The 144179-nt window shown below is 45.6% G+C and overlaps 1 long non-coding RNA gene across 2 annotated transcripts; it reads right to left on the bottom strand.

The window, feature by feature from the left end:
- Nucleotides 1–11412: 11412 nt before the first annotated feature.
- Nucleotides 11413–75412, bottom strand: LOC129381875 (uncharacterized). 2 transcript variants are annotated; one of them, XR_011890561.1, is made up of 7 exons: nt 75358–75412; nt 69039–69116; nt 54697–54748; nt 34203–34235; nt 34030–34124; nt 17979–18068; nt 11413–11469 (listed from the first exon to the last, which is right to left on the bottom strand). It is a non-coding gene; the product is annotated as an uncharacterized lncRNA (long non-coding RNA). The 2 variants fall into 2 exon arrangements; XR_011890560.1 differs by having other exon boundaries at nt 34030–34235.
- Between the last annotated feature and the right edge of the window lie 68767 nt (nt 75413–144179).

The raw sequence follows: 144179 nt of genomic DNA on the forward strand, positions 1-144179 counted from the left end.
TTCTCTGCGCCTCACAACCTGTCAAAGCTCTGTAGGCCAACCTAGCCGGCGGCAACGCCGCCGCGCCACTGCGGCACAATGCACAGGCCGCCTTTTGTTTATTGTGCAGAAGGTGCAGTCTATGAAATTCCTTTAAAGTGCAGAAGAGTGTACGTTGGGCCAAACTGGGAGATGTGTTAAAGATACGTTAAGGGAGCACGCAGACAACGTAAAAAATTCGCCTAAAGCGACGTATTTTGATGGGGCACAGACAGATCATTGTCTGACTTGCAAGGACTGTTCACCCTACATCGAAAACATTTCAGTTGTAACAATCGAACTAGTTTGGGTCCCGGCCAGCTCCTCAGTTGAGGGCAACAAATGTGCTCATCAACAGGCCCGAGCACTCAACTCCCGGGCCACCGAAGGGCAAGGGAATGGCAACCCATCACTAGTTACATAGATATTGTCACGTGGTAGTGACGGTGAAGAAGGCAGCAAAGCTGTGATTAACGAAACTGGCGTTTTATTGGGCGAACTTGTGCCCTCCAATGCAGGCTACATTCAAAGAACGATAGCGGCAAATACACTCGGCGATCGTCGAAACTCTGATCAGCGGGTCAATCGCGTCGGCTTTTACACAGCAGTTGTCGAATATTCCAGACTAATCGCTGGCACCCGCGTGTTTTCGATAAAGTTCTACACCATTCGCACCAAGCGAAGAAATCAGATAACACAAGGTTCGGCGACAACAGACAGCGGATAGAAGCATCGATAACATTCCAGAAACTTCTGATACATGCAGGCGCGTCCCGCGCTGTGCGATAACATTTGTTAGGTGGTGAGACGTGTCGCCCGATAAAAACAAACAATTCCAGGGGTCAGTACTCCCTTCATAAAAAGTATCGACCCGATGCTGCAAACGAAAGTAATAAAGAAAAACACCTGTAGCAAAGGGAACAACAAAATAAGAAAGTTCGCCAGCGTCCGTAAAATGGTTTAAGACGCACCACGTGGACCACATGAGATCGTGCGCAGCGCCGCTGTGAATGCGAAGTGCCGTCTGGCACGACCTCATAGTCCAGTGCGCCAATACATCGAACGACCTTGTAGGGTCCGAAATATCGTCGCAGTAGTTTTTCACTCAGTCCTCGTCAGCGTATAGGGGTCTAAATTCAAACACGGTTGCCGGGTTGGTACTCAACGAAGCGTCGTCGGAGGTTGTATTGTTGGCTGTCGGTACGCCGCTGGTTCTTGATCCGTAGGAATGCGCGCTGTCGGGCTTCTTGGGCGCGCTGGAGATAGGTGGCGACGTCAAGATTCTCTTCGTTGGTGACGTCAGCATGGTGTCGAGCGTTGTTGTCGGGTTCCTGCCTTAAACCAGTTTAAACGGTGTGATCTGTGTCGTTTCTTGCACCGCCGTGTTGAAAGCGAATGTTACGTACGGAAGGACGCATCCCACGTCTTGTGTTCGAGTTCGACGTACATTGCTAGCATGTCGGCGAGGGTCTTATTCAGGCTAATAATACCTTTCCTGTATCATCGATAGTGTCCGCGAGAATTCGAGGTGTCGAGTGGTCGGATTCTCATGTAGGGCGTGCAATAATTCTGCACGCAGCCCTGAGGGAACAAGAAGGTAGTTGGCACGTACTGTTGAGAAGTTCTTTACGAGTAGGTTGTTTTGAAGTGATAACGAAGACAATCCTCGCCTGAATGCCCTAGGGACAAAGTCGGTGTGCCCTTCCAAATACTCGACGAGGTTTTTCAGCTCCGGGTCTGCTCATTGCTGTTCAGCGAAGTCTTCCGCGCTTAATATGCCAAGGTAGGCGTCGTCATCCTCGTCATCTTGCTGCGGCGAGTCAATGGGGGCGCGTGATAGCAATCTGCATCAGAGTGTTTTCGCCCGGACTTGTAGGTGACAGTGATATCATATTCTTGCAGCCTTAGGCTCCGCCGCGCCAGCTGTCATGAAGGGTCCTTTAAATTCGCTAGCCCGCGTGATGGTCGCTAACGACTTTGAATGGCCTGCCATATAGGTAAGGGCGAAAGTTCGCTGTAGCCCAAGCGATGGCGAGGCTACAGCGAATTATTCTACTGATTGTAGAATAATTGCCTTCCGCTTTTGACAACGACCGGCTAGCGTAAGCTATCACGCGTTCAAGTCCATCTTTTCTCTGTACTGGGACGGCACCGAGGCCTAGGCTACTGGCATCAGTGTGGATATCGGTATCGGCGTCCACGTCCAAGTGCGCAAGTACCGGCGGCGACTGCACGTGTCGTTTGAATTCTTCAAATGCGTCCGCCTGCACTTGAACTCGACGTCACATTTTGTTAGATGTGTCAGTGGCTCAGCAATGCATGAAAAGTGCTTGAAAAAGTGCCTGTAGTAGGCACACATGCCAAGGAATCGACGCACGGCCTTCTTGTCGATGGGCTATGGGAACTTTGCCATGGCAGCACTCTTCTGCGGGTGGGGACGGTGTCCAGACTTGCTGATGACGAGGGCTAGGAACAGAAGCTCATCGTAAGTGAAGCGGAAATTCTCTTGCTTCAGAGTGAGCCCTGATGACATGATGGCCTCCAGCACTGTCTTAAGCCGCCGAAGGTGATCGTCGAAATTTCCGGCGAAGACGACGCCGTCATCCTAGTGAACAAGAGAGCTCTGCCACTTCAATCCTGATAACACCGTGTCCATTACGCACTGGAACGTTGAAGGTGCCGAGTATAGTCCAAATGGCACGATCTTAACTCGTAGAGGCCCTCTGGCGTGATGGAGGCGGCCTTTTCGCGATCTCTCTCGTCGACTTCTATTCACCAGTATCCAGACTTGAGATCCACCGACGAGAAGTATTTTGCGTTGCAGAGCCGATCTAATGCGTCGTCTATCCGTGGAAGGGGGTATACGTCCTTCTTCGTGATCTTAAGTCTACGATAATCGACGCAGAAACGTAGGGTTCCGTCCTTTTTCTTTACCAAGACTACAGGAGATGCCCACGGGCTTTTCGACGGCTGGATGATGTCGTCGCGCAGCATTTCGTCGACTTTTTCTCTTATAGCTTCACCTTCTCGCGCCGAAACTCGGTAAGGGCTCTGGCGGAGTGGTCGAGCGCACTCTTCAGTGATTAGGCGATGCTTTGCGACTGGTTTTTGTCAAATCCTCGATGACGTCGAAAAGCAGCGTTTGTATCGTCGGAGCAGACTTCTGAGCTGTTGCTGCTTAAACATGGGGAGACTTGGATTTATGCCGAAGTCTGGTTCGGGAACTATGGTCGTCGGGGTAGATGGGGCAGAATCCGAGAGCGCAAGCGCATTACGGATTTCCAGAATTTTCTCTATGTACGCGATCGTAGTGCCCTTGTTTATGTGTTTGAACTCCTGGCTGAAGTTCGTCAGCAACACTTTAGTTTTTATTCCCTGCAGTCGAGCCATCCCTCTTGCGACGCAAATGGCATGGTCTAGCAGTAGACGTTGGTCACCCTCGATGACATCTACGTCGGCAGGTGTTTTGGGGCCGAGGGAAATGACAATGCTGGAGCGGGGCAGGATGCTGACTCGACTTTTAAGCACGCTTAAGGCGTGATGACTACTAGAGCTCTCCGGCGGTATCGCTAGATCTTCCGACGGCGTTATCAACTTCGACTTGAGGTCGATGATTGCGCCGTGTCGGTTCAGGAAGTCCATGCCGAGAATGACGTCTCGTGAACACTGTTGGAGGATTACGAAAGTGGCAGGGTGTGTCCGGTCATGAACAGTAATTCGTGCCATGCATATTCCATTCGGCGTAATGAGGTGTCCTCTAGCGGTCCGAATTTGAGGACCTTCTCAAGCAGTCTGAACTTTCTTCAACTGGGTAGCGACGGGTCCACTCATGACGGAGTAATACTAAGGCGGTGACTGCATTGGCGTCGAGAAGCACGTCAAGGTCGTTGGTTTTTTGTCTTGCGTTACAACTAGGTCTTGGCGTCGCATCACGGCTTCGTCGCGTTGGCTTGTGGCTGGTACGTGGCTTCGTCAGGTCATCTTTCGTCGGCGTATTCTTTGCTTCCAGTCTTCGTCGGGACGGTGGCGTGTCTTTATGTCGTCGAGATAGTTTCTTCGGTGTCTTCCTCTTAGACGGAGGATATCCGTCAGTTTGACTAACAGCAAGCGCACCTCCATCGGCTGCTCCTTTTAGTTTTCCGGATATGGGCTCACTGACCGGCCCCGGACTGGGCCAGTGTATGGTCGGCGCTGCGGCGACAAGTAGTGGCCTGGTGATGGCGAACGGGACGGTCATTGAGAGCTGCACTGAGTAGCGGTGCGGCAGTCGGCGATATCGCAAGGGCGTCCACCTTGCTGCGGGCGCGGAGCGTTGACGGCGAACCCTCGCAGTCCGATCTCCTGGTATGGGCATCGTCGGTAGGATGACCCGCTTCTCCGCAGTGGTAGCAGAGCGGGCGGCGGTCAGGAGGGCGCGAAACGTCTGTCTTCCTTGGGTAGCTGCGCTGGGCGACGGTGGGCGTGCTGGCGGCTGCGGCGGTAGTCGACGGAATTGCGGCGTGACAGAGCCCTGGCGCGGTCGTGGAGGAAGACCTTGACGTCGGGTGACGACGCCGTAGGTCATGGCTTCTGGTTGGGGCTGCTATGATTGTGGTTGGACATCGGGAACTGCAAGCGATCGCTGGACTTCTTCTTTGACAATTTCGGCGATTGAGGCCACTTGAGGTCGCGATGAAGGGAAGATCTTCTGAAGCTCCTCTCATACGACTGCCCTGATAGTCTCGCGCAGGTCGTCGGTGGCTAGTGATTTAACTCCGGCGTAGTTTGCTGACTTGGTGCGGCGGTCGAATTGCCGGTTCCGCATTTCCAGTGTCTTTTCCATGCTCGTCGCCTCACGAAGAAACTCATCGACAGCCTTCGGTGGGCTTCTCACCATTCCGACGAAAAGTTCCTCCTTTACTCCATGCATCGTAGAACTTTCTTCTCCTCGGACATTTCCGGGTTGGCGTGGCGGAACAGACCACTCATTACCTCCATGAAGATCGCGATCGTCTTATTTGGCAGCTGCGCTCTGGTCTGCAATAGAGCTTGGGCTCGCTCGTTTCGCACGACACTTGTAAATGTTTGCAGGAAGCCGCTTCGGAACAGGTCCCACGTCATCAAGGTCGTTTGTCGATTCTCGAACCACGTTCTGGCAGCGTCCTCCAATGCGAGATATACATGTCGCTGCTTGTAGTCGCTGTCCCAGCTGTTAAACGTAGCGACCCTCTTATACACCTCCAGCCAGCTCTCCGGGTCCTCAAATGTGGAACCGTGGAACATCGGTGGTTCCCTTGGCTGCTGCAGAATTATTGTTGCCGCTGCGGCTGCCATTGAGGATGTCTTCTTTGTCGTCTCTGGACGACCTTCTTGGACTGTCTTCTTGGTCGTATCTGGTAGAACACCGTGTTCCGGGAGCAGCTGCTGTAGCCGGCGGCTTGCTCGATGTTCCGAGACGACGTTGGTGTTGTCTTTAAGGTCCGTGCTTGGATTACGGCCTGTCGGGGGCGTCCGGTACGTGAACGTAAAGCACCTCCACCATATGTCACGTGGTAGTGACGGTGAAGGCAGCAAAACTGTGATTAACAAAAGTATTGGGCGAACTTGTGCCCACAAAAGCAGGCTACACTCAAAGAACGATAGCGGCGAATACACTCGTCGATCGTCTAAAATCTCGTAAGCGGGTCAAGTGTGTCGGCTTTTATACAGCAGTCGACGAGTGCTCCAAACTAATCGCTGGGACCCGCGTGTCTTCCACAAAGTTCTAGCAGATAACACATGGTTCGGCGTCAACAGACAGCGGATAGAAGCATCGATAACATTCCAGAAACTTCTGATACATACAGGCGCGTCTGCGCTGTGCGATAACATTTGTTAGGCGGTGAGACGTGTCGCCCGATAAAGGCAAACAAGTACACGTGTCAATATAGTCAAGTGTTACAAGTACAGTATTAAGTCATTCCCCCCCCCCTCCTTGTGCAGAGCCGAACAAACAAAATACAGGCAAATCCAGGCAGATGCTTCCCCACCCTTGCCTCCAGAACAAAATATACGGTAATTAGTCGTTTCGCGAAGCACCTTTACACGTTTCAAATTGAATGCATTGCGTCTGACGACAGTTGGAAGATTTCTTTTTCTTGATCTCTTTTATAAGCAGTTCAGCAGCAGAAGTTATCGTTCGGGCTATTTGAAAAGCGTTAAGCGCCTTTCAGTGTTTCGGCGTTACGCAGTTTACGTGTTGTTAATCACTAGGCAGCAACTGGCGCAGATTGGCATTGTGCCAGTCCTGTTTGGTCGAAGCCTCTGTCGTGCCTAATAAGTGTTCCGGTTTTCGTTACTGTTGCATATGGTGCCGTCGTCTTGGACAGACTGTATACTAAATGGGCTGTACAAATGAAAGAAAGAGCCAGATTATCAACTTGGTGGTCTTTTCGTAGTAGATAACGCACAGTTTATTCAAATAATTTAGTGGACATTGCACTTGTTCCACCCTTATCAACACACCTAAGAGATCGTAACGTGTGTTAGCTGATAAGTAACCTTATCAATACGCCCCCATTTATGTGCATTCTACTGAAAGTGTGGCAATTGTATTTATCTCGAAGAATAAGAAAAGACCCATAACAGACTGTTACAAGCGGAAATAAATTGCGATTCTTAACGCGATTGTTTAAACCTGCAGTCACAATGCTGACCATGTTCGTTCGGCACGGGCATATTGCATTACTACCCGAAAAATGTGCACAGTCTAGCCGGGTATATTTGTTCTACAATCATTATTATAGGAATCGTTTGTGACCCGCCGTGGTTGCTCAGTTAGGCTGCTGAGCAAGAGGTCGCGGGATCGAATCCCGGCGATGGCGGCTCATTTCGATGGGGACGAAATGCAAATACACCGTTGTACATAGATTTAGGTGCACGCTAAAGAACCACACGTGGTCAAAATCTCCGCAGTCCTCCACTACGGCGTGTCTCATAATCAGAAAGTGGTTTTGGCAAGCAAAATCCCATAGTTTTTTTTAGGAATCGTTTGTGATTCTCGCATTTTTTAATATTTATAAATACACTCTGTTTCACATGACCCTGTCTTGAAACGAAACGTACTGTTGCTGGCACCAGCGACCATTACGGTTGTCTAACTGCTCATCATACTGTAACACAACGAAACATCATAATGGTACTGATCCATATTGCCATGTAGTCTTCAGTCAGAGGTAAACCAAGTTAATAGAGACATAAGTCATGAGAGCAAATTAGGTATAAAATACTATTGAACCGTAAAAATAATTCATTGAATACTTTTCCCTCATATTGTTGCATTTGTTTTACGTGTGTGTCTCTGTATCCGTGTCTGCCGTCTTATGTTCTAGTGGCCATCAATTACGAACTTGCCCAAGCCTTTGTCAGCCTTATTAAACAAGAGATTCAATTCAGTTGAATCTAATACTGCATGTCAAGTGGCTGATGCATTATTCGTTTTATCTAAATATTCTGAATTGACAGCAGTTGGCAAGCATTAAACCACAATATTTTTGTTATGGCGCTTAAGCTGCGGTTGTCATATTTTGCCAGGGAATTTTCATGAAAAAAGCCAGGGAAGGCTTGGAAAAAGATCGGGGGATTTTATGATGACAACATAGATATGCTGTCTTGTTACATACCATACAAAGTTTCCAGAGAATCTCTGTGTTAAATATATTTTTAAAACGTTTCACTTCACAAAAAATTGAGGCAAATTGGTCCCATTTATTGAAAAAAGAAATTAAAATCAAGCACACTGACATGGCATTTCGTATTCAATTAGTTTCTTTTTGCGTTACCTTAAATTCCTGAACCTCTAAACCGTAGAAAAAATATTTCAACTTTGAGAGCACCCTAAATTATTTACGGTGATAGCATGCATTCGAAGTATAGTTTTTGTTTCCTGGGAGCTGCATATCTGTCGTGCCATGACATGAGTGCTCGCCTGATATGTCAGGTGTTCATGTGGTATACTTGACTAAGTGAAAATATCAGTAGAATCAGTTCATCTGCCTTGTGTCGAAGTTATGGCCAATGACCCATTTGGGAGTGTGAGAAAGACATTAAAATGTGTAATAATGAAAATAAATTAACATCTTTGGCATGATACTGTGAATGCTCCGGCCACTCTTCTGAGCATATCCCTCTTATTTACAAGCCAAAAAATGCACAGACAGTCCAACTCGCTAACCTTGTTTCAGCAATTGATATAGAGATCACTTCGGATACTTATGAAACTTGTCTTGAAAGCAGCATACTGTTGCTGTAGTACCAGCAGCAGTTGGGATTCTGTAATTGTTCATCATACCATAAAATGAAACATTGCATGATAGTACTGATTTGTATTCACAAGAAGCCATTACTCGTACTTAAACGGCCTTGAATATTGACTTAAATGGCTTGAGTAAATATATGAAGCTGCTTAATGAACATACAACGAATACGCAATCGTTTTTTTTGTCTCACATTGTTGCATCTACTTATTTGCAGCATACACTTGCAACAACCTTGGAACATATGACGCGTAGATCGAGGCCGGCCTGGCGGCCTTGCTTGCCAAGGGGAAGTAGTCTGTAAATCTGAAGATAGTCTCGATCATAGCGTAAGACCTGCATTTTAATAAAATTATTATATCGCGCAATTAAAGGACTTAGTTCAATGCTGGTGCAGTTGGTTTCTTTTTTGCATTGCATGATTCAGCACTTCAATTTTTTTCTGTTTATGCCACATATAACAGTGCAGCTGGTTCAGGAGCATTATTAAGCTATTGACATTAACGTATAGGAGAAGATGAGAAGCAACACGGGAACGTACATACTCTAAATTCAAAAGTTTTTTGTTGCCATGTGTAAACAGAAATATAAACTAAGTTGTAGATAGCAGATAGCTAGCAGATTTCGTTCAACCAGATGTATTGCATGCAACTGAAATATTTCTTAAATGTGCTCGTGCACGAATACTCATGCCGTCTTGCATAAAGATTCACGGCTACATGCATTTGAGATTTTTCGACTGCTTCCATCCGCACGGCTGGTTTTCTATGTACTGTTCCCTCGGTATGTTGCCATATGCATGCTGGATGCAGTACATAAATAGAGACATTTGCAATAGACTGCTGCTCATTAACAAGCGAAGCAGCGAGTGCTTATATATAATTGAAACGTATTTGGTAAAATCTGTGGTTTATATAGCTAGTATATAGGGTGTCGATCACGGCTATGTTAGCCCAAGATTTAAAAAGAATACGGTCCAAGATATAGTATTATAAGTAGACCTATAGGCAAGATCTCTGACGGCTGAACACCATGAGCCTTAAATTCGGATCTTACTGCACCGTCTTTCTTTTTACATTATTCCTCGTTGAACAGCTTCAATGAATTTATGTTATCTCGGACACCCTGTATTGACAATAATCAGTAAATAGTATAAGGCTAAAGTCTATGGATTAGCTGTAGACTGATCTGCAGGTATTGTACACAGATATTCTATGGACTTATGACCTCACACTTTTTGTAGACTAGTCTAAAAATGTGTGCGTCTTTCGACACTCTATAAACTGCCTATAGAATTATAAAAATCCATGTTTGTAGACAAATGTCTTCAGAATGTCTATAGAGAAAAGTGTGTAGGAATATGCAGATGTACCTTTGTAGACTGAAGTCTGTAGAATGTCTATAGACAAATGTCTATAGATGATCTATAGACATTTGCTCAAGGACATTTTGTAGACTTCAGTCTGCAAAAGTAAAACTTTATACAGCTCTCTTTTTGTAGACTAAATCTATTGGATGCCTATAGACAAATGTCTATAGATAGTCTATGGACACCTGCTTATAGACATTCTATAGATTTCAGTCTACAATATTGCAACTACTGTATACAGTTCTATTTTTGAAAAATGAAGTCTATGGAATGTCTATAGATAGTTTATAGACATTTGCTTATAGACATTCTATAGATTTCAATCTACAAAAGTAGAACTGTATAACCCTATACACTTTTGTCTATAGACATTCTGCGGACATTTGTCTACAAACATGAAATTCCATTAGTCTATAAACAGGCTATAGAGTGTCTGTAGACTTAAGGCCATACACTTTTTATAGAATAGTCTATAATAAGTCCGAGTCTATAGACTAGTCTAAAATGTCTATAGACAGTCTATCGACTTCTTAGACAAATATCTATAGACTGTCTATAGACGATCTATGAAATTTTTTGTAAGTGATGTGTTTGAATGCGCGACATTTGTTTTCTCAGAATGTTTGCGTGAGAACTCCTCTGGGATTACGCAGTGAGCTTTTTCTTTGTAAGAAATTCCTATAATAACGTTCGTATGTCGAGCGAAAATATCGCGCAAGACATCAGTCATATTATATTTGCTAGTTGCGACCGCTACGCAAGAATCCCACAGACATTAGTGCTCATGAGGGTAGCCTGCTGGACGGGTTGTCATGTGTATTTCAGCGCATGGGCGTGTCAGTGAACAGATAGAAAAAAAAAAGAGAGAATGCTCAGTGCAAGGCAAAGGCTAAGTTGAAGAGAGGGCGTTGAACCTACAAGTGTCTTTATTGCAGACAAACTTTTTCCCCGACAGACCCAATGAAGCATCTGTACCAGCAGTGAGACATACACTTCTACATTATAATCACATGTGGCCATGTACTGCGTAAGTTGAGCAGTGTTTGTAATCGAGTGCCGATGTAGAGGGGCCCAAGAATGACATCTCAAAAGGCACATGTTAAAAAGTATACGAAATGTGCCCGGTGCGTTATATATAATATATCATTATTCTATAGAAAACTGAACATTGGACAGACGGGAGGTTGTGTCAGTGATAGGATGCGGGAGCTTAGAAAACCAGTTCTGAGGCGGCAATTTGTCGTTGCAATATCGGCAGTGTGGCTTAGGGCCTGTGCTAAGAAGTGCTATAAAAATTGGTGAAGGGAAAAATAAAGAAATGCTGCTTCTGGATGATCTGCATGAAAAAGCTGGGCGAGTACGCCGTTCCGGTTCCTGACTAGTAATCAGCTTTAATTTTGTAGATAGGCATTGGCATGTGTTATTACCATGTAGAAATGTGTAGCTGTAGTTGTGCATGCACAGTTCGGTTTGGGAGAGAACAAGAGTTTACTCAAATAAAATGAAATGTAAGTCGAGCAGCCTACCATACATGCAGCGTTTGCCTTTTTTTTGGTATCGTTTCTTGTTTTTCCATTATGTTCGCCGGCGTACCTATGCTCAAAGCGAGTGCCTAGTACCGCTTTGAGAAGCACCGACATCAACTGACCCGTGAATTTTTTATGCTCTTAACACCTAATAACCACCCTACAAAGGGCGCAGTGACCATGCTTACCTAAGTATCGTGCACTTACCAAGAACAAACTCGCTTACCTCAGTTAACTTAGCCATGCCTATTCCAAACGGGTCATCGAGATCTAGTGTTGATAGCTGAAACGAGAGAAATGTCATTAAACATGCTGAGATATTATTTCGCTCGCGTTTCCGACACTCATGGAGGCCACACTTAGAAAAGGTGCCAAAAAATTGTGAAGAAGGTTGTTTCAGAATAGATGCCTAGTAAATTTCGAGCCTTGGAAGGGCACTTCGACTACGGCGAGGTGCTTTGGAAATGTGCTAAATGTAACTTCTTGCTTCTTATCAACTCTTTAGTACCCTCTGTGCACGGCAGAAGTTCGCCGGAAGATGGAGGCTTTGAATGTGGAACACTGTTGTATTCATTATTTCAAGACAATTTTTCCGACACTAATAACAATAAAAGAAAGTCCCGAGAAGCATTTAAGGTTGTCAGATTATAGCTGACCTTCATTTATTTCAAAGCATCATTGCGTTATGAGGCGGTTTCTATGTTTGTTATTTACTTTGTGAAGGCATGCTCTTCTATGCCCGCATTGCTTTCCTTGTTATTCATTCTCTATGTCGTTATGTATGTTTGCCTTCTATAATAATGCATTCACAGTGCCGCAAATTGCTAAATAATTAAAGTGTAGTAAAAGGAAAGCTGCTTCGGCCGAGGGTGTGGGGGTTATGTTTCTAGCGATATAACGTAGCTCATATAGTGTCCAGCATAATAGGTGACCGTAGGTGTGATGTACAAGACAGGAAAGCGGACGAGCGTGGTGGTAGTTTTCCCCATCATGCGGGCAGGAATTAATTAAGAGCCGGGCGCTGAGCCTCTCAAGCAGCGCGACCGGAAGGTGGCCGTTTTCAATTCAGTGTAGGACACCCTAGCAGGAGTCGCGCAGGTACCGTTGACATGTGTCGCCTTGATGCAGAACTACGTGAACTTGAACGGCTTTGCGCCAGGTGAGGTTAGGGATGGTGCCCTCCATCCAGACTTCTATAGTACGGACCGGTGCCGTTAAATGTGCAACCACTGTACGTGCACGTATCATGTGAAAGGTTGAGGCATGATTCTTCAAAGACGGCAACGTGGCACTCATGCGGGCCAATTTCGTCCAGCATGAGGTGTTGGCGGGGTCGCAGTACGACAGGAGGCTGCTCTCGGTCAAAACGGCATTCGGACAAAATTTCGACCTGCTCGGTGCTGTGCCGTCCCATCCGTCTGCTTCCGGCTCGCAGTTTCGTACAATTTCGTTCGTTGTTTGGGCCCTATTGGCCGTTGTCCAGACAGAGTGCCAGTTAAAGTTTACGAGTATCATTGGAACCTAATCAAATTCGACCTTTAGGTGCACGGGCGCGTTAGACTACTGAGTCCAATAAAAAAATTGTTATGATAACATTGATGTCTACGTTTACCAGTCCAGATCAATGTCATTGGAAGACTTGCCTTATTGCTAGCCTGTCCATTTTCATTACCCGTATATTTGGCAGGCCATTCACCCTTTTCACCACAGTCTCTTGGTTTCACTATTTTAGTGTTGACAAGTTAGTGCTCTATAGGGCAGCTTCTCAGACCCAGGGGTGGGCTATGCTATTAGTAACTATAGCTAGGTCTTCAAATACCGATAAGTGCAATGCGAAATACAGTCTAACCTATTCAGCGGTACACCCTTGTAGCGACAACCGACGCCGCTACGCACGGACGCTACTTGTGGGCTCCCACGGTCGGCATGGAAAAAGATGACCGAAACCAAGTTGGGCTGCGCGTTCTCGCGGCGCAAACATGGCATGCGCTAGTCCGTTCTAAGAGCCTGTTATGCTGGTCCCTTAGTCCTGCCACTCTTCGGCAACCTCTCGGTTTGCGACGTTGGTGACTCCGGAATACGAGATGACCGATCCTAGCAGCCTACCGCCCACAGGCAATCTTCAGCCTCACGCTACGTCGCGCCCAAAGGACGTAGCAGCTCTACAGCTTCACCTGCCCATGTTCTCGTGCGAGAACACACAGGTTTGTTTTGCCCAGATCGAAGCCTCATTTGATCTACACCACGTCACCTCAGAGATTCCTCTGTATGTGTATTTATTGCCAACCTGTCTCCTAAGGTTGCTCACGAGGTGGTGGATGTCATCGCTGTCCCTTTGGGCATGCCGCGCCCCATCACACGAAGTAAAATATTTTGGACCTCACCATGGCGTCTCATAGCGGGAGCCTCGAGCACCTACACACCTCCGATGAGCTGAAAGATCGCCACCCTTCCCAGATGCTCTACAGCATGCGACGGCTCCTGGGCGTGAGCAATGTGGACATGAACGCCGCGCTGTTGAAGGAGGTCTTTCTGCTGCGCTTTCCGCAGTCTACCCTCCTGGTCTTGGCACCTGCCGGTGACTAGAACCTGGACCGCCTCACCCAGCTCGCTGATCGAGTCCGTGACTCGACTTTACCTGTCGCCGCTCCCTCTTCAACACCAGAGCCGTCTATGATGGCCGGCCTAGAGTCCCGGTTTGACCCGCTCGCCACCTCCATTGACGCCCTTCGGACGCCGTCTCATGGCCAGCGCGACTGCTCCTCACACCCCAGCCACCATCCTTCTTCACCGAGCAGTCCCCTCGCGCCGTCGTCAAAGCTCGCCTATTCGCCTACTTCTGAGCACCGCGCCCATCAGTGGAAATCCCGATTCCAGTGGTCGGGAAATGCACCGCGAGATCCCTGAAGATGGTATGTGACCTCGCCTTACAACCCGGCTACATTTTGATCATCACGGATCGCATTTCCGGCCTGCGCTTCCTTGTAGAGACGGTAGCCGAGGTCAGCGTACTGCCATCCTCCAAGCGTGACCACACTTCCAGGTGACCTTGCCCTACGATCCACACAGGAAACTCTACCTTCATCGCCACGTGTGGCCTACGGTGCCTCACCCGTGACCTTCGCCTGCGGCGCATGTACCGGTAGGTCTTCATGGTAGCGAACGTCGATCATTCTGTCCTCGGCTCTGACTTCCTGACCCATTTCAACCTCGACTTCAGCATGCGCCGCCATCACCGGATAGACAGCAAGACGCGAGTCTCCATTCCCGGAGTTCTGGCTTCCACTGGCATCCGCACACTGATTTCACGATGCCCGTACGCTTACATCCTCGAAGACTTTCCTGAAGTTACGCGGCACTTCAGTTTAAATAAGCCACCCAAGCACAGCGTAACCAACCAGACTCTTATGCGTAGTGCTCCCGTCGCAGCTCATCCACGCCGCCTCTTCCACGGGCGCCTCGCCATTGCTAAACGGGAATTCGAACACGATCTCTAGCTGATAGTATTAGCCCTTCGTCCAGCAGTTTGTCCTCCCCACTCCATTTGGTGCCCAAGAAAGAACCAAGTGACAGGCGTCCGTGTGGCGACTACAGGGCGCTTAACGCTCACACGGTTGACGATAGCTGTCCCCTTCCACGCTTTCAAGATGTCACCGGCCACCAGAAAGGCTGCAAAATCTTCAGTAAAGTGGACTTTGCCAAGGCCTATCACCAAATCCCTGATGAGCCTGCCGACGTATCGTAGACGGCTATAAATACATTCTTCGGCCCGTTTGAGCATGTGCGCGTGCCATTTCGGCTAGACAACGCAGTTCAAACTTTCCGAAGATTCATTGTCGGGGTAACACGTGGACTCCAGGCTGTATTTGTCTACGTCGACAACATCCTCGTTGCCGGCACCAATCCACAAGATCATGAGCGTCACCTCCGGGAACTCTTTTCAGCAGATCCAACAATTTGGCCTGGTGGTGAAGCCCCAAAAATGCGTATTTGGGTCATCCTAGCTCGAGTTCTTGGGTCACTACATCTCGGTGCTGGGAATTTGTCGATTGCCCTCCTACGTCCAGGCTGTGCAAGACTTCCAAGCACCCACCACCCTACGTAAGCTGCGTGAGTTCCTGGGCCTAATGAATTTTTCCCGATGCGTATTCCGCACTGCGCTAAGCTTCTGCACCCATTAACTGACCTTCTCCGCACGACCAGTGGCTCCTCATCCGTGATTTCCTGGTCTCCCGGACGTCAGGCTCCACGCCAAGCGCACTTTCGGTATACACACGCTTGAGAGCAGCAAGATACCACTGCGAAAGTGCTCCGTCATGTTTCTTTTTTCATAATTAGCGGGCTTTCTTTGCAAACCAGAAAAAGGGACTATGTGAGACGTATCACACAGGAAGCAGCTCGATCGATCGTTTCTGATGGCGCACTACAAATCCGCATATATACTTGGGGTCGTGAGGCAATCATCGGAAAGTTGGGAAATAAACTAAACAATTACTGAGTTACGGGGATACAACCAACAAAGACTACCTGAGTTACTATATGCCAGTGCGAACAGTATCCGTTTGTTTCATTTTGCTTCCGACGCTCCTTTCATTTTTTAATATCTTGGCTCAAGTTACGTGAAACAACCAGTATATGGAAGGCTACAGCAAGTTCACGAGCCCTTCTGTCTTTGTGCTTGATGATGATGTCACTTCATGGCTGCTTGTCTTCTATTGTTTTGGCGTTAATGAATAATTATGCTACACGCTTCTTTTTCTCTAGTCCGTACAGCGCTGGAGACTGAGTGACTGCCTGACTGGAGTCTGGTGTAATGGTAGTCGGGGACGCACATGTACCCATGGATAGACGAATTACGTTTGCATCTATCAATCTCGAAGCTCGCCTACCAGCGAGATTTTCAACTTTCTTTAAATGTTATAGGGCTCCATACATGTTATAGGTCACTGAACACAAATTGTACCTCGAGCTTTGTGGTTGCCTTGGGATGTCCCTATATGTCGGAAGCAGTTCTGGGCCCTCCCTTTTGTGTATACTTTTGAAAGTCCGGAATCAAGTTACGTATGATAAGAGGAACTACGCCAATCTCTGGAATGGCCGAGTCAGACAACTGGACCAAGCTACATATCAGATGAAATTAGCGGATTAGCTAAGTGCAGATCCACATGTGTAATTGATTGAGACAGGTGCGCCACAATTTAAGACATTGCTCGCACCAACATGGTTGAAAAATATTTCCTTGCGCTGTGTCAGCTTGGTCGCGAGGTTGGACATATAGTCACCACTTTTGCTTGCCTTTTTGTTACTAGAAATGTCACACGATAGTCGTTTTTGTGGTCAGCGTGCTAGTAGTTATCAAGGCACGCATATTTTATTGCAATGATAGGATTCAGAATGCTCTATCAGATACGTCTTGCTTCTCTTGTTCAATCGTCGGATGGCTTGACCCCTCTTGGGTCATATTAACAAACCAAGGGAATACAAATTTTCTAGCCTATTCTGTTCCGTTCCTTCTGCATCTAAAAAAAAACTTAGTTGGCAGATGGACACCACTATCTGGCGAAGCACCGTTAGCAGACTGAGGGCAGCTTCCAACTAGGAACAAAACGAAATTCTCATAAATTTGCAGCTTGATATTTGGCTTTACCGTTCCTTTCGCAATTCCCGTCGAAGTGTGCTTCATCCTAGTAGGTGTAGATGAAACAAAGGTGTTGGTGCTCATTGCTTCCAGAATATGTTGTTCAGCTTCATCTTAAGGCGTTGCAATCAAGATACGCGCGGCAAGGCGCTGGTTACGTTTGATTACGAAGTCCACCGTATAACAAAAAAAAAATAAACATTTGGCGATGCCAATTGGTAACGCACACTACGGCTTGAGTAGGCAACAGGGCCAGCCAGCTTGTCTTTATCCTGCCGATCCTCTGCCCACTTCGTCTCCTTATGTCTTCATCTAATATTTCCGGAACGACCACGTTCCATTATGATGGAGCTAGGCAACGCGGGTATTTCGTAAGGAACTGCGTGAAGAGTTAGTTTTTTGCATGGCATTCGCTGACCTCGTCTACGTCTTCTGCTAGTAGCACGACGCACGGTTGCCCCTAAACCTGCCACTTTGCTGGCACCACCGTCTCCCCTTATGGGGCTAGTGCACTTGCTTAGCATGAAAGTGACGTGGACCATGACGCACCTTGGTAGAAATACTGCGCTCTTCATTAGAACATTCCCCGTTCGGAGCTACGAGGGCAGAATGCTTAATGTTTCCAGAAGAGGTCTTCCTGGTTGCAGTATTTGAGAAATGTTATACAATGCATGTTGATATTAACAAAGGGAAATTCCCTTCCTCTAAGCCAAATAGTGCTACATTCATCAGTTTTCACAGGACCTGCATGCTTATTTCTAACGAGCATCACATCGGCGTGTATTTTGCTGGCCTAATAACATTCATTATACATTATAAAAAGTCGACAAGAACTTTCTTATCTTGAACGAGTGACGAACGCGACGTCACACATGCATATGCGGAAGTCTGCCAAAATGAAAGCCTTGTGGTATTACACACGTGGCGCCATATTGTTGGCGTGCACAACAATACTTCCACGTGCAAATGAAAGTCGCATCATCTGCTAATAAGTCAGTTTTCTAGGGAAATATTTACTTCCAAAATGTCTTGGAGGCAATTATATGAACGTATTTAACACAGAACCACTGCGGATAAAAGTTTTAGGCAGAATATCTAAATTTTTCAAATGTCTTTGTTATGTCTTCTACCGTTTCGCAGGAAAGATTACTCACAACGTAAATTCTAAACGCCGCGAAAACGATCAAAACGACGAGTCGTATTTTGGTCCCAAGCACAACTTTTTTTAGGAGGCCACGGTTTAACTGCAATAAAAAGAGAAAAGCATCGGCGTTAATCAAGGTCGTGGGCGCAATGTTCTAGAATAGCCAGGGCCCGTAGACCCAAGCTGAAGTGTTATTTTCAGTTCGAGAATTTTTTTATCGCTGATAGCCAGTAGTCAACGTACACAGGCTTCCGATAAACACACACACACACACACACACACACACACACACACACACACACACACACACACACACACACACACACACAAATATATATATATATATATATATATATATATATATATATATATATATATATATATATATGCGTTAAGAAGTACCAAGCTTTATATTTTGTACAGGTAGCTGCGATAAGTTGCCAAACGGGAAACAAGTGCGCTAGCGCTATAAATTGTGAGACACAGGAGTGTGAAACGCGTACCTGTAACAAAATTAAGACAATAAGTTCATGTTTTTCACATGACTTCTTTATGCTCAACCCGAAGCATTAAAGAGAGGAGTGGGGAAACAAAATTACAGAAATGCAGGAAACAACAATGCTTTCATAATCAAGAGACTAACAAAATACACAATATATGCAACATGAAATCGAAAACATATTGGCATCGGGTATAGACGTGACGGAGTGCTGATTGCGGTTCTTGCTCGCTTTGAGGCGAAAGAATGAAAGTTCATTTGGTGCATCAGGCAGACTTCTTGTGACAAACGAAAAGCAATACGTACGCTGGTGGAAAAAACTATTAATGTGACCTTGCCCTAAAGTGATCAAATTATTGAAAAAGATGCAGACATAAGTTTTTTGTGGATCAGTCAATGGCTCGGCAGGTTAGATATTTCAGTTCCATCGTAGGAATGACAGCAGTGTAAAAACTAGTAAGGAAAGTCAAGCATGGCGAGTTTGAATGATAATGAGGTTAGGCATGTGGGTGTTAGTATATCGGTCCCAGATTGATGCTGCATATCCTAGTAGGTTCGATTTTCTTGTCATGCCTGAAGTACGTTTCGTGTGGCCAGTAGAAGATTGCAACCAACTCCCACCTAGTTACTGTGAACGACTGCCCAAGTACGACGGTTTGCTAATCTGTAGAAGGACAGCGCTACCCCGCCTTTGTCTTCCTCCAGACATTTCGAGCCTGGGTAATTACGTTTACGTAACGCACATTTCTTACTACGACAGCAGTGACATCTGTGTTTGACACCGGTGACATTTTTGGCTGCAGTGACACCGGTGTGCCCACGTGTCTTGCTAGCGTCCACTACATTCTTCAGAACTTCTGGGAGCCACCTTGGGCTATCAAGTCCGGCTGAAAATCACCTAGCACCTGCACATACACTGACCTTGACAAGATTCATAAGCGGTATACGAAAGTGAATGGTGGGGCAGCGAGGAATACGAACACGTACCGCGCACACAGTTTGCAACAGCAATTATTAGAGGGGAATGAATGAATGAATGTGTGTTCTTTAGTGGCGCAAGGGCCAGGTATGGCCAAAGAGCGCCAAGACCTATGTTGGGTTAAGCGCTTATTTGTGAGTTGCGATGGTTGGATGTAACATGGCTGTAAAGTGGCCTAAAATCAATCCGTATCATAGAAGCGTAAAATGATATATAGAATAAAATTATGATAGTTATACATGTAGTTGTCTATGGATATAGTACGCATGATAAATGAACATGCAGCTAAAAAGCAAGAACATGGAAATAGCACCTATGCCTCCGGGAGGCCTTTGAGCCCAAAGGCTGGGAGGCAGGTGCTTTCTCTTAATGCAATTACCGCAGCAGAGACCTCAGTTAAGAGGCCGTGCTACGGACTTCCTGGTGATATAACATGAAAATTGTGTACATCTTTTAAAAATTCGAACAAGGATTGATATTTAAAGAGCGGTTCTATACCTATGATCATAAGAGGATGAAGTGGAATTTGTTGCCGGTGTGGTAATGGAAAATGCTTTTTCCTATTTGCGTCTAATTCAGTGCATTGCAGCAGGATGTGAAGCACGGTACGTGGCTCACCGCATTTATCACACATGGGTGGATCGCCACCGGATAAGAGGTATGTGTGTGTGCTGTATGTGTGTCCTATCCTGAGTCTGCAAAGTGTCACTTCTGTATGGCGATTCTTTGATACCGGCGGCCAGTCACCAAGATACGGCTTGATAACATGTAGTTTATTTTCTGTTTGTCCCACAAGCGCTGCCAGAAAGCCCTTAGCTTTTTTCTTATTGAGGGCTTGGTCTATTACAGGGACAGTTGTGGAATTCTTGGAAGCGTTCGCGTGGTCGGATGTGGCTAGCTGGTCAGCCAACACGTTTCCCTTTATCTCTCGGTGCCCCGGCACCCAGCATACCACGATATGCTGCTTGGACGCAGAGGTGGTTAGTAATTCTGAGTGAAGAGACACAATGATAGGGTTTTTATATTTTTTGACAATTTTCAAAGCGTTTACGACGCTCAAAGAATCTGTGTATATAACTGCCTTTGGGATATTATTTTCTTTAATGTGTTGAACGGCGGCCAATATCGCGTAGGCCTCTGCAGTGAAAATACTTGTGCTAGGATGCATAACACCGGAATCCGAAAAGGATGGGCCGACCGCTGCGTGAGACACGCCAGAATGACACTTCGATGCGTCTGTAAAAAATTCAGGAGAGGAGTATTTGTGCTGTGATTCGAGGAAGTGCATTCGGATATGCGCGACAGGCGCGCGCTTTGTAACAGCTACGAAAGATGTATCACAGTGTATACGTTGCCACAGCCAGGGCGGGGGCCGTATAACAGGGGGCATAAGGTGGTATTCAAGCAGTGGAACCCTTGTTTCTTCAGCTATGTCTCTAACACGCAGTGAGAAAGGCCTTGCCACTGTGGGCCGGTTGCGGAAAAGTTGAGAACTGAACAAATCATTTATAGTGGAATACGCGGGGTGCTCACTGTTTGCGTTCACTCTCAGAAAATACATGAACGACGAATATGTTCTCTGCAGATGAAGTGACCACTCATCCGATTCAACGTAAAGGCTTTCCACTGGGCTTGTTCTAAAGGCCCCTGTTGATAGGCGAATTCCTAAGTTGTGGACAGGGTCTCACATCTTCAGAGCAGTTGGAGTAGCCGACTGGTAAACTATGGCTCCATAGTCTAGTCGTGTGCGTATGAGGCTTTTATATAAGTTCATGAGACATTTTCTATCACTGCCCCAGGTTGTGCGTGACAGCACCTTTAAGATATTCATTGTTTTCATACATTTGTTTTTAAGATACTTTATGTGCTGTAGAAAGGTTAATTTCGCGTCTAAGATTATGCCTAAAAATTTATGTTCCCTATTTACAGGCAGATGCTCATAATGCAACACAATTTCAGGATCACGGTGCAGGCCTCTTTTTCTAGAGAAAATGACACATGTGCTTTTTTGTGGGTTCAGTCTGAAACCGTTCTCATCCGCCCATTTGGAAACATTATTAAGAGCAAGCTAGACCTGTCCCTCACAGATTGCGAGAGAACTTGATTGAAATCCTATCTGCACATCGTCAACATATGTTGAATAGAAGATGTTATGTGGTATGTGTAGACGAAGAGAATTCATTTTTACTCTAAAGAGCGTGCCGCTGAGCACCCCGCCCTGCGGCACTCCAGTTTCCTGTACAAATTTTCGTGACAGAACGTTGCCCACTCGAACACGGAATGTGCGATTTGACAGATAACTTTCGATAACATTGAACATATTACCTTGTATACCTAACTGCGAGAGGTCTCTCAATATCCCAAACCGCCACGTAGTATCATATGCATTCTCCATATCTAGAAATATTGATACGAAAAACTGCTTATGAACAAAAGCTTCACGGATACGTGCCTCGATACGTATGAGATGGTCATTGGTGGATCGACCCTCCCGAAACCCGCACTGGTATGGGTCGAGCAATTTGTTTGATTCGAGGAAGTGTAGTAGGCGACAGTTAATCATTTTTTCGAAAACTTTGCAGAGGCAACTTGTTAATTCTATCGGTCTGTAACTTGATACAGAGGAAGGATCCTTTCCGTGCTTTAGAATTGGAATTATAATAGCCTCCTTCCAAACAGAGGGTATCTCGCCGGAAAATCATATAACGTTGTAGAGGTAAAGGAGGGTTTTTTTGTGTTTCGGAGGGTAGTTGTTTCAACATCTCGTATATTACGCGGTCTGAACCTGGGCAGATGTATTAGAACAGTTCAGTGCTGCCTGCAGTTCTGCTATACAAAATGGTTCGTTGTACGCCACTATTTTAGCACCTTTTCTTTGTAACTTTTGCTGTTCTATTCGCGTTTTGTACATTAGGAAGGTTTCGGAGTAGTGCGAGGAGCTCGATATGTATTCAAAATGTGCATTAAGAAAAATGGCTTGATCTTCCAGGCTTTCTCCGTTGCTGTTTACTAAAGGTAAGGAATACGTTTGTTGCCCGTTAACTTTCTTAACTCTATTCCAGACTTTTCTATCATCTGTGTAAGAGTTAATGCTTGATATAAACTGTGCCCAACTCTCCCGTCTAGCTTGTCGGCACGTTCTCCTCGCCTGTGATTTCACAAGCTTAAAGTTTTCCAGGTTTTCTGCTGTTGGCGAATCACGAAGCAGCGTCCACGCTTTGTTCTGGTTCCTCCGCGCTTGCCTACATGCATCGTTCCACCAGGGAACACGCCGCTTAGAACCAGTGCCGGCTCGCTTGAGTAATACACTTAGAGGCGGCATCAAGTATAAAAGCTGTAAAATATCTGGCAGCATCATCTATGCTTATACCGGACATCTCAGTCCACATCATGTTAGTAAGAGCTCGGTACCGTTCCCAATCTGCTGAGTCAACCTTCCACTGGGGGACCTGCGGGAGAAGTTGATCTTGTTCTGTCGTACTTAAGATTATTGGGAAGTGGTCACTGCCATACGGGTTATTAAGCACACTCCATTTAAAATAAGGTAAAAGTGTCGGCGATAAAATGCTAAGATCTATGGCAAAATATGACTTGTTCGCTAGGTTAAAATATGTGGGCTCCTTCGTATTCAAGAGACATGTTCCGGAGGACAAAAGCACCTGTTCAATGACGCGACCTCGCGCATCACAGCATGAATCGCCCCACAAACCAATGTGTGCATTAAAATCACCGAGAATCATATAGGGCTCCGGGAGCTCATCTATTAATGATTCTAAGTCGCGTCTGTGAAGCTGATAACGTGGGGATATGTACTAATGAGTTTATTTAAAAGTACGGCTCGAATGGCCACTGCCTCAAGGGCCGTTTGGAGCTTGAAATGCTGACATGCTATACTTGTATCAGCAATGATAGCTACACCGCCGGTTGATGCGACAGCATCCTCGCGGTCTTTCCGGAAAGTCATGTACTGTCGGAGGAAGTTAGTGTGCTTGGAAGTTAGGTGGGTTTCTTGTACACACAGCACTTTAGGATTAAACTTATTGAGAATTTCTTGGACATCATCGAGGTTTGTTAATAGTCCTCTAACATTCCACTGTATGATGTTATGCATGTTGAAAAAAAAATTGTGCTGCGTGTCTCGAGAGAGAGGAGAATGACGTTACTTTACAGAGCCTTTGTTAGGCCCTGTAATTGGTGTTTTGTCTTTTCTGGAGCGGTCGAGAGGACCGCGCCGCTCCTTCGACGCTACCTGCGCCGTTTGGCTTGGACTGGTGTCCATAGCCTCTTGCGAGGCACGGGACACCCGCTCCAGAGAGCGATGTGTGCGTCGCGTAGACTTCGTCTCAAGTGACGGAGTCTTCGTCCCCACGGGGCCGGAGGTCGACAGGACCCCTGTGGCCTCTGCGGTGCCCTGGCTGCTGCCGGAGCTTGAAGAGGCCACTGGTGTGGACACTTCGAGAGAGGGCAGGGCAGCGTTCGCTGCTCCCACCGTAGGGGCGGGTGGCGTTAGTCTCGGCACGCTAGGCGTGGTCCGGGCTGCCGCCAGAGGCCGTTGTGGTGCCGCCCCCGTTGCACCACTTCAGCGAAAGATGTTTTCAGTGAAAATAAGGAAGAGACCCTTTGTCGTGCTTCACGGAATGTTATGTTCTCCTTAAATTTTACTGTGATCCTTTCTTTTTCTCTATTCCAGGCTGGACAACCTCTGGAATACGCAGGGTGACTGCAGTCGCAGTTCGCGCAGTGTACCTCATCATTATTGCAGTCGTCAGCAGAGTGACCGGTTGCACCACACTTTGCGCGCATAAGCTGTCCTCGGCAGCTCTGGGATGCGTGACCAAATCTCTGACATTTGAAGCAACGTCGCGGGTTAGGAATGTAGGGTCGAACATGTAGTTTGACATAGCCGGTTTCAAGAGTCTCGGGTAAAGTAGTTGAGCTGAAAGTGAATATTAAGTGCTTTGTTGGGATTTCATTGTCATTCCGTCTGATTTTGATGCGCTGCACATAGATAACACCTTGGTCCTTCCATCCATCCAGGAGTTCTTCATTCGATGCCATTAAGTCTTCACCTGATACTACGCCTTTGACTGTGTTCATAGTTCGATGTGCGCTGACAGAAACAGGGATGTTACCAAAAGCTACGAGATGTGCGAGTCTGTTGTACTGTTCTTTGTCTTTTAGTTCGAGGAGCAAATCCCCACTTGCCATCTTTGTTACTTTATAACCAGCTCCAATGGTCTCTTTTAGGCACTTGGCCACAAGGAATGGGGAAATTGCTCTAGCCTTTGTGGATGTTTGTTCACAGTGAAGGACGTGGAACTTCGGAAATGTTTCTTTGTTTCTGGGTAAGAACGGCGAGGTTGCGTCGGGGTGCGTATCCTTTTCGGGGCACGATCGATTAAAAACGGGTTGGAGGATCCCATGGAAAAAAGTGAGTTGTTCGGCAACGGCGTCTGCCACCCACCACGGAGCCCAACAAGGGGACGTGGCAGAATATGTAAACAAGTCTGCATAGCGCCAGCAGTATGCCGTTACTATAAAACCAATATGGTTAACACCAGCCACACCAGGTTAACCCTTGCCGCCAGGAAAAGTCGAAGTGAATGGAAAAGATGAGAAGACAGGAAAGATCAGAAGTTGAAGAGAAAGACGAAGATGAGAGTAGAGAGAGAAATGAAAAGGCGACTGCCGGTTTCCTCCAGGTGGGTCAGTCTGGAGGTGCCGTCTATGTGAAGTAGAGGCCAAAGGGGTGTGTTGCCTCCGCTGGGGGGCCTTAAAGGTCCAAACACCCAGCATCAGCTCAACCCCCAGGATCCCCCTTTCCCCAGACACGGCTAAGCCACGCACGGCTACACGCGGGAGGGTCCAACCCCCATGTGCTCGGGTACGTGGTGTCGCAACACAGCAAACGCCTGCTGACGCAGACGCCCCTGCGGGGAATTATTAGAGGGCGTTCTGGCACTAATATCGTTGAGCCACCATGGAACGATGCTTATTAATACGTTGGTCATTCTTATATTCGTGCTTCTGGTTAGAAGCTCTTTGATGACTTCGTTTATTAAGCTTTATCTTCATGCACTCGCCAGAGTTTCAAAAACCTTGATTTTTTTTTTGCTGCAGAAGGCAATAGGCCACTGCGAACACGCATAATAGCTTCTATTGGCAGCTCTTCCGCTTGTTCTATGCGTCCACCGCGTAAAGGCTGCAACATGGGGCTTCGCTGCTAGAGGTCGTGTGTTCGAATCTCCCCCGGGCAATTTTATTATTTTTTCTTTAGGTACATAAAACGCGGGAAATATTCGTACTTAATGAATTAGCAAATCCGCGTGGCAACGCAAAGCCAAAAGGACGAAGCTTACGCAAATTCATTGACCAACTGCCGGCTCCATCGTGTCCGAACCGGCCTGGTGCTAGCTCGCTTACACATTAGCGCCGCAGTTCGCTTAAGCAACTGCGTGAAATTACATGCTACAAGCAACGCTTCGCGGCCACGGATACAGCAATAATAATATCACTGCCTGATGCTTTGTTGACACTCCTTGAAGTGTGGCAGTGGCAGATCATCAGCTATCCCTGCATGAGTTACTCAAGTAGCATATACATATTTTGCATTGGAGTATTTTGCACACATCCCGACCCGGAAATGGAAGAGACAACTGGCGCACAAAACTTCGAAAGTCGGCGACCGCTATCTCTTACAAAGCCTGCATCACCAAACGAACCAGCATTTTGACAGATTTCATAGCAACCTACGGACGTTTCTTACATTTTAATCCTTATTTTTTGTATTTCCGGGAGTCACTTATAAAGACTTGAGGAAAATCGCCTAGTGACTGCGCATACCGCGGCCTTGCCAGGATGTAGTTGAGGGACACTAACGTTAAGCCTTTGGCTCTGAGTCATATCAAGACCTTTTGAAGATAGCTGAGCGGCTCCTGATACCGCAGTAATACCACCGCCCGTAAGGAGAACTGAATTGGCATCTCGCGGACAACGTTGTGAATGTCTACAACATCTGTTTCTTACAAAGGCAGCACCGGACTCATGAATCAGTGCTTTGGTAGCGGTGACAGCGTTGTGCGTCCGTTTCTTATAAACAAAATTCACTGCCTCTAAGGAATTTCCGGGAGCTATCTCTGGCTATCACGTCCTCCCTAGAATCGACCAACCGCTCTGCATACGGTCTCCTGACAGGATTCGAAACGCAATACAAAAATGAAGACTAGCACAGTCGTTGGCACTATTTTTTTTATTTTTACAGGGTCCTTGTATATATCGCACACGGCCATGCTCACAGTAGAGCACTTTAAACACTGCCAGCAACATGTCTTTCTTTACCATAAATCTGTAAACTAAATCGCTAAATATTGTAGACCGATCGTTAAGTGGTTGTGTGACTGCACCCTACCACGTTGTACAAAGGACCACAGCAGGCACCGCGGCGAAACGCAGCAGTGACGCATTGTAAAGCTGCACAATATGAAATCCTTATATCCGGTTCCCTGTTTCCAAAACTTTTGGCACGTTTTCAGCCTTTTCAGAATTCTTCTTGTCGCTTATATTCGCGTCTTTTCCGCTGTAGATAGGTTTGAAGGCATGAACAGTGGCTAGTTATAACTAGATGATATTGTCAATATATTTGATTGTCCTTTTGGGGGGACCATTTAGCAACTGGTAACAATTGTTAATGTAATAGCTCCGGACCTTTATGTATAGGAGCATTCTTGAATGTTCTTGGCGATCCTGTTCTGTCGATCGTGTTCCCGAAAATTGCGCATTCGGATCACTTGCACAACGCCAATAATGCTGTAAATTCTGAAAAGCACAGGAACATCACTAGATACCCTGGAGCTTTCGATGAGCCATATGAGGCGATCGCTGACTCTACTCGCCGAAATTGTTGTGCTTTAAGTGTCACTTGCTTTCTTTTTTTCTTTGCATAGATTCACCCTCTCAAGGGGTTGGATCGCGGCTCACAGCTTTGTTCTGAAAGCATTATATGTCCTCGCGACGCAGAAAATCCGGTGTTGTCCACAAGGAGTGGTATAACTAATCAATGTGATGTCATTAGCGTTTTGTATGACGACTGCAGTAATAAATAACGTAGCAAAAGCCATAACAACTTGAAAGTGCAGTAATTGTGGGGAAAATATAATGTCGCCTAATGTGAAATAATGCAAAATAAAGTTATTAAAAGTTAGACTAATGTGTATTAAGGTTGACTAGACTGAAATGATTTGAAAGTGAAATGAAGGCCAATATTTATTGCGTGTGCATTGTTAGGCCACTCACGCTGGAAATCTGTCCCTCGGTTTGTCGATCCCTCCATTACGCACCACATCGATGTGCTCTATGAAGAAAAAAAATAGAATAAATTCTCAAGGAAGAAAATTGAATAAAAAACGACCTTGCCTCGGACCCTACGCTCAGAGGCCCAGCGCCTTGCCAGTTGGGTAAACAGCTACGCTTACAGTAGGCGAATACATACGAAAGGTATAGATGGGCTGCGCTTACTTGTCTTTGTTGTCGCGCAATGCAGACAGATACGCAATGTGTTGATAAGGAAAGTGAGGAGTGATGAGGGGTTTTAGGGGTGTTATAACGGTATAGCGGTATAGATCGATAAGGGCTGATAATTGCTGGAGGAGTACAGAGCTGAGAGTTCAAGACCAAGTCAGCAGTCACGATGATAGCTCTAGCGCCATCGAGGATTGTGCTTCCGTAACCTGGCATTGACGTACTTTCCTTCGACCTTCATCGGAAAATTTGGAGACCTGACTCGACACGTTTGAGAAAACGTCATTACAAGTGGAGCCCAGAAGACAAGCTGTGTGACGTGTGTTTTATTTGGAGGACGCTGTCAGGACCAGGTCAAAAACGAGAGCCCTCGGTGGCGCTCTGGCAGCTGTTTTAGAATGATTTCCTAAAGGCCTTGACAAGCGTCCTAGAAAGAGAAAGGGACAAACGCGTGTAGTTGTGGCAGGGAAGGCGCGTGGATCAACGTCAGATGCGCAAATGCCTGCTTCCTGTTGTTGACAACAAGGCGCCTAGGGCCTTGTATTAAGTTAAGACGACAAAGGGACGAACCCAAAGATACACATGCCAAAGCTCGCAGGCCAAAACACACACTCAGGCTTCTCGTTCGCCTGCATAGTATTTCCGTTCTTGCGGGCTCAAAGTGTGGGACGCAAGGGTAACCGTCGTTAGGGATAAGTCATTTTATTGCACTATCACATATAGGGAACTTCAGGCGCATATTTTACTTTTAGCGTCGGCGTCGGCGTGATGTTCCGTATAAAGTTCAAGGGCGATAACACAGTCTCTCGCGCGGAAGGGAGGCAAGCGAGGACTGGCGGGGGCGGCTGCTACTCCGCAAGCAACTGCGTATTTTGCGCAGCTGCGCCGTGACTTGAAAGCAAGCCCCAGACCGCTCATATGTACTTTCTTCTTGCCCCTCAGTTTGCGCTGAAACGATAGAAAGCACGAAGATCGCTTCGACCGCTGCTGCTACCGGGCTTGCTCCCTCCAGTGTTTTGAGAGCGAGTGTGCGCGTTCGCCAATGTGCGCCGATACCAATTGAAGCTTGTTATTTCAGTCAGTAAGCGAATCCTTACAAAGTGATACGGCCGATAATATTACCATCCTTTCTCTGTATAGTTGTCTATCACATGATACCGCAATCCATGCTTGGCATTTCGGGCGAAACAGCGACGTTTCTTGCTGCAGTACAGAGCCAAATGTAAAACAGAGGCATCAGTCCTCACAATCACAGTGAGGTTCGGGTCAACGAAATTGAACGCGTTGCATGTTACCAGTGGTGATTTTGGAGGGGAGAAGCACTCTTCAGCAGCTAATCTCCAAGCAAATGACTGAAATACCGATGCGCTTAAAGGCTCCAAAAGATCCGAACACTGGGGAGCGTACTTGGAATAAAATGCAGAAAGCACAAGCAGAGAGGGGACTTCATTAATGTTCGAAGACGCAGGAGCTTGCTTTATCGCTTCGACAGATGAAGCTAGTGGAAAGAGGTCTTTGGCGTAGACAATATGTCTAAGAAACGTCACTTTTGCCATGTGGAAGACACACTTCTGTCTGAGTTTCAGTCTCGCCTTCTAAAGGCGTAGCAAAATGGCGCTGAGGTTCGGGAGGTGATCTCCGCTGGAACGACCATAGACAATATAGTTATCCTTGTATCCTTTGACTATCAGGCGCATCATCTTCTCAACTGCTAATGGAGATGAAGCCAAGCCGAAACAAAGGCTTTTTTACTGAGATAGTCCTTCCTGCGTAAAGAAAGTAGCCAAATCATGACTCTGTCTCTCTCCCCTGTCTGCGCAAGCGGAAAGGGGAGAGAGACAGAAATATAGCGTTGTTGGGTTCTCTCAGGTCGGCGTAGATTCATACTAACCCATCGTTCTTCTGAACAAGTAAAAATTGAACAAGATTATTCGGAGGCGTCAGCACGCTCAATAATATATTCTGCTTCAAATTTGTGCAATTCAGCTGCCACTAGCTCGCGAATAGTAAACGTCACATGTTGCACAGTCCTAGAAACGGGCTGAAGAGACTTAGGAACTTTCACTTTATGTGTGAATCCCATGGTGAGCCTTAAGTTTAATGGCGAACAGATTTTCTTAGTCTGAACGTAGATCAGGTGGTACTTGGGGCGCGTTAGATGTCAGTACCACCACGCTGCAGCGATGTACCTTCGATATTCATCTGCAAAGCCGCCCAGGCACATAGGACCAGCACAGCGGTGCCTTCATACACACTGTAAACACGGATCGAATAACTTCGGTCTTGGAAAGCAGGTGGTGCAGAAAAGCATGCTTGGACTCTCTTTATTTACAATAGTCGAAGAGTGGCACGGAGCTGGAATTCAGAAGGCAAGTGCTCGCGAAGAAATGTGTGTACAGTTTTTCGGCCAGGATAGCAGGATATGACAGGTATCAACAAGAAAACAAAATTTTCCGACCTTCCACGACGACGGATGCGTGAATACTGTTTTTACGTCCCTTGACTAGATAAATTGTCTTTCCGCTGCTCTGTGAACTACCGCCGTCGTCATTGTCAAAAAGTATAACCTCGTCGCTAATTTTAGACCACTTGCACATAAAATCCAAGCGCCCAATCTCACCATAGCGCCGATATTTGCGGTTACGTGCCTTCCACGCAGGGTTGTTCAAAAGCTGATCCATCGTCCCGTGACGGTACTATGCTGGCATTTTCATGACGCCTAGTATTTGACGCTCGCATCATTAGTACATGTCACCACGTACATGCTCGTGATCAGGTTGCGACGATCGGGCGAATCTTTGCTTCTCATTTAACCCTGCTGAACTGCTGCATACTCTTACATTTCTTGACTCAATGCTTGACTCAAACCAGGGCGAGTCAATTCTTGACTCGCCCTGGTTTGTGATTGCGAGAGCTTCTGACAGAGCTAATTAAATTTCTACAAAAAGTAATCGCTCACGCAACTGATGATTTGTGGTTTTTGAGACCAGCTGGCCACTTACCAGTGCATCACTGAGACTTCTAAAACAGCGATCACCAATCAGGCTTCGTAATGTAGCAGCGTGCTTGCCCAAAGTCTCCCCTGCGTGTTGAGCACGGCGACTGAACCGCTGACGTGACACGATGACATTTACTGAACGCTCGCAATGATCACACAGCATGTAAATTGCACGATCATACCTGGTGCTCGCTGAAGCGATGTCAGCCACGGAAGAGGTACAAATGCTTCCTCCTAATTATCCTCGCTCATTTCCTTCCTTATTACCCTGTCCCAGTGCAAAGTAGCAGGTCAAAGTTAGCTTTAGCCCAGACTAACTTTTCTGCATTTCTACATATAAATTTGTCTGTTTATAACTGTTCACGACCCCTGTCATTCTTCCAGAAATAACTTGCTTTGTTCAGCTCTATCGGTGACGCTAACAATCGCAAACTAACCCCCTTTTTGTGGGCATATCATCAAGAGAAGCTGTGGTGCAGGCACAAAAAAAAAAAAAAATATCCGGAAGAGAGGGGTGCGGCTCGGCCACCGAATGGCTCTGCAACATAATGACGCTCGCTGACGAGCCCGGACTCTCACTATACCTCTGCACAAGCTCCACTACGCACATCATGTATCGGCGGCTCAGGATGAGTTATTTTTGGTACCTCTATAGGTATACACGACCGTGTAAAACCTCCGTACAAGCTTGGTCACAGAAGCTAGACTATGTCGAGCGTAGAGGACGACGCTCGCGCCGCCACAATGGAGGTAAGTGAATTTATAATGTATTTACTCTCAATAAGAACAAATATGCAGAACTGTTAGGGCATTTGACAATTAGTTTCACTAGAAAAAAAATATAATCACCCTTTGTTTTTCATTAAAAAAAGCGAACGATCCATAGTTTTTGTTTCTTTTCACCATAACCCAACAGTCCCAACAGTTGCTGCATTTACTTTGAAATAAGCACCAAGCCTGTTTTCATGTAACACAATCATTTTAAGACACGCATCACAATATAGCTCTACGGGACGAAGGTATGCCAATAATAACCTGTTAAATGATTGCACGTTAGTGCCATAGCCCTCTAGAAGAATTCCTTATGTGAACCATAGCAGCATGGTTGTATACAAGCAATGAAACGCGGGAGTTACTGTTACTGATGCAAACTCAATAGCAGATCGCAATTCTATATGTAATATATTTTCTAAAAGCCCTTACAACAATTTATAGTGCTTGTATCAACGCTGCGAAATTCGTTGCTATGAAATATTACAGCACCTAGTGCCACAACTATGCCCTAAATTGCATCATGCAGGAAACACTATAGGCCTTTTTAACTACCAACATATATTAACATACTCTACATACGCTCCGATGTAATTATCCCACTGTTTTGTATTTTTCATGCGAACCTTTCTTGGCGTCTTCCTACGACTTTCCTACTGCTGTCGCTGCTGTCTGGTACACCGCGTCGGGGGGGGGGGGGGGGGGTTTCAACGCGTGTGCAGAGATGACAGGAGTGCGGCGGAGAAGAAAGGAGACGCGAGAAACTAGTTTTCACCTTTGGACCGCGTCGAACGTGCACAATATCCTCTGCTGCTCCATGGGCGTAGCCACATTAGCCTTCTCTAGTCGTAATTAACCGTGACCGCCTGCAAATGCATTGCAGAAATTGCAATGCTTACCTTTCGACTAACGCGCAGGTCCAGAGGGAAGCTAGATAGAATGGTAGAGAGGAGGGAGGAGAGGAGACAGGAAATGGATAGATCCGACGCACTTGCCAAAGACGTGAACAACAGCCTCGCCAATCTTCGGTCGCAGTTCCCATAAAAAAGGAAGGGGAGGCGAGGTTAAGAAAAAGGTGACGTGAGAAGGCAAGCAAATGCTTCTACTTTAGACGGTTGCTGGCTAACGGGATAAACTTAAGTTCGAAGTACGTATGGTACGTTTCTGCTGTTTCTTGAAAATAAACACAACCCAAATTTCTCAAGTGGACAGCTTTCGCTGTGCGTGCAGTAGCAGAGGAGCATTAAAGCCCACCCTAGAGACTAGGTGACAGTACGGAAGCGGTCACACCTGAAATCAACTCTGTGCCCACCGCGATAGCTTTGCGGCAATGTCATTGCTCAAGAAAGCGGGCTTGTCCCCCAACGCGGCAGCCGCATTCGGATGACGGCGAAATAGAAAAAAACTTTCGTTAACTTCGATTCAGGGACACGTTAAAGAACACCACACCGTCAAAATTAATCCGGAGTTCACCTATACGGTGTGCATCATAATCCGGTTGTGGTTGCAGTACGTAGCTCCATAATTCAATAAAAGTGTAATGCTTCTGTCACGATATGATAAGCCATATGAGGCAGTAAATATGCTCAACCTTCTCAGAGGTTCCGAAGTATGGCGCAAAACAAAGCATCAAGTAAAAGCTGGCCCTGCACGTTCTATGTACTACGAAGACAAATAGCAGTGGTGCCCGCATGGTAACGTTTACCCTCAAGTCACCGCTCTTAAACATTCCTGGTGAACATAAGCACCAGTTATCTTCCATGAAAGGGAACGACAAAGAAAGCTTCACTTACATCGATTCCGGCGCTGCGTGGGACCCACATATTTTTTTACATACAACACTGAAATAACCTAATTGAAAAATCTCTTATGCCAAATATGTCCGGCATCCATATTGTTATACGATTCTATCGGATCTCCTATGAAAGTTTTGTGGTTCTCATTTAAATCCGCACGATCATATACGATTTTGGTAAATAGCATATGTGTCTTTTGTAATAGTAAAGGTCGGAATTAACACATATCTTGCACAAATTCTGTACTTATACATCACACGGAACTCACAGGACTAGAATGGTCTTTCCAGATAAATCGCCGCCCCACTGTATATTGTTTGTTCTCGTTCAGTATTAGCTGACATCGTATAGACAGAAATTGTATCCTTGTACTACACTTCCGAATTACATTACTCCCTTCTTTATTGCTTTAGTCCTTCAGGGTGGTAACAAACGAAGTCAAATAAAATCCACTCGAATCGTTCACACCACATTTGTTTTAATTAAGAAGTCAGTACTTACAGAATTAGCTCCCGATATCAGGCCAATCGAAAGAAGACCACTTCCTACATAGTATGAAATAAAAGCTAACGTGTAGGCCCAGTCAAGTGCGCTTGCTGCGGACAAAAAAAAAGAACAGAAAAGATATCCTGATTAGAAATACGCTCGTTTAACAGATAGTGGGCTTGACAGACCTTCTCTGGTAGCGAGTTGTGGATATACGGCCTCTGCGGACAAAAGAGACACAAAGCATTTTCCTATATACAATACGTTCGTTTCTCAAAAAAGGTGCATGACACGCCGACACTGTTAGCGTGAGATAACTGGGCTTTACGTTAGAAGAGCTAAATCTTCAACAATCTCCAACCCATTAAATTACTGGAAGCACGTTCGTGAAGGCTTTATATACTTGGCAGATGACTTTTGCTTTGTTCTACTTAAGCTAGCATTCACTATAATAAAAAATGTGACATTTACGTAATCACCATCTTTCACGTTTGCAAGAACTTGGTACCTTTTGGTTCTGTTTCTATTCATGAATACGTATATATACGTAGCCACTGTATCGCTTTTCTCCGTGTAACAACTAGCATCACAAACGAGTGCGGACCCAGGGTGTATATCGTCACTTTGTAGAGAATGTGAAGAACAATACACTAACGAAACGTTTGCACAAGCAATGCTAACTGCTTATTACGTGAACATGTGCCCATAAGAAGAACAATATGGTTGCTCTCTGTTTGATAGGAATAGCTTGAGCATGAAAGTGATACGTGTCCTAAGACTAGCTGTTGCATGCTTGCTGCGTGAACTCACAGCGCGCTGCAGCGAAAGGCGCGCGATTTACGTGTAGGCGACTGTGTTGCAGGTTTGCTTGGCGCACGGCACCCTGTTGGCGAGCGGCTTCCTGCTGCCGAGTGATTTCGGATAAGGTACGGGCATTTTTGTCCGGCTACGCAGTGTCTTGGGCAGCCAGTTGAATTTAGACACACTGAGTTACAGTATTGCGAGTGGCAGAGGTCGTAGCGTGCACCGCGAGCGCCCGAAGGCGTTCTGCTTCGCGTTGGCTTGTCTCTCGCCAGACCAAAGCGAGATTCGCCCGCCGACGTCTTTTCCGTGCCACTTAGCGTATCATTTTACTTATTTATTTCCGTCGCAATGAAACAGTAGGTGGTGTGTAAGCACTGCTGATACATGTTATAGCTGCACTTCATAGGCGACGAGCCGTCACAGCCTAATCGGACGCGAAAGAAAAAATCGTGTGCGGAAACTGCGTCGTCAACTCAGCAGAAGGCCTGCACCACCTGCTCTATAGGTTACATCGCGTTTGAGGCTCTGCTGTTGAGAACACCCAAGCGCTCGCTGTCGGCGCTCTTCCTTCTCACGATTCAATAATTAGCCGCTCATGGCTGGCACCACCATCCGTTCTAAGATAGGGCATATTGTCTCGGTACACAGGCCAATACCGGCTACAATATTTTACGCTTTCGCGCTGACGTCACACCCGTTACAGTAATATCATTGTGGACGCCGGCATAAAAGACATTGCTGGTGCCTTCCACGAACTGCTACATAGTCCGTATCGCGCATATAAACGATTTCAAAGGGTTCGGTGAGAACATACAAAACAGATAGAATCAGCGATAACTTTCGAGTAACCGCGAAACAAAGAGGGTGCGTCTTGCGCTGAGCAATAACTTTGATTGTGGGTGAGTTGCAGTCGTGGAGGAAAGGATAAATAAGTACGCGTGTTACTGCCCCCTTCCAAAAGAAGGAAGGACAAAAGGAAGGGGGGATGAGGTTAGGAAAAAAAGTGACATGAGGAGGCAAGCCAATGCTTCTACTATAGACGATTGCTGGTAAACGGGATAAGTTTAAGTTCAAAGTACGTATGGGCCGTTTCCGCTGTTTCTTCAAAATAAACGCAACGCAAATTGGTCAAGCTGGCAACTTTCGTTGGACGTGCAGGAGTAGAGGAGCAATAAAGCATACCCTAGGGTAAAGGTGACGCTACGGAAGCGGAGTAACATCAAATCAACTCTTTGCCCAGCGTGGTACCTTGGTGGCCATGTGATTGCTCGAGGAAGTAGGTTTGGTCCCCAACGCGGAAGCCGCATTGCGATGACGTTGAAATAAAAAAACATGCTCGTTAACGTAGATTTAGGGGCACGTTAAAAAATACCACACCATCAAAATTAATCCGGAGTCCACCACTACGGCGCGCATTATAATACGATTGTCGTTGCAGTACGCAGCTCCATAATTCAATTAGAGTTTAATACTTCTGCCACGATACGATATGGAAGTGAGGAGGAAGTGAATAGGCTCAACCTTCTCAGATGTTATGGAGTATGGAGCACAACAACGCATCAAGCTAAAGCTTGCCCTGTGCGTTCTGTGTACTTCGACGACAAATAGCAGTGGTGCACGCAAGGTAACGTTTACCGTCAAGTCACCGGTCTTGTGATGGACTAAACGTTAAACAAATTAAACATTCGTCGTCACCATCAGCGCTAATTATCGTCCATCAAAGGAAACGACAAAGAAAACTTCACATACATCGATTACGACGCTGCGTGGGACCCGCATATTTTTTTACATGCAACACTGAAATAAGCTTATTGAAAAATCAGTTATTGAAAAATCTCTTATTAAAGAAATCCTATTGAAAAACGAAGGAAGAATTGTCCCAATGCTGCAAACACAAGAGCCAAAAACTAACGCACCCCTAGTGAATAAGAAACAACGAAATCACAAGGTAGCAATCTTCCGAAGTTTCTTAACTGGCGTAGAAAGGCTTAAGCCGCACAACATGAAATACTTGCAGGTCGGGAGCAGCGCCGCTGTGATTGCGTAATGCTGTCTCGTAGGACCTTACTGTCTTGCAATGCTGTCTCGTAGTGCACTGCGCCAGTGCGTGGGGCGATATTTTAAGCTTCTAAATAGCGTCGCAAAAGTTTTTCACTAAGTCCTCGACGGTGAATCAGGGTGAAAACCAAGATTCGGTCACCAGGCTGGTATTCCCAGTACTATCATCGGAGATTGTAGTGTCGGCTGTACGTATTTTATTAGCTCCTGATGCGCAGGCAGGCCAGGTGTCGTGCTTCTTCGGCCTACTGCCAACAGGCGGCGGTATCGAGATTCTCTTCGTGGGTAACGTGTGGCAGCATTGCATCGACATTCGTCGTGTGCCTCCTGCCGTAAACCAGCTTGAACGGCGTGATCTGTGTGAACAGCTTGACATGGACTGCCATGCTGAATGCAAAAATTAAGTAGAGAAGGACGGCATCCAACGTCTTGAGCTCGACGCCGACGTATATAGCTGGCATGTCAGCGAGGGTATCCGTAACGCCATTCGTCCGAGGTTGGTAGGCCGTTGTCCTCCTGTGGCTTGGCTGGCTGCATTGCTGAATCGATTGGGTAAGCTTCGCTGCAAAGCCGTTCCTCGGTCGGTGATGAGCGCTTTCGCGGCACCATGTCCTAGCAGGATATTTTCGACGAAAAATTCAGCAACTTCGGCCGCACTACCTTTAGGCAGAGCTTTCGTTTACGCGTAATGGGCAAAGTAGTCGGTAGCCAGGACGATCCACTTATTCCCAATCTTGATGCAGGAAATCACCCCAATAGGTCAAACGCCATTGGTCAGAACGGAAGGTAAGGAGACTCGATCGGTTGTAGCTTTTCCGCTAGCCTTATTACAGGTGTCTTGAGTTAGAACCAATCCTGGCATGTCTTCACGTAACGGGCGACAGCTGAGGCCAGGCGCTGCCAAAATACTTCATTCATATTCTTGCGAGCGTACAGGAAATGTGAGGCGCCTGGTTGTCTAGCTGATCATCACCTGACCGGAGTGCGAGAAGGTAGTTCTCGCGGGGTGGGAAAAAGCGGTTCTTTGCGAGGACATGGTTCAGTAGCGAAAATGAAGGCAGTCTACGTCTAAACGCACTTGGGAAAAGAATTGGTCCTCCCTTGCCGGTGCGCGTATTTAGAATTGCTCGTAGGTACAACGGGGCGTGCCACTTTTGACGGAGCTCGACGTTTCTGCGCAGGCGCGAGTAAGAGCGGGCGCGAGAGAGAAGATCTGGGGGCTTTTGCTCCTTGAATATATGACAGCCTAGGCACTACGGAGGAGGTTTCTTAGAGCGCGTTGTGTTCGTTTGTCCCCTAGACATGCCGGCATTGCGGAGTTCGGTCGAGTTGGTTTATACGCTCCGCCGCTGGCTGCCCGCGCGGTGAGGCAGTGGGCGCGGACGCCGCTTGGTGATCGCTGTGTCTGAAGGGACAATGTTCTGACTGGTGTTTTATAAGTCGCGGGTCGCTTTTTTCGTCGTGACGATAGATCGGATTCTTTACAAGCACTGCTCCAGGAGGGCACATGTAACCGGCAAACGGAGGCCTCAGGAGAGCACCTGAGGTTATATTAAAGCAGGCGGCGCAGGATCTCCGGGGCACCCAAGCGGTAGCGGGGGGATCAAAGCTGGAAGCTGGGCGGCCCGTGGGTTGGGGCCGCAGAGGCCGAAGCGTGCTTGGGGGTGCTCGCATAAAACATTGGCTGTCCGCGATAGCGGACAGCCGATCTTATACTCCCCTGGCATGCGCAGGCCTCTGCGAGCCCCAACCCACGGACCAGTCCGGCTTCTAGCTTTGATATCCCCGTGGCCGCTTTGGTGTCCTGGAGGCGCCGCCAATAATGCGAAATAATGACACGTTGTTTTCATTAGTAAAAACATGATCGATTAAATATGATTGCGTCGAGCGCCAACTTGCGATGCTATGTTCAGCACAACCGCGCCCCGCGACTTCTGCCGGCACGCCTAGGGACAAGCGCATACACCACGCGCCAAGAAACTCCTCCGTGGTACCTAGGCAGAGTCGTATTTTCAAGGAGCAAAACTCCCCACATTTCCTCTCTCGCACCCGCTCTCATTCGCGCATGCGCGCAAACGTCCGTCGTCTCCGCAAGTTCCACGCCCCGTTGTACCTACGAGCAGTTGGAAATACGCTGCCGGTACATAAGAAGACTTTTTAGCTCCGAGCCTGTTCGCTGCTGTTAAGCAAAGTCGTCGGCACATATTGCCCCCAGGAAGAGGTCCTCATATTGGTCGTCTTACGGTGGCGGCTTGGTGGGACGCGAGACAGGCATTCGGTATCATAGTGTTTTCGTTCGGTCTTGTAGGCCAAGCTGACATCAAAGTCCTGCAATCTAAGGCTTGAGCGTGCTCAAATGATAGAAAAGTATTCTTTTTCTGTCGTAGAATAATTGGCTTCCACTTTCGATAGTGAGCCGCTAGTGTAATCTATGACCCTTTGTCTCATCTTTGGAATAGCCAGGTGCGGTAGCGTACACTTCTTGCATCGGTATGCATTTCCGTATCGGCGTTTAATCTAGAGGAATTCGATATCCCAGAAGTAACGCCGGAAGAAGTAAAGAAAGCCTTGGGAGCTATGCAAAGGGGGAAGGCAGCTGGGGAGGATCAGGTAACAGCAGATTTGCTGAAGGATGGTGGGCAGATTGTTCTAGAAAAACTGGCCAGCCTCTATACGCAATGCCTCAAGACCTCGAGCGTACCGGAATCTTGGAAGAACGCTAACATAATCCTAATCCATAAGAAAGGCGACGCCAAAGACTTGAAAAATTATAGACCGATCAGCTTACTGTCCGTTGCCTACAAAGTATTTACTAAGGTAATTGCAAATAGAATCCGGAACACCTTAGACTTCCGTCAACCAAAGGACCAGGCAGGATTCCGTAAAGGCTACTCAACAATAGATCATATTCACACTATCAATCAGGTGATAGAGAAATGTGCGGAATATAACCAACCATTATATATAGCTTTCATTGATTACGAGAAAGCGTTTGATTCAGTCGAAACCTCAGCAGTCATGGAGGCATTGCGGAATCAGGGTGTAGACGAGCCGTATGTAAAAATACTGAAAGATATCTATAGCGGCTCCACAGCCACTGTACTCCTCCATAAAGAAAGCAACAAAATCCCAATAAAGAAAGGCGTCAGGCAGGGAGATACGATCTCTCCAATGCTATTCACAGCGTGTTTACAGGAGGTATTCAGAGACCTGGATTGGGAAGAATTGGGGATAATTGTAAATGGAGAATACCTTAGTAACTTGCGCTTCGCTGACGATATTGCCTTGCTTAGTAACTCAGGGGACCAACTGCAATGCATGCTCACTGATCTGGAGAGGCAGAGCAGAAGGGTGGGACTAAAAATGAATCTGCAGAAAACTAAAGTAATGTTTAACAGTCTCGGAAGGGAACAGCAGTTTACGATAGGTAGCGAGGCACTGGAAGTGGTAAGAGAATACATCTACTTAGGACAGGTAGTGACTGCTGATCCAGATCATGAGAGTGAAATAATCAGAAGAATAAGAATGGGCTGGGGTGCGTTTGGCAGGCATTCGCAGATCATGAACAGCAGGTTGCCATTATCCCTCAAGAGAAAAGTGTATAACAGCTGTGTCTTACCAGTACTCACGTACGGGGCAGAAACCTGGAGGCTTACGAAAAGGGTTCTACTTAAATTGAGGACGACGCAACGAGCTATGGAAAGAAAAATGATAGGTGTAACGTTAAGGGATAAGAAAAGAGCAGATTGGGTGAGGGAACAAACGCGCGTTAATGACATCTTAGTTGAAATCAAGAAAAAGAAATGGGCATGGGCAGGACATGTAATGAGGAGGGAAGATAACCGATGGTCATTAAGGGTTACGGACTGGATTCCGAGGGAAGGGAAGCGTAGCAGGGGGCGACAGAAAGTTAGGTGGGCAGATGAGATTAGGAAGTTTGGAGGGTCAACATGGCCACAATTAGTACATGACCGGGGTAGTTGGAGAAGTATGGGAGAGGCCTTTGCCCTGCAGTGGGCGTAATCAGGCTGATGATGATGATGATGATGATGATGATGTTTAAGCTGAAGTGGGCGAGTACTGATGCTGACTGCAGGCGCGGTTACACCCTCGGAACTCTTGCTATTGTGGCGCTTGCCACTTAACCTCGACCTTTGATTTCGTGATATGGGTCAGTTACTCGATAATGCGAGAGAATAACCTACAAGACGCCTAAACCCTAATATACCCTAAATACCCTAAAAACACTTAAGTGCCCGAGACACGTCTGCCACTTTATGCCTGCCAGGACCATGTCGATCACGCGCTAAAATGTTGTGGGTGCCTGACGAAAGGCCAAACGGCATGACCTTGAATTCGAAGAGGTTGTCCGGCGTAATGAGGGCGATTGTTTATATGTCACTCTAGCCTATTTCGGTTGGCGAGTAGCCACCCTTAAGATCCATCGACGGAAAATATTTTGTGTCGCAGAGTCGCTCTAGTGTGGTCTATTCGGGGAAGGCCGTATATGTCGTTCTTAGCGATCCTGCTCAGGCGATGGTAACTGACGCCAAAGTAAGGACAGCAATCCTTCTTCCTCACCAAGACAGAAGTGGGCACCCACGTGCTTTTTTACTGCTGTATAATTTCATGCCGCAGCATTTTATCAACTTCGTGTTTTATGGTGTCAAGTTTCCATGTTCAAACTCGGTACGAGCTCTAACCCAATGGCCGAGAGCAATCTTCAGAGATTATACTTGCTTAGGAACTGGTGCCCGTCGAATCTTTGATGACGCTGCAAAGCAGTCTTTGTACTGGAGTAGACGACTTCGAAGCTTATCTTATACTTACCTTGGAAGCCTTCAATTTATTTCGAAAGCTGGTTCCTCAAATAAGCAAGTCGAAGTAGATGGGGCAAAGTCCGAGAGGACCAAAAATAATGGTGGGTTTCGAAACTTCCATGATTTCTGAAATAATCGGGCCCTTATTGACGTGTTCGAACTCCTAGTTGTAGTTTGTTAGCCTCACTTTCGCTTTTGCTTCGTGCAGTCGAACGAACCCTCTAGCGCCGCAAATTTTAAGGTCGAGCAGCGGACATTGGTCGCTCGCAATGGCGCCTTCTACGTCTGCGGGTGTATTGGTGCAGATGCAAGTGACAATGCAGGAGCGAGGCAGCATGCAGACTTGATCTTCGAACACACTCAATGCACCCTGACTCCGAGAGTTCGCCGGCGGTGTGGCTTGATTTTCTGGTAGCGTTATCGACTTCGACTTCAAGTCGATAATTGCGCCGTGTTGGTTCGGAAAGTCAATACCAAGAATTACTTCTAGTGAACACACTGCTGCAGGATAACAAAGGTGTGGCAGGTTAGTTCCTGTGATGAACGGGAATTCTCGCCGTGGAAGTTCTACTCGGGATCATCAGGCGTCCTCCAACTGTCCGAATTTGAAAGGTTTGCCACGCAGTCTTAGCCTTTTTCAACTGGGTGGCGGAGGGTCATCTCATGACCCAGCAGAAGGCTTTTGTGCCTACTAGAACTGTGACTTCGTGGATATCGGGAATCCCGTCGAGGTGTGTGGTTCTTTGCCTTGCGTTGCAGTTAGGCCTTGGTGGCGGATCACGGCTTCGTCGTGATGGACTTCTTGCTAGTACGTCGTGTAAGCAGGTCTTTTGTCGGCGTTCTCTTTGCTCTCAGCACTCATCCGGATGCCGGCGTATCGTTGCTCGTCGCCGCAAATGCCACTTCCCCATCTTCGTTGACGGCAGAGGATCTGCATCATTTTGACGAACAGCGAACGCACCAAAGTTGGCTGCTGCCTTTATTTCTCCGGATATTGGCATACGGGCTGGCCCGGGCCTCGGCTGGCGTATGGCCGGCGCTGAAGCAGCAGGTAGCGTTCTGCTAATGGCGAAAGGCAAGGTAGTTGGCGTCTCCACTGAGCGACAGACAGGTATTCGGTGATAAGACGAGGCCTTTAACCTTGGTGCGGGCGCGACGCGTTGACGGGGAATCCTCGCAGTCCCATTTCACGGTATGTGCACCACCGGTAGACGTGACCCACTTCTCTGCCGATGTAGCAGAGCGGGAGTCTAACTTCCTTGGGCAGTTTCGCTGGGTAATGTTGCTCCAGCTGGATGTGGTGGTGGTGGACGACAGAACTGTGGCGTGAGGGAGCCCTGGTGTGCTCGCTGAGGTTGCTTTGAGAGTGGACGACGGCGGCGTAGGTAGGGGCTGTGGGGATTCCAGCTGCACTTTGGAAACTCACAATGACCGCTGCATTTCCTCTCGAGTGATGTCAGTGATCAAGGCAACCTGAGCCTGCGACCTTGAGAACATCCTCTGCAGCTTCTCTCGCACAAATTCTTGCATAGTCACGCGCAAGTCGTTCGTGCCAAGTGCTTGGACATCGTACTTCGGCCCAACCGTTAGGCGATCGCGTTGTCTGAAGGGCATTTCCAGCGTCTTTTGAATTGTCTTTGCTGGGTAGTGCATCAGTCCGCTTCACCTGCCTCCTCACGAAACATACTTTCTCTACCTCCGGCTATTCAGGGTCAACATGGTGAAACAGTCGGATCGTCTCCTGAGTGAAGATGGCGACGTTTTCGTTAGGTAGCTGTGTGAGACGTTATAGAAGCAGTTCATCATATTTCTTTCTGTATGACACTCGTAAAGGCCTGAGGAAATCTGCTTCGGAACAGTTCCCACGACGTTAAGGTTCACTCTCAATTCTCAAACCACTTCCGAACAGAGTCATACAAAAACAAATAGGCATGGCGTAGGTTGTCCGTGCTGTTCAAGTCATTCAGTGTGACTACTCTTTAGAAGGTTTCCAGCCACATATCTGCGTCTTCAGCCAATGATCCACGGAAGACAGGTGGCTACCAAGGTTGTTGCTGCATGACAGGCGATTCTGGAGCTCTGATGGTGCCTTCTGTCTTAGCGTTGGTCGTTGCGCTCTGCTCGGGCAGTAGTCCGTGCTCCGGGGGTACGTTTTGTAGGCAGCGGCTACCTCGATAGTCCATGGCGACGGTGGTGTTGTCTTCAGTGTGTGGGTTTGCCAGGGGCGTCCGGTAGTTGAGCGCTAAGGCTGCTCCACCATATGTCACGTTTTAGTGAAGGTGAAGAAATAGAGGGTACTGAAACCTTTGAGAAATCAAAGCCAACTTTTTTTGTGGAAACCTGAGGCCAGGAAAACCATGGAAAATGAACTCAAAACGGTAGCCGTGCGCACAGTCGGCGATCGTCAAAAATCTTACCTGCTGGCCAAAGGCGTAGACTCGCCATACATGACTCGACGAAAGTTCCAGGTTAATTGCTGGAGTCCGCGTGCCTTCCAGAAAATACTACACAATTCACGCTACGCATGCAATCTGAACATAATCTGGTCAGCGAGAACATACTAAAACAGATAGATTTAACGATAGCATTCGAGTGAGTTCGAACTCATGCAGGAGCGTTTTGGCCTGAGCGATTGAATTGCAGTCCCCGGGAAAAGTATAGATAAACATTTGAATATGTACAGAATGAATCAATAAAAATAATTTAATAGTTCTGATGCCTTATTTATTTATTTAAAGATACATGCATGTAGCACTTGTGAGATGGCATAATCTATGGTGTCCCAAATACACTGATGTTTCATTTGCAGTTTATTTTGCCTTGGCCTTCGGATCACTAAGAGGATAAAGCAAGCAGTCGTTTTTGAAAAGGAAATATTTTAGACCTTAAACGACGCTTAATGCGTAATATTTGTTGTAAAATATTTTCGCTGCTATTAATTTTAGTGATCTTATACATGAGTGAGATATCTTTAAGTTGCGCTTTATGTATGTTACAATCGGGACATCAGGCAGCATACCGAACGCGACATATAGACAATCATACATAGCTGCAGCATTGCACTAAACTTGCAAATTTCGACGCAAAGGCAAAATATTGACAGTGATAGCCTGATTTAGCGCTAGGGCTTGGAATTGTTAAATGGTGCAGTAAGTATTCCTTGATGTCAGTGCAATAAAGCGGGCCAAAATTTGTGGCACCCTTAAAAGCTCTAGCGTGCAATGTACGGCCTGTAATGGCATCGCGCCAGCACCACTGCGTTGCCCGTGTTTTTGTGCACCTTTAGAGTCACGTAAATCTGTCCCATTATTTGATACGAGGTGTTGAGAATGCACTCATGAGTCGACAAGTAAAGAGCGGCCACAATGAGCAACACTTGCAGTATTAACTCGCATTCGGCGAGCCGCCAGCATGAGCTCAAATATTTTGAAAAGGCTGTGGACCATCATTGTTGAGCTAATTTCCCCATGTCGGTGTAATTTTCACCAGAAAATCCTCACCACCTTTTTCCTTTCAAGGGTCCCAGAAACGGAATAATGCATAGTCCGTACGCATAGATGGTCCGTTCTCCAAACGATTTATATTTTCATGGTCACACCATCCGTGGACTTGAATATACGGTACATAACGTAAAGAAATAAGATTTCTATTCGCATCTGGCATTTATTTCACAATAAGCACACAAACCACATATACTTGCTCTTGCTAAAAGACAGTTGAAGAATGAGAAAGACGTGCTGATACATATGTATTTGAGTGTCATAATGCCTTTTTGATGCCTAACGCAGCTAAAGATGTGACGAGCGCATTTATACAGCTACACCGAATCAGATGTGTGCCTTCGCTTAATGAACCCTTATTGCTCCGTTGAAGACAAAAACGAGAAATTCTCCTACAGACAAAGCAAAGTTACATTTGGTAAAACAAAGTAAGAAACATGGTGTTTGAGACGGTTCAAATGATTAAGAAATAAGCCTGTGGCTCGCGTAATTGCAGTCGGTATCGTTTCAAAACGCATGTAACATGCTCTATATGCATTATAAACGTAGAAGGAGGTCAATAGTCAAAGATTTAAGGAAGTAAAAAGGAGGCCTCCTAGAACATATGATTCAATGATTTATTCAGTGGCAGTGTAAGGTAATGTAAGGTAAGTGGCAATGTAAGGTAGAGCAAGGTCCCTTTCCTGGTAGTCGTCTGAAACGTATTTGGACAACATATCTGCAAAGTTGTGGTTCAAACGATCAGTGAGGCCGTTCATTTGGGGGTGGTAGGAGGTGCTAAATTATGTGAGCAGGCACGCATGATGTCGTCATTGACCTTGGCCAAAAATATACGGCCGCTGTCTGTTAGCAATGGGCGCGGAGCACCTTGCATAAAAATGATGTCATGTAGGAGGAAGTCCGCAACATCAGTTACGCAACTGGTCGGAAGAGCGTGAGTTACGGCGTAATGGTTCGCGTAGTCCGCCGCGACTGCAACCCACTTGTTTCCTGATGTAGATTCCGGAAATGGGCGAGAGGGTCTAAGTCGGCACGATGAAATACCTCGGCAGGGAGGTTGAGCTGCTGCAGGAAACAAGCGGGGATCTGGGAAAGCTTCTTCGTCGTTGGCAAAGTTCACAAGCGGTGACGTAACGTCGCACGGAACAGGCAAATCCCGTCCAGAAAAAAGTGACGTACATGGTCCTAGGTTCGAGATACGCCGAGGTGTCTTGCCGTTGGTGCGTCGTAAAGCTCTTTTAGAACGGATGAGCGCAAGTGTTTAGGCAGTACAAGTAGGAACTCAGAGCCGTGCGGATCAAGGTTACGACGGTACAGAGTACCATCGCGGAAGATTAAGAGGCGTAGAGTAGCATCGGCCGGAGAGTGTTCAAAACGGTCAATGAGTGCTCTGATATATGCGTCAGGACGTTGTTTGTCGGCGAAATGAAGAAGCAGTTATACAGGGAATACGCAAGCAGCACTGGCAATATTGGAGGAGTCAGATTCTTCAACAGGGTAACGCGACAAGATGTCACCCTCTTCGTGTAGGTGGCACGAATTGTGCACCACGGAATACGAAAATTCTTGTACCCTCAAAGCCCATCGACCAAGCCAGCCGGTAGATCTCTTAGCGATGAGAGGCAGCAGAAAGCGTGATGGTGAGTGACTACGGAAAAAAAAGCTACCGTAAATGTAAGAAAGGAACTTTGCAACCGCCCATACCACAGCAAGGCATGCTCGTTCTGTAATGTAATAGCTGCGCTCCGAAGGTGTGAGGAGCCGGCTCGCATAAGCAATAACGCGATCCTGGCCACGCTGACGCTGGGCTAAGACGGCACCTACGTCATGACCGCTGGCATCTGCACTCAATTTTGTAGGAGCATCAGGGTCGCAGTGGGCGAGAATAGGTGGTGAGGAGAGAAGAGTGACGAGACAAGAGAAGGCGGCGGCTTCGGCAGTACCCCACGATAATTGTACGCCTTTCTTCAAAAGATTAGTGAGGGGTCTAGCAATTGCCACAAAATCTTGAACAAAACGACGAAAGTACGAGCATAGCCCTACAAAACATCGAACGTCTCCGGCTGTCTTCGGAACCGGAAAGTCTCGGACAGCGCGAGTTTTGTCGGGATCAGCCTGTACTCCGAAAGCGTCAACGAGGTGGCCAAGAACAGTAATTTGGCGGCGGCCGAAACTACATTTGGACGACTTAATCTGCAGCTTCGCCTTTCCAAATACATCAAGTATAGCTGTTAGACGCTCAAGGAGAGTGTCGAACGTGGGCGAGAAGACGATGACCTCGTCGAGGTAGCAGAGACATGTGGACCATTTGAAACCTCGGAGCAAGGAGTCCATCATACGCTCAAAGGTGGCAGGGCCGTTGGATAATCCAAACGGCATTCCTTTAATTTGTTATAGAACATCAGGTGTGATGATCGCGGATTTTTCTCTGTCCACATCTTCAACAGCAATCTGCCAGTATCTAGAACGAAGATCAATAGCAGAGAAACAGCTGGAACCATGAAGGCAGTCAAAAGCGTCGTCTATACGTGGGAGCGCGTAGACGTCCTTCTTAGTAATGTTGTTCAGATGACGGTTGTCTACACAGAAGCGTCACGTGCCATCCTTCTCCTCAACCAACACTACAGGTGAAGCCCAGGGAATCGAAGAAGGCTCAATGATGTTTTTATCTAGCATTTTGTTCACTTCACTTTGAATTACTCCTCGTTCCGACGCAGAAACTCAGTACGTTCGTCGGTGAATAGCTGTAAGAATCTGAGTAAGAATCCGATGCTTGACCGCGAGCGTCTGGCCTAAAGGGCGATCGTCGAAGTCGAAAATATATCTGTAGGCCGATAATACCTGGTAAAGGTCTTCAGCCTGCGCAGAAGCATCGGTCGATCGAAGAACCATCGGTCGATAAAGTTGCCACGTGATGGTAGCTTAGACAATCAACGTTGGCAAGGCAAATACCTTGCGCTAGAATTTGCTTTGCCAATCCAAATTTACAGATAGGCATGAAAGTGCGGTTCGCAGTAATATTAAGTATACTGTGAGGCACGGTAACGTCATACTGTAGTGAAATGTCGGGCAGAGGAGTGACGAGGTACTCGCCATCAGGAACTGGTGGGGAAGACAACATTTCAATGAAGGCTATTGACTTTGTTAGCAGGCGAAGAAAGCCGGTGCGGCGTAAGCGGCACTGGGGCGCGTCAGAAGGTTCTGCGAGATTAGGCAACTCAAGGCGAACGGTACTGGCAGAGCAGTCAATAAGTGCAGAATGCGCAGAGAGAAAATCGAGGCTGAGAATGAAGTCGACGGGGCAATGAGCAATTACGGTGAAGAGGGCAGGAGTGTGGCGGTCGGCGATGCTGACGCGTGTTGCACACATGCCGACAATAATAGGCACAATACCGCCATCCGCGATGCGGACGACGAGTGCCGACGCTGGGGTGAGGCGCTTCAGTCGTCAGCACTCATAACAGAAAGGCAGCACTCATAATAGAAAGATGTGCTCCTGTATCGATGAGTGCCGTGACGGGATAGCCGTCAACGTCAACGTGATGAAAGTATTGGTTCGTAGGTAGCGTGAGCTGAGGATTTGAAGGCAGGGTCGACAACGCAGCTTCACCTCCAGGAGCTACAGTACCTAGTTTTTCGACTGGATCCGGGAGGTGATAGGCGGCGAAGAGAAGTGACGGGGTTGGGGCGAACGAGACTGATGGCGTGGAGGTGAGGGCGAGTGGCTGTAGCGAAGGTTCGGAGCTCGAGCATCAGCGGCAGTGGGCTCATGATAGGTGGCACAGGGAACAGAAGTTCCGAAGATGTGGGTATGCGGGTGCGGGTGTGTGAGGAGGTGCAGGTGCGGGTGTGTGAGGTGTGTGTGAGATGCGTGTGTGTATCCGAGGAGGTGGTGGCCCTCCGTTGCGGCAGTGCCGAGCGACGCGGTCGATGCAACAACAGTGGAAGCAGAAGGGCCTCTCATCAGGGGTACTCCATTCGGACGGGTTGTGGTGAAGTGCGGCGACTTCCAGGCACGAGGAGGGCCGCTAGAGAACTTGGCAACGCTGGGTTGAGACGTTGAACATACGGAGTTCAGACCCATGTTCTCAAATTCCTGCCTGACGAAGGCCTGAATCATCGCAATCGTGGTTGCTGGCGGATCGGGAGGCATCGAGGAGAAAGCTGGTCAACAGGCGGCCTCAAGCTCGCGGTGAACGATACGGGTTACGTCGTCACAGGTGGTGATCTGAAGCGGTCAACCCTCACATGTCCACGTAGCAGCAGTGTTGGGTAGCCGCGTGGTGTGATGTGCGATACAGCGGCCCTTAGCTTGTTCAAGGCGATGGCATTCTTTTATGATGGCGTCGATAGCCGAGACGTTGCCGAGAAGAAGCAAATTGAAAGCGTCGTCGGCGATGCCTTTTAGCAGATGTGCCACTTTATCTCCTTCAGACATTGTATCGTCAGCTTTGCGGCATAGAGCCCAGACGTTGAGGATGTATGCAACGTACGGCTCTTTGGATGTCTGAACACGAGACGCAAGAGCCTTTCTCGCAGCGACCTTGTGCCCAATGCAGTCGCCGAACAGTTCCCGTAGTTTTTCTTTGAAACTGCCCGAACTGGTTATCGCGTCGTCATGCGTTTGGTGCCACACGCGTGGGGTGTCGCCGAGATAAAAGATGACATTGGCAAACATAATCACTGAGTCCCATGTCTTATTAGCACTGGCATGTTCATAGAGCTAGATCCATTCGTCAACGTCCTGTCCCTCTAGGCCAGAGAACACACCAGGGTCACGCTGTTGGCAACCGTGACGATTGGAGCAGTCGGACAAGCCGAAGCCGTTGCATAGGTGGTCTCGTCACCGGGAGGCATGGTGACATGCTCGATGTACCGACCACTTCGGAGTTCCGTGACGAGGACGGGGATCGCTTCTTCCACCAGAATGTTATGTGTGGAAAGATATAGACGAAAGAGGCTATTTACAGGCAATTTCACTGGAGCCAGACAGCGAGGCCGACACTCGCTCGCGCCAAGGGCACAAACCCACTTCATCGTCGTTCTCGCGGCGGCTCGTCTCTTGAGCATCCTTCGATGATGTCATAATGATACTCTTACAAAAACATATCTATTTACATATATTGATAGGATAAGCGCCTAACTTGAACCGACAACAATATTGTGTCTAACTTCATAGGCGACTGATCTTTCACTTTATGTTCACTTGAACAAGCCCTGTCAAAGTGTTCGTCTTCACGCCAGTGACCCAGGTTCCCAGGAATGGGAACGCTGGCCAGCTGTTCCTTCGGAGGAGGGGGAGTTGGAAAGGGAAACGTGACACCGAAGGATGGGACGTATGGGTTGAGTCGGATGACTTTTGCGTTGTTTGTACGAGTTCGATTAGAAGCTGGCTTCCGTACGAGAGAGGCAGTTTCATACGTCATTTCTAAGACATGGTACTAAAACGATAAATACCGTCGTAACACGGGAGAAGACATATTAGATGAGCAGCTACGTCGAGGCGGAGTCTATAGTAATACAAAGCAACCAGAAAGATGGTAAGTTTTGGCGCCATAGCGATGGTATGGCGACACCTGCGACTTGACGAGTGCCGCGCAGCGGGAAGCAGTGTGTGACCTTAAGGCAAGATTCTCAGCCATGCAGGACATTGAACGGGCCTGCATTGATGCCAAAAAGTTCTGTCTGGTGAGGTAAGAAACCGCGGACCAAATTTTGGCAACTGAGTTCTTAGGACAAGACAAAAAACGTACAAATTAAAACAAAAGGCGGGTCCCTCAGTAGCGCACGTCTGCTGGTGGCATACTTCGTCGTTAAATCATTACAAAGTCTCATTGAGGAGATCAGATAGAATTGCCTGAACTTTCCGATCCAATCAAAAAGGAGAAAGTATGGGAAATTCGAAATTGTACGGAAGGAAAGATTGAGGATCGAAGGACTAAGAATGGATGCAGAAAGAAATCGGTGAAGAAAAGAAACTTCGCATAGGACAAGGCAAGTTGTATATACTGAAAGATAAGCAGGATATCGTCATTACCCGTTTCATCAATCTCGTAAAAGCAGCGGAATAATTTTGTTCTGACCTCTACAGTAGGCAGAGGAGGCATGCTACCTTCATTCACAGTAGTGATGAGCAGGATACAACAGAGGTTTCTTCTACAGCTAGCGATGATGTTAGAACGGCGACGAAAGACATGACCCGGGAAAAAGCGGTGGCACAAGATGGAATAACAGTCCAAATAATCAAAGATGGAGCAGATATCATGCTTGAAAATCATGCGGCCCTATATACGCGATGCATCACGATTTAAAGTGTACCAATGAGCTGGAAGAATACCAACACTTGAAGGGAGGCGTTAAAGAACTGTATAATTATAGGCCCGTTACTTTACTTTCAATATTGTGTAAAATATTCACCGAGATAATTCCCAGTAGATTCAGTGAAATAGTTGACTAGTCAAAGAAGAGAACAGGCTGGCTTCAAGAAAGGATATTCTGCAATGTATCACATCCATGCCAGCAATCAGGTAATCGAAGGATCTGCTGAGTGCAACGAACTTCTCTATATGCTTTTCATACATTATGGAACGGCACTTTATTCACTAGAGATACCAGCAGTCATAAAGGCGTTGCTTATTTAAGGAATACAGGAGGCATACGTGAATATCTTGGGAAAAATCTAAAAAGGAACGAATGAATTGACGCTTTATGTCAGCGCACATAGCAGATTTGAGATGCAGGAACCCGGTACTATAATGATACGACAATATATTTAGACCATTATATAAAATATGTCATCAATTTCATAATACTATCGTTAAAAGTGTATTTAAAATTATTAGCTAATGGAATGCTTAACTTTCTTTCTTTGAATCGCGCATGTCCGCGTGTCGACAGTTGAACTGCTGCGACGTCAATTTATTGAATTTTGTGGGCTTTTTTTAGTGGTCGACGTAAGTTAAAAAACGCCCCTAATAATTAACGAAATGGTCGTCTGAGGTTGTGAAGTATGCTTCAAAATCGGAAGTTTCGGCTGAGAAGCAAAATATTGAAAGACACAGGAAGGTTTAGCGCTGCACGCATGCTCTTTCGATAGCTTTCAAGAAAATTCAGGGGTGACATGTCGTTGGTGGCATCTGCTGCTGAGCGTTCTTAACAGCACCATGGCAGCTTAGCTGCAAGGTGTGTGGCAACGCTTGCGTGATGAAAAGCGTCACCAGCGGGCATTGCATATTCTTAATTTGTAGTATGGTGATTCAGAAATATAGCAATGCCAAAAAAGTTAGGGAATTAGCTATTCACTGGATAACTCGTGCGCAGTAAAAGAAGCACCACGCAAAACACGGCGATAGCGGCGAGCGCAGTCGTCGATCGTCGAAATGTGGTCCGCGGCTCAGACGGGTCGGCTGCGCATGCGCAACACGTCGTACGTGTGAGTGCAATCGCTTGTGCTCGCCGTGCGTTCCACATTTCGTACCAGCATACTCACGAGAAACATACCCTAGCTTTGGAGTAACGCTGCGGAATAAAAAGCGCGCATAATTTAGAGTGGTCCTGAATATAGTGCCACGTTCTCATTTACGTTATTCTTTAGCTGGGGAAAAGAAAGCATTCGCATTTGACACCATTTTGGCATCGAATGCACCAATCATTATTGCGTTCAAGCTGCTTTTACGCTTTTCTCTGCAACGTTCGCGAAAGTGCGAAACCACTGCAGGAGGAAATTACGATGATTCAGTACGTGTTCCAAAACATAGAAAGCGGTGTGAAATGCTGCCAATGTACTTGGAGCAGTAGCATATACGCAGACGCTCCGCACGATTGTTGTCAGCAAGCACAGTCCATTCGCGCAAGCGATGGGAATTATCAGCGATTATTTCGCTGTAAATTGGGCGAGCACCTTCGAGTGAGTTCCGATACACGAAGGTGGGATTTGAGGCCGATTGATAACGATGTAACAATGGTCAGCCGTTTCTAGGTGAAAAAAGAAAGGCGTGACAACCAATACCTAAGGGAAAGAAGACGAAGTCGACGTACCGGCATATGTACTGACATCGGGGCAATAAATATGAGGCAATGTTGCATAATTGCAATATTTTATGCATCCTTCACTGTTTTTTTTTTCATTTGCGGACATTGTCATTGTGACAATTCCTAAATGCTGTGGCACTGCAAGTATGACTACGAATGTTATCCACATGACATTATTCTCACGCTATTTGTTTTGACGACAGACAGTTTCATTTTTATTTAGTAATAATTTTATACATTGCCCACTTTCGTTCACGCAGGCACAATCAGGGTTCAGTAAGCGTGTGTGTTTTGTATATTTGGGCACTCCTGATATAGCCCAAACAGGGCTGTAGTACACCAGGAAGCACTTGGTTCGAGCAAGCATATTCACATTTTCCTAAGCATACGAGATTGGCGTAAGCGAAAATGCTGAAGAAGTAAATAATTAAATTATGCGCTGCTGGTCAGTGTGTGACATTAATTTGCTGCTGCGTGCGTCCTAAGCCTCAAGGGAAACGAACGATAATGATTTGCGTGTGTAGCCAACAAATGGTGTTTGCATAGGTCAGTCTAAAGAAATACGCAGGTCTTCCCTCTCCCCCTCTTTTGTTTCCTTTAGTCAAATTTGCGAGAATTTTCATGAATTTCAAATTTCGCACGGTGGTATTTATGCTCGTTGGATGTGTAAAAATGACACTGTTACGCTGTTGCACGCACTTTTAGCATTGCCCAGCAGCGGAGCCTATAATTAGAAATGTCTGCATGTTGAGTAAAATGAAACGTCTAAAAGTGTTTCCGATACTTCAGCTGGCTTACTCAGGCACAGACACGGCGCCTTCGCATCTTCAGTACGAAAACTGGCGCAACTGCCTGGCTCAAGTGAGGCGCCGAGTTGCGGCCTCATCTGCGGCCTCTGTGAGCACATTTTAATATCAACATACACTTGCGAACACTACATTAGCAGTAGCACACATGTCTACACCCAATTTACATGCTTCTCGAATATTTTTGAAAACACATTTGCTTTGTCACGAAATGCACTTTTCAAGCATTACTGCTACATGGTGCACGCCGTGTAAAAATATCAGAGTTTTAAAAAGAAATGTTCTTGATATTGTTTAAACAGGTGCTCTGGTGTGGCTTCCTGCGTGCCCTTTAGTAGGTTGTTTCCCGTTTGCATGCAAAGGTAAGGGCCAATGAATAATTATCTCATTTGTCCAGTGCATAAGACGTAATACGTCCGCATAATTGTTTCACTCATGCCTCTCAGGAACCCCAAAATGCAACGTTTTTAAAGAGCTCTGCACGTTCTCTTTGGTATTGCTTAGAAAGTTACTAGCATGACAGATGAAGAGATGATAACAAGACCTGGTGAAACTTTACTCACACGGCGTGGAAATCATACTCAAATTATGGGGCCATTCGTATCTTCCAATAATGGAGAGCGCACCGATAAGCATTCATGAGTAATGAGATCAAATACTTACCCAATAGCTTCGTCACGACGAATAACCCAATCAATTCAATCCCATTGACTATCTGAAAGAGCATAATTGTTTTGTCAATACATTTCTAAGCATCTTACTGTTGGCTACGAACCTGTCAATAGTATTTTTCAAACCCGACTAATATATATACTCTAGAGATGGCACCAAAATGTGTACGCATACCAATCGAATACCTTTAAATAGTCGGTAGAATAATGTCACTTATATGTTTTAATACACTGTTTGACAAAAACATTCGGATGGGAAACTTAAGACAAATTATGTCTGGGAATGCGAAAGCATTAGAGTCGCTTTGGTGAAATGTTTTCCGTTCATGTTGTCGACATGCACAAAACTTCTTTCTGCTGATTCGTTGTGTGTGCGTGCGCATACGTTGGCGACAGACTGGAAACATTCTGACCATTTTCGCGTCGGAAGTCCATCGTACTATACAAGACAGATGAATCGCTAAGCGCAAGTGACGCGTGTGTTTTGACGTGAGCAATGACGCATGCGATAGGCACATATTTTATTCAGCTGGAACTGTGGAGCCGCCTAGGCGTGGGCGAAGCATGCTCGCGTGGAGCGTTGAATCCCCCCCCCCCCCCCCGCCGTGCATAACCTTACCAAATTTTATTTTGAGTCATAGATTTACTTTCATTATAGGAATGACCCCGAGAAATTTAACATCAACGCGCCGTCGGTCATTTTTGGTACCATCGGTTCATGGTGACGCGGACGACGCCGGATTTTCGCGTATTGGTGCATTTAATTTCTTCGCATTAGATGTTTGCTTGAAACATTAATAAATTAAAAAAGTATAAAAGAGAATTCTGTGTACTGAATGAAGTTCCTACTTATCAGTGGATGTGGATATGTTATTTCGCCATCCGTAGTATAAAAATCGGGCACTAAGGGGAAATAGAATGCAGAGCAATTAACATATTTACGAGTTATTTCAGTACTATTCTACATTGGACAGAATGGTCAAAGGAAATATCCGCGATAGAATGCGATGTTGAGAGGACGCACCGTAACCATACGATATTGAAGCAGTGGCACACAAGCATCTGTGTCACAATCAGTTAGCACGATCAACACAGTCTCATAGAGGTGTATATGCTTGATCTTAGCGATATATCCTTCTAGCCCAAGGGTATAAATGATAAGGATGAAAGGCTAGCTGTTTTACATTGTCATGTTTCACGTGCTTACTGGTCGGTGGTGATTATGCGAACGCTTTTAAAAACATTCGATTTTTACATTATTAGCCATTTTATTCGCGCACCAAATTGAGTAAAAGGAGATTCGCTTGGTTATGAGAAATTTTGGATGTTCGAACAGCCCCACTAACGGCTTGACGAGCAACGTGCACGCTTGCACCGCGCTCGTTCTTCCCAGGCTGCGCACAGCAATTTTTAAACCACGTTAACACAGTTCAAAATCGCTGAATAGCATAAAAATGACGTATGTTTTTGGAAGGCTTGCACCCTTCTATGTGGTTGCAATTACTATATCATCACAGGCAGCTTCATCGATAGCATATCGTGGGGCCCCTTGAATAGCGCGCAGGTTGCGTAGGCGTAAAGCCATTGCTGATCCAACGCATTTATATTGTGGTAATGAAGTATTTTTGCGTAAAAAATGCAGACGTGAGTATGGTATGGCGGAAGCAGTGTATGAAAGACAACAAAACTGGTGTGCGCTAGGTTGTGCCTTGGCATACAGTGCACCAATGCCCAGAAGTTTTGCAACGCATGGAGGGGTTAGTTCAATACTATACCACGAGACCAAATGGGTACGTGCGTTCATTTTTATTCCAAGCAACGAGCAACGTTCACGTGCCGTTTAAGTCAAAAGCTACCATTAGGCAGTTGTGCAACTATTCTTAATTTATCGTTGTGAGAGTAAAAGATTCATAAGGTTATACAGGCGAGAAATGGATTTCAATTTATATCGTAAGCTGAAATTTACATTTTCTATCGCTCCCTATGAGGCCCATCTGACCCAAAGTGACCTCCATTTCTTGCCAGGACTTCGTGACATCAGGAAATGCCGGGCCACCGCTGTGTCGCCTGATACAGAACACTTCGAGACCACACCAGGCGTTTTTCCGCGAACGCTGAGGTACCCAACAGCTAAGCGAGGAAGTCACCACGTGTTTCCAATGCGTTCACTCCCACGATAAAAATAGCGGCGGTCCCAAAGAAAAAAAACACAAATGAAGTCACTGTTTTGTCCGAAAGACGAAGCATCGCTTGTGATAGGTAATTTGTGTACAGCTATACGAGCTAAGGATAGCAGTTTTATCGGCTCTATAAACTTGTGTTTGTCCGCAGCCGTCGTATAGTGGTAGTGCGCCAGCCTCGGCTGCGGGAGCTTGAAGGTTCGATTATCACCACTTCCTAGCACCCACTGGTTCGAAAGGGCACAAGCGTTCCCCGGCCTTACGTACGGCTTTCTTGAGGAGTGATACGCTTGGGAAAGTAGCCTGCGCTCTAAATTGCCATCGAAACCCCCGTGAGCACAAAAAAGGAGGTTCGGGCCACTTCCAAGAGGACTATTTGCAATGTGGTGCCCCTAATACACTTAATGAGGAGGGGACACTTTCGGCTTGGGGACAAACACCCCTGGCAGCGGAGTAGATCTCCGCTTCCACGTCTAATGATCACGCCAGAAAGTGTGCCAAGTATGCTCTTCGACGGACCTTGGGGCAGACGTCTGTCCCATGACTGACCGACCCCGTTTAGCGGCGTTTGGCATTTCCAACCATGCGAAGGAACATTAGTGCACACCTAAATGTATTCACTGTAGTGGCGCTCATCACGCCACCGACCGTCGCTGTCCATCTCGTCAACTTCCGCTGCCCAACAAATCGCACTTGCTCCGTGAATACTACAAACGCAAGTAACAGCGTCTCCCGCCCATCTCAGCGCAAGGTCAGCCTGGAATGACGACTGAGCTGAGCGCTGATGAAAATTCTACCCAATCGGCAAAGACACAAAGGAGCTCAGCGGAGAAACCTTGATCTATAAGACACAGCCGCACTCGCGGAACACCCGGCAATCACCGCCAAGCTCACGGGAGTGGCTCGGCTGGCCGCTATAAAGATCCGTCTTCCAGCCGTTGCCGTTTGAGGGCCAGGGGCCAGAAGAGAAATGGATCGGAGAAGAAAGAGCGAGTGGTGAGCTGGGCAGAAGAGTTCCCACCACTATCCCCTTCTCCACGCAATCGCCCTATTGTCAAACAACCATCTAAATCCCAACCCACTCCGCAAACCATGATGATCGACATAGAGCCACATCATAACGACTCCTTGCAAACATCTCACAAGTACTATTGTGCCCAAGAGGCACTGAACGAAAGTTGTGCCTATCTAAATATGGGATTTGTTGCTATTTTGCAGGCTGAAGTCATTAGGGCTGAAGTCACAGTTCCCCGGAAGCTGTCAATACAACAGTTTCTGCGGTGCGCTATCCAGAATACAGTGGCCGATATTTAAAAAAAAAAAAAACAGGGGACGCACTCAGCCAAATTTCAATCTCTCCACATTTATCCGAACGCTCCCTGTCCTCTTCACGTGATACATGGCGATCACGACATTGCCTTCGCCCTGCTCGATTACCATCACCTGAGCGAAAACCCACCCCCGCAGCCCCGGAAAGCTCACTTCCCGTTACCAGCAAGGCCGATGCGCCACCACCCGTACAGCCCACGGGTGTCAATCAAACACAACCAATAACTGATCATGGCCGAAACCGTAAGGTGACGTCCACTACTCCCCACTCTTAAGCGTATGGCAATAGGACTGCAGGGATTACCGTCAGAAAGACGGATCCCTTACGCAATTCATTGACACACAGCCCCATCCGCCTGACGCAATAGCGTTGCAGGACGTGCATTGCGCTCCTACACATCCCGCATACAGCATCTACACAGACATAGTAAATAGTAAAACATCACCAGCTCACAGTTACTATAATTTCCATACATATGACCGTTATCGAATGCACCTTCCAAAGCTCACGCATACGGCATGTACTTCTTAAATTGGTCCCGTGCTGGCGTTCCTAAAGCAAGTTATTTGTTCTTAATACCTACAGCGCACCTAATGCGAGGAAGCATGAGTTAGGGCATATTTCTTCGCTTCTATGCAAACAGGCTAAACAGATTGTCCTGATAGGCGACTTCAATATCCCGCACCCGGCCTGCGGTTACCAAGCGGAAACACCCAAAGGCCGCCGGATTCCTCATGTTGTTGAGCTCCATCCCATGACTCTGCTGGCGAAACCAGATCGGCTAACACGATCAGACAACAGTGTAAGCAGGGGCGCATGTCCTGAGCTCACGATCGTCACAGGGGCAGGTTCGCACTTTCCAGTAATCTCGTGGAGAACTTGGGTAGCGATCTTATATTCTAGATCCTGCCCTAGGGGCAGAACCGACATGGACTCGTGAACTTGCTTTTAAGATAACAAATTGGGATACATTTAGGCATATCTGGTCCTCCCTAGCTCCTCAGGACCAGCCCTCGCTTATGAAGTTGATCCACCTACCTCAAACTGATCTAAAACTGTGACTCAACTCCTCACTGTGCAGACAGAGACGCCCGAGGTGGATCGGCATTTGCTCCATCTATAGGAGGCCCGCAGAAGCCTCACCCGATGGTGACGATGGCAGGAACATAATCGGAAACTTCAGCTCCGCATCGCCCGCCTAGCTAGCTACGGAGGCAGTTGACTACACGAACACTCTCACAAACACTAACATGTATAGTCTTTGCGATCGCCTCAGCGGGAGGGTAAGCACATCGCGGACCTGTTGGCTACTCGGCGAAATATTAGATGCTACACCAAAGAAAATATATTTGCACCATCTTCAACAAATCAAGGCTTGATCATACTACTATAATTCACACTCTGCAGAAAGGGCACATGGCTACAGGTACCCGCCCCACCTACCTAGCCTGACCACACGCAGATGCCACACCCATAGACCCCGATAATACAGGAGCCGAGGTGAGGACGACCTTACAGGGCATTTGGCTGAAAATCACATCCGGGGCTGATGGGAGTCTGTACCTGCTCCTACACAACCCAGATAATCGGGACATTCAAGACTGAACTGGCCCCTACTGTGACAACTGGAGAAACTGGACCCTTCCGCAGGAATGGCACAACACGGACCTCATACTTTTTCCAAATCAAGGCAAGTCACTGTCACTTTAGAATCTCCGACGTATATCTTTAACTTCCAGTGTAGGTAAACACTTTGAACGCGCTGTACTTTCCCGGCTAGAACCCTTTGCCGAAACGAGCCAATGCTTTCCGAGTAGAGCCTTCGGCTACCGCCCTAGCCGCTCTATACAGGACGTTTTGCTGCAGGTTAAGGAGAACGTGGTGGATGGGTCCACTGTGCTAGAGCTATTCTGTCCCTTGACCTCAAGGTGGCTTTCGACAACGTCTTGCACGACTTAATTTTCGACAACATGGCCTTTTGCAACTGGGGCGCACGTCCGTACAACTACGGAGAGCCCCGGTCGGACGTCAGCACACCCGCAGGTAGAGGAACGGCACAGGGCTAGATCCTATCGCCCACCCTCTTAAACGTGGCTTTGGACAGACTGCCGTATTACTAGACCAGGTAGCTACCGTCTAGCACGCGGTCTACGCAGATGACATACCGATTTGCGCCACCCGGGGATCATGCAGTGTCATCCATGATGTACTTCAAGAAGCTGTGCGCGTCGTGTAAAACTATGCAGCCTGGGGCAGCCTAAAAAAATCTGCCAATCCTCTATGTTTGCACCATTATAGCAATTAAATGTCTTAACTTCGCAAACTACGCATTTTTGTGCAGCTGCAAAGCATTACACTTTTCACGTGACGGGCTTGGGTACTTGCTAAAGAATGCTCATATATTAAAAAATGCACGGCAAAGCTCCTCTGAAAGTTGTCTAAGTGTGCGGAAGCATTGTTTAACTTGGTCATGTCCATGCAGCCTGGTGTAATTATCAGTGCGATAAAATTCGATACGACCAGTCTAAACGACAGCCCTGCGGCAACACAAACTGCGGCAGACAGCGGCGCAAGATGAATTTATGAGGCAAGTGAACCAGTGCAGGTGGGGCGTCAGGTGCACTCGTGACGTTCCCATCATTGTGAGCTTGTACCGCTCTTTAGCGCCTTATCCATCCGAGGAGACCATTGTGCACCGCGTGGATTATATCTTGAACGCAATACGCGATGCAGACAGATAGTGCCGACTGCTGATAGCTTCGAATGCTGTGTTCTCCCTGCTTTTCGTTGAATACAGGCGCGCGTGCCTATGTCTTGAAAGCGATCTGCGAAAGAGGCGCGGTGCGGCGTGTGCTGAGAGCTATGCGAGTTTAATTTCATTTCATTTTTATTAATTAAAGACCCCGTAACGGGGTATTACATAAGCGGCCTAAGTGCTGTGTTCTCGCCGCTTCCTTCGCCTGGAGGCGACAGGCAATTCGAATGTAAAGCCGCTCGCTTCTGTGGACACTACCTATATTACATGCGTGATTCCAAACAATGCAAGCACTCTTCCGTTCACTTTGCTGAGTGTTTGAAGCCGGCTCCGCCTCCGCCGCGGGCTTGCTCAGTATTGCACAACCTCCGGGCAGAAGCACATTTTTGTTGTACTCGTTTGGTAAGCATAGAAATGCTTTCGCATTTAAAGAACACGTCTTCCATGAGAAATAAAGTAAACACTGCGTTACACATATTTTCCTGCGATATCTACAACCGTTCCATCAAGCGCACTAATCAAAAGCTATATCTACAAGGACTAACATGCTGCAAATATTAGTGATAAAAGACACTACTGTGAAATATATTACTTCCTTTCCTGGCGTATACCAGATATTTTCTTGCAAAGTATAACTTCTACTCTTCACAAGTTCCCTTGAAGTATTCCTTTTAGTGCTTTTGCGATTTCGGGTAATAATACGAAAACATTATACGAATCATCAGGCAGGAAATTTGATTTAGTTGGCATGAGCACCGGGGGCCCTTAGACGCAGCGAACCATCGACCTTTTGTGTGACTCGCCCACGACATTTGGTCTTAATTAATGCTAAGTTAATAAAGGCACATGTAATTCACATATAGTGAATAAGTCACTTGAAGCCGCAATCTTTGTTGGTAATTGAACCCACGACCTTGCGTTGTGGTTTTGCGCAGTGCTTTCGCATTCATGTGCATAGGGATAACTAAGTGCCCCTTAAGTTTTTTCCTGTGGTTACTGCCTTAGAGGTAACTCTGAAGATAAAAGCGTCTGCCAATCCGTACATGCAACTGAGAGGAGACAAATTATTGCCGTTCAGTCTTCATCTAATGATGCATAGAAGTGCGTAGGACTTGCGTAATGGCGGCTTACGCATACTCTGCCTGCCGAAAAAAAATTGAGACCCGAATTCACAAACCCTGTCGTTAGTAAGTGCTCTTGGCCACTGGCCAGCTGCCTTCTCTAATAATACGTCAAGCTTCAGGTCTGACTCGAATGTTTTCTTCTGAACAATAATTCCGTATGAGTCTTTCGTAAATACTGGTCGCGCTCTCCTTTACCAGCTTTGAGTCGCTGCTTATAGGCCTGCTCCTTCGAAAATGCTGCTAACGCGGCAGGCCCTCCAAGGAACATCTAAAAATTCTGGGCCCGGTATTTATGCGAAATCCTACAGATTACACGCTGTCGCCTTTTGAAGTAAAGGCAGAAAAGAATAATCGTTTGAATTATTAGTTCCCACATAACGTCTGCAGATATAGATATAAGTACCATAGTCTATTGAGTACTACAGTCGATGGGAAAGCTATATTATACAGAAATCAAGAACGATGCAACGCGCTCTCGACAAGACGCCAGACTTCTTTAGCCAGCCTGGCCTCTCATATTGTGATAAGTTAGCTTACATCAACATCGAAAATAAGACCTCATTCAGGAACCGCCCCAGATTGCACATTGCGCTTCACGCAGGTGGACAAATCTATCCGCATGTCAACAGCCCCAAATCCTCGGTTAGTGTAATGCCAAGATAGCACAGCCTACGCCCAGTGAAAAGAATATGCTCAAAATCATGGGGGCTGGACGAGCGGATACTAAGGAAAGTCGCAGATGCTGTACTTATGTACAAGATATTGTACGGTATGAATTACCTGCAGCGCACAAAAAAAAGATAACTTATCGAATACAGGCATCGAATACAGGCCTTTCCATCTTTACCATGCTTGTAGGCCTCTACGAGAAACAGCAAACGAACAAGCGCCTAGACAGAGTAAAGTTGCATGCTGCGGCCCAATTTATTTGCCTCAGAGTCTCGGAACCTGATTCACGATGCTATGCCAGCTAGCATGTGATATTCAAAGACAACTACCACGCATTTCATAAACACAACCGCAGGAGCAGCTGAACTTGAAACACAATAGGCCAATGCCATGCAATACGGGGACAAACAATTAGGACAGGGACTATATGCAATTGCCAAACACAGAGAAGAGGTTGCTAATCATGAAGGCACAAACAAACATCAGGCACGTATAGTACACTGATGTTGCCATAACAGTTAATAAAGGGAAAATCAGACATTCACCCGTTCGTAGCAATTGCTACAAACTGATTTTCCCTTTATTAATTACTTCTCTCCACCTTGCGGGTTTCCGCAGAACTACTACGTCATGCAATAACAGTATAACAGTAGTATGACACTACATAGAATTAAATACCATACAGCCAGAAAAGCTGAACTGAGAGCAATAAAAGCAGCACTTGCAGTACAAATTTGCAGAATACAACATCCTGCCTGACTGCATGGATCCACTAGAAACAATCAGGGCGTACACAGCACAGAAGATTGTCAGGAAATTTGGGAGATCGACAGGCGACATGCAAGCACAAGGCCAAGAAATAAAATTAAGCAATACATATTCATGCAAATATTCCAGAACACATTGGGCTCATGAGCACAACATAAGAAATGAAAATTGGACAAGTTGGCATGGGTTCACTATTAACTACAGCGAAAAAAATTGACAACGAAGAGGATCAAAGCGCTCTTTGCTTTCAGTTTGATCGTGTCTATTTGCTTTCTGTTGTGATTTAAATAATGAATTCATGAGGCTGCACAGGAGAAGAACAATGCCCCTGCCCAAGCCCTGATTTCACATCCAAATCTGTGCACGCACATACACACATACGCACAGACACATAAATGTTGCACCGGTGCATAACATGAAGCAATATCAACAGGATGACACTACAGAGAGATGGGGCCTAACTTCCAGCTAATATTTATGGTGAAAATGAGGCAATTTGTACAGTTTACCAGAAAAACAAACATACAGCAAGAAGGCCAGCTAAAGTTGGTGCTTGACACAACCAAACATAAATAAAAATGTTAGAGATAAACGAACAGATGAACATTCCAAGTGACGAAAAAACAAATCCCTACAATCGCCAATCATGCATCCCAACACCATTCATGAAACACTATTCTTTTTCTAAAAGACATACTGACAGCATGCGCAGTTGGTAATGACAATGCTTGTTGCCCTAGACTTGCATATTTATTTGTATTTTCTCTCTTTCCTGTTTTTGATGTTTTCGTTTCATCAAGCACTGCTATTTATCACGCATTCTTGCTATACTTCTCTCAAGTAACCGATGTAAATGACGGCATTCTCACAATAAACCTTTTCGTCAGATGTTAGCGTGCCCTGTTCCCACTGCTTCACAATATACACTCTTGCAACATTGCGCAAATGAAAGATATTATAAGTTACACAGAAGCATCGTAAGAGCCGATAATGTGACTTGTCGCAGTCTAAAAAACTAAAGAATAGCCTGGCTATTCACAAGAATGTCAGAAGAGAACAAATAGGACGAACAAGAAAACCGAGATCATTTAACAACAGAATATTTATTGTGCATAGCGAGTAAACGTGGGCTTACAAGCAATAAACCGAAGACACACAAAAAGGAGAAGCAATAATTATTGTATGCATCCATCTCTAACGGAGGCCATGCTGACCGGATTCTCCCAGCGGTTTTAGATCAATAGCTTCCATAATTTCTCTAGGCAGCTGATTTCCACAGAATTCTAGCTTCTTCCTTTACAATGCACGGTCAGATGTAGAAGGTGCAATGTAGGAGAAAAAGGTAGCCTACTGTGCAGATCGGCTGCCTTGAGAAATTACTGAAGCTGTAGATTTAAAGACACTGGGAGAATCTTGTGTGAGCATGACCTACGTTACACTGTCAGAGATGAATGCGTTACCTGTTGCGATTTGTATAGACACGCACCAGTTCGTGTTCTCCTTTTTGTGTACCTTCGATTTATTGCTTGCCAAGCAGCATTTACTGGGCATGTTCAATAAAGTTTCATTTGTTAGCGCGCCTTATGATCGTATTGGTAGCGGAAAGGTGTGCATTCCTTCTACAGCGATACAGTATATGCCTTGGGGAAGCACTCGTGGTCCGACCACAGAAACCCTACTGCGGGGGTATGAGCCATTATTTAAGGGGGTATGAGCCATTGCATTCGTCTTATGTGACGTACGGAGGAGGAGGAATAAACTTTATTTGTGCAGAGCAGATTTGAGACCTAGGTATCTCTACCTAAATGACGGCCTCGAGCCCTCGGGCCCTGGCGGCATCTTCGGCCTGCTGCATTGCCTTGGGTTGGTCTTCCGGTGCACAGCTGAGCAACGCGGTCTCGCACTGCTCTCCAGTCTTATTAATTTTATTCTGTATGGGAGTACGAGGACGAGCCCAAACCATACGTTGTAGGCCCGCCCTTTCTTGACAGAATCTACATCTATCCGTGTAAAGGTCCAGGTAGTAGCGGTGGTAGGCCACCGGGTTCCGATATGTATCTGTTTGTAAGAGGCGCTATGCCGGCGCTTGCCGTTTACTTAACGAGGAGTGTGCCGGAGGTAAATGGGCCCTTCCCAATTTATAGTGTTTGGTGATGTCGTTAAAGCTAGTCATCCGGTCTCTCTCCATTCCCAGTATTTGTTGCGTGTCACCCGCTTGGCCTGTCAGTTCTCGAGCCAGGTTGTGCGCTATTTTGTTCCCTGGAAGGGAGGAGTGTGCGGGTGCCCATATAATGTGAATGTCGCGATCTTCACGAAAGTTGTTTAAAATTCTCAGTGCTCCCGGCGAGATTCTTCCTTTTGCATAGTTCTTGACGGCTGACTTACAGTCGCTTACTACGATGTTAGCTTCCGTGGAGGCTATTGCCAGTGCTAAGGCAGCTTCCTCCGCCACCTCTGCCTTCTATGTTTTTACCATCCCCTAACTCTGCAGTCACCCTCTAGACTAGTCGCAACTATCGACATACTCTGTTCATTTGCGTACTCCGCCGCGTCCACATAGACCACGTCCCTGGCGTACGACAAATTTTTACTTGGGTAGCCATAGAAATGCATACGCAGTTAAAGCATATACATTTATCTACCTATTACTGCAGGGAAAGGACGCAGAGGAGGACGGGGTTAGGACAAGATCATGATAACAGTTATCATGCAGAAAAGGTGTGGCGGGCCATTGGCTACACCGTTAGTGACGTCGTTTCTCTCTCGGAGCAGAGCGCACGTGCAGCAGACGATCTCCGACTTCGCAGTAGGTTCCAACGTGTTCCTGTATTTATTTAAATGGAATCTGCGGCCCCGGTGCACCACTTGGTAACTACAGTGTCATTACTACAGTGATTGGCGCATTACAAATTACAAATGCGTAACGTAATTCAGAAAGACGTTGTTAAATCCACTGGATTAACAAAATGAACCACTCATTGCACTCTCCGTGATGGTGATCATGCTAAGCGCTATGTGTGGCATTTCAAATTAACAATGTGATAAACAGTGGAGCCGCACATTTCAGCTTCGCCGGTTTACTATCTGTACGGGGTGCGTGGGCGGTAATTTTTTCTGTTATTGCTTGTTCAGTATTGTATAATGTTGTGCCCTTCTTTTTAACTACGTTGTTATTCCCCTCGCCTAATAACAAACCTTGCAGCCAGCGAGGTATATAAAGAAACAAATACAAACGCGCATGCCCTTTATTCATATGCGTACACCTCCCACTAACCCTCCCTCATCAAACGTCACGGTGTGTATGTCTCGCAGTGTGCACCTACATTAACTGTTGTTTACATTTTAGTATAACCTGTGAACAGTGCAGTGTATAAACATTGCACGATATTAAGGTTGTGACTGATGCGGTGCATAAACAAACCTTGCAAAAGATGATATGTTGGATTGTTGAAAATAAAACCGATTGTATAATATAGCAGTTACTTTACCAGCATTTCTTTGACCTCTTGGCAAAAACATCACTTCGCAAAGATTCCAACAAATGCACTAAATCTGTAGTAGTTTTTTATTTTGCTTATTGATGTGGTCGTTACTGCGTGGCCATATCTTGTACATTTGTAAACAAAGTTCAGCAAATTGCTTTGTAGTAACATATTTAAAAATATGTGTACATCGCTGCGATTGCAACACTAGAACTTGATACAAACACGCACACTATAGGATGTGGACAAATGCTTAGGACAAACTCCGGAATGTTTGCATGCTGATACTTATGAAAGGAAACAGTTTCATTCCGTGGATGTTATGAGAGGGAGAATAACATCCAAATTGTGTTCATGAAACAAGATTGCATTGATAAGCTTAGAGTTATAGTCATTGCTTAACACTTTCGAAATGAATAATTATTCCTTACTATCGACATTGAAGCAGCCTTTCGAAGCAAATAAAAGAATGTTTTTCCACCACTGAGCATTTAATCGCAGGCAATTCAAGCGGACATAAAATTATGCAAATAGAATATGTTTAGGAATACCAGATAGGAATACGCATTGAGGCTTTCATTTGAACTTTGGCTGAGCAATCTAGTTTGAAATGATTCCCACTAGCACGTCGTAAGAATGTTGATCTATTAGAGGTTAAATGCCCAACTAGATTAAGAAATCTAGAAAGTGCGAAAAATTACAGTGATGGAGCTGTAATATGTAATAACATCAACAATATATTAATAATAATATTACCACAAAATAGGTTATCCGTGAGCGGCGTGCGAGGCTGAGCAGAAACTACGTTCCTGCATTACGGATTGCACGTATTGATAAGGTCTTCTTGTTAGAAATTCACAGTAGACTACCAGGGTGAAACACAGGATAACAAAGTGGACGAGAAGGGTGTCTTTTAGAATTCTATAATACGACGAAGAGTTTCTACAGGACTGGCGGTAACTGCTCAAAAAAATTTGACATTAGTCATAGCACGCATAGGTGTCATACAGGAGCAGGCACGTAGGAGCATATAGGAGCGCCGCATATAGCATTACTCTCTGAATAGAAATGTTGAGAGAGGGCCCCTAAACACACACACACACACGTATATATATATATATATATATATATATATATATATATATATATATATATATATATATGTATATATAAATACACAGCACACGCACCGCGATGGACGAACCAGATTAGCGCTAAGGTTGCAGTTCATGACACATTTTCCATACCACGATCAGTAATCACACAGAGATCATTTGCGGTTTCGTTCAAAGGCAGCCGCGCGCTTTCGGGTTGTGCTTGTTGCGTTTGGCGCAAGACTATGGTTACGGACAGGCACCGCACATGCGCAATCACGAGCAATGTACAGGCCTCAATTCTCCAGAAGCAGACGCCTAGCACGGGTAGCGCGAAAATCTCTTTGGGCTGACACGATGACTTCATGGCAGCCAAAGTCCGAATACTGCATACGGAGGGAGGGTCGCTATATGAACTTTTCGATAGGTTATGTTGTAGATTGTTGTAGCGCAGGCAGAAAAAAACGGCCATAAAAGGCAGATGAGAGAAACACAGCGTTCAACCAGCTGCGAACAGCTGTTTACGTGCGCCGTGTCTCATCCCACTGAACTTCAGAAACCACTGTTTCGCACTCGAAAACAATTCTTAATTTTGCCCGCTTTTAAATTACAAAACACGCATATTATTTGCTCCTAATAAAGAAAAGTCAAATGTATGTAATGTAAATGTTTTATTCATTACATTAAAGGAATTATGCAGCGAGTGCCACGAAACCTGGCAGTAAACAACCCTGGATGTCGCACCAGTCGCATTGTTGTAATCGCGATCACGTGAAATGCGCACTCTAAAAATCGCCTGGCAACGCGTGCGACTGCACCGATTTTCGTCGTTTCTGTCACAGCATGTGAAACAGCCTTTAGGCGTTTCGCCGCTCTATGGGTTTATAGGTTGTCTAAAGAAGCTAAAATGCTTGTAAATGCGGCGTACTTACGATGCAGAAAACTCCCAACAGCATCACAGTGCCTGGTGTATCGCAAAGACACATCGTTGTACAGGTTCTTCACGGGCTCTGAAGACAAGAAAAACACACAAACGGTCAGTCGCTCGTCCATTACATCACTTGCAAGCAGCACTTCTTTTACCATTAACCGTCTAAACGGGTGGCATTTTACGGTCAAATTTGTTTATTTTTTCGATTAGAAGTTATAAAAACTAAATCAACAATGTAGTCCAACTTCTGCCATGAAGAGCACCTCATTCGTTGATACCACGAGGTGACGTTAATGTACGCAATTTATTTTTGGCCTGCGTTTTTTCTAGCATACAGCTTAACATGCGCAAAGACTAGACGATTGCGAGAACCGAAGTTGAGTGGATACTTCATGTCACGTTTCTAACTTCGCGCACGTTATCACCTCCACCACTTTTTAGGTGTTTATGGCTCAGATTATGCCGCTATTCCAATTACCCGATCCCTATGTATGCTAGGATATTTTGCTTCAAGAATTTTTGCTTGGCCAGTTAACGCTGTTCGCCGTCGTATGTGACTATGATTTTATTGTTGCGTTCGCTATATAAAGGTCAAGATTCCCGACTACTTATTGTCATTTGGCATCCCTAGAACATGTTGAAAGCAAAGTTTTTCCTGCTATTGTAAATTTTAAACAGTCGTTGCGCATAAAATTTCTGTAATGCAAGAGAATAATATATTACAGAAATCATAAAGGGAAACAGTAAAGAAATCTTTTCGGATAGTGCAAACAGAGAAGTATTTAAACTGAGAATCTTTTGTAAGAAAACTGAAACAACAAAATCATGAGCTATACCACTCTGTGAAGGTGGATGGCCAGCGAAGCTGCTTAACGCGTGACACAGAGGTGAGACGGAATTTTTAACAAGGGTACGAACGTATATATTGTCCTCATCTTCAGATCTTCGGTCATCGTGACGATATAGGCACGCAGACATTTGCGTATCACCTCAGTTAATAAATGTGTGCGTCATGTAAGACAATGAATGGCTCGCACCCTCTTAAGCAATGGCTCATACACGCGTAAATGCGGCTTCGCCGTTACCACTGACAGAAGACAAGGAAAATTCCACGCTGAATGATGAGCAGCAACGCAGCCAGCTGTGGACGACGACGACGAACGCGCGAGCAGTGGCACGAGCTTGTTCACGCGGTTGGCGCCGAGAATTATTTAACAGACCTTTTTGAAAACGTTGTCCAAAACAATTTTTTTCAAAAATTTCTGCTATTACCCTTGCGCCTGGCACCTCTGTGGGTCCCACGTCTGACAAGGGTAATTCAAGGGCATGTGACAGGTCCCCGTGCCCACAGCAGTTGGTGCCATTGAGCTTGCATCATTTCTGCACTATCAGCGGGATCGGCCCACATGATAGTTTTGGCCGACAGATTTTCCCAAACCATGGATCACAGACTTATACAGTTTCGCTTGAAAATGTTTATGGTAAGAGGAAAAAGTAAAAAACACAATACAGAGGTTTACATAAAATTTCTGCAAATCACCTGCCAGAAAAATTCGGTGTTGTTTGAGAAAAGCATACGTCTGATGCTCTCCAAACTGGTGTACAACAGTTGACGCCCCATGAACACGTTTTCTTTCGCATGGTGGTCCAGTAGCACTTGGTTTTTTCGTAGCACTTGACAACGTAATAAAATTAAGAATGGCTCGAAAACCACGGCATGTATATGGACTATTGTATTCACTTTTACGTCATTGAACAATGTAAAATGTACTCATAAAATTAACCTAACGATAATGGAAACACGTGATACGCGAATCATAAAATGTAAATTTCTTGTTCGATTTTTGACATTGCTACAGAAACACGCATGTAGAATCAACATTATGATCAATTTGGAACACGCAGTAAAGACTACACAGCGGTCCTTAGAGTTAATAAAGCTATGAAATCGTGCTGCGTCATTTATTCACTAATTGTGACTTGCGCATAACTGAGTTGAATCAGACAGAACGCTCAGAGCGCCGTGCTTTGAAATTCACGTACAAGAAAGAGTTCGTTACAGCGTCTTTCACTTACTTAAGTTGCTAGAAACCATACCATGGAACTTTTGCGGTGTCTTTCATAAATGTTCTTTGGACGCACAGGTTCAGCGGATTCTGCTTTGATTTACTCCAGCTCCCTTTAGATATATTTCGCCGGTACAATATTTCGCTAAGTGAATTACCCCAAGGAAAATGGCACACCAGAGTTTATAGCCCCTACATTCTGGACAACTGACGCAATTGCCGCGCTTCGGAAGAAACAGTAACAAACAGCGGGATTGACAGGAGGCTGGTGTGAGCATGAAGACCACAGATTTTCGACGATTAGAAAAAAACGTACAAAAAAGAGCAGGGTAACGTGGAATTTCTTCACTGTAATACTTACAAATTAAGGGTACTATTGCAGCTCAAGTATTACGAAGTTGCTGTAAGCGCTCTACTTATACAGCGTCCATTTTGCCTTGCACAATCCTTGCCACTATAACAGACAGACGACATGAATCCCGTCACTAGCGCAGGTAGGAAATCTAATATTGCGCCGTTTGTTGGAAAGAAGTTGCCTGTGAGTGCTACGTCTCGAATCACCAAACTTGACGACCTGCTCAGCAGCAGAAGGAAAATAATTGTTATTCGAGGCTTTTCAAATTAAGGGACTGCTGATGGATGTAGGGAACGACACTCAGTTTTTGTCATTGAGGTGATGGGACCTAAGGTATACCATTCGGCCCATTCGACCGCATTCTGTGTATAAGATGGGTACTTTTCCTGGAAGAATCGCTTAAATTGGTTAAAATCTAGCTTCCATCTTGTGAGAAATGGACGTGGGGGTATTGGTGACGTTTTGAACGTCTTTAATGGCTATTGCGATACTACTGGTGATTCGGCTATACGCAACATACACGCTCCACTTTGCTATGGCGCTCACTTGCAAAGGTTGCTCATGAGCATAGCGGCATGATTACGATGACATGAGGAGAGTCAGATGACAAAACTGGAATAACGATGATGGACTGACAATGACAGCATCACGACCAAGAGCTCACCGACATAGTGAGAGAAGCTATCAGACAAGTAGGATCACTAGGCCTGAGCAAAATGCGTAATGACAGCGGCATGATGACAGTCAGAAAACCAAGCTGGAATGACGACTATGGAGCGCCTGCATATACTTAGTGACCAAAGAGCTGGTAGACAACTTCGTTCAATGGGTCGGCGTAAGAAGCTCGATAGAGACATACAGAGTGATAGGCTAAAAGTTTCTCATGTAGGAAAAGAATGCCAATCCCAAATATTTGTCGCGATTGTTCTTGGCTTGTGCGCTGTGTGGCGCGTCAGATAATCATTAAATTATCTGGCTTAAAACGTGAAGCGCATATTTCGGACAGATATCATTGTCAGTATAATGGGCCACTGACGATAAACGCCTATTGGTAGTTAGCGCTCATTTGTCATCTCGGTCTATTTCAATATCAGTGTAGGCACACTGGACCCAAACCGTAGGTATATATCTGAGGAACAAAATTAGGGCAGAACTCATCTCACGATGTCTTCCGATGGTATTACGATTAGAATTCGAGTTGTGTAGCGAAACATGGTATTTTTATAGTCACGTTTGTTCACCATCTGTACTGGTCATTGTTACAGTTCCGCTGCTTTGCCTGTATTCAGATATCACGGCACTTCTTGATGGCACTCACTCATTCGCGACGACAACGCTGTATCATAATGAGGTGAACATTCTCATGACGATGGTGAACCTACGACAGCATGACGATGACGACATGATTCCAATAGGGTGATGACGGTGTTGTGACGATGGCAGTATGACAATCGTATAAGCGTATAATAAATCTGGAATAACGACGATAGCGTGAACACAATGGTATGCCGACGATGATATGGCAATGGACGCGTATAGTGGACTGTCTACCGACGGATAGATGACGATGACATGACAACAAGTAGCATAATCACGATTGAATGACATGATGACAGTAGAATGATGAAGAAGAAACGAAGCCGTTGGATGGACTGAAGGCGGTATGACGACGACCGTATGACGACAATGGCATGACGTTACAGAAGTGATCACGATGGTAAAACGGATATGTCACGACACTGGCATGATAACCATGATACGACAATGGCTTTGTGACGATGATGGCGTGACAACAATGGCATGACGAGAGCCGGATGTCGGAGCTTGAATTACGATGATGGAACAACCGCGATAACTTCACATCAGGATGGCAAAGAATGCATGGCGACAACTGTACCACGACAATGGAGGGGTGACAATGGCAAGACAAACTGCGTAACAACAATGGATTCCCTAATACGGCATGATGACAGTTGGACGACGAAGTTAGAACGATGACGATGCAACGAGCGTAACGACATCAGCCGACAGTGAGGGCTCATGCATGAATCATGACTGTTACGACGGTGGCATCGCAAATGTATGAGGCCTGTGGTGTAACGAGTGTTGTATCACGAAGCCTGCAGTGCGATGATGACTTGAGGACGATCGCCCGATCACGAAAGCATTACAAAAACCCTATGACAACGGATGAATGATAGCGAAGGTCTGACGATTACGCAGTGATGACTATGGCATGACAGTGGTGGCTTAATCATGACTGAATGGGACACCTTGACTACGATAGAATTAAGAAGATGGGATGACGAAAGTGGTTTGACGGCGACAGCATGACGACCACTGCGTGACGACGACTGCATGAGAAGAGTGGAATGACGAGTTAAAATGACAACGACAAAACGAGCATGATGAGATCACAACAAAAGTATGATAACCAATGGATGACGATGACGGTATGACTTTCGGGACACTATTACAATGACATAAAAATGGTGTGAGGACAATTGGACGGCGACGATTATTTGACAACAGGGGCGTGATGACGGCATCACGAACGTCCGAAGACGAAGCTGGAGTGATGACGATGGAACAACCACGACCGACGGCCTGTGACAACAAATACGTGAGGAGTGCATGACAACGATGCCGTGAACGCGACTGCATGACGAGAGTCGGCTGACAAAGCTGAATTCTTTAAATTTCTTTTAACTGGACGCACTTGACAACGTCTCTGTGATGTCTCTCTATCGTTTGAATTCACCAGCATTTCACAATTCATGTTATCACTCTGCTCGTATTTTTAGGGCGCCACGAGACGCAAACGTCCCGCGCTTACCTAAAGCACGACCGCTGGATAAAATAAGAAAGAAATGTAGCGGCCTGTCGCATGCATCGAAAAGTTTCCTTTGCCGCGACCCCACCAGCCGGGAAACAGGGCTCAAGAACGCACTCGGAACGCCGTCTCCCCTTGCGTCCTGTCGCCCCTAACTAGCGCTGTTGGGCCCAGCCAAGCGGCCGAGGACGCAACTGTGACTGTGACGTTCGCTCCCATTGCAGCCCGCACCCAGCGGCCGTGCGTAAATGCGCGATGCTAGTCAGAGGTATATTAATGTCTTGGTTTCTGCGCGCATACGCGAAATTCAGTTGCATTCTTGTGAGCAGAGCTATTTAGGTGTCCAACAAATGCATCGAGTAATCTGCCGCTCAGGAGGAACAGCTACACCCCTCTTCGTAAATCACTACCACAACTCCAACACAGAGATGCCGCAGAGAAAAAGACTCTTTAATAAAAGCGCCTGAGAGCTGTGGCCAATGGAATGTTGTTGCTAGCTTGGCATTACGAAAGCACATTTTCGCCTGTAACATACGAGAACAGGACAGTTGCTTATGTTTAGATAGCGTTTTTGTTGTTGCTCATTCATGAAACCTTTTGGTGGCGTTACAAGCTTTTTCTTCCTTTATCAGTGAAACTTCGCCTAAACCTTTCTTGCCTTCTACTCTCCTCTTCATATTATGAAGTATGAAGGATTGGCCATACGTGGTAAACCAAAAATGGAGCAACTTGATGAGCTTCGACGCTTACCCGCCGTGGTTGCTCAGTGGCTGTGGTGTTGGGCTGCTGAGCACGAGGTCGCGGGATGGAATCCCGGCCACGGCGACCGCATTTCGATGGAGGCGAAATGCGAAAACACCCGTGTACTTAGATTTAGGTGCACGTTAAAGAACCCCAGGTGGTCAAAATTTCCGGAGTCCTCCACTACGGCATGCCTCCTAATCAGAAAGTGGTTTTGGCACGTAAAACCCCATAATTTAAAGGCGACGCTTACAAAGCATGCAGCATCATCCTAGAGAATAAACGAGGCTGTCATAGAAAAGTCACTTTTTTAGGAAATACTCACATCTTCATGCGCCGGATTTGCTGCTCTGTTGCAGGATGCTGCTCCTCTGCGTTCCTCGCTCTTCTTCGTTCTCTTCCTTTACCATAAAGCTCGCTGATCCTAATTTAACGGTTTGCAATGGACTCAGGAAGAAATGGACGTTTTCTGTGGAACAACGAAGAACCGTTGCGTTTTCACAATTAACGCCCGAAACACTTAGTCTTTTAATTGCGGCAAATAAGTTTACCCAGTCAGCTACACCGTGAGTTTACCTAAGAGAAAGATTCAAACTGAAGATGTTCCTTGTGCTGGTGTTTATGGTACTTATAAAAGAAAGTGGAATTTAACTCTAGTAGTGACATGGATGGCAAATTGAGAGCAAGTGATACAGCACAGCCTACATATAGAAGACAGGGTGAAATATGGTGATGATGATGATGGTACTCACTTATTGCTCATAACCAATCATTTGGAGTATGCTTAAGCTTTGCCTTTAATAGTGGAAAGCCATAGCACTCAAATATCCCTGACGGCTTCTCGCATTTCGCGGCAACTCCCGCTTATGTAACCGTAATGGGTACCAGGAAACGCTGGCGGCGAACGCTATGCAAGACAGAAAGCTTTCTGCTAGGAACGCCGCCTCCTGCGTGGACCCCAGATGAACGGAGCCGAGAACCCTTTGAATGGTGTTGCAAGGAATCGGGCGCGCCACTCCAGGAATGGTACAAATGCCGTAAGAGGGGTTTGTGTTTCAGTTTCAGTGTAACAAAATTATGCTTTCTCGTACCTTCATATTACAGTCCGGCCCCATCGTATCTGTAGGTTGTGTGTACGTATTACTTTGCGATTTTGTGACGCATTTTACGCTGAGGAATACAATTAGTTCAACAACAAGTATGCGCTACATGAAGGGTCTCTGTTGTTGCGTATGCTTGATTCGGGATGATTTTGTTCACAACAAGCTCAGCCTCAGCGTAGGCGCCGGACGCAGGACGCCGACACGGGATTTTCCGGAACAAGGGGCCCTTAACGCTATTGCGCTACTAAGGAGGATAGGCCAATAATCGGGCCGCAGAAGCTTGCACCAGACAATTTTTATTTCAAAACGACAAACCCCAAGTACGTGGCTGTTTCACTTGCGTATTTCAACCCTCCCTTGTTTTCGGTGTTTCCAGCAAAGCCCTGCGAACGTAATAAGATGGTTAGCAGCAGCCACTACTCGCTACAGTAGTCCATTGTTTATGGCGTTGTGCAGCTCAGCAAATGGTTGCGAGTTAGAGATCGACCTCGGTGGCCGCATGTCTATGCGGAGGAAATGCAAAATAGCCCGCTTACTTGCGATGTTTACGTGCAAAGTCAAGAATCACAGGCGGTCAAAGTTATGCTGGAGCAATTATCTTATTATTAATAGTACTAATCAGTTGGCGGTTACGGCATGTAAAACACGAACAGTGATTCAAATCTTGGAGCGCCTATTATCAATGTTGGCACCACATTCGGTGCTGGAAATAATGTCCGAGGGCTGAAATGCTTCCAATATTCCGCCATTCAACTATGTGTCCGTTCGTGCCCTCTCTGTTTTGTGAGTTTACAAGGCCCACAACTCCCTTTCATGTTTTCCTAAGTGTTACCGCCAAAAGTGAAGAAATGAATGTGATGAGATTTTTTACAAGAACCTAAATAGGTCGTAAACAGAGGATGTGTTTCTGCGAATAGCACGGCCAGAAGTCACGGTGGCACGCTGTTCAATTGTGACTGCAATGATGAAACTGTGATTTAGGTGTGACGTGTATCGGTCGAAAAATCTAGAATTTCTGGGGAATCCAAAACCTCTATTTTTAAAGGTAATTTGAATTATTCCAAGTTAGGTGTACTTTCTTAAGCATGTATCTCGCGTATATCGTTTCTTCATCGTTCATCATGTTAAAACGCTTACTGTATGCTTTTTTGGGCACATAAGAAAGCAATCCAATTAAATTAAATACAGATTTACTGCCAGTGACATGACGAAATTGAGCATAATAGAAGCGCGAGCAGCTGCAGCGGCACCAACAATGAAACCTAAAAAATGAACCCTATGAATATAAAGGGTTGAAAAATGAGTATTTGAAATGTTGCTTAATAAATTCGACATTTAATTTGAAGAGACATAAGCCTGATTCTACGACAAAAAAAAGAAAACAAGAAACAGAGGATAGGATGAATTGAACTCGTCACCGTAGTGACGCACTTCAGACGTTTTGGGCATGCTGCTTAGGGTGCATGTAATTTAGAGTGTAGATACGACATATACATATACACCAGAGACATGGACTCACGCACTGCAATGTTGACACGCATAGCCTATTAACGCCTGGTTTATTTTTCGAAGGACAGCACCCTTTTCCTTTGTGAGTCATTAGCGGAGAGACATGATGTTTTCCCCAGTAAGCCATTTTGCTAAGGCCAAGAGTCCACATTGTAGTTTTTGTGAACTGCATGGTGTTTCATCAGTAATTTGCCCAACTCGAAGTGCTGAACATAGCCGGTTGTACTGCACGCTCAATTTAATTTCTTTGCTTGCTTGGTTTCTCCCTTTCAGTGGTGATTTTGATGGGCGAGTTTTTAAGCGAACGCTGTAAACGTTGAATGCATGATATTGCATGTGCAATACATGCCAACTGCATTGGGACAGAAATTTAGGTAGGTCTTTCGTACAAATTACACTGGTACCATGTGTATGCAATAGAGTTGGCTTGCTCTCAAAGCCCACATGATGGTTCTTTTTACCTGTATTTGCGCAAAATGTCTTCCCTACATAAAAAACTTCAGTGATGTATGCAGAAAAGAAAAAGAAATAGGGACCTTATAAACATCGTTATTGCTCTTGCCTGTTTTTTCCTTGCCATTGACAAAGATGAGGGTACACTTGTAATCTGAGTCAATAAAGCAGCCAACAATGTTAAGTAAATTCTGATAAATATAAAAGCTATTCTATGGGGTAGAAAAACTTGAAGGAGATTATATAGACGATTTCGATAAAGTGTAAACGTTAGTTCCCGCGAAAAGAAAGAAAGCTTTAGCAATGTCAATATAAGGAGCTCATTTCCTTTTTTTTTTTCGAAATGAGTGAAATCGAGCTAAGCAGAATTTAAGGAATACACAGACGCTTCTTACCGAGGTGATGTCAAAAAGATATCCACCCTATTATGTGACATGTTTTTGTGCCAACTTGGGAACCTCACAACAATAAGTAATTAAAATTTATGCCTACAACTTCACTAATATTAGAAGTAAGCTTGCGATTTGGGTCTTCCCAACTGTAACAACGGACTTGATGCGATGTTGGGCCACAAACTGTTGAAAACAACTTTTGAAGCTAGCTTGATGTGATTGCAGTGTATGAGCCAATAACACATTGCCAGTTAGTTAGGTGTGCTGCTATGCTTCCGCATTAATTGTGTTACTACATAACAAGAGGAGGTTCTATGTTTTTGAAAGCATAAGCAGCCCGCTTTGCATTTTCTCACAAGGCGTCTTCTTGAGCGCGACTCAAGGTAGTAACGGAATCAGCAACAGAACTTGCAATCAGACTGCCATGCTGGTTCTCTCAAATTGTTTGGAAAGCGGCGACCTATTGGGTGGATGGATTTGGCTAATTTTGATCTGTACACCAGCAAGGTCTGGCTCATTTCTCGTTCAAATTCAGTCTGCGCACATCGTTCGCTTGAATTGTTTGAATATTCCCGCATAACGCTTTTTCTAGCGGAAAGTTGCCTAGCTACTCTTCTCATTACAGCGCTGTCTGGCATAGTTTTGCTTTGCGAATTTGTTTAATTTAAGAAGAAATCCTCATATTTTCGTTTGCAAAGTAAGAATAGCTTCCTAATAAAAGTCGGATTAACCGTATTGCTAAGCCAGAAGCGAGTTCCATCTTCTGTTAGAAAGAAAATTCTAAAGAAAATGACACCGAGAAAATCATTAGCAGGTTTCTAATGCGAACAACTGGCAATGATCAAAGGAAAGGTATGTTGAATGTTTCAAATACCATTGAAACAAACCCTGACAGCCTCAGTCTTGTATGACTGGATTCGTCCTAATGTAGAGAAAAATATACCAATAATATACCAATAATACCGTGTAGCAATAATACATAAATATTACATAGGGTGTCGCAGCTAACTTCTTGTTCTTATAATTATACCTGGCGCTGTGTTTTGAACTATTTCGTTTTCGATGAACAGCTTGGCTATTGATAGCTGGTACAAACGGTAGTAGCACTGCCCTCGGCAAAGCCACTGCGGATTGCCTGTTAAAATGGCACGTCACCTTTGACGTTTAGGAACACATTGTTACAGTGGTTTTCTTACTGTCCCAACTAAAATCAAAATTTCTCGTATCTGTAGACTAAGCATTTCTTCGGAAAGATTTCTTTGCATCATCACGGCAAAAGTTTCAGAGGGCATCATTTAGGCACCCATTCCAACATAGAGCGTCGGTGTACCTCGGCGTCCCTCTGCGTAACCGAGCGAACGAGCATAGCGGGGGATGAAAGACCTCAGCGGACCTCAGCGGGGGATGGTACATGGCGAGGGCGAAGAGACCTTGAGAAGGAAAGCGGAGGGAGAAGGAGGGTAGGGCAATAGTGTGGGAAGGAGAGCCTAGTGCCGTGCAAGACGGGCTTTGTGGCTTGGATGGCTACGAGATGGCGCCAGAGTATGGCGCGTCGTCTGTTCACCGTTGGCTTCTAGAAATAAAGCACAACATGAGCGGAAGTCTGTCAACGGTGGCAGCTATGAACCGCGCCCACGCGTCCTCCATGCGCTGCCTCTCGCGACCTCCCGATTAACGAGGCGGTAGCGTCATACTTCGCTCCGTTTGCGGCGTACCGCGAGAGACATATTGTCCGCGAAAGCCAATATATTGAGAAATGGAAACACGTGCAGAGCTCCGTTGAAATTTCGCCTTAGGGAGTATGGTAAGCGTCGGTGCATTTTGAGTTCTGAGATCTTCGTAAGATCTCGTATATATTTCAGGACTTGCATAGGTTTACCCCCGAAATGCCCCGCAGGGGCGTCTGCGTCAGCAGGCGTTTGGTGTGTTGCGACACCACGTACCCGAGCACACGAGGGTTGGACCCTCCCGCGTGTAGCCGTGCGCGGCTTAGCCGTGTCTGGGGAAAGGGGGATCCTGGGGGTTGAGCCGAAGCTGGGTGTTTGGACCTTTAAGGCCCCCCGGCGGAGGCAACACACCTCTTCGGCCTCGGCTTCACATAGACGGCACCTCCAGACTGACCCACCTGGAGGAAATCGGCAGTCGCCTTTTCCTGTCTCTCTCTTCCTACAACCTTCGTCTTTCCCTTACATTCCACCTTTCCTGTCTCCTTCTCTCTTCTATTTACTTCCTTCTTCTTGGCGGCAAGGGTTAACCCTGTGTGGCTATCCAACCTTGGGTACACCATATTCGGTTATAGTGACGGCGTACGACTGGCGTCGTGCAGACTTGTATGCAAGCTCTGCCGCGTCCCCTCGTTGGGCTCCGTGGTGGGCGGTCGGCGCTGTTGCCGAATATATAAATTTTTCATGGAAACTTCTTTCCCCTCCTTTGCTGATCGCCCTCAGAAACGAGGGTGCACCGAAGATGTCTTCAAGTTTTTTGGACGCCAAACCCAGAATTTTCCCCGCTTCCACGTTATTCATTGCGAAAAGCCAAACAAAGCAGTGCGAAACATTTCCCCATTCCTTGTTTCAAAGTCCCTGACTGATGTTTTTGGTCCAGGATACAAGGTGTCGAGGATGGCAAGCGGCGACCTCCTCTTGGAGCTCCGCGATGTAAAACAATATGAGAAACTACCGCAACTAGTGTCATTTGGAGAGACCCCCATAACAGTAACGCCGCACAGTACAATGAACATCACCCGTGGTGTTGTGTCAGATGATGATTTGCTTGAGCTGACTGAATCGGAACTCCTGGAGGGCTTCAGCGAACAAAATTTGATCAATGTCAGAAGAATTAAGATTAGGCGGGATGGTAAAGAGATTCAGACGAAGCACTTAATAATTACATTTGGATCAAGTATCTTGCCCGAATCAATCGAGGCCGGGTACATCAAGCTCCGTGTTAGGCCGTACGTTCCCAACCCACTCCGTTGTTTCAAATGCCAGCGCTTTGGCCACAGCTCGCAGAGCTGCCGAGGCCGCCAAACTTGTGCTAAATGTAGTGCCCACGGACACACATCTGAAGCTTGTGAGAATGCTCTCCACTGTGTAAACTGTGATGGGGAGCACGCCGCGTACTCGCGGTCGTGCCCATCCTGGAAAAAAGAAAAGGAAATTGTAACAGTTAAAGTAAAGGAAAATATAAGTTTCAAGGAGGCACGTAGGCGGCTATCGTACCTGCCCAAGAAAACCTTTGCCGATGTGGCGCGTCAGGGGGCAGCGTCACAACGGCCTCCGGCGGCTGTCCGACCCACAAGCAGTGAGTCGGCAGCTACGCCATCTGCCCCCGCGGCGGTTGCAGCTAGCGCTGCTCCGCCAACCCAGCAGACGGGGCCATCGACCCCGAAGGTGGGCGCAGCCGAGGCCGCCCCAACCTCCGAGGCTCCTTCCAGCGCTGGCAACGGCCATCGCAGCCAAATCCCTCAGGGGGCCCCATCGACCTCCGGGCTGGTGGGCGCAGGGGTCTTGCCTTCCAGGGCAGGACTCTCTCGGAAAACCTCGTGCTCGCAAGAGCGCTTGTCCGGCGTCTCACACGAGGCAATGGACGCTACACCTGTCCTCAAGGCGCACCAAACGCCTAAGGAGCGTGGACACTCGCTCGAACGCTTCAGAAAGAGCAAAACCCCTATTACAGGGCCTCGAAAGGGCTCTGTAATCTAAGGCATCCCTTCTGTTTCCGTAAACACAGCACCAATTTACTTTAAATATGGATACACAAATGATTCAATGGAACATCAGAGGCCTCCTTAGAAACCTTGATGATTTGCAAGAACTAATCCACAAACATAATCCAAAAGTGCTGTGTTTACAGGAAACACATTTAAAATCCAAAAACACAAACTTTCTCCGAACGTATGTTACGTTTCGCAAAGATCGCGATGATGCCGTCGCATCATCGGGTGGTGTTGCGATTGTCACTCATAAAAGTATAGCCTGTCAACCCTTACAGCTACGAACGCCCCTTGAAGCAGTGGCGGTGCGAGTTGTTCTGCTAAACAAACTCATCACTATTTGCTCGCTCTACATACCCCCACATTACAAATTAACTAAACACGAATTTCAGTCCTTCATAGATGAATTGCCAGAACCTTATATTGTTCTTGGCGATTTTAATGCACACAATTACCTGTGGGGTGACCCTCGTATAGATGCGCGAGGACGACTTGTTGAACAATTCCTTTTCTCTTCTGGTGCGTGCATTCTGAATAAGAAAGAACCCACATATTACTGTCTTGCCAACAAATCCTTTTCTTCAGTAGATCTTAGCCTAGTCTCCCCGTCACTACTGCCTGAACTCGAATGGGAAGTTACAAACAGTCCTTACGGAAGCGACCACTTCCCCATACTGCGACGAACACCTAAAAAGAACGAATATACACCACAGGCTCCTAAGTGGAAGATTGATACAACTGACTGGGAGAAATTCCGAACTCTCAGCAGTATTTCATGGGATGACATGTCCTCGTTAGGAATTGATGCTGCTGTGGAATATTTTACAGCCTTCATAATAGATGCCGCATCTAAATGCATATCACAAGTAAATGGCTTGGCATGTAAACGGCGCGTGCCGTGGTGGAACGACGATTGTAGGATCGCTCGTAAGAAACAAAACAGAGCGGGGGGGTTGCTATGCGCCTCCCCCACTGCGGAGAATCTCATAAACTTTAAAAAAGTAAAATCCCAAGGCAGGCGAACCCGCCGACAGGCCAGAAGAGAGAGCTGGCAGAAATTTTTATCAGGTATCAACTCGTATACAGATGAGGCCAAAGTCTGGAACAGGGTTAGTAGGATAAGAGGGCGACAAACATACTCCCTCCCTTTGGTAAACACGCAAGGCGAAACCCTGCAAGACCAGGCAGATTCACTTGGGGAGCACTTTGAACGTGTGTCGAGCTCAATCAATTATTCCCAGTCCTTTCTTAAACATAAAGAAATAATAGAACGTAAGCCAATCATACGAAAATCCAGGCAGAATGAACCGTATAACCGGCCTTTCAGTATTGCCGAGTTGAAAGCTGCCTTGAACACATGCAAAAGCACTGCACCGGGACCTGACAGAGTCATGTATGACATGATCAGAAACCTACATACTGACACACAAGTTACACTACTTACACTATTCAACACTATTTGGGCTTCCGGATATCTCCCATCGACATGGAAGGAAGCGATTGTGGTTCCTGTTCTGAAGCACGGAAAAGACACCTCCTTGGCGGCAAATTACCGTCCGATAGCTCTAACTAATTGTCTGTGTAAGCTTTTTGAAAAAATGATAAATCGCAGACTTATACATTTCCTTGAGCTCAACAAAATGCTCGATCCTTATCAGTGTGGATTCCGAGAAGGGCGGTCGACAACCGATCATCTTGTGCGCATGGAAGGAAATATCCGCGATGCCTTTATACATAAACAGCTTTTCCTATCGATATTCCTCGATATGGAGAAGGCATATGACACGGCATGGCGTTACGGGATTTTGCGAGATCTGTCGGAAATTGGCATCAGTGGAAATATGCTGAACACAATTGAAAGCTATTTGTCAAATCGTACCTTCCGAGTAAAAGTCGGCAATGAACTGTCACGTCCCTTTACGCAGGAAACTGGTGTACCCCAGGGAGGCGTGCTCAGCTGCACTCTCTTTATCGTTAAGATGAACACGCTACGTGCTTCACTACCACCTGCCATTTTTTATTCCGTATACGTAGACGATATACAAATAGGCTTCAAATCCTGCAACCTCACAGTATGCGAAGGACAGGTACAGCAGGGCTTGAACAAGGTTTCCAAGTGGGCAGACGAAAACGGATTTAAGGTCAACCCCCACAAAAGCTCTTGTGTTCTCTTCACGAGAAAGAGAGGCCTGGTCCCAGATCCTTGTGTAAAACTGGGCGGACAACAAATCCCTGTCAACAAAGAACACAAATTCCTTGGTGTTATTCTTGACTCCAGGCTCACTTTCATACCTCACATAAAACATCTTAAAGAAAAATGTCTTAGAACAATGAACCTACTTAAAATCCTATCCCACACAACGTGGGGTAGCGACAGACAGTGTTTTATTGAATATTTACAAGAGCCTAGTTCGATCACGGTTAGATTATGGGGCCGTAGTATATCACTCTGCCGCACCGATCGCGCTTAAGATGTTAGACCCCGTTCACCACCTGGGTATCCGTCTGGCCACTGGCGCATTTAGGACAAGCCCTGTTGAAAGCCTATATGTAGAGTCCGATGAGTGGCCACTCCATCTTCAGAGAACAAACATCACCTTAACGTATTTTCTCAAGGTTCGCTCTAATAAGGAAGATCCGTGTTTCACAACCGCTAACAACTTGACGTGTGAAACACTTTTTCATAACAGACCCTCTATGAGACTTCCTTTCTCACTGCGTGCAAGAGAACTTAGCACTGAAATGGATGTCCCAGTTCTCGAACAACGCCTAATGCCTCCAGCTAAGCTAGTACCGCCCTGGGAGTGGCAGCTGATAGAGTGTGACACATCCTTTGTAGAGGTCACTAAACATGCGCCAGAGCCACATATCAAAATGCATTTTTTGGAGCTCCACTACAAGTACTCGTGCACAGAGTTTTACACAGACGCTTCTAAGTCGCATGCCGGGGTGTCCTACGCAGCCATTGGTCCATCCTTCTCGGAATCCGGCGTACTGCACCCTGAAACAAGTATATTTACGGCTGAGGCCCATGCACTATTGTCGGCTGTGAAACATATCAGAAAATCAAATATTCAAAAAACAATTTTATTTATAGACTCCTTAAGCGTCGTAAAAGCCTTGAAGTCACACTGTAAACACAGAAACCCCGTAATAACTGAGCTCTATTCCATTCTCTGTAGAACGCATATGTCTAACCAGCATGTCATTATATGCTGGGTGCCCGGACATAGGGGCATCGAGGGTAACGTTCTAGCAGACCAGATGGCCACATCAATTTCATTGCATGCAGCTAATCCTACTGCTTCGGTCCCTGTCACAGACCTGAAGCCTTTTTTAAGAAGGAAACTGCGAAACCACTGGCAACGTAAGTGGGACACAGAAGTAAATAATAAACTGCACGTGATAAAGCCACAATTAGGTTCTTGGCCCTCCGTAACAAAATCACGGCGAACAGATGTCCTATTCTGTCGCCTCAGAATAGGACACACATTTGGCACACATAACTTGTTACTCACTGAAAATGATCCTCCAACCTGCGGTAGATGCGGGGAGAGGCTGACCGTCCTCCACGTCCTTCTGGAGTGTCGGGCAGCCGAATCTGAGAGAAAGAAGCATTTTCCCCTAGCATACCGGCAGCAGATCCCCCTTCATCCCGCAATGTTACTCGGCCCAGAACCGCTATTTGATACCAACGCAGTCCTAAGTTTCCTGAAAGATGTTGTCCTGCATGTTTTTAGCCCCACATGTTCATAGCGGGTCCTCTCTTCAGAGGATGCCGCTGTGATAGCTCTTTGGTATAGGACACGCCTCTAGGCCCTTGTGTTTCAAGGGTACTGGCGAGGCAGCAGTGCTCCAAGTAATTTTACTATCTTATATATTTTATATTTTGCATCATTCTTCTACGATGGATTTTAATGTTCATAGTATTCGTCATTAGTCATCGCCATAATCTTATAGCACGTAGATTTTACGCACTTTACAGCGAATATTTTTAGGCCACTTTACAGCCAGGTCACATCTTCCATAATACATCGTCATTACCACGTGTCATGGCGCTCTTTGGCCAAACCTGGCCCTTGCGCCACAAAACACCACACATCATCAACCCCCGAAATGCACATCGTAATTTTTGTTGTACAACATTATGGCGTAAAAAGGAATAAAGCGCGCATCATGGAACTTTCACTATGTAGTTAGTATGAAAAAATTAGGCAGAGCTCATGTGATGATGACTACGAATGGAATAATGCGGTTAGCACTGAAATAATGTAGAGACAAAATGTATTGCCGCCGTTGGAACGTCCTTCGTATGAGGCGTGTACTTCAGCGAGACCGCTCTGTGGCACTACCCCTGAAGAAACTCTGCAGCCTTTCGCGGCATGACCACGAACCCTGCTCGTTGTCTCCGAAATGCTTGGCGCGCTGGTGCGAACAAACGATGAGACGCACTTCATGAGAAAACCGTGCTCCTCTCTCACGCTTCTGTCTGAACACGCTGCACCATTTTGTGATGCCGCAAGAGTCTGCGCGTGGCCTGAGAAAAAATTTGGCCTTATGTTTGTATGCGTGCTTTTTCTGTCCCTGCCAAACTATTTCACGCTAACGTCTACAACTGGGTAGCCGTTGTTGCGACGGGTAGAGCACCGGACAGCTGGGTTTAGGAGACCGTGTTTGAAACCTGCTGGTGGACCAACTTGGATCACTGGGTATCTGCCGCTCTTCAATGATTTGCTGTGACGTTCGGCCATTCGGACAAAGAGCGAGGAACTTTATTTCCTTGCATCAGTGCAGCGTAAGTGCTTCTCATGACCAGGAATTAACGTTCTTCGCTCATGGCTCAATTTTTCCACGCGCACCGCGTCCCCCCTCCCTCTGAGTTACTTTTTCGGAATGGTTTCTTTTAAGCCTTTTACACGTGCCGATGTTGCTGTAACCACAACTAGTTTGTCTTTCCTATGCAGCGACGTCTCCTCGCGTGTCAGGTGAACTTTCTTAAATGTTTAAATTTTTTTTTCAACATATCCGATGTCAGCGCATGCGCAGAAAGCTTCTGCTCGTCTGTTTCTCAAAAGAAAGTCAGTTTCTAAGAAGCGCCTTTTCATTATTCGTCTCCTTTTCTACGCAATAATTATGCGCTCCACTACGCAACATAGAAATGTTTATCGGACGTGCGTTCGCTTACGTAATGTCTTCCTAGACGATACGGTGATTTAATGCTATTTTGCATGCGCACGCACTGGGTCAGTGGTCCGCTTGAATAGGTTCCATGGTTTTCAGAAATAGCAGAAGCGGACACTACCGTACCTTCAGTTTGCCCGCAACCGCTCCGTGTCATTAGTAGGACGGTTCCCGTATCTTCTCACATCACTTTTTCCCTGTCCTGCTCTTCCTCCCCTCTATAGGAACTGTCAGCTAAGGGTGGCAATGCTGTTATTCGCTCGTTTCGCGACTGCGCCGGTTCTACCCTTCTCTGGCGATTATACCTGCATACTGTCTACAATTGTACATACATTCGCTCATGACTTGCACGTTAGTGTAAAAATAACCGCTGCAGTTGCAGCAATGTTTTTGCGAGGGTTCGTGCCTAATTAAAGCTATCAAGGGCCTAATTGGACGATTTCGATGTAGCTCCAGAGGTCATTGTATACATGGGACTGAGTGGAAGGATCCAAAGGAGTCTCTCGCGTGGCTTTTCCTCTTTGCCACGATACTTTCATATTTATGCACGCTCTAAACTTCCTCCTCGACTCATCCTTCGAAACAGCAATAATAGTGGAAAAATCGACGGAAGAGACAAAGAAAGCTTTTCTTTAAACTGTTCTTTATTTGTTGTACAGTCGCCGGTCGTCATTGTGCCATAGCGTCCTTTGCGGGATTTCATCACTGCGAGAACCAAATGACCGAATTTTGCAGTAGACTTTCTGAATGCAGGGGTAACCTTTTCCTGTTGCCAAGAGGGGGATGGTCTATCCAGTTTAGTACAGACCTACAAGACTGTGTTTCTCGTTTTGTCTGTTCATTATACGCGTCCTCCACAGCTATACTGTGGATATAAGGCCTTCCGTATTGCTTTGTGCAAACATTCAATAAACACAGACATGTACTTCGCCTCTACGCAATCACACAAAGCTTCGCTATGGAGATGCCACCATGTTCGATATGCTGCACCTTTTAGAATCAATGGACCTATCGAACCCATGCAAGACACGAGGACTGGATCGGATACTTTCTGTGCCTAAGGAACGCATGGAACGGAAACTTCTCGATGTGAAACTAGGTGCCATCAATAGAGATTACCTTTCCTGCTTCTTGGCGACATGTGGAAATGGTTACTATCCCCAAACCTGGAAAGTCTCCAGAAAAATATCAATCATGCAGTTATGCCGTCGTCTTGACATAGTTGTCGTCATTCTTCCGCAAAGTTCAGCAATATGGTTCAATCGTAACGCAAGTCCTGCTCTGCGATTTTCTCGCCGCGAAATGGTACAGGCTCCCATGAAGCGTGCATCTTTTGCTAGAACACAGAGACATGCAGTTGTGTCAGAGTGCAGGGATTATTTTTTCAGTGGGGAGTTCTCTTGGGCGTATCGCCTCCGTGCCTTTCCACACCAGAGAGCGTAATTCAACGTTTACCGCGAATACTCAATTAGCACACATCACTCACTTTATTGCCATAGTTTCTTTTTTTAGGCACCCGCGTGAGGGCATTACAGAGTAAATCTTGTATCACCTCTAAGCGTGTTGCTTTGTCACATGACTAATACCTTACCTTGAGGATTGTAAATGAAAAAAATATCGCACACGTCTCTTGGTGGCAGAGGGTACAGTTGAAAATATGTGTATAAGGTCTGAGAAACTGGCAACTATGGGGGGGGGGGGGGCGATTGAAATGTCTGACACAACAGTTCGTCGGTGAAAACAAATGCAACTCGACCAGGAAACCATTTTTGAAAAGTACCAGAGCTTGACGGCGATGGCTATCAATGTTCATTTCAGGCAATTTTCCTATCGTTTGCGGCCACTACCATCATGCGCAGTTGCTAGAACTCGCCAAGAAAGAAAACGTTTTTGTCTTCTTCAACATATTTATCTTGCTCCTTACGGCTGGAGATGTTAATGATGGGGCAAAACAGCCCGTTTAGGAATGAAAATGTATTAACTTCTTACGTTGGCTACTAAACAGCAGCAATTTGCGACTAGTAATTTTCGTGAGCAGATCGATTATGATGCGAACAGTGCCAAAAGCAATTCGTATATCGAATACATTACTGCTAGTTTTCGAAAAATGTATGGTCATTTTGACTAGTATTATAGATGGACATTTACCTACCGAATGCAAAATGAGTGAATTTCTGTAATTAAATTTATACGTACCACGGAATGGAGCGTCTTTTATTAAAATCAGAGATGGAGCATTAGTAACAAACAAATAGCTTGCTTTCCTTTCCAAGCAATCTTACCTCTGGAGAAGGTAAACCATCGCTTTATAGCCGTAGAAGTCGAGCTCCCTGACGAATGTAGCCTGTATCACTACGGAAGTTCTGGTGTTTTATCTCAATAGAAAGTCATGGGATAAAAGTTATACTTTTGCTCCAGTTTTACGTTGAACTGCAGCACAGTTGACTTTTGCAAATACCTAAAAGCTGTTTTATAAGTCGCAGTCGAGCCCGAAAGGCGAAGCATCTATTGAAATAGTAAATTATTAGATACGTATGCCAAGTAAGGATAGTAGTTTTATCGGCAGTATAAGTTCGTAAACATTTGCTTACAAACTAAATAAAAAACACTTTATCACAAGAGCACAGACAAACAAAAACACATCTCACTCGATGAACGCGGACACTCGCTGTGAAAACGCTGGTGAGAGGAGGAGCGGCAGCTGCAGCGAGCGAATTTAACTCCGTGCTGCCTTTTTTTCAACACCAACTAATGGTGACAACACAGCTCGCTCAGGAGCTATGAGCCCTCGGCGCTTATAATTCCTGTACACGTCACTGATCGCTTGAGAGATAGTGCTCGCATGGCCGTGCTGAGCCGCATCATACGCAGCCGCCGGCAATTGCGTAGACATGCCGATAGATAACTAAACTAGTAACTTGAGGCAATAAAAGCCACAGAAACGAGAAAGGTGGACAAAGAGAAGCGCTTGTCTTTGTCCATCTTTCTTGTGCCTGCGGTTTTTATTGCGCTATGTTGCTAGTTCAGTTATGAAAAACCAACTAGCTCAACAATCCACTCTTCTGGAACGTTTATATATGTCTAGGAAATTAAAGGTCACACGTGTAATGGCACACCACCTGTGGGTTTGTCAGGGGTGGTTCGGAATATTACCATCGAGGTCGCGAGGGCACTTGACATCGGAAATATAGATGGGAACTTTTGATTACAACTACGCATCTTTCTGTTAGGTGTGTGTTCTTTTTTTCGGTGTTGCCGAAAGAAACATCCCAATATACTGAAAATAATGTAACGCGGATAAATAAAGTTAGGTGGGCGGATGAGATTAAGAAGTTTGCAGGGACGACATGGCCACAATTAGTACATGACCGGGGTTGTAGGAGAAGTATGGGAGAGGCCTTTGCCCTGCAGTGGGCGTAACCAGGCTGGTGATGATGATGATGAAAGTAACGCAGACTCAGGAGCACTGTTTATAGTCATAGGTTTATATTAAAAATGGCTCTATAAATTACTCTCGTCACCGCATAATGAGACTCCCCCGCCCTCTCAAAGAAGCAAGCAAAAAAAAAATATAAGGTCGATGCGCGCCCCTGAATTATTCGTTGAGATGACAACTCTTGGCTTTTGGTAACGGGTACGAGATCGTGCAGCGCTATTTGTGAGGCAGCCCCTGAACAAGGCTTCCTGCGGTTACTTGGGCAAGTTGTTGACGAATAGTCCCAGCCTGTATACGATGAATATCTGCAAGAAACAGGATAAATTAAAGAAATATTACGGCCAAGCAAACACATCTTTTTTTTGTAAAACTATTAAATCAAGCCTTAATATTGTTTGCAACATGTGTTAAAAACGTGTTATCTGAAAACCCACATCAAGCGAACAAATATTAATAAAGTCCAAGTACGTGCGATCCACTGTTCAGATGCTTCTACAAAAGATGTTTTCTGTCAATTGGCTTCTAGATAAAGAGCAAGTAATAATCTGCGTTCTGCAAGGCATTTTGGAGCAGAGTGGACGCGTTCTTGACAGGAAAGACGCAGAGATCCTTCGCCACATCCAACACACAACCACGGAGGACACATACGCAGGAATTGACCCAAATTTGATGACACCACCACCAGGATCGGGAAACTTTTACAGCGAAGCTGTATATGGCTAGCCGATCCGTCCGTCCATACGTCTATCTGTCAGTCGCTTGTACGCCGAAATCTCATCCGGCGCAACCCCATGTGCATGCGCGGTGAGAGAGGGAGAGAGAGAGAGAGAGAGACATAGAGAGAGAGAGAGAGAGGCGCGCGATTGGCACAAGGTCTGTTTACTCCGATCCATGACCTCACGCTGCCTGGCTGGCCCGAAATTGTCATTGACAAGGCTGGTGCGATGAAATCGTTGGCGTCCAAATAACAGTTGCCTTCTCCAGATTCTCCGGAGCATCCACACTAGATTCTATGACAGTCGAGTCACGTAACATGACGTCATGGATCGGAGTGCAAAGCTTCGTGTTATATAGGTGTTGTTGAATTAGCTGCGCAGTATAGACGTCGTTGCTCTCCGTCGCCGCCGAGCGCGCTCAGGAGCTTCGCCCCGGCTCTGAAATGGGTAGGCCACGCGTCATAGGTGTTCCTGAGGAGCAGGCCGCTTTCGATCAGCAACGTTACGAGCAGAACCGGGAAAGAGCTCGTCTACGCCGTGCCTACGCCGTGCCATAGGAATAGGCCCGTGCAGACGAGCGCAAGCAGCAACTGCGTACCCAGGATCACGCATCCTACCAAGTCGTCGTTTAACGAGCCGTCGGGATTAAACCGGTGATAAACACCGGGGTCGCACGTTTCAGATTCGCTACTTACCACCTGTACGGAGTGCTTAGGAGGCGATTTTTTTATTACTTTTTTTCTGGTAGACCCGAATTAAATTACACTGTTTGCGTTATTTGCAAAGCTTAATATTACACTGTATCCGAGATCGAATATATTAGTATAAGAGCAGTTTTCGTAAGCAGCGGCGTTTGCTATTACACTATCTGCGTGATCTTCCCAGCCTGACATTATACTGTCTTCGTGATCGGCATTTTTATTATAAGAGCTGTCGCTGTGATCAGCGCGGTTAACGAGTGCACTCTGTGATCTGCCACGCTTTATATTACACCGCCTAGTGGTCCGCCTCGTTTACTTGCGCGCTGTCTCCGTCGTCAGCACAGTTTACTATAACAGTTGCCGTGACCTCGTCAGCTTACCATTACACTGTGTCCGTGATCGGCCCAGTTTATTGGGATACTGTATTGGTGATCAGCCCAGTTTGCTACTGCACTGTCTCCGTGTTCTGCCCTGTTTACTTCAGGCTGTCTGCACGTTAGAGAACCCCAGGTGATCGAATTTTCCGAAATCCTCCCCTACGGCGTGCCTCATAATCAGAAAGTGGTTTTGGCACGTAAAACCACATATTTTTTTTTTTTTACTTCAGGCTGTCTCTATTCTAGGCCCTGTTGCTATTACATGGTCTCTGTTATCGACCGAGTTTATTGCTACACTGTCTCCAAGATTGATAAGCTTTACTTTGGTACTGCCACAATGATCGGCTGAGTTGGCTATTACACTGTTTCAATGATTGGCTCAGTTTGCTTCTACACTGTTTTCGGGATCGGCAAAGTTTACTATTACACTGCTTCCGTGATAGGCTCAGTTTAACGTTACACTGTCTTCATGATCGGGCTAGTTTTTTTATTACTAGGTATCGTTACCGGCCCTCTTTACTAGAAAAGCTCGATGATCTATCTCAATGATCAGCCCTCTGTAGAATAACAGTGGCATCCATTGCAATCGAGATTACTATTATACTGCCTCCATGATTAGCCCTGTTTACTAGTACAACTGTTCCGTCTTCAGCCGGCTTTACTCTGACGCTGCCCACATAACCAACAAGACTGTCTCCTGGATCGGCCCTCCTTACTCGTTGAGAAACCAATGCAGTAGACGAGCCAGACCTCCGGAAGGGAGGCAAAGAAAGTTTGCCTTGATCCATTACGCACAGTGGATTTTTCAAATACAGCCACAAGAAACACATTGAACAAGACAGGGCACTTGACCAAAAGTGGCGACAAGAAACTAGTGTTCGCATCTTCCCTTAGCTGACATGAGCGTCCGCAAAGAAAAAGGGAATGTGAAATGAGTTACCGGACAATAGCTCAGTTTTTTTCCCGCGTCAACGAAAAGCGTTGCCCATCATGAAATTTAAACTCTGGGAGTCATATTTGTTGCCTAGTTTAGCGACAAGGAAACGATACGCCACGAAAGCCATGCACTGGCTGGCTATTGGTAGAGGACATGTTTTATTGGCATCACCTTCCAAGCGGGCTGGTGACACATAGTCACCTAGCCTGCTTGTGTTAAACAGGTCTAGAACACGCAGCATGCAAATTCTCTGTGCAACTGCTACAAGTCAGGACACCTAGGGCCCTATAAAGTAAAACTATTTCAATATGTTTTATTCCAATCTCCTGACGTCAGATTTGCGTAACCGCGACGCAAGCATCGGGTAGTCATTCGCAGGGTTGTCGGAACGGACCAATCAAACTCTCTCCTCGTTCATAGGAGGACATCTTTCCTTGCTTGAAAAACTAATAACATTGCTTACACTGAGCGGCTTGTCTTATCTAAATGGCTGATGAGAGGCGAGGAGCAAGGTCAAGTGGAGAGGGATTTGATGGGGCCGAGCCACTGCGCTGAAAATCGATAACCGGATGAAGAGGGTGGTGCCGGCGTCTGCGATTCGTCCGCTTTTCCTTACTTAGATTGAGGTGGCTGGTTGTAAATCGCGGAGGCATTCAACAGGAAGTAAACAATGCCGCCAAAACGGAAGTACGGCCGAATCTAGAACGACCTTTTACTGTTCGAATCTGCAGCAGCTACCCCGCACACTTCTTCATCCTCGGCTTCTAGCGTAACTAATGCGTACCATAATCCCTCACTCCGAGTGAAAAAGTGAAATGAGTGAAAAAGCCGGCGTCCGGCGTCTTCAGCAGCGAAATCACTTCTAAATTCCCATCGGCTGCGGCGCCAGGTCTCGAGCGTGCCTCGACGGAGAACAGTGGGCGAGAGGGAACAGCTGCTGGCGCATTACCTTGCCAGGTGTTGCATGAGGAGAAAGAGCATCGCCGCGGCGCCAAATCACCCTCTCTGTCGGAAGCCTGTGTTATCCATGCGTTCCCTGCCCGCGCAATCTTTCCCCTGCGTTCTAGCAACGCCTCCATAAGACCGAATCAAAACTTGCTAAGAGTTCCAACGTGCTCGCTTACCCACCACGAGTTCATAATTGGAAGGACCGCTCAGGGACATTGAAAAGTTCGTTATGCTTTCGCATTCACAACTCCTAAGTCCTTAGGTGTGTTTGGTTTTTTTATTCCCGAAATATCGTTCGATTATAAAATGCAATAAATTATGAAAAGCGTCTACTAGTGCAAGGACACTCTTTTGCTAGGCTGTTCGGGGTTGCTTAGTTGTCTTGCTAGTTTATGAATTTCTGCCCATCGCTTTTCTTCGAAAGGCAAGAAAAGCTTACGCACTCGTTGACATTTAGAATTTCTTGAGAACTTTTTTTTTTGAGGGTCGCCCGATTCTATAGTTTTCAATCCGCTCTTGAACACCTCTTTTCATCTTCTTGCTGATCGTCAATTGCAAGTTGCTGACGTTCTCGTTGTTCCTACGCCAACTACGATATTGCCGTTGCCATTTAGCGTTCTTACGCCGCTTCTCAGTTTCCCCAAGCTTGCTTTTCTTTGGCACCATTGCAAGAACTCGTCTCGGCCCATCCGAGACGATCGTATAAGTCCAACTTTACGGCTACAACGCGGTTTTTGCCAAACTACTTCCACGAATCAGGTGTTTATACCTGATTTTATACTTGTTTACTGCAACAAGTGACTATGTCGAGATTTAGCGTCTCGGACCATGTCCTTAAGTACACGGCTGTAATACGGTGAGGCGACGCATTAGGCAAGGCAACTGTGGCTGGGAAGAAGGAGCAGATCACCGGCTACTAGGTGATCGCAGAACCATCCGCGTCATGAACGTCAGCACCGGCATTTTTGGCGTCGCAGCTGGAGGTTGCATATTACCAGTAGAAATTTGTCGCTGATAGTCTCGTATTAGGTGAGGTTAAATTTACGTTCGCTGCTGAGGCCTGCGCACACACACAATAGCTCAGCAGGAATAAAGTGTAGACATAGCGCGCATGCGCTCAACGTCGTGGCAGTAGCGCAAGCCGGAATGCTGGGCTTGGTCCGCCACCGAGGGGATTAAGCGTAGCATTTGTGCGTCAACTTCGCTTGGTCGTTTTTGCAGCCGAACGCACTGGGCCAATACAGAGAACCTCTAAATCTGCGTGCACGAGCGGCACATGTCCTGCCAGCGGGGCAGCAGCACCACCAAAAAAGGGGGGAGGGGGAGGTGCTATGAAGGTTTTATTACTTCCGAAGTGTCCGTTCAATAACTATCCTAGTGAACTTATTTAAGGAGGCACATTCTGTGGGAATCAAGAAGCGAAGCTTTCCTGAGCTATCAAGTTACAATCGCGCGTTACGGCGAGATACTCGACATTAAGTTCAGTGATGGAGAAAACAGCAAACGGAAATGTCCCTAATAACACGGCCTCAAGACGCAATGAAATCCTCATGCGCGACTCAAACTGCTGTGTCCAAACGGCAAGCCACTAATGAATAACAACATAGGGCAAGTGATTAAAGCGAAGAAAATTCCGATTTTATAAAGGGAGACCAAGAACAAGCTCACGTGCAAAAGCAAAGATAAGAATGAGACAGGATCGTACACACCAGTTACGGTAACGTCGGTAACATGAGGGTTGGATAAAAATTATTCATTGGGCGAATTACAGATTGGATTCAGACCGACCAGAAACTTAAGGGATGATATTGATACATGCATATTGCGTGTTTCTTGTGGACGATGCACGCGGGCTCCCTGACGAAGACAACGAACGCTCTCTGGCTCTCGAGCTGTCGACTGAACTGGCCAGCGCTGCAGCTCCCCTTTGTAAGTATACATTGAAAATAGTATCCAGTTCTTAATCCTTCGTTCGCGTAACATTTTGGTCGATGGTGACGTTCCTCGTCCTCACCACTGACCTCCGCAGCGTCTTGCTTTCCGCCATGGCTCCCGGTGACGACACATCGTCTCTGTCTACTCCTGCGACCCCGACAACAACGTACGTTGCGGTTTCCAATCCCCGTAATCCTAGCATACTCTCCGGCCAAGATAATGTCAACGTTGACGACTGGCTCAGCCTGTATTAGCGTGGTAGCCGAAACAAACGCTGGGACCTTACCCTTATGGTAACGAACGTCATATTCTAGTTGGGCGGAACTCCTCGTGCCTGGTTCCGGCCGCACGAGGACGACATCTCTAGCTGTGATGCTTTCAAGGAGAAGCTCAGCGACTTCTTTGGAAATCCCACCGGTCAGCAGCTGGCTGCTAAAAATAGCTTGCTACCCCTGTTCAGTCTTCTATTGAATCGTATGTCTCGTACATACAAGACGGGCTCGTTCTTTGCCGGAAAGTCGACGAGAAAATTAACAAGCTTGACAAAGTCGGCCACGTTCTCAAAGGGAGAACGGACGACGCGTTCAACTTGTTGGTCTTCAACAATGTGTCCACCGTCGACGTCATTGTCAAGGAATGCCGCCGCTTTGAGCTCGCCAAAAGCCGTCACGTCATTCCAGAAGTCTCCTGGCTCCCTAACACGGCTGCGACGTCGTCTTGCGTCGACCTTACCGCTTCACCGCCCTTAAATGGGCACGTCACGCATATTGTTCGCTGTCTGCTCGAGGCTACAAGTCCTGCACCATTCGAACCACGCCAACTTGTCCCCACCATTGACCAACCAGCCCCAGCGATCGCTCTCATTCAGGTAGTTATGCGGCAAGAATTTGCAAATCTCGGTTTTCCTGCGGCGTGCTGCGTCTCCTGACCTGACGCCCGACCGGTGCGGACAGCTAGGCGTCACAGCGCTCTGTATTCCCCTCTGCGATACCGGAACCCTGCCAAGTGGACACCTTCGGGCGACAAGCCCATTTGCTTCCGTTGCCTCCGAATTGGCCTCGTCGCTCGCCACTGCCGTGCCTCCTGGACGGCACCGTATTCGAGCTCCTTTTCCAAGCCTCCTCGCCCACACGCCGACCCGCGCCGTTGTTCACCTCGCCGTATGCCTCCTACCTCTGACGTATCCGTCTATGACAGTCGTCCTGCTCGCTCGTCGTCTCCTCAGCGCCGTCAGTCCCCGTCACCCCAACCACGCCGCTATTCGTCGTCGACCAATTATGAACCCTCCCGGACGGAAGACTATTCCATGCAGTTCCTTGGGTAGTGATGCTTTATCGTCGAAACAGAACTTACTTGACGTTTACGTCGACGGGTGCCCCTTTGAGGGCGTTAATAGATGCTGACGCCCAGGTATCCATATTGAGTTGTAATCTGCGTCGTCGACTGAGGAATGTGCCCACGCCTGCTATTACACAAACCGTACGCGTGGTCGATGCGCATGGTTTGTTGTGGCCACTGCTGCCGCCACTGGAATGTGTACTTCCCGTATAAGTATCCTCGACCGCCACTTTCCTGCTCTTTTTGCAGTGCCGACCAATAATTGTCCCCATGACCTAATCCTCGGACTCAACTTTCTAACAGCGCTCAGGATTCATGATAACGGCACTCATAACGGCGCTCGCATTCAGCTTTGATTGACTGTTCGGCCAGTGCCCTCTGCATCGTATTTCCTCAATTGGCGCATATTCGTGCCGATCTGCCGAACAAATTCGGCATGACCGCATACGTCCACCTTACTCCTAAAGCCTTGACTTTTGTAGATTTGCTATCATCTTTTCCTGTGCCCGATGGTGATTACGACAGCGGAGGGCTGGAGGACCGAGTTCTTGACGCTAAGAAAGTATTTAATAAATCGGGACTCGGACTGAACTTCACTGTTGAACACTCTCACGAAAACGAGCTGCAGTATTTGGATATTTGCCTACGCTTTGAAGTGGTTGATACTTGCTGGCTCTTTCGCCCTAGATCCATGTAAACACCGTTAAGGTTTTCTTTAGGTCATTCTAAATTAGTAAAGAAAGAACGGCACTGTTGTCTCCAGCATTGGTGCTGCCCTGATGAAATCATGCGACCACATAGTAGCGGAGAGTGTTGAACATCAAGTGGTTAGGCTAAATACAGCAGCTTGTCCGAGCTATGGGATAACAGCGGCTTGCGACAAAATGATTAAGTTAGGTGTAACGTCGCAGCTTCATCGCAAGACAACAACCAAGAGCCTAAGAGACATGCTGTGATCCCCTACCAAGATAATGTGTCGTACAATTTGAAGAACGTGGCGCTAAGTTATGGGGTGAGTGTAGTGATTTCGGCTCCTTTAAAAAAGGCCCGTTTGCTGCACAGGTCCTGAGAAAGACCGAAAAGATTCTTAGCCATAGCGATTTCGCTTCTCGTGTAAACCACAGATTACAGTTTGTTCCTTGCACGTACGGTGTGGTTTACGAATTCCCTTTCCCCTGCGGGTGTGTTTATGTCGATCAGAACGGACGCTGTATTATATTTTTATTTATTTATTCAAAAGAACCTTACAGGCCCTATGGCAGGGCATAAAGTAAGGGGGGCATATTAAACAGTAAAGGTATAAAAAGTACAAATTTCCAACAGGATCAGTGCTACAAAAAGATTACCGTGTTGCAGAATATTGAAGACACTAGGAAGACACACGAACACTTGGTAATGTTAACAGAGCAAAGGAATACCGTTTATCAAAATGATATACAACATGGCAAAAATGCACGACAACATACACTAGATTGGTCTCTCGTGAACGGTATTAAATGGGAAAAGCGTGAGTAACTGAGAGCGGAACGTGTCGGGATTAGAATGGAGGCTATGTCATCAGGGAGGTCATTCCAGAGACGAATGGCACGTGGTAGTGCAGATGAATTAAAAGCATTTGTTTTACCGTATATGCGCATGAAACTAAACTGATTATGTAATCTGCGTGAAAAAGAGTGGGGTATTTGTAGTTGTAACCGGGTTCGTTTATTAGTGTAAATATATTTGTGGAACAAGCATAGAAGGGTGATGTTGCGGCGGATATCTAATGGCGGCAACAGTAGGTCTAGGCTAATTTGTGTAATGTTTGAGTTTATACTGTAGTTAAGAGATATGAACCAGGCTGCACTGTTTTGTATTAAGTCCGTCATATTGGTTAGGTAATTTTGATGAGGGGACAAAATTGGGGAGGCGAATTCTAACTGTGGCAAAATTAATGTTTGGAAAGCGAGTTTTCGAATGTTTGGCGGGGCATTTCGCAAGTTGCGTCGCAGATAGCCAAGAGAACGTGAGGCTTTGGCACATGTGGAAGTGATGTATGGGGCCCATGAAAGATTCTCTGTAAGAACAACACCAAGGTACTTATATGATGAAGTGTGGGAAAGCATAGTGTTATTAAGATGATAATAATATTTAGAATTTACACATTTTCGGCTGAAGCACATCACCTCGCACTTTGTAAAGTTTAGTGTCATGAGCCATTTGTTACACCAGTTAGCGATAAGGTTAAGATCTGCTTCAAGTTTCAAGTGATCGTCAGTCGTGTGAATAGGACGGTAGATTCTGCAGTCATCGTTAAAAGGTGCATGCAGGAAGTAATCTGGGTGGGTAAGTCGTTAATGTAGACTAAGAAGAGTAAGGGGCCGAGGACGCTGCCTTGTGGCACACCAGAACTAACAGAAGAAGGCGGGGAAGAGAAATTGTTAACAACAGTAAACTTTTCTCGAAAAGAAAGAAAATTACGAATCTAGGATAATACTAAAGAGTCAAATCGTAGGGCAGATAATTTAGAAATTAGGCGACAGTGGGGCACGCGGTCAAAAGCTTTAGAAAAGTCAAGAAAGATACAGTCAGATTGAAGGTTGCAGTCCATGTTAAAGTGCAAGTCAGTCGTTAGTTCAAACAATTGCGTGTCACAAGAAAATCCCTTCCTAAAACCATGCTGATTAGAAAAAAAGAAATTGTGAGCTTCTAGGTCGCTGTACACGTGGGAAGTGATTATGCGGTCGACCATTTTGCAACATATGCAGGTTAAAGATATGGGCCGATAGTTGTCAGGTGTATGAACATCTCCAGATTTGTGAATTGGCATTATTTTTCCTGTTAACCAATCGGTGGGTAACTTTCCAGATGCTAGGGGTTGTTGAAAAATATGGCATAAGATCTTGCTTGAGGCAGCGATGGTGTTCTTTAAGATCTTTGAATTAATGTTGTCAATACCGGCGCAAGTAGATATCTTGAGGTTACTAATGAGTAATTGAACGCCTTCAACAGTGATATCGATTGGTTCCATCTATGCGGCATCAAGTTCCGGAAAAGTTGGAACATTGAAAACGTCCTCCTGAGTGAAAGATGAAAAAAAAAAAAAAACGTGTTGAATACGGTCGGGCAATCGGCGCTAGAAATAGGTATGTTTTCTGTTCCGTGCAAAGTTATGCTGTTAGTATCTCTTGTCGGAGATATGGTTTGCCAAAATTTTTTAGGATTGGAAGTTAGCAGCGATGGTAGTTCCTGAGAGTAATATTTATCTTTGGCGGAAGATATCGCTGGGCAGTAATTGTTTACTGTCTTTGTATATCTGCCAAGCCTCAGCAGTGCGCACGCGTTTAGCCCGGTTATAAGAACGCTTCTTTCTATTCCTTAGTTTGCGAAGAGACTTGTTGAACCAAGGGTTAGATTTGTCGTTAGTTATGGAGACTATCGGGACGTAACGGTCTACTAATGCTGTTAATTTGTCCCTGAAGAGCACCCAGTTGTCGTTTACGGATCGACAATGAAATGAAGGTAGTAGCACTTGGTCGAAAAATTCTAGTTGGGAGTTAATCTCATCGTAATCTGCTCTGTTATAATCGCGAATTTGTTTAGTTGTTGTGCCAGACACGGGTTTCGGGAGGCTAACAGCTAGTTGGATGAGGTTATGATAACTAAAGCCGCTTATATTTGAAATTGAAGTAATTGTGTCAGGAGCGTTTGTGAAAACCAAGTCCAAGATATTGGAAGTGCCTGTAGGGGCCTTGACTATTTGGAACAGGTTAAAATCTAACGTTAGATTGATTAGTTTCAGAGACGCGTGACATGAAGATGACATAAGTTCCCTGTTGATAAGCGGAAAATTGAAATCACCAAGAAGATAAACGTGGTTGGATGGACACAGCTGGAGCGCTTTAGTGACACTGTCCCGCAAGTCATTCAAGAAGGAATGGTTGCAATCTGGTGCCCAGTAACAGGCGCCAATAAGTACAGCACAGGAGAACACATAAAAATCAGCCCACACAATCTCGAGAGATGACCCTGAATCGATAAAATATGAATGAATGGTTTTATTTATTCCCTATGAATACACACCCACCGCCCCTATCGATGCGGTCGTTTCTATAAATTTTGTAAAGATTATTTGTTGGCAGGATCTCATTGTCGTCGATATCTGGATTCAACCGTGTCTCAGTTAGTACTATTATGTCAGAGTTACTATCGCCTAAAAAACCGCAAAGTGTATCGCGTTTAGGTAGCAAACTTCGGATGTTAGTGCAGGCCACTGAGAGCGAGAGAGCGGCTTGCGCAAGAAAGGCAACTGATTATTTTGCGAGCTTGGGTTTGTGTCTAGCTATCTGGTAGATTGTATTACTGAGTCGCTAGCGGTGTCGTAGACATATACTTGTTTGTCTATATAGAGCTTGTCGAGCACACACTTAAAAGGCTTTTCAAGTGGCCTGACAAAAGCTGCCAGCTTTCTTCTAGCCACACGTGTTGATGGCGCGAAGTCTTCACCAATTCAAAATGTTGTCCCCTTAAGTTTACGTGCTGCGGACAGGATACTTTGCTTGTCCTTGAATGAACTCAGTTTTGCGATTATGGGCCGTTTTTTTTTTTTTCAGTAGAATATTTTCCTAGGCGATGAACTCGTTCGTACTGCATACTGGTTGTGGCAAGTTCGAGTTTTTCTTCGCACAACTTCTTAATCTTTTCTTCAGACGTGGCCCAATCTTCTTTTTCGTCATCCTCGATCCCGAAAAATAATAAGTTTTATCGTCTTAATCTCTTTTCTGCATAGTCACATCTGATTGTTATTCGTTGTAGCTGGCTTGAAATATGTTGCAGGGTATTCTGAGGGGGAACCGCTTCAGTGGTAGCAGTTACGGTTCCACTAGCTTCAAGTGCAGCGACTCTCGCTAAAAGTTTTTTTGATTGCATCGTTAGTAGCGTCTTGTTCGTCCTTGATGCCCTTAAATTCACGCAGAACTGAATTCAGCCCAGATTCCAATTTTTCAATTGTATCCAGGGCGGATTCGAAAGCAGCGGACTCAGCCTTGCTCATTGGGCCAGGGTTCGACTCAACATCACCCGATAACAGGAGAAGCAAGTTAACGAGGGAAGAAGATACACACTGCAAACAAGTCAATATCAGCTTTTCAACGCTAGACAGCTCCAATTGGCACGACACCGCAATAAGACAGCAATTGCTAGTTTTGGCACAGCCGGCACGGTTCAAGTAACTGACCTGGAGCAATAGCAGTTGTGAGCAGCGCATGGTTACAGCGGTGTCGTGCCCGACGATGCTGGTGGCTGGCTCCAACATATACTTTGATGCGCTTGCGTCACCGGTATACGGTGCCAATCCGCGTTGCCAGACATAGGGAGCAGTTGCGTCCAAACAAGGCTGGGATTGCGGCAGGAACGGCATAAGCAGCGGTGGACCAACGAAGCTCGTAGGGAAAGAGCCAGGAAGCCAGGAAAGGACGCCCCATGACAGTGTGGCCTGGAACAATAGCAGTTGTGAGCAGCGCATGGTTACAGCGGTGTCTTGCCCGCTTAAAAGAACATTTTAGAACGTATTAGAATATAAAAGAACATATCCGCTTAAAAAACATTTTAAGAATAAGTCATCTCACGAGCGTTCTCACGTAGCGAAACATTGCAGGGCTTGTGAAAAATGGACAAGGAAGGTGTGCCTTCTGCATCTCGAAAAAACAAAAAAATTTATAGCGCCATAGGGATCGCCCTACACGGGAGCTGTTCGAGGCCTGTGTTATAAAGAAGAAAGCGCGTGTATGGGTTAGCGATCGTTCCATTGTGCTTGCTGATTGGGGGGTGCAATTTCTGGAAACAAGATTGTGACGGCAGCGATTTCGGGTGGCCTATCAGCATGATTATGTCATTTTCATCATTGCATATATATGTCATATTTCACCCAATAAACATCTGCATCTGGAGTGCCCTCAGTTTGGTTGTCTTACCCAAACATAATCGGGCGCTTGAGTAATTATGCCTCATATACTCCACCTATGCAATATTATTCTAGCCAAACTGCCCTTTTAAGAACCGCGAATTGAGGTTTTGTGCTGTGAATAATGCGCTCCAGAGCATCTACGAAAATGTGTTCTATCACCTAAACACACACTTATGGCAAAAAGTGCTTTAAGCAATACTTTCGCACAAAAGTTGAATCATCGAGACTTTCACGGAAGCCTGTCTGATTAGGATGAAACATGACTAAGACATACATCAACCAACTAAGTACTTAAAAGTAATATATTTCTGCTTGGGGCAATGGGGCAGAAAAGCTGAAGTGCCTATTTAAGTAATCTTTAGCATTTGACGCAAGCACTGCGCATAAGACCAGGGAGAGTTCCTTGGTTTAAGTTGAGCGTGTGTCCTGTTGATCGCATCTCTAGGGCTCCAGGTACAGGCATGGCTTCCAGTTTCTTCCCTGGCCGATTATACTAGAGCACATTTAGTCACTATTGTACTTAGTCGTTGCAGCATGCTCTCCCGAATCATTTGATGTCACTCTTATTTACATTCTTTTGATGTTGGCGTCGCCCTTGTTTAAAGTTGCTCATCTCACCGATGTAGATAGCGTCGTATACACATGTTATGTCTCAAAGCTCAGAATTCATGTCAGTAAAATTTTTGATGCGGTTTAATTCTAGGATAGTTGTGTCGTTGTTTTAGTACGGTTTAGTCACTGGGATTGCTTTCTCATTTGTTTAGCTTCTTGCCGGGTTCTTGTGGATTTGATTTTGTGCACACTGAGATGTTGCAAACACACCTGGCACATACACGAAAAAAATTTATCATAACACCTATGTCTGGGCACACACGTGTGTCAATAATACGCTCAAGCCTAATTTCCGCCCAGAAGGAAAAAAAAGCATGTTTACCATGCACCTAAGCTGTTTCTAATTTTGACGTGACAAATGTCTTTTTTCGTCCTGCTGCTTACCATGCGAAGCTGCATACTCTCCTTGCAATCATGCTTTTGTAGTTATTAGCAACTACAAGATATATTCGCGTGTAGTTGATGGAGGAGTGGATGTTCCCAATTTGGGCCGCGGAACCCCTTTCTAATTCTTGATTAAGGCACACTGTTCGGTGCAAATTAAACACGAAGAATGCAATCACAAGACCAGCACATATTATCTATTATGTGTCAAACACAACTTAGAATACTCTTTGTAAGAGCACCCGCCGTGGTTGCGCAGTGGCTATGGTGTTGGGATGCTGAGCACGAAGTCGCGGGATCGAATCGCGGCCACGGCGGCCGCATTTCGATGGGGGCGAAATGCGAAAACACCCGTGTACTTAGATTTAGGTGCACGTTAAAGAACCCCAGGCGGTCGAAATTTCCGGAGTCCTCCACTACGGCGTGCCTCATAATCAGAAAGTGGTTTTGGCACGTAAAACCCCCTAATTTAATTTTTTTTGTAAGAGCCTATTATTATAGATATTCTACAGCTGAGCCGTCGAGGCAGCTGCGTTTCGTACTTATCAGCTTGCTGTTGCCAAATACAATGAAATTATAATAAGGACGGTTTCAAGATCCTTTCAAGTTTGTCTAAAGTTGTATACTGCATAAATGATGTCATCGCATTCATTGGCAGTTAAGCTGAAGTCGTTTTAAAAACATTGAATATCCTTGCTGCAACTGATTTATGGTTTCTTCACAGAATTGGATGTTTCCTACATGTAACAGGTGCATATTCTGTACAGCTGTATCGCATCATTCGTTTTTTTGGAGATGTTCCAACGCCGACAGGGAGCTCGCCCAAAAAGATGCTTTCGGCCCAACATGAGCGAATACCATGCTACGCATGCGTAGCAAGGAAGCAAATTGAAATCTTTGCTGTCACTGTAGGTCATTTGATGCTAAAATATTTCGCATGACTGCTACATGCTTTCTCGTCCAGGTACACTGACCCAATACAGCAGTCTATTCTAACTATTTCTACATTTTCTCCTCTCTTAGGCCCACAGCAAGCATCCGATTTTACCACGGGGTCATTAAGAATACGTTATCTTCGCTGCTTACTTGTGGCTTCTATGAACATACATGAAAAGGCTGCAGAATAAATATCAGTATTTCAAAAGCTTGTTGTGTTTTGCTAACAGATTCATTTATATACCACTCATGTTAAAGGTTACATCAGAACAATACCAGAATACTTAAAATATTCTGGACAAAGCGACAAACGTCGCCATTATCTTTCTCAAACCACAAGAAAGTTGCAAGGATGTCTCTAGGGTGAGCGACAGGAAGTTGAAAAAGTGTTATTAGGATGTTTCTAGCTTGACGAATAATAAGTTGGTAAATTGTTTCTATGAAGCATTAAGATGGTTAATAACTCATCCTTTGAATGTTTGAAGCATGTTCATTTATCGTGTAAACAAGGCTTGTAATGAAATTTTTTAATCAATATCGATGGTGAATAGTGGACAGGATGTTGGTATGAAGTTTTTAGGGAGATTGAGAACGGTATGAAAACATTTAAGGAACCGTTGGTAGGTTGTACCACCATTTCTCTACAAAATTTTTATACAATGTAACTAGAAATTCTTGTAGGCTATAGAGTACAAAACACTCATTGCGTACGGTATGATATACCCACTCCAAAATCCGCAGGCACTTAAGGCTAAGCAGATTTTTGCGCCTTCCATGCGCACCCGTCTGGATCTAGCACCGTGCTTTCTGCGGACAGCACGCTTGGAGTAAAAGCATTGCAGGGCAAAGGCTACCAGATTCAATCTGAATTATGCCTTGATTATGCTCTTTGTCGGTACTGCATGTGATAAGTAATAAAATTATTTGTCGTTCAGTTGTGCCTCTCCTTCAGGACAAATGATTGTCTCACGTTGTGCATCTGTTTAATGCTGCCAGCTCTAACAGAAGACACTGTCATTGCCTTAAAATGGCTTTGATTTATATGTAATGGATAGCACCTCAGAGTTTGGTCTTCGCCGTTCGTTGGCCATACGGAATTTTCTACCGCAAAATGTCCTCGAGTGCATGTGATTAGTGTTGCCGTTGTACTTAGTTACGTGTAGCACCTGATTTGAAATTTCGAGCAAGTGAAGCCGTCGAACAATGCAAGAATCCGCAACGCAGCTACGCTGAAGTGCCCCGGATAACATCGATTTAAGCAAAATTGGAGCAGAAAGACGACGAGAAGATTTCGACACATCCACTTACAAGAGGGATATCAACACCGCGAAAGTGTTCCAGAAAATTGGGTTTTATTTTTACAGAGTAATTTGTTAAGGGCTAGGGTGCGCTGCACTAACGACTAAGCTTCTCCCTTTGGTCAGTGTTTCGCCGCTCTGTGTGCCTACAGTTTGCCTACTTGAAGCAAGAATGCTTGTAAATGTGGCACACTTACGAGGCTGCCAGCTCCCAATAGTATCAGTCTATCGCGTTGATCGCGAAGACGCATCTTTGTGCCAGTTGTCCACGGGCTCTGAAAACAAATACAAAAGTAATCAATTGCTTTTCTACTGCTTCGCTGCCGGCCTTTTTATCATTAACCGTCTAAACAGGCAGCACTGAGCTGCCTGGATTGGTTAAATATTTCGATTAGAAGTTAACAAAATAAATTCGAAGATATGCTCTAACTTCAGGCATTGAGACCATCGTATACGTCGCCATGGTGTACTGGAGTTCCTTTAGGCAATCGCTTTATTCGGCCTGCGTTTTTCGGCATACAGTTTCTCATGCGCGAAGGTTAGAAGAAGGCAGGAACAGAAGGTCAGTGGAAAGTTGATATTGCATTTCGCACTTTGCAAGCACTACCACTTTCATTGTTTTTTTATTGTTGATAACCTTGATTATGCGGCTATTCTAATCACGTTATTACGTGTTCATGACGGGCAATTTTCCTTTCGACAAATTTTACTTGGCCAGTAACCGTTAATGACCGTCGTGATTGTGTGCGATATTGTTGCTGGGTAGTTGGTTACTTGAGGATGAAGTTTTGCGAGTTGTTCTCTATTCATTCAAGACCCCTAGACAGTGTTGAAAACGCAGTTTTCTTTACGATTCTGGAGAATAAATTGTTTTGACGCACTAGGTTCATGTAAAGAGGAAGAAAAAGCATAGAGAAATTAAAATAAAACGGAAAAAAATGGAATGACAACTTTTTGTGTAGTGAAAAATAAGGAAAGTTGTATGTCAACTCAGCGGTTCTCGTAAAAGAGGAAAAATAATTGTGGGAAACAAAAGACTAAAGACCAAAGACAGATTTAAGGAAGCTTAGTCCGTGCCTGAATATTTTAGTATTTTTTTAGAAAACCCAAACTTAATAGTTTCCAAACTAGGGTATTCTAATCGATGTACCATGTTATATGGAAAACGATTTCTTCGTGCGATGCTGCAGCAACACCTATGTGTTTTCGCGGCACGTGAAAAGGCGATAAAATTAAGAATAACGCACAAGAAAACACACCTACTGACCGCAACATGGAACTCATCTTCAGGCCATCTAATGATTTCAACTTTTTATTCATATTCATCTAGCGATAACATAAAAATGTGATACGCGAATGTTCAAATTTAAATATATGTATTGATTAAATATGAATCAAGAACTGCAGAACGTCCGAATACAAGACGTCACACTACAAACAACAGACGTCAGACAACAGAACGTCAGAAACAGAACCTCCCAAAACACCACTGACGGAAATTTCCTGTTGTGTTTCTAACTGGGTTGCATTAAATGAAACAAAATGTTCCATATGTGAAGTCTTGAAATTAACACGAAAGAAAGGACTTCATTACAGCTTGATTACAGAAGCTTTCATTCACTTGGGCAAACTGCTACGACTGTACTCTGGAACTCTTGCGGCGTCTTAAAAGAAAACATTCTTTTGACGCACAGGTTAAGCGTATTTCGCTTTGAATGAATCGATCATCTTTTCCAGATATTGCGCTTGACCCATATTCCGCTAAGTATTTCTGCTTAAGCAAAATGGCGCGCAAGAATGGATAACTATTGCCATATAAGTCAGTGTGTATAAGGATATACTTAAGTCACAGGATTTGTTCAAAGGGAAAGTGCAAGAAACCTGCTTGGACGACAGACATTCAGGGACTATCGGACCTTATGTAATACGGCGGAAGTGAGATGTGCATGCAATTTGCTGCAAGAAATGGCTTGGAAATAATGAAACGCAGCAGCTATTGTGCACTTGGGAATGGGAGTGCGGAAACATTGCAATGTCAACAATTATTTTACAGTGATGAGGTTTTAGGTGCCAAAATAAAGATATTATATAGAGGTAGCCGTAGAGGTTGAAATGCGGATAACTTTGAGAGGTTCGGTTTTTAACGGATCCCTGGCACCCCGTTTATCATAAATTTTCTAGCGGATCTTCTCGGTGCTTGCACCACGTGAGCCAGGATGGAACTCGCCGCTTCGTGCTCAGCATCACGGTGCCCTGAGCTGCCACGAACGGTGCATCGTCAAATTGAATGGAAGATTTAGCTCCGGCTGGTCTATTGTTTACCTATATAATAATGCATGTGAATTGCAAAAATACTCACTTAATTGAACTGACGAAGACATTTGAACCAATGTTGTTTCATTTCACAGTAAAATAATAATTCTGTCCAATACAAGAAGCAATATTTGGTTGAAAGCATAAAATCTAAATAGAATGACCGAGTCTCGAAACTTTAAGAAATTGTGACGTAAAACGTTTCAAGATGCAGAGCTAAGTATCACAAACAGGCATCACGATTCGCTGAAAATGCCTCTGTTTACACGCGGGAAGCTGCCAATTGGGAAATATTTTTTATGTCTAAGTGAACTAGGTACATATTTTAAGAAGGTGGGCAAATGTCCTGCATCCAAGTGAGTGGTATACATTATAGCATGATATACTACAGCCAGTGGCGTAGTAACGAAGTGGGGGGGTGTCAAATATGGGTGCAGACGCCCCTCTTTCTACCGGTTTGATTGGACGTAATTGATCAAGAATGCTCCGGTAAACAGCAGCCTGAACTCATGTACCCGATGTGCCAGATGTGTAGTACCGCAGAATTATCAGCTGAAGCTTTATCAACAGCCTACGTAATAATTGCACGAGTGTGCGGGATAATAAAAAATTTATTCTCTAAGTGGTGGCTAAACTACTGGCCTTAGCGGAACGTTTCTTGTGCGGTGCGCTCGTGCCTTGCACTCATGTGCCACCATGCTTTGTGCGTCGCCAGTACGCATACAGTGTTCCATTCATCAGTTTTTTATCGTTTGTATTTGTCTTGTATCAATTTGGCGGTGTTGAATAAAAGCACTGTCACCTAGTCATAGCTAACGGTCTCGTTGCCATTTTGTTGTTGTTGTAACGGTGGCGTCCCGCAGAGCGTGGTGTTGAGCCTTTTCCTCTTTAACGTAACTGTGGTTGGCCCTGCTGAAATATTGCCCGAGACAATTCACCTATCAATATACGCTGTCCATAGAAAAATGCGCGTTAATCGCGTTTATGCACTAACCCATGGCACCGTACCATGTTTCTTACAATGGCCAGGGTATCAAGTACCAGAAGTCTCGCAGCTGTTCTGCGTGATTATTGACAGGAACCTTACATGGAGCCCCCACTGCACCTACCTGAAGCAAATACTAATTTCGATTGCACAAATAATAAGGTGCTTCTGCGGGAAAACCTGGGAGCCTCGGTACTATCCATGCTGCAGCTATACAGAGCACTGTTTCTGAGCTTTTTACGGTACTGCATGCCGATTTTGGCGAACGCATGTAAAACAAACTTCGTACCCTCGAAACTTTGCAAGGCCAGGATGTACGTATATGCCTTGGACTACCACGATGCTCCTCGACTCACGCAACAATCACGATTGCTAGAGACTGCTTGGTTCCAGCATATATAATAATTGAAAACCTTAGACCTCACATTCGACATCTGTGTCGTGTACCCAGTCACTATGTAGTTTCTTTGCCTGCACAAAGACCTGAAGCTACATTTTCCAAAATTGTTGCGACACATGAACGCTACGTTCCGTTGGGCTTTACATCAGCACCAAGACCACTGTTACCCTTCTGGTGAATAGGACAGCCCCTAATATGTCTCATGATTATGGGAATTACGCAGACCCATCAATAAACAGCAGCTTCACGCCAGTTCACACTGTGATTACTGAACGAGGCATATGAACAAAGAACGCACATTTACACCAATGGATCTGTCTCAGCCACCAGCTCCATAGGCGCTATTATTATCCCGGCCGTACAAGTCACAATTACCTCCAATGTGTACCTCCTAACGACTTCTGCGGGAACAGAACTTGCCGCTCTACATCGCACAAGCTAAGCCTTGGAATCGGGCCGTAATTTGTGACTCCAAGGCAGCCCATCAGAGTTGCAGTCAGCCTTACGACGCAAGACTCATGAACAACTGGTGTTTGAGACCAGAGAGCTTCTCCGTGAAGCCCTCATAAACGGACAGGACATCATCTTCCGATAGCTTCTGGGGCACTGTGGTATCGTCTGAAATGACCTTGCGGATGATGCCACCCGGTCAGTCCAAAAAAAGAAACCGTGACACTTCCTGTATCTTTATCAAGGACACACGCTGCTAGGGGTCTCCGTCTACTTGCTCAAACTAAGACTGAAACTTTGTGAAACCCGCCGATTTTCTCCAATATGCCATTTCCATCCTGGATACTACGTTGAAGCTGCAGATTCCATTTTGCCACTTTACTGTGCGGCATCTTTTTAAGGGCGTCTTTTACGAAAGCCTACTCATTCCTTATTGGAGTGTCCGACACAACAACTTGTTACTCGTGCAAAGGTGCAGAGACGATCAGGCACGTGTTGTGTTTTCGTAATCACTATGAGATCGAACACGACGTTCTTCGGAGGGCGTTAAACCGATTAGCTAGCAGACCATTCTCAGAGACCAATAGTCTCAAACCATGGCCCCAAGTATCGCAGGTTTGCAAAGCGTCGCGGGCACTGCTAGGTTTCATAAAATCGCCTGGCCTCAATGACTGATTACAGGCGCGAAGTTATGGACAAGCACACGTATTCACACCGAGAGTACTTTATTCCCTCCCTATCCTTCCTTTTCTTTCCTTAAACCCCTTCCACAGTGCAGGGTAGCAAACCAGACGTACGTCTTCTTGACCTTTCTACTGTTCCTCTCTTCTTTTTCTGCTCCTCTTCCTTTGTTGTTGTTGTGTCGCTTCATCTCACGAATACAGTGTCATGTTTAAGCTATACAGAAATTTGAAAAAAGGTGAATTTTGTGTGGGTATTTCCCGATATTCTGTCGGGTTATGCGCTTTTGTGAGCATTAGGAGCTCCGTATCATTCAAAATATGGCATATAATGAATAAGGGTATCTTAAATAACTGCTTAATTGGCAAATATAGAGGAAACATTGCAATTCAGGAATTGAGGGCCCAAAGTGATATTATTAACTCAACAAGAACTTCTCCAAACAAAACTGTCTTGGATGCTACAGCCTGTAGTACTTTGGCACTGCGGGCGACATTGTATGGCAGTACCCAAAGTAATATGAAATAGTGCATTAGTGACGTCGATATCTCTACCCTCTCCATGTCAAGTGCAGACCAACAGTAGCGCAAGCTTTCGCTGTCACGGGCTTCATCGCGGCCTTCTCGTTTTTTGCACGTTCACGCCAGGAATCGACGCGGAGCGTGTTCTATTCCGTTTCCAATCTTATGGCGCTACTGCAGCTCGGACGATCACGTTTGCCAATATCAGCATATAAAGAAAGGTTTTAAGGGTCAGAATGAAGGGCTTCGGTAATTAGCATAGCATTTGCGCTCGCGCAGCAAGAAAGCAGGTGGCAATTTTTTTGATAGGGTGGGGACATCAGCGTCACTGACACAATATTTAATTTTCATTTCCGCTCAGTACCTACGACGACTTTTGTGAAATTCTTTTGGGGCAGCATACCTAAACACGCAGCGCTTGTCGCACCTATAATATTGTATTTCTTTTTACGCGCAATGGAACAGTTTCGTTGCATTCGTTTCAGAGGACATCTGTAGGTGTCCAACTAATTACGCTAGTAATCTTACCGGCCTTGAATTATCACAGCTACGCAATTCCTCGTAAAACACTGGCAAAATTGCAAAACTGAGATCGGTCAGAAAAGAAGAATGTTTGATAAAAGCCGGTGATAGGTGCCGTCGGTGCAATCGTATTGTTAGCTTGGCATTACGAAAGCACATTTTCACCTGGCATATACAAGAACACACAGGCGGCCAATGTTTATCTGGTGTTTCAATTGGTCGTCCATTAACCTCTTAGGTGGAGATATAACCGTCCTTTCCTTGGTCGCTAAAACTTCGTCAAAACCCATCTCGTGCCACGAAAAAAACCTCCTACACTGCTTTTTACAGTAAGCATGAAGCATTCGTCCCACGCACTGAACGAGAATGGAGCTATTCGGTGAACGCCGACGTTTATTCTGCATTTAATCTCACAGCAGAAATAAACAAGGCGATTAAAGAAAAGTGTCTTTTCATGGAATACTCACATTTGCTTGTGCCGGATTGCTGCTTTGTTGTCGGTTGTTGATGGCAATGACGAAGCCTCAAACAATGGCACATACCCACTGTGCAAGATAAAAGATAAATCTATTCGAGTAAAACTCGCTGCCACTAATGTAATGGTTTGCAATGTACTCAGAAAAACAATACACATTTCTTGTAGGGCAATGAATAAATGGGCGTGCGATTTCAAATTTACGTCTGAAACACTTACTTAACTCCTTAATTAGGGCAAAGAAGTTTAAAAAACGAGCTACACCATGAGTTGACGTAAAAGAAAGGTTCAAGCTGAAGATCTTCCTTCTGCTACTCGTTACGTTAATCTTAAACGAAAGCGTAAAGTAACTCGAGTTGCGTCATGAGTAGGAAATCGAGATCACATAATGTAACACTGCGTATATAAAACAGGCATATATATTTGGATGATGATAATGACGCACCTCTTACATCGATCGTACCCACAAATGGGGATAGGCCAAGAATTGGGGGCTGCAAGAGGTAGCGCAATGAAATTCTGATATGAAAAGGACAAACAATGTAATTAGAGATATGTTTCACTTGCGTACTTCTACATTTCGATGTTGCCACTTAATCGGTTACTGCTACGTTTGCTGACACGTCCTGCCCATCTGAACTAAAAGTGTGGCCACTTATTTTTAGAGTTGAACCTCTCGCTTCCCGTCAACTTCAGTGTCGGAACTGCTGGCGTTTTGGCCATAGTGCAGGGGCTGCAAATCAAATCGATGCTGTCGCGCCTGTGGTGGAGATTATTCCCCTAATGAGTGCACAGCTGGAGCCGAAACGTGCTGCCTATGTCGAGGAAACCATGCGGCGGACTAGGGAAACTGATCGGCTAGAGCTAACGAAATACAGGGGCTGGAGATAATTGACAGGCGACGATGTTCGCGGCGACAAGCTATTACACTCGTTAAGGAAAGAGCTTTTGGATACGCTGGCGACCCTGCGAGGCAATCTACTTTACATGAAGGCAACTTGTCTAAACTCATTGAATCAGCAGTAGGAAAAGCAATGACAAAGGCTATGCAACATATTGTCACAAGTATTACCGAATGTACTTCCCAAGAGTTTACTGGGCAGATAACACAGCTCTTGCAAACAGCTGAAACACCAGTCACCAGATCGATTACCTGTGCTGCAGAACAGATAGCCAATTCAGTCCTAGCGCGTTGGATCCGATCCTTGTTTTTCGCGTCAGTCAGACTCGCAGGTTGACATGGAGACGGGTCATGATACCAGGCCGCAAAAGCGAACTGGGTCTCCAGTAACTGCGTCTTGTCCATTTAAGAAAAGCAAAAAGGGTAATCCTATTTCTCACTGGCATGCAAGAACGTTAATTGCGACGGTAATCGCTGAACTATTTACATAAGTTAGATCATCACCATAGCTTTTTTTAAAGTGCTACAGCGGAACTGTCATTCCTTGTTTTCTGCTTCAACAGACTTAAATTGCTTAACAACTCATCTTAATCTTGACGTCATAATCTTACAGGAAATCTGGCTTACTCTTGAGAAAAATTTTCATTTTAATGATTTTCGACCTCTTCGATTAGGTCGCCTTTCACTAGGAGGTGGTTTATTGATTTTGTTGTCATCTAAATTGCGTCATTAGGCGAAAATAGCTTTCAAGTTAATGTCTCCCGAATGTGAAATTTTGGCAGTGCACCTTATCGTCCCAGGCTACCATTCGTTTTCGTTTATAGATGCTTATTTCCCTACGGGCATACACAGTACATACCAATTGGATAGTGAGCTTGCCAGCTGCAAAAATGAAGTCATCCTTACTGGTAACTTCAACTCACATCACGTGTCATGGGGTTACAGAACAGATGCATGTGTGGCACGTCTGTGGGACTGGACCATAGGTAAAAATATTTCATGACTTATTATCAGACGACCTACGTTTTGCGACGTGCAATCTCACTCAGTGTTAGATTTGACGTTTTGTAGCAAAAGTGTCAACGTGACATCTTGGACTAGGTTTGATTTCTGCACAAACAGTGATCATCTCTCGGTATACTTTGAAATGGGATGCCCTTTAACATCAGTAGAACGACAAGGCAGAATATTTCGGAATTGCAAAAAAATATAGATTGCTAGCGCTCCACCATTGCGTCACTAACTAATAGTAATGACGAAGAAATTGGCTTGAATATTTGTTCATCGTGTAATATGTGGATTTATTACGAGACACTAGGCACAGTCTAGTTGCACCGGCAGTCCACGAACGCTGATCGCGCGCACAGCAGCACAAGAGCCGTCTTCTTCATCCTCCTCTTCACTACAATGGCCCACCGGAGAGAAGAGGAGCCATCCTGGCGTCTTACGACGTAGGTAAGATGAGGGGGTCATAGTACGGCTTAAGTCGGTTTACATGAACCGTGTCACGCCCGCGATGCCTAAGGTCGGGTGATGGTGTCACAGGTTCTACAACGTAGGTGACAGTGGAGGTACGGTCTATGACGTGGTAGGGGTCATCATAGCGTGCAAGGAGTTTAGTCGAAATGCCAGGGCTATGAGGTGGGGCCCACAACCAAATAAGGGAACCAGTTGGAAAAAGTGGTGTAAGCACGCCACTGTCATGCCGCAGCTTTTGACGACATTACGTTCTCAATGTCATTTGGCAACAGTCTCTCGAGTTCAACCGATGCAACCTGCCTGTTGAGGAACCTCATGTTGTCGGAGGGTAGCACAGGTAAGAAAAGCATGGTGTACTTCGGCGAACTCTGCGGAGTCCTCATAATAGATGTGTCCAGAGAGGCCCTAAGCATCTGCCGCTTTGCTTTCTGACACAGGACAGTCATGTAGTCGTCGTCGGAGCTGTCGTCGCTCTCGGTCGAGTCTATCAGGGTAGCCTCGCTGTCTCTCGAGAGGCTGTTCCGCTTCCTTGAAGCTGCCGATGCAGGCGCCGCAACATCAGGTGGGAGTGCGGGTGGCTCCACCTCCATTCCCGTCGTGCAGGGAACGGTGTTCCCCGGAAGAAAGCGAGAATTACCACAAAATACTGGCATTGAGGACGTACGAGTCAACCCTCGGAAGAATGTTGTCACGGTAGACGGTAGACGTATACGTAGGTCTATAACGCGTCACATTGGCGCTCATCGCCTCTTGTGGTAGCATGGTAGAAACGAAAAAGACGGTTCATTTATTAACACTGATAAGAAAGGTAAAGCATAGAGTAGTTTATCCTTGTTACACTTCTTGATTCCTATGCCAAGACGGCCGATAGCGCCTAGACGGACTCGGCGGGCTCTATAAGCGTAATCTTCGGTAGAAGGAAATGATCTTGGCGCGAGCATGGGGCTATTGCTAAAATGTGCGTATTTAAGTGTCAGAGTGTTTTACCTATTATCGTACGAATATATCGCATGAAGCGCCCGAATAGCCTCAGCTTTGTTATCGGCGCGATACTATCAATCATCGGCAGGCTTCCTGGAGTCCGTTGGAACGCACCTGAACGACTTCTAGGTTTCGTGTGGACTCCACAGCTCTGCGACCACAGTCAGAACTAGAGTCAAGCGTTTCGTATAAACTGCTTGAAAGCGAGGCGGCATTTGCGTTTGCGCCGTATCGCTTAAGAATATAGCTACCCTCCCAGTCGAAGGGAAATTGCAAAATAAAGACGAAAATAATCTTCGGTGTTAAATATTCTCGCATAAAGAGGGCCCGAACCACGAAAGGTGCCTAATCACACACTTTTATTCCAAGCTGCGACACGAAATAGACATTTATGACCACAAAAAATAGCGTTATTTAGGACAAGAGACTAGTATCCCGGGATTAAAATATAAAGTATTTAATATTCAACAACAGCACCTGTACTCCTGTGTATTAGAACCAGTTCTACAGAAACGCTACCACCGAAGTTTGCAGCGCTAGCCAGTGGACTGCAGCGAGAACCAGCGCGTGTAAAGCACAAACCAGTGCGCCACAGCGTCATAGCAGGGAAACTATCGTCTCGTCTAGTGTGATCCAGCTCTTCTTCAGCCTTCTCACTGGTGTCCCAGTGACTTCCAGCGAGCGCCAGCGTCCCCAGTGCAATGGAGTAACCATAAACGCACTGGTTTCACGATAGAAGGAACAGGAAGACGATGGTTGTTGCAATAGGGCTGCGATTACATATCATATAAAACAAGAAGAGAAAGAATGTGGCATAGCATGGCTTGTTCTTGCCAGTTGACTGTCATATACAGTGTCAATAGGACGAGCAGAACTTCATCGATTGCGCTACAGGTATCGCCATCTGCACAGTTTTTTGAACTCTTCATACAGACGCGAGTATATCCAAGCCACACTCATGAAGTTGTAGTCATCATGACTCCAGTTCATTGCTTCGCAGGGCTGTTTGCGTCAGCAGGCGTTTGGTGTGTTGCGACACCACGTACCCGAGCACAAGAGGGTCGGTGCCTCCCCCGTGTAGCCGTGCACGGCTTAGCCGTGTATGGGGAAAGAGGAATCCTTGGGGTTGAGCCGATGCCGGGTGCTCAGACTTTAAGGCCCCTCGGCGGAGGCAACACACGTCCTTGGCCTCTGCTTCACATAGATGGCACCCCCGGGCTGACCCACCGGGCGGTGCACTCCAAACCTTCATCTTTCGACTTTCCATCTTTCCTGTCATCTCCTGGCTTCCCTTTACTTCGAATTTTTCCAGGCAGCAAGGGTTAACCTTGAATAGCCAACTTATGTTATTTCTTATTTGGTTATAGTGGTAATGTACAGCTGGCGTTTGCAGGCCGTGTTTCACAGGTCCTGGACAGTCCCCTTGTGGGACTACACCGGGGGTGGCCGGCGCTACTGCCGAAATTACACACACTGATGGTTATTTCCTTCCCCCCTCTACCTTATCGCTCCCTGAAGAGGAGGCGCACCGACGATGTTTTTGAGTTTCTTGCCCGTCAAGAAGAATGTTTCCCTCGTTTCCATGTAATGCACTCTGAACCAGAAAAATCCTTGTGAACAATCTCACCATTCCTTGTGTCTAAGTATCTCAAACAAATTTTTCGTACAAGTTATAAAACAACCAGGATGGCAAGCGGCGATATCCACTTAAAGCTCCGCAGCCACAAACAATATGAAAAGCTACCCAATATAGTATCATTTGGGGACGCCCAAGTCACAGTAACTTCGCATCCTGCGATGAATACCAACCGTGGCGTAGTCTCCGATTATGATCTCTTAGACTTGACTAAAGCTGAACTCCTGGAGGGCTTCAGTGGGCAGAACCTCATCAACGTTAAACGAATTAAGATGAGGCGTGACAATACGGAAATAAAGACCAAACACCTCATGCTTACTTTTGGCACATGTGTTGTGCCCGAGTCCATCGAGGCCGCATATACCAAGCTTCGTGTTCGGCCGTGCATTCCAAATCCACTGCGATGTTTCAAATACCAGCGTTTCGGTCAAAGTTCGCAGAGCTGCTGAGGCCGCCAACGCTGCGCGAAATGCAATGATGACGAGCACACCTCTGAAACTTGTGAAAAGTCTCTCCACTGTCCTCATCATCATCATCATCATCATCATCATCATCATCATCAGCGTGGTTATGCCCACTCCAGGGCAAAGGCCTCTCCCATACTTCTCCAACTACCCCGGTCATGTACTAATTGTGGCCATGTTGTCCCTGCGAAATTCTTAACCTCATTCCGCCACCGCCACTGCCGCCCTCTGCTGCGCTTTCCTTACCTTGGAATCCATTCCGTAACTCTTAATGACCATCGGTTATCTTCCCTCCTCATTACGTGTCCTGCCCATGCCCATTTCTTTTTCTTGATTTCAACTAAGATATCATTAACTCGCGTTTGTTCCCTCACCCAATCTGCTCTTTTCTTATCCCTTAACGTTACACCTATCATTCTTTCCATAGCTCGTTGCGTCGTCCTGAGTTTAAGTAGAACCCTTTTCGTAAGTCTCCAGGTTTCTGCCCGTAAGTGAGTACTGGTAAGACACAGCTATCATATACTTTTTTCTTGAAGGATAATGGACCATTCAGGATTCCGTAAAGGCTACTCAACAAGTCACCATATTTACACTATCAATCAGGTGATAGAGAAATGTGCGGAATATAACCTACCCTTATATATAGCTTTCATTGATTACGAGAAAGCGTTTGATTCAGTAGTAACCTCAGCAGTCATGGAGGCATTGCGGAATCAGGGTGTAGATGAGCCGTATGTAAAAATACTGAAAGATATCTATAGCGGCTCCACAGCCACCGTAGTCCTCCATAAGGAAAGCAACAAAATCCCAAAAAAGCAAGGCGTCAGGCAGGGAGATACGATCTCTCCAATGCTGTTCATAGCGTGTTTACAGGAGGTATTCAGAGACCGGGATTGGAAAGAATTGGGGATAAGTGTTAATGGAGAATACTTTAGTAACTTGCGATTCGCTGATGATATTGCCTTGCTTAGTAACTCATAGGACCAAGTGCAATGCATGCTCACTTACCTGGAGAGGCAAAGCCGAAGGGTGGGTCTAAAGATTAATCTGCAGAAAACTAAAGTAATGTTTAACAGTCTCGTAAGAGAACAGCAGTTTACGATAGGTAGCGAGGCACTGGAAGCGGTAAGGGAATACATCTACTTAGGACAGGTAGTTGCTGCGGATCCGGATCACGAGACTGAAATAATCAGAAGAATAAGAATGGTCTGGGGTGCGTTTGGCAGGCATTATCAGATCATGAACAGCAGGTTGCCATTATCCCTCAAGAGAAAAGCGTATAACAGCTGTGTCTTACCAGTACTCACTTACGGGGTAGAAACCGGGAGGCTTACGAGAAGGGTTCTACTTAAATTGAAGACGACGCAACGAGCTATGGAAAGAATGATGGGTGTAACGTAAAGAGATAAGAAAAGAGCACATTGGGTGAGGGAACAAACGCAAGTTAATGATATCTTAGTTGAAATCAAGAAAAAGAAATGGGCTTGGACAGGACATGTAATGAGGAGGGAAGATAACCGATGGTCATTAAGGGTTGCGGAGTGGGTTCCAAGGAAAAGGAAGCGTAGCAGGGGGCGGCAGAAACTTAGGTGGGTGGATGAGATTAAGAAGTTTGCAGGGACAACATGGCCACAATTAGCACATGACCGGGGTAGTTGGAGAAGTATGGGAGAGGCCTTTGCCCTGCAGTGGGCGTAACCAGGCTGATGATGATGATGATGATGATCATGAATAAAAAGCTATTTGGCGAACCACATCTTACGCGTGAAAGTCGGCAACGTTTTGTCGCGACCTTTTATGCTAGAAACTGGTGTACCACAGAGAGGCGTGCTTAGCTTAGCCTTGGTGCACGCACTTTATCGTGAAGGTGAACGCGCTTCATGCTTCCTTACCAGCAGCCACTTTTTATTCCGTCTACCTAGACGACATTCAAATATGCTTCAAATCCTGTAACCTCGCAGTATGCGAGAAACAGGTACAGCAGGGATGGAACAAGGTGTCGAAGTGGGCAGACAAAAATTGATTTAAAATCAACCCCCACAAAAGTTCTTTTGTTTTTTACAAGAAAGAGAGGCAAGGTCCCAGATCCTTGTGTTGAACTGTGTGGGCAATAACTGCCTGTCAACAAATAGCATACATTTCTAGGCATTATACTTGACTCCAGGCTTACTTTCATTCCACACATTAAAAATCTGCGTCTATACACTATGAACTTACTGAAGATTCTACCCCGCACAACATGGGGTAGCGACAGCAACTGCTTGATGGATCTTTATAAGAGCCTGATTCGGTGACAATTGGACTATGGTGCGGTCGTATATAGCCCTTCTGTGAGACAGCCTTTCTCGCTGCGTGTGAGGGAGGTCAGCGATGAAATACATGTCCCACTCCTCGAGCATCGCTTAATGCAGTCAAATAAGCTGTTACCTCCTTGAGATTAGCAGGTGGTAGAATGTGACATATCCTTTCTATAAGTTACAAAGCACGCTGCAGAGGTCGAAATCCGGATGCACCTCCAAGAACTACAGTAGAAACACTCGTGCACAGAATTCTACGCAGACGCTTCCAAGTCAGATGCCAGGGTGTCCTATGCGGCCGTCGATCTAGCGTTCGTGGAATATGATGTACTGCATCCAGAAACACGTACATTTACGGCCGAGGCCTAGGCACTAATGTAGGCTGTGAAGCATATGAGGAAATGACTCCAAAAAGCTGACTCCCTAGGTGTCTTGAAGGCCTTTGATGTTATTCTGTAAGCACAAGAATCCAGTACTCAATGAGCTCTATTCCCCTCTGTGTAAAGCATTTACATGCAGCGAGCATACTATTATAGCGTATAGTAATATATGCTGGGTGCATGACTATGGAGGCATCGAGGGTAATGTTCTGGTGGACGAGATGGCCATGTCAATTGCATCGCAAGCTATTAAACCTACCGTTGCGGTCCCTGCCGCGGATATGAGGCCTTTCTTACGAAGGAAACTGCGAAACCACTGGCAACCCTTGTGGGACGCGGAAACAAATAATAAGCTGCAGGTGATAAAGCCAAAGTTAGGTTTTTGGCCCTCCCTATCAAAATCACGGGGAACAGATGTCCTATTTCGTCGTCTCAGAATAGGACACAAAAGTGGGACCGATAATTTTCTATTTTCCGGAAATGAACCTTCAACCTGTGGTAGATTCGTGGAGAGGCTGACCATGCTCCACGTTCTACTGGAATGTCGGGAAGCCGAAGCTGAGAGAAAGAAACATTTTCCTCTGGCATACAGCTATTGTACCCCACTTCAGCCGGCTATGTTTCTTGGCAAAGAACCGTTTTTTAACGCCAAGGCAGCCCTCGGTTTCTTGAATGATGTTTTCCTACATGTTTTAGTCCCATACATTCGTAGCGCTTCCTCTCTTCGGAGGATGCGGCTGTGATTGCAGTATTGCAGAGCACATGCCTCCAGGCCCTTGTGTCAAGGGCTCTGGTGAGGCCATAGTGCTGTGGCCAATCTTTGCATCTGACATGTTTTGTATATCATGTCATTTTCGCAATGTACTTTAAGGCTCATAGTATACGTCATTAGTCATCGGTATTATCTTATTACATGTAGATATTACGCGCTATACAGCGACCATTTTTAGGCCCCTTTATAGGCACGTCACACCAACTTCATAGAATCCCTCACTTCACTGCGAAATCAGTAAACCTGGCATGGCGCTCTATGGCCATACCTGGCCCTTGCGCCATTAAAAACCCCACATTCACTCATTCCAGTTGATTGATCATAGCGGTGTATTTAGGACAGGAATAAATCACTATGCCAGTGCTCGCAGGTGCAGCCAATATGTCAAATGAAAATTACTTTTTCCCTTAAGGCCTCAAGGCTGCCTGAGTCGAGGCAGTTGCGATGAAAACAGCAAACAACATAAATAAGTTGATATGTGTAGGTAAGTTAGCACAGGGTAGAGACTGAAAGCAAGACAAATGATGCAGTGGTGTTATTTCAGGTGTACATACTCTTCACACACCATTATAGGATTATGGGCTAAATAATTACTTTGCCTGCGTAGAGACAATCCCAGCTCTAAAAATTATGTATTCCAAGTCCTATATCACTTTGACAGTGGCACTTCTGTATACCTCACAAGATTGAAGGTACGCTCGCCTAAATAAGGTTTAAATAGCCTAACAGCATTGCTGGCGCAAAATATTTCGAGTAGGCTTTGATCGTACGTGAGCCGGAGCACTGCTTTGGAGAGGAGACGACTAGACGAAATCCCAACGTGGCGAAGTGAATTCTAAAGGTGTGGATAAATACGGTACGTATATTAAAATAAAATTGTGGAGGGAATGAAACATCGGTTATTCAATTGTAATAAGCCGAGAACGTTAGCTGAAAATCCCAACGTGCGTTTGTGACGTTCCTTCTTTATCTTTACCGCGGTCAGAATTCTGTTAGCTCAAAAATTACGCTGTTTTCTACGCCCACGTGTCTAGGCAACATTACCAGCAAGCATCATTTGCGAGGCGTGCGCGCAATCGCATAGGTGTCAGTTACTAACAAGAATTTAAAGGCAACTGAACATTATTCAATACGCTGTACGTGTTTGCTATCTAACAAATAACACTGTTGTAATGTCGTGCGCGAAAATGTGGTTGCTAAAGCAAGTCTTGCAGCCTGTGACAGTGCGTCATCATCATCATCATCATCAGCAGCAGCAGCAGCATGGTTACACCCACTGCAGGGCAAAGGCCTCTCCCATACTTCTCCAGCAACCCCGGTCATGTACTAATTGTGGCCATGTCGTCCCTGCAAACTTCTTAATCTCATGCGCCCACCTAACATTCTGCCGCCCCCTGCTACGCTTCCCTTCCCTTGGAATCAAGTCCATAACCCTTAATGGCAATCGGTTATCTTCCCTCCTCATTACATGTCCTGCCCATGCCCATTTCTTTTTCTTGATTTCAACTAAGATGTCATTAACTCGCGTTTGCTCCCTCACCCAATCTGTTCTTTTCTTATCCCTTAACGCTACACCTATCATTCTTCTTTCCATAGCTCGTTTCGTCGTCCTCAATTTAAGTAGAACCATTTTCGTAAGCCTCGAGGTTTCTGCCCCGTAGGTGAGTACTGGTCATCATCAACATCATCAGCCTGGTTACGCCCACTGCAGGCCAAAGGCCTCTCCCATACTTCTCCAACTACGCCGGTCATGTACTAATTCTGGCCATGTTGTCGCTGCCAACTTCTTAATCTCATCCGCCCACCTAACTTTCTGCCGCCCTCTGCTACGCTTTCCTTCCCTTGGAATCCAGTCCGTAACTCTTAATGACCATCGGTTATCTTCCCTCCTCATTAAGTGTCCTGCCCGTGCCCATTTCTTTTTCTTGATTTCAACTAAGATATCATTAACTCGCGTTTGTTCCCTCACCCAATCTGCTCCTTTGTTATCCCTTAACGTTACACCTACCACTCTTCCTTCCATAGCTCGTTGCGTCGTCCTCAATTTAAGTAGAACCCTTTTCGTAAGCCTCCAGGTTTCTGCCCCGTACGTGAGTACTGGTAAGACACAGCTGTTATAAACTTTTCTCTTGGGGGATAATGGCAACCTGCTGTTCATGATCTGAGAATGCCTGCCAAACGCACCCCAGCCCATTCTTATTCTTCTGATTATTTCAGTCTCATGATCCGGATCCACAGTCACTACTTGTCCTAAGTAGATGTATTCCCTTACCACTTCCAGTGCCTCACTACCTATCGTAAACTGCTGTTCTCTTCCGAGACTGTTAAACATTACTTTTGTTTTCTGCAGATTAATTTTTAGACCCAGCCTTCGGCTTTGCCTCTCCAGGTAAGTGAGCATGCATTGCAGTTGGTCCCCTGATTTACTAAGCAAGGCCATACCATCAGCCAATCGCAAGTTACTAAGGTATTCTCCGTTAACTCTTATCCCCAATTCTTCCCAATCCAGGTCTCTGAATACCTCCTGTAAACACGCTGTGAATAGCATTGGAGAGATCGTACCTCCCTGCCTGACGCCTTTCTTTATTGGGATTTTGTTGCTTTCTTTATGGAGGACTACGGTGGCTGTGGAGCCGCTATAGATATCTTTCAGTATTTTTACATACGGCTCGTCTACATCCTGATTCCATAATGCCTCCATGACTGCTGACGTTTCGACAGAATCAAACGCTTTCTCGTAATCAATGAAAGCTATATATAAGGGTTGGTTATATTCCGCACATTCCTCTATCACCTGATTGATTGTGTGAATATGGTCTATTGTTGAGTAGCCTTTACGGAATCGTGCCTGCGACAGTGCGTAGCGTACGTGTAATGTTCTATCACGTGATGTCAAAGTAATCTGCCTTGAAAAAAACATTATTCACGTTATCGCGAAGTATGGTTGAAGGAAAAAGCAAAAAAAAAAATAGATGGTGACCCACCCATCCTGTCCTGCATGTTCACGATGGTAGTTTCAATCTCCAAGGCAATGCATGGCGCAGTTGAAAATATGTGTTTTGATATGTTTCACGTTTTACGCAGTTGTGCACTGTGGTTAAGTATTTTTCTAGGGGCCAAGTACTTTGTATTTGAAACATCCCTATAGCATTATGCCTTCCACTGAGATTTGCAACAATTCCAGTAATTTAATTTGTACAGTATGCTTTATACCACATATGGTATGTCTACCGGAAACCACAATCTTAAATTGTGCATCAAATGTCGTAAGTAAAGAAACTGAGGATTGGCTTAGCATTGAACAGGTGCCTAGCAGCGTAAGTAAACATACCTGCGCTTTTACAGCAGCGATTCGTACACATATATGTTTAAGTCGATTACTTGCGAGTCTTCTTCCTCTGCTAATTTGACTTGTTCATGGCTCTCCTAATAAGATGAATGAAGATACTCTTGGCAGTTTTTTACATCGTCCTTTTGAAGAACTGCGTGGAGCGTAAAACCTCTGCTGCGATGCAATTGGTTCAATTTTTCACGGCAACCATGGCACCGTGTGGAAATTGTTGGGCCACTAGTGCAGGGCACCGCATCTGCAGTGGCCAATTTCACGCGACAGTAAATGGAACACAAAGCTTGCTCCACAAAAGGTACTCATTTGCGCTACAGCCGTAAATCTTTACGCTAGCAGCAGGCAAAGCACAGCACGACTCAGCCTTTGTTTTTCGCATTACGTCATTCAGCTGCCTTATCTCATGTTCAAAGTACTCTAGGTGGCGCTGAGAGTATCTGTCTTGAAACAGAAAAATAAAGGCTATTGTGGTGAACTTCCCATCTGCTACGGAACAGCAAAGAGTGGTAGTAATTGTACTTTTGATGCAACTCAAGCCGTTACTTTGACATTCATGTTTAGATTGTGAAGAACATATCCAAACTAGTAATACGCACTTGATGGCTATATATATTATGAACTGTAACAAATAATTTCACTCTTTACGCATTGTGGAATGTTCGGACGTGTTCTTACAACGAGAGTAGTTGACAAAAACTTTTTTTCTTTAGTGAAAAATATAGAGAAACTTATTTCTAAAGCTATCGACCGATGAACGTTGTTGGTCGTACACCATATTCAGGAGAGGAGAATATTTCAATGTTTGTATATTTAGCTATGTCTTACCAGTACTCACGTACGGGGCAGAAACCTGGAGGCTTACGAAAAGGGTTCTGCTAAAATTGAGGACGACGCAACGAGCTATGGAAAGAAGAATGATTGGTATAACGTTAAGGGACAAGATAAGAGCAGATAGGGTGAGGGAACAAACGCGAGTTAATGATATCTTAGTTGAAATCAAGAAAATGAAATGGGCATGGGCAGGACACGTAATGAGGAGGGAAGATAACCGATGGTCATTAAGAGCTACGGAATGGATTCCAAGGGAAGGAAAGCGTAGCAGAGGGCGGCAGAAAGTTATGTGGGTGGATGAGATTAAGAAGTTTCCAGGGACAACATGGCCACAATTAGTACATGAGCAGGGTAGTTGGAGAATTATGGGAGAGGCCTTTGCCCTGCAGTGGGCATAACCAGGCTGATGATGATGATGATGATGATGATGATGATGATGATGATTTTTAGGATTTATACAAAATTTCGTATGTGTATCCTGCTTTATTTGTTCTGCTCATCATTCTTACGTGTTCTATGGATTTTCTTCCCATCGAAATCATGATATTCAACAGCGCCTGTATAAAATGACTGGACGACATGTCCACACAACTACTTTGCTCCGATTCATTCTTGGAGCATGTGTCGTAAACCCGGGATCATCGTGCAACACACAGCTGCCACGTAAGAAGCGCCGCTTTATGCGTTTTTTATGCTGCTTTATTTACCCCGTCCTTGGAATGCGTCGTTTTTAGCACCTTTTCTTATATGCAGACTTCTCGTCAACATCTCGAAGAAACATTCACGGAGTCCGTTTTCATAAATACACAATTTTTTGTGTAGAATACTGAGAAAGATAGTAGATTCGCTCCAAGTGACAAATGCATGCATGCGAAACACTAGCAAATTTTAGGTCTTTCTGCGATAACCTCAACGTGTAATTAATTTTTAGATATGAGAATGATACATTTTGTTCTGATCAATACGCATGATCACATAATAAGATACAACTTAGTTCAAAGCTGATCAAGTCTGTCCCGTGCTATTTCCAAGCGTCAGCATGTGAGAGCAAAAGTGAGCATCGCCTGTTATTCAAACATTAGCATCACATGCTAATCAACGGGCGTACCCGTAGAATAGAAAAAAAAAACGCCACAGCAGCTCACATTAGTTCGACCGAATCTGTAAAAGTAACACCTGATTTCTTCTCTAAATGTGCTTATTGATGCTAAAACGGTGGAAGAAATAGCTTATATGAAACTTGCTTGACACTTTCTTGTACACCATAATGCAAAAATGTTTTGTCAAAGGCAACACAGAAAGTAGTATCTATAGTAGGAAATCAAAATAAAAGCCTTTGTTCCTATTAAAATATTTTTAGAGGAGTAGCGTTCGATCAATGTAAGCCCCTACACATGACTGATAAATTTTAAATGCCTGCTGTAGGTTACTACAGTCATTTCATTGGAAGATTATCTGAACAGTGTCTTAAACATTGACTATGCTTATTTGTTCTATGAAGGCGCATTGCAAGTTTACTAATTTGCTAGTCATAGACTTTGTCTTTTCTACAGAGTGCTCAAGAATCTTACGATAATTGTGCATAGCGATACTTCAATTCTACGAAGTTTCGCCAACCTGCATATTATTGTCTGCCTGCGCCACCTGTTGAAGATTGCTGGGAGGTTCCATCATAGATGGGGTGTTCATGTTTTAAAGTATGAAGTGGCACTTACGTGATTACCTCTGATGGGAAAATACAAATAGTTTTTTGTCAGGTGTCTCTAACTACTGATGCAGTGAAAGTGACGATGGCGTCTATGAGCCATAGTGAACGAATAAAGCACTCCAAACGACGCTTTTTGATGCCAGTAGGAAAACGAATGTACACTATGCGCAGCAGAGAACTATAGGCGGGTGGACGTTAAACCAAGTATGAGGCCATAGTTTGGGCTCGGAAGCAGCTCCTGTCGCCACCGAGTACACGGGCAAGTACGATGGTACTTGCCCGTGTACTCAAGTACGAGAAGCACGATGGTACATTTGTTTCTTCACCTTACAACAATTTTAGAAACCTGCATTTCTCATCGTCTTCATAATAATAATGTACTATTTAAGAACTTTGAATTATTTGTCCATTGATACGGACAGCGTCTTGGTAATTTAGTACTTGCTACAACGACAGAAAGATTCCGAAGGTGCGCTTGCTCTTGCGTGCACAGCCCTGCTAGGCTGATCAGTTGGTAGCCGAATTAGGGCATACGCGGCAGATTTTACGACAAAAAGTGAGGAGTTCGGCTTTCACAAAAATTAATCATGTTATTTAGGCTAGTCACGGAGCGCGACTGCCAACCATGAAGAAAAATGCTTGCTGAATGCAGAAGGGATGCCCCAAAGAGCGCTCAAAGAGGGACGTGATTGAGCACTGCCACGTTCAATTGAAACAAAAGTACAGCTCTTCCGCCGGTTTATACGTTTTATACCTGGTCACGCATTTACATTCGCTCGCCTGTGCAGCCGGTCGACTACAGCGCCGCCCCCGCGGCACCGACTGGAACTATATATCTAGGTAACTTTTCGCCCTAGGGGAGCCTAGGTCCCTATGTGTCGTGTAAAAAACGCGTCTAGCTCCTGAACGCCCTAGTCCCCATGCGCGCTGCCCATAGAAACATACCATAGCGCGCGGTAGCATTGCTTGCGCCAATTCGCCGGAGCAGCAGGGCTGGGCGGTTCATTGCGCGTGCACGCAAGCACCACGACCACGAACGAAGCGATACAAGGTGGAACAGCACGTTTTACGGCAATCGAAGTTGTGTGTGTGTAACGTGTTTGGTGTGTGCAAAATGCAATGGAGTTGCATGTGTGACGAATGTGTACGCGCCAATAGCACGACCACAAACGAAGGTAGAACATCGCGTTTTGGCGTTTGGTGTGCGCAATGAGCAGTCGAGTTGCGTTGCGTGACGCATTTGTTCGCGCAAACAGCACGATCACGAACGAAGCGATGCAAGGTGGAACAGTATGTTTTACGGCAACCGAAGTTGTGCTTGTGTGACGCGCTTGGTGTGTGCAAAATGCAATGGAGTTGCATGTGTGACGAATGTGTACGCGCCAATAGCACGACCACAAACGAAGGTGGAACATCGCGTTTTCGCGTTTGGTGTGCGCAAGGAGCAATGGAGTTGCGTTGCGTGTGTGACGCGTTTGTTCGCGCAAAGAGCACGACCACGAACGAAGCGATGCAAGGTGGAACAGCGCGTATTGCACAATCGAGTTCTATGTGTGTGTGCGTGTGTGTGTATATGTGTGTGTGTTGCGCGTTTGTGGTGTGCAAAGAGCACGACGACTATCGCGTTGAAGACGATCGTCTTTGAACTGCGCCAGAGGAAATCGGTTGTTGGGTTCTACATATGTATTGAACGGGCGTTAAAACTAGAGAAACACGGGATTGCGACGTGACCAGCCGCGGTGTATATTACTGTACATACGTACGTTTACAGCACCGACTTTTAATTCGGAGTGATTAAAGGACATACTACGAGTGAGTTGTATGTGGAGGTTGACGCTTACGCGCATTAATTAGCGGCGGTAGGGAACAAAAAAAAAATTACCGACGATTACGTTACTTCCTAATGCGAAATTTGAGCGCAGCAAATAAGCTGTTTCACCTTTTCGATAGATTGAGGCAAAGAAATCGAGCAACACATGTATGCGCTATCACAGAATTTTTTTTTTATTTTTCACACGTATTCCTTTAACAAAGACTCCACTAACAGTTCTTGACAGTCATGAAGGAAGCTTTGTGGTCGGAGAAATAGACTGATATATGTTCGACTTGGTACACCAATGCTTGATTCTCAAAGACGAGATCTATACAAGTGCCTCGCGAGGTTGTCACAGCCGTGGGACGCGTTACGAGCGAGAGGAACGGGATGTTCTCCCGCATAAGTGTTAGGAAATTGCTGTTTGTCTTTATGTCAACATTAAAGTCCCCCACTACTAACATCGGTGTGGATCGATGGACGGTTAATGCGAGTTGCAGGAAGTGCACGACGTCTTTCGTGAGTGCGGTAGGGGCGAAGTAGGCAGCTACTACCAGCAAGCCGTTGGGCAACTTTGCGGCGCACAGTTCGCCAACTTCATGTGACGTGCCAAACATTTCGACTGGTATTGCAGAGAGACCTGTGCGCAAGTAGATAGCGACTCCCGCCGCTCTGTTGTGGTCTCTGCGAGCACCACAGCAGTATAGGAAATCTATGATTTCGAGAGGCTCTTCGGGATCCATCCAGGTTTCAGCAAAGCAAAGTACAGAGGAATGGCGCAGAATGTGATCGTGGTGTACGTCCTTGGCATGTGCGGCAAGGGAGCGTACGTTAAGAGCGGAGATCAACAAGTAGTGCGGCTGTTCAGTCATGGCGAGGCACTTGGCGGTGATGGTGTCAAGTTTGTGGGACTGCAACCGACGAAATTCATCGGCTAGCTTTCTGTCCGGATTGGCTTTTCCGTGGTAGAATGTGAAGTCGAAGAAAGGAATTAAGTTCGAGCCGGCGCTTTGACAACCGGAGACTCGCAGGAAGAGGGGGGAGGGGGGCGGCGTGTACACCCAGCCGCAAACGATGGGGGCAGAAGCGCGCGCAGCAAGCGGACAACACGATAAAGGGAGGAGGGAAGAGATAGCAGCGACTGACTGATGCCGCTGACGCCGATAGTGAGTCAACCCCAGCTGCGGAGTTGGTTTCAGGGACAACGCCGCCGATGCCGACACAAACAATATGATACCCTCGCTTCCGCAGCGCTATGAACCAGGTCTAGCCGTGGGAAGGTGGTCACGTATTCGTCGACGTGCCGGGGCCTACGTGAAATAACCGGCGCGTCGGCAACTGAAGAGCACCCTATCCGCCACCCAAGAACAGGGGGAGGGGGGGGACCCTTTCCTCCTCTTTCTGCATGGCGGCGACGGTGTTCTATGCAGTCACGTTATCTTGACTCTCTAGCGGCGTCAGCGGCATCCAGCGGTATCAGTCGGTCGCTGCTAGCGCTGGGGGGATGAAAGGGGGGCGGAGCTGGTTACGAGGCCGACGACAACGCCGACGACGACGCGAAACCCAGGAACGGACGCCAAAGAGCTGCGCTCTAAAAGAGGGGAGGGCGGGGGGGATTGCTGAGACAGGTGCTCGAAAGCGTTACAAGTGATTCCATGCATGTTTTGTCGGTGTGCTCGATGAACTAAAGGCCGCATTAAAGAAATTGTGACGAAATGTGGGCATGTGCCTAGTGGCATAGTTTAGATGTGTCAGAGTCTAAATCTGAAAAGAACCGAAGCGTACCATGTGCAAGAAATGTGCAAAAACTACAGCTGCAAGCTTATGTTATGCAGCTTTGTCCGATGTCGAGATTTTGTCCTTATGAATGTAGCACCCATCACCCTTGTATACATATGTTCTGGCTTCGGCGCACCATATGGGGGCACTATCATCGAGGTTAATAAAACTACGCGTAACGAGCGCGTCGCCCTGGTTCCGGTTTCGGTTATCGCTGCCGTTCATGATAATAAACCGTTTGTAAATTGTGCTTATTGTTGGTGATTCTCTAGACAAGGGACGAAAACGAAAACTGGAAATTAAAGTAAGCAATGCGTAAAACATTTTAGCGAAAAACTGTTTCAACATTCTTTAGAGTAACCCTAACATTCTAGGGCTTTAAGCGCCACCTGTTTCCGGTAGTCAAAATGTGTCATGGCGGCTTCCCGTCAATTGTATGTGAGCGTGACATGGGAGCTTCAATGGTACACCTAAGCTTTCTTGGCTATTTCAAGCTGTTCCCTATCCTTCCGCGTAATAACTTTTCTTGTATCCAATGGAATACCGATTAGGAATCGTACAGAAGCTGAGAGGCTGCACCTGTCATTCACATAGACAGGTAAGGTAGCTGTTGGCGACAACTTTCAACTCATCTGGGGCATATACAGTGAACTCTCACTTGAGTGAACTTCAAGGGACCGAAGGAAATAGTTCACTTAACTGAAAGTTCACTAAACTGAATATTCACTAGATCTACATAAGACATGGCATACAGAGTCAAAAGTTTGAAGTGCAATTCATGGAGCAAAAGACATGGCATCCATAGTGTTAGAACTGTGTGAAATGGAATTTGTACATATCAAGTACAAGGTGCATAACAGTTATAATGCTGCCTTTGTGTCCACACGCGGAACCGACGAGACTGGAAAGAAAGAGACGGTCGACAATGCCACGACTAGCCAGTCGAAAAAAAAAGACACCACGTGGTTTGTGGTGTGACAGATCGCAGCTTTGCTCTAGCGGCGTTGTAAGCGCCAGCGATGTTACTTCGTTCATGGCCTCCGAGATTACACGCTTGCTCATTTTGCGCGGGCGATCTCGGAGGCCATGCCTCGTTGCCGTTCGTTTTCCGTGCCGCCGCTTTGCCCCAAGGGCGCTGTGGCGCCAGCGACGTTACATTGCCGGTGGAGCGGCGGTTTGATGAGGGCGGGCATCGGTTGCGCCTGCAGTGCAGGGCGCAAAACTTCGTTAAGAATAAGCCTTGGTCCTCTGAGCGAGTTCGTTAAACTGAAATATTGACTGTTCCGAAATTCGTTTAAGTGAAACATTTTTGCATAGAATCTATAAGAAAACTGCCGGGGATTTTTAAAAAGTTCATTATTCTGAAATAACGTTCGTACAACTGAGAGTTTACTGTATAATGCTTTGTGCGTTATCTATGCATGATTAGGCATCATTTTTCACGCCACCTGAAGTCCTCGCTGAAAGTACGCTTTAAATGCACTACACGCCTTAAATTGACCCCCATCTGTAACGTGTTTGAGCATTTATTTATAGCCCATATTCTGCGGACTACGATTTTAACCTCATGCTCGCTACCGCCTTTGTTCTGTTGCGCTCGCGATATCGATGTTTTTAGATCCAGAACACTGCTTCCGCATGAAAAAAGAGACTCGCTGTGTTAGGTTGTACACATGGAAAGCGAACGCTGTGAAACGTTCTTTAAATTGATCGGCTGTTGCAAGCGCTGGCATCATTGCCGTCGCCGAAGTGTATATACAGGCACACTATACTAGAGACATACGTATTTACAATGCCAAATGAACAATCAGGTGTTTCGTCTCTTCACGCTCTCCTGCTCAGCCTGACAGGCAGGTGTCACGTAGTGCGTTGCACTGAAAGTACATGAGCGTACAGCGAAATCTACGCGAGCGCTTTTATAGCGAAATGTTTGAATATTTCTATTCCCAGCTGCCACTTGAAAGTGCACTTAGGTAGCAAGCCAGCACTAGTGTCTGCGCTTTTAAGCATACGCTTGATAATACGAAGATAACGAGACAAGGTGTGAACATATGAATGACATATTCAATATTTCTTGGCACTCGTAAATCCTCAAACCTGCCAGTTCTTCGTTAGTGCGTGTAAAAGTGGAATTTTCTGTTGCAGACATTGGTTAATTCAAACATGGCTTTGCCTAGGCCGTCGCATTGTATGAAATGAATGAATTATCAAATGCATGGGCATTGGAGCAATGAGGTGATTTAGCTGAAAAATTAACCTTCTTTGTTCTCTTTTCACTTTGCTGCTTGCTATTCTGTCTCAAGGTTTGCCATTGTCAAAGCAGCAATTTCCGACTGGCACAGCAACGCTCATCTGGATGGTATCTGTCAATGTCGTAAGTTGTCATTGCTCCTTTCAGCACATACAATAATAATACTTTATTGCGCCAAGCATTAAAAAAATGTACAAAAATCCAGCCTGCCAAAGCCTCATTGGGCTTGAGTGGCAGCGCCCGACAGGCAGCGGAACAGCGCAGATATACACACAGGCATAAACGCACATTAAAAATTACCGAACATCAAATTATTACAGTGGCAAAATAAAAATAGACACAAATTCCAAGTTACATATACAGAAAAAAAATATGATCAGAATAAATAGCGAGGAAGGAAAACCAAAATGGCATGACAATACTCAGATTAGTGCAAAAAATACTGCAGTAACCAGTGAAATCACAGGATTTACTTGACAAGGGGTGGGGCATATGCGTACAACGTCGTAAACCCACTAATTAGTGTCGCACAGCATCTTTTTTGTTTTATATTTAGTTTTTGCCAGGCGAACACTTGGAGGTAACCTGTTAAAGTAAAAGGGAACGTAAAAATCTCTTACTCGTTTTCCATATCTTGTAAACCGCAGGGGAATGCAAAAACGTTCCTTCGGTCGAAGAGACCGTGTGGGAACATACGGAATGTTATAGTCACTAAACCAAAAATGTTTCAGGACGATCGTTTCCATCAAAAGGCGATAAAATTCAGGTAGCGAAAATAATTTAAAAAGATCAGAATTGGAGTGCAGGCCTAAATCATAGCCAATATTTTTTAACAAAGATCGCAGCAGAGAATTGATCCTGTTTTTCCAACGAACTGCACAGTGACCATAAAGCGTTATGCCATAACGCAGTACGCTATAACCGAGAGCGTTTACAATAACTTTGCATATTGAAAGCGGCATGTAGTACCTAATGTTGTAAAGCACACAGGAGATGGTTCGAAGCTTTTTACAAACGTGGGATAAATGATCTTTCCAAGAAAGAGCACTGTCAAAGTATACTCCTAGATATTTCACTGTAGTTTTATTGCTGAGGGGCAGACGTTTACATTGAGAGCAATCAGACCCGTGCAAAAACATCTGATCGTTTAAATCTACCTTCTTCATCGGGTTGTGAAAGCATATAAGTTAAGTCTTAGAGCTGTTAACTTTGATTAGGTTGTGTGAGAACCAGTCCATAGCAATAGTTGATGCAGCTTGAAGAGAAAAAAGGGAGTCAGAGTAGTTTGGAGACTGGGATGTGAGGACAGTATCGTCAGCGTTTTCATACAGGCCTACAGGCACAGCATTTGAAAGGTCGTTAACGTAGACGTTAAATAACAGGGGACTAATTATAGAACCTTGAGGAACACCAGATTTTATTAGCAAAGGAGTGCTCTTTGCCCACCCAATCGAGACGTATTGCGTTCTCTGCTGTAAAAAATTTTCCAAAAGCAAAAGAAACACTCCACGGAAGCCTAACCTGGATAGTTTACATAATAACACAGTGTGACAAACGCTGTCAAAAACCTTGCTGACATCCAGAAATAGTGCACAGGCCGCTTGGTTATATTCAAAAGAACGTTTTAACATGTCAGAAAAGTCCTCCAAAAGCATTTCCGTCCCTTTACCTTTTACACAACCATACTGGTGCGGTGACAGGATTTTGTGCTTATCTGAGAAACGTGCCATTGTAAAGAGCAGATGTTTTCCTAATATTTCAGTCAAACAGGGAAAGACTGAAATAGGACGATAGTTCTCATACCTATTATGTGCACAACCTTTGTCAACGAGGGTAGTAATAGCCACTTTCTTGTTCGCCGGGATCTTGCCACTTGAGATAATGCTGTTGAACAGCGATAGCAACAAGCCTTTTAGCATGTCGAACAAGGTTCGCAGATCATGAACTGAAATGTCATCTATTCTCACAGATCTATTGCGTTTAGGAGCAAAAATAATTGAACTTAGCTCATCCTCACTTAGCAAACGTGTGCGTGGAGATTCGACTGTGCTGTTCTTAAGAGTGCAAAATAAGCGATGCTGTTGCGCACCACCCGAAACATGAGAGAGAAACTTGTTGAATTCATTAGCTATGTTTTCTTCATCAGTGCCAAAATACGACACAAGAACTTTTCCATTATTGCGAAGCCTTTGACACCTCTTAGATTATCAATCAAAGACCACGTTTTTCTAGTACCTGAGCCTGCATTCCTAAACTTGTTACGAAAATGTACTCGTTTAGCCTGACGAATCATTGCGTTTACTTTATTTCTTGCAATCTTCAACTTTGACCGTAGCAGGATAGATGTAGGTGCCCTTTTCGACTGGGCGCAGAGCAGGTCTTTTTTATTATAGCTGATTGTATTTTGGAGGTCATCCAAGGGTTTTCTTTATTGCACTGCCTGATATCAACCACGCGAGTAGCCGCTTCCTTAAACTCTTGTACTAGTTCAAGAAGTTTATCATAAATGTCTAGCAGGGACACTTTTTCCAAGAACACTTCCCAATCGTATTCCGATGCCAGTCTATAGAAGATTTTGGAATCACAGTTGGATATTTCTTTTTCTTTTTTGCCGCGATCCGTTGTTGGAGGGTTTGATTTCCGGGCTAAAGAGCAACAAAGTAGTGGTCTGGCAGTTTTGCTTCGACGATAGCAGATTGTAGGGCGAAATTCGAAGCTCTTATATTTATATGGTCGATGCAAGAGACGACCAGTTGGCCCGCCAGAAATTCTTCTCGCGTTGCTTTCTGGACAGTTGGTTGCAGTCCCCATTTTGATAACGGATAACATGATACAGCAAAGGCCATGCATATGTTACATGGCCTTTGGCATCTTCAGTACGACCTAAATGTGTTTCACAGCTGTGATTGCCTCAGTGCGTATAGAAGCAACGAAGTGATGCAAAATACTTTTGCCGAATAACTGAAATGTGGGCAAGCTCATTCGGATTCAAGATTGTGGCAGATTTGAACCCAAAACTGTGTAATACTACTATACAGACTGACGTTTCGGGTAGTCGAGACAAGATTCTTATTAAAACCTCTTTGAAACTTGGCAAACTGTTAGCTAGGTGGGATAAAGTAATTGTGATTCAGAATGTTAGCCTCAACATTGAGAACAGGGCAAGCGGTGAGTTTTTTTTATTGTGAACATGTTCTACAAGCATGCACATCAGCGTTACAGTAGTACGAGAATCTTTGTAGCACATCCTTCCCTGTATACAAAGGGTCATGTTGCATACTGCTTAGCTGGTGTTATGCATTGTCCAACTTCTATGGTGTTGATGCCCAGGATCTCCACAAAACGCAACTTCTTTGCTACTGTCTTGTGGCTGCTTCTGTTGTTCTCCCCTAGCCAGAGGCATGAAGGGGGGTTCACGGTCACTGACCAAGTCTGATGTATAACCCGACGGTTCAGAACTATATAGGGGTTCCTTGTTCACTGAGTTGGACAGGAAATCGTCATCACTTATGTAGCCAGCGCGTGGCGTAACGAACATGCGTAAATGGCAAGCATAGTCCCTGGTGTCCGGTTCATCGTAGCTGGCGTCGATTGAATGATTAGCGATTCTAGCAGCCGCCGGAATGACATGTTCTTTTCGTTGGCAACAACAGTGGCATTGTCCCAGTCAATCTTGTGACTATGTTCCTGCGCATGCTCGGCAGTGGCGTTCGGCGTGTCACTATTATTTTTTACGTAGCATTTTTTTTTCATTTCCATGCCTGACCAGACAAACTTTTCTCAAACCCTTGATAATGTAGCCAGACGCAGTGACACTGGTTATGTCCTGTGTGCGATGAATGGTCCTTTTGTCCGTGTCTATCCATTATGACCTGGGCTTGTCTCCTGGCTGCTGAGGTGCGCCTGCATTTTGCAGATCAACTACTCGGACATTGATTTCTGGATACAAATTGGGGAGATCTTGCATGCCATGCCCAACATCAGAGTAAGTTTTCTGTTTCTGACAGCACTTTTGCTGATGCACTTTCATTTTCCTCCGGTCCGAAAGTTGTGGAAAGAAGCTGTCTGCTGTAGCTGGAAGTGTAGTCCTAAGCCTTCGACCGGTAAGCATTTGCACAAGCTAGGAGCTATTTTTCAGCGGGCTCAGTCTATAATCGTGTGTCTTGTAGGCATCACCAGACGTCTCAAGGGAGTTGATAATTTTACAGTGGCTTCTGTGAGATCACTGCCCTGTTGGTAGCGTGGACTGTACGCCATTTGTTGGAATTCTTAAATTCTGCGAACAGTGAGCTGCGCCTTTTGCAAACTACCGTTTGTTGTGGTTCACGACCACTTCACTAGCCTTGTGAAAACAAATAGGCATTGAGTCACAACAACAGGTCCTGTCAAACTAGCCAGTACTAGCTCAGTTTACTCTGACTAGTATTTTGTGACGATGAGCTACCACACCCCTCCAATAGAAAATATGTCCATGGTGAAGTTCTGTTGCAGGAGTGTCACCCTTTTCTTAGCCCTGAGGTGCTAGCATGTATGCCATGACTTGAAGACATTCGCTGTGTGCATGCATTTAAGATGGAGCACTTTGTCATCTTGCTAGGCATTTGTTGATTCCAAAGTGGCCTTCAAGTGAGAAGTGCTGGGCAAGCTCCTGTAGCTTCTTGAGCGCGATGGTTTTGTTGCCGAGATATCAACATGTCTTGGAATACATCTGCTTGTGAAACTAGAATTCTTTCAGACTTTGCAACACCTTGTCCAGCTCTTTTGAGAGAAGATGCGAAGTTGGCAGCAGCATTAATCTAGCAATTGTTCTTTCTTCAGTTCTTGTAAAGAAGGTGGGGAGAGGCAGCATGCATAGCCTTGAATCTTGGATGGCCCTTCTGGTGCCTGGTATTCTCTTCACGTGAGAACTTGACAGTGTATCAGCTGCGGGAAAGTCTTTGCCTAAGATGTACATTATGCCTGATAATGTATCAATCATGTGCACATTTTATGAATTTGGAAACAGATTGTTGCCCCATTTATCGAATTTATCTCGTGCTTGCAAGAAAGCAAGCCCTTCTTTCTATATCTGGGCATAGGCAGGCATTCTGTCTCTGCAAAATATCTTGAGGCGTATCTAGTAACATGTTGCCCATTATCATGCTTTTGGCTGAGAACTGCAACTAGACCACAGCACAAAGCGTCAGCTGTGATTAGCATCTGGTCTCTCAGTTTCAGGAGCACCAGCCAAGCACTGGATCTGAAGAAAATATTTCTTTCCATTTTGAGAATTCTTGATCCTGTGTGGGTTCCAAATAAACCATGCTTGGAAAACGACATTCTGTACAATGGGTGTAGTGTTTGTCATGTTAGGAGCGAATAAACCAAGATAGGTGGCCATGCTCATTAGAAGCTGTAGTTCTGATTTGGAGGATGGTCTTGGCATGGGGGTCTGTGACAGCTTTGAGCTTCTTTTTGTTCATGATGCGCCCCAAGTAGGATATTATTGTGATGCTAAACTTACACTTCTCTTTGCTGATGGCAGCTCTTGCACAGTGGGTGTCCTCAAATGTACTGCAGAGTTCGTTGCGTTGCTGTTTACTTGAGCACCAACTGATAACCTCGACCGTATGACAAGCAACACATATAAGCCCTTGATGAATATAATTCATATACCATTGTATTTGATCTGAGACGCGCCAGATACCAAATGGAATGAGCAGTTAGAGTGAAAGCAACGGAACGGTGTTGTTAAGGTGGTCGAGAACTTGCCGTCATTTCTCAGGGATTCGGCAAAACCCTGAATTCGGGCATCAATTTTTCAGACACCAAGTTGTGACTCGTAGCGTCTGAAGTATATGATCTACTGCAGGAAATGCGTGTGTTGCTCATAGGACTTGCTTGTTCAGTTTTTGCGTAATCCACAAAAGTGTGGAGTGCTCCTGATGGCTTCGTCGCCACTGCCACAAGCGTGCAACAAGGAGTTGGCTCAGTCATAGTTGTGGTAAAACCAATCTTAAACCCGGAAAAGTTTGGCTTTCATCTGCTATTAAAGTAGCCATACGACACAGTGAAATATTAGTGCAAAGGACACAGGCTCCAGTTTCAACATTGTCATGCAAACTGCGGAAAGTATTGGAGGTTGCGTCTTTGAATCTCCACAACCATTAACATTCTCAATCTGTCTAAGCGCTCGACTTCACCTTCACAATAACCTGCGTGACCTATTTAGCAAATTTTTTTGGAAATAGCAGCGTTCTGCCGAATGTACGAGATGGAACTTTATGCTGTGCTAGTTGCCTTACGCACCGACTACAGTAATTTGGAGAACACCACCTTGTTGAAATATCGCGAACCACATTGTTTTCAGCTTGAGACAAGAAACCGTGTCTAATTATCATCTGTGACAAATGGAAATAAGTGATGCCCGTGGCAAGGTGCCATTCAGGTGGTTGAGTTCCTCCAGAAGGTAGGGGGTGATACGAGTGAGAACCCTCACAAGCCTATTATGGCATTAGCCAAACAGCCTCAGGTGACATGGTAAAGCTTTTTGGGCATGATGTCAATAGACACCACGCTATGTAATTTATATGTTTCCACAACGCTTGCATGGCTCACAAGTGTCCGGTGGTAACTTTCTGAAGCCACATCAACTTTGATGTAGCATCCTTAGTTCCCAATACTTCAATCTGCATGCCACTCTGTATGGCGGGTGTTACTGGGAAGGAGACTAACGAACAGCTGCACATAGACAAAAACTCCCTAAAGGCTGTTATTGCGGAAGCAATGCCCGACATTAACACACGCTATATGATACAAGAATGTTGCTGCTATCAAAGATGAAGTCAGTCAGTAATTGAGGATGAAGATGGTTTTACTCAATAGCCCGATAAGAATGGTAAAAGAAAGCTAATAAATTTGCAACGCATGTTTCGAATCTTGCCTGCAATATTGTTGATATACCGGAAGTCATTATGTCTTCAAATATCTCACGCAGCCGGTGCTCCTGCTCTACTTCTCCATGACCTTCAGGTATGCCAGAGAAATCTAATGAAAAACACTCAGGAAAACATTTAGGTTTGGTGGAAATGTACAAAATACACAGAGACTAAAGACAGTGAAGGAAAACGAAAAATGTTTGTATAAGCTTCTTCAGCAATGCGTTTGTTGCTTGTATGCAACACCAGGCAGAACTCGGAAAGTGACCTTCACCCCGAGTCGACATCAATTCTGCGTGCAATTTGTGCATATAGTCCTTGCCGGTTGTACAACTAAGATTTGTATTGCATCCTTTATACATTACTCATCTGATGCCTTAGGAGCGAAGGTTTTTCCTCTGCTTTTTCTGTAAAAAAAATTTTCGGAAGCGCCCAAGTGCATGTAGTTTGATTTTTTTGTGCATGGCACATGTGCTGTTGGCCTGAAAGTGATTCGCAATATTAACGCCCACAGTGTTCAGGACCCCGTGTCGCTGAAAATCCATCAGTGGTTTTGGCGACCTTTTCCATCTGAGAAAATTAATTCCAAGCCATGAATCCCGATCCATGCAGGCCCTCTAAGTGGCACATAGGCGTCACTGAACTAATGGAAATTCTCAAAGTAGAATGCGTAAAAAAATTCGTAAAGCATGACTTGCACACAACCTCGAGACATGATAGCGTTGGATTGTAATTTGAATATGCGAGAAAATACAATTCTATTGCGTGAAAACTCAAACACAAACGCCTTTTCCAGCTGCCATTTCAGGTCTGTCTTAGGAGTGGCACGGGGGGGCCCTAGAAAGCTCGCCTTCATGCATAGCGTTCGCCACCAACATTTCCAGGGCTACATTACAGTAGCATAAGCTGCAGCTGCCGGGAAGCGTGAGGAGAAGCCAGGGATCTTTTAATGCTATCTAGCTGAAGTGTCCTCCAATCTTTTTTTTTTCACTGTTTGGTGATTGCCTTCTCGAAGGTGTTGCTTCGTTTCCTTTCTGCTGTAGGGCGAATACAATATCTGCTTTGACCAACAGTAGAGCCACATTTTGATTGCACTTGATGATGGCTGCAATAGCTTGGTATCACTCCTGAACACTATCCAACAGTTCATTATGATGTTAGCACTGAAATAGAAGAATACACAGGACACCTTCGTGTACCATTTCATCTACCTCGAAGTAATATGCCACAGCTATATGATCATATCCTTAATGTCCACTACATCCTTGGATTCATTTAAGATAGCTGGAATGTACAGACTAAAAAAGCTCGGAAGCGCTTGCACTCTTTGGAGAATTTTGTATGAGCATTTTCAGGCTGTTCTGGTGACACTAAACAATACTGGCTCTCCCGTAATCGAAAGTAGATGCAAGCATGAAATGGCTGCCAGCAAAGCAGATAGGTTGTACATGATAGCAGCCACAATCTTAAAATGGGTGTAGCGCACATTCGCAACGGCATACCTCACCACACCACACCGCACCACGCATACTGCACACTGGTCCATACGGACGCAAGTTTCCTGTGAAAGACTCAACCCCATTGCAAGTCACGTCTCGGTCCACCAGACGCGCCGTGGACCTCACGGACTGCTGGCATTGAAAAGAACACAAGCAACTGTGTCTCAGTGCCAAAAGATGACAATCGAGTGTATAGTGCCTTGTATCTGCCTCTGAACGTCGCTATTAGAACTGACAAATAAAACTTCAGCGCAATAGAAGTTATAGCTTGAGTGATATTGTAAGCAAATATTTAGGAGAACTCAGAAGCAATATTTTTTGTAACATGTTTGGGAAGTTTTTAGCGTATGTAATGCAGTCTTGACTATTTATCCGGATGATCTGGTTTGAGTGCCAGGTTATGACTCTGGCTTTTGGTTCATTGAAAGTGGCCGACAAGAGGAGCTAAAAAGATTTCGTGCTTAAAATGTCTGCAGCAGTGGCACTTGTTCAATTAGTCAAATACATCATTTCATGGCCCTCATTCAGACACCTTCGAACAGTGTTTCTGCCTTTGTAACGCTTCCTAGAATTTATCCTTCAAAATTCTTATGTGAAAGAACCATGCATCAATCTTGGCATATTTCGCAAACTGTACGTGCAGAATTGCTGCTCATTTCATAAATACAACTTGTAAATGAATACAGCAGAACTGCTAGTTGAAATATGTAATCCAGATCAAGGAGCCATTCTCAAGACGGTGTTCCCGCTGGCACTGATGCGTGGCATTCCTGGCACTGGAGAAATCTTTATTCTACATTATAAAGCATCAAACGTTTGCACGTGCTCTTGTTTCCTTCTTTTTGGGGGATTTGCTGTTTCAAGGAGCCTAGCCCTTTGAGTTGCAGCAGCCTGATTGACATAACTTCTGACTGAAGTATTTAACATTTTCGCAAAGTTTGGTCAAGTAGTAAACTTCTGACTAAAGTATTTAACATTTTTGCACAGTTTGGTGAAGGAGTAGCCAGATTTTGAGAAGTACATTTTTAGCAGAGTCTATAGATGCTGGTTTTTGGTGTGGAGAGACAAGCAGCTTATAGCTTCCCTCCTGTCTGTTGTCATTGCGTCGGCAAACTGAAATGAAAACTCTCGAAAGAGTATATTTGTTAATGAGGAATCTTTGCAAGGCACTTGTGAAGCACATGCCGACGAATTGCTTCAACCTTTTACATTAAACAAATTATGCCATATGCTGTCGAGAGGCAAAGAATGCTGTTCACTCTAAAAATTAACAATTATCTGCAGAGTTTGTCAAGTGATTGAGACATTTTTACCCAGTACCTTCACCAAAGATGTTATGGGAAACAGTGCGACGAACTAGCATACTTACACTAATTGTAGGTATTTGGCGGTGTTGCATGGGAGGCAAGATGGCCGACCAATTTTCCTTCAATGCATCTGAGCTTTGTCATCTTCACGGTGTAATGTAATCTTTTCAGGTAGCGGATAAAGAATCTGTGGCAACCTGAGGCCTTTAAAGACACAGGCGAGTACTGGATGCCGCACTTCAGTTTTAATTAAAGTTACATCATTAATGAGCCCGTATACTATGCTCAAGTTGGGTCCATACTTTGGATTACCGTGCATAGTATCAATCTCTTCTGCATTGCAGAAGATGGGTGCCAATATTTCTTTACTGTTGCCATTTCAATTTCGTATTTTTCTCATGTTTTTATGCTCTGCAAAATACAACCAGAGAGTGCACGGTTTTGCAATGAAAACTACTTTCTCTGCTTTCAATATAATATTTTAGCTATAATAAACGAAATTTCCAAAAGAAGAAATTTTCTGT

This window comes from Dermacentor andersoni, chromosome 10 (assembly GCF_023375885.2).
Source record: "Dermacentor andersoni chromosome 10, qqDerAnde1_hic_scaffold, whole genome shotgun sequence".
NCBI lineage: Eukaryota > Metazoa > Arthropoda > Arachnida > Ixodida > Ixodidae > Dermacentor > Dermacentor andersoni.